Source organism: Emys orbicularis, chromosome 5 (assembly GCF_028017835.1).
Source record: "Emys orbicularis isolate rEmyOrb1 chromosome 5, rEmyOrb1.hap1, whole genome shotgun sequence".
NCBI lineage: Eukaryota > Metazoa > Chordata > Testudines > Emydidae > Emys > Emys orbicularis.
The window spans coordinates 127,778,128-127,922,306 of NC_088687.1; the positions used below are offsets into that span (position 1 = coordinate 127,778,128).

A 144,179-nucleotide genomic window follows, 5' to 3' on the forward strand; every position below is an offset into this window, starting at 1 on the left:
CACTGTCACTCAGACCTAAAATAAATAGTGTTTCATAATTAACTAGTCTCAGATTCAATTGTACATTTTACAGTTTGATTTCTGCTATTCCCTGTTTCTGTCTGCATGATATACAAAATGAAGTGTGGCAGCTAATACTGTCTTTATAGAGTTATTCACTGTGTGGTAAAAGATAATTGGAATGCAGGCCAGGAGCAAACTGATATTTTAATAATTATATGCTAGCAGGTGTAAAACTTTAACAATACTACTACAGAGTACACTGTTGATAGCATGATTTGTGTACATTTTCTCTAAATATCTGTCTGTATAGTACTATGAGAAATATGCCCTCTACTGTATGCAGTATAATAGCAGATAACTACACTTGCTTTGGGAAAAATGATAAAACTCTCAGTTGCAGTTACCGGAAGCAGCCACCTAATGCTGATAGTACATAGGACTACCATCAATATTGAACATCTTTTTCTCTAAAAGGTACCTGTAACCAGCAGTCACACAGATCTGTAGTATATCATTGTGTGCATGCCATCGAATATGATTTCCATTAGAGGATATTTCTTATGTTGAATGTACAGTGTTTGTTCTTCAGCAGTATTTTATTAACACTCTGCTTGAACTCAATATCTATGGCCTAGTTTACACTTAAAACTCAATTTAAGGTACTATACTGACTAGAATCCATCCTGCTCTGACTGAACTCTGTGGGAGTTTTGACACTGACTTCAGTCATAGAAGGATCAGGCCCAGTGTCTATTTATAGAGCTGCTGCATCCCTGAAAAAGCTTCTGCTGCTTTTTTTAAAAACAGGTTTTCATATACAAAAGTAAAAATCATCTCCTTCTCAATTGTGTCTAAACTATCTGATCCTCATAAGGGTGATTAGAGCCCTGTGACGTTGCACTCCATATGTTTTATGGAAATATGCTTATGAGTGTGAATATGATGTAACTGGAATATGCAAAAGGGCTCTTGTAAGGTATCATAACAAAGGTTATAAACTACTGAATATATTCCTCCTATTTTTATGCATGTATCATTCTTGTATCTGAAGCTAGAAATATGAAGTATAACTCTGAGGTCCTATTGTAATTATGCAAAATGTGGACCATTAATGGTGGTTTAGCATCTTGATGGCTCCCAGTGACCAGGACAATTGGTTGTAAATAGTTTATTTACTTGCAAATCTTCCTGTGTACCTGTGGGCCAACCCAGGAAGAATGGAGACTATGGGTCTTACAGTGACATGTGACCATGTCACATGATACTGGAATCCATCTTAATCCTTGTACTTTTCCATTGATGAGGCAGGGGTAGGGAGAACCACAGACAAAAGAGTCCCACCTTGTGCCAAAGCTATAAAAGGGGGTGGAGCAGGACAAAAGAGGCTGCCAGTCATGAGAAAACCCCTGCTTACCACCTGAGATGTCTGCTGGCTCTAAAAAGACTGTACCAGGGGAAAGGATTGGGCCCAGACTAGGAAGGAGTCTAGTCTGTGAAAGGTTTCAGCATGGTAGCCATGTTAGTCTGTATCAGCAAAAAAGTTAGTATCAGCCAGCACATCCCTCGGCCCGCGCCGCTTCCTGCAGCCCCCATTCGCCTGGAGCGGCGAACCGCAGCCAGTGGGAGCCGCGATCGGCCGAACCTGCGGACGTGGCAGGTAAACAAACTGGCCGGGCCCACCAGGGGCTTTCCCTGAACAAGCGGTGGTCCTAGTTTGAGAACCACTGAATAGAGAATGAACAATTTATGAATTTACCCTGTATAAGCTTTATAGAGAGTAAAACAGATTTATTTGGGGTTTGGATCTTATTGGGAGCTGGGTGTCTGGGTGCTGGAGACAGGTAATTTGCAGAGCTGTTTTTAGTTAAAGTCTGCAGCTTTGGGGGCGTGGTTCAGACCTGGGTCTGTGTTGCAGCAGGCTAGCGTGTCTGGCTCAACAAGGCAGGGTTCTGGAGTCCCAAGCTGGCAGGGAAAACGGGCTCAGAAGTAATTTCAGCACATCACGTGACAGTCCCAGGGAGATCTCTGTGACCAAACCTGTCACAAGCCCTAAAAGGGGCTCGACTCAGCACACAGAAAAATGACAATCCCCTCAACCAAAGAGAGGGGCCACAACAAACAAACAAAACCCCCACAACCACCACCCAGGATCAGTTAAACGAGGGTGTGGGGGGAAGGGATGACGATAATAGTAACAGAATGGGATTGTGGTTACAGGGTCAAAATTCACATGTCCATAAGGTTCTATGGTTACTGAGCACTACTACATTGACCTGCCACATGCAACAGTGCAGATTTTATATTCTCCAATTTTTCCTCAATAGCAGGAAAAATTTGGAAATATTACAACTGCCACCTCAAATTCTCTGTCAGGTTTCTTTCCAGATTGAGGGATCTAAAGTGGCTTTATTTGCCCCATTTTTGCCAAAGAATAAATTTCTTTCTAACACCACACAACAACACTAATCATATAGGGGTCACTGGAGTTGGATTAGATTACAAAAGGGTAGCAACCCATTCCCATGGCAGGCATCCGTATCCACTGACTCTAAGGTTACTGTTACGCTATCACCTGCCTGAATCTCCTCCCAACCTGCATCCTTGCTTCTTCCCCCCTCCCCAACACAGACGCACAACTAAAACTACAGCTCCCAGCCTGCAGCGCTCTTCATTCATTTCCGAGCTACCCTTGCGTTCCCGGCTTGCAATGCGACACTGGGATCCCTAGTCCAGTGGGAGCAGCAGGGGGCGGGTCTATGCAAATATCGCCGGCGCCCGCCCACCTCCCGGTTGTTCCAATAAGGCAGGCGGCGGTTCTGTTTCCGTGTTGAGGCGTAGCAGTATTCAGGGACATGACCAGGCTGGGAACCTGCCGTTACCCTTAGCGTCACCTCAGCCACCGGCGAGAGAGAGAAGATGGCGTCCATGTTGCTGAGGAGCTGCAGCCAGCGGGTCTGCTGCCTCCCTAGGCCGCTGCGCCGGGAGCCCAAGTGGGGTAAGGCTCGGGCCGGGGCTGGGCAGGCGCAGCAGCGCTGGGCTTCGGCTCTGTGGGATCCGAGCCGCCGGCCTAGGCCCTGGCGGCCTCCCTACAGTGCGCCCACACCTCCAGCGCAGACGGACGGAGTGAGGGGCCTGGCGGGGCCCTGGGAGCCGGCTACGGGCTTGACCGTTCAGGGGACAGTGACTGGGAGGCGGGCGGGGGAGGTTGGGGCCCGGCGGGCGCGGTGCGAGGCTGCCTCCCTTCCCGGCTTCCAAAGATCACCGGGTGTCATCAGAGCAACCTTGAGCTCACGTGGGTGAGGCGTGTTGGGTGCCGGCGCTTGGTGATCTCATCCTGCCCCGGAGAGGCGTCCTCCTTCCACACCTCTCCTGGGCCCGTAGCTCCTTTATTTCTCTTAGCTGAAGCCTTGGGCTATGATGTAGAAGTGATTCGTTGGCGGTGCTCCTGGGCTGACAAGTCATCGGTGCTTTGCTTTATCGCTAGCTCCTGTGGCTGGAACCTCCCAGAAGTTTTTCCTTTGTATAAACTACTTAGTTCCTGCTCTACCTTGTCATCAGCTTTATTTGGTCTGTGAGTTAAGATATCATTGGCTTTGGTTTTCAAGGTGTTCTTTCTTCAAATACGTGGGTTCTTTGTCTAAGCTACACATCCCGAAAGTAAATAAAAACCTAATTGACTTCTTGCAAGTGGCAAATCAATCTTAAAATTGAGTACAATTAAATCTGATGTGTTTATTTTGTTCTAAGAATTTGGCAACTGACTGCGGTTTCTCAAATGAGGAATCCAATTTTTTTTTTAAATGGTCAATAACTTGTGGCAAGTTAGTTCACGGGTGGGCAAACTTTTTAGCCTGAGGGCTACATCTGGGTATAAAAATTGTATGGCGGGCCATAAATGCTCACAAAATTGGGGGTTGGGTGTGGGAGGGGGTGAGGGCTCTGGCTGGGCGTGTGGGCTCTGGGTGGGGCCAGAAATGAGAAGTTCAGGGTGTGGGAGGGGGCTCCAGGCTGGGGTGCAGGCTCTAGCTCTGGGGTGGGGCTGAGCACTTTGGGGTGCAGGAGGGTGCTCCAGGCTGCGACTGAGGGGTTCAGAGAGCGGGAGGGGGCTCCGGGCTGAGGCAGGGAGTGGGGGGGGGCTCAGGGGTGCAGGCTCCAGGCGGCGCTTACCTCAAGCAGCTGCTGGAAGCAGCAGCATGTCCTTCCTACGCGGAGGCGCGGCCAGATGGCTCTGTGTGCTGCGCCACCCCCGCAGCTCCCAGAAGTAATGGCATGCCACCCTACGCCTCCTATGCGGAGGCGTGGCACTGGCCATGCAGCTCTACGCACTGCCCAAGCCGCAGGCGCCACTCCTGCAGCTCCCCTTGGCCATGGCACTTGGGGCAGGGGTAGCGTGAAGAGCGGAGCCCCCTGGCTGCCCCTAAATGTAGGAGCTGAGACGGGACATGCTGCTGCTTCCAGGAGCAGTATGGCAAGCTCCTGACCCCACTTCCCGGCTGGAGTGCCAGAGCGGGGCAAGCCCCTGACCCCACTTCCCAGTGGGAGCTCAAGGGCCAGACTAAAAGGCTTGACGGGTCAGACGCGGCCCGTAGTTTGCCCACCCTTGGGTTAGTTGCTTTTAACTGTTTTTAAAAAAAAAAAAAAATTTGGTTTTAGTATTTGTGAAAGGGGCTAGCTTGATAGCTGTGGGAGCTTCAGTATTCTAGCCACAGGACATATAATAGCAGTGCAAGCTTTCTTGCAATGCTTTACCAATTACCTTCAACCTTGAGCTGGAGGAATCAGTCACTTTGAATGAAGGTAAAATGGCTTTGCCAATTCAATTCATGACCATTGCTGAAGTTGCCAGTAAAGCTGCCTCTTGTGATAGACGCTTTCTATAATGTGGCATACTGGCCAACAACAGCCATCTGATATATTGATATCTTATAGTTACTGGTCTTTGCTCAGATATTGAAGTAAAGGATGCGATATAAAAACTAAGATAGATTTGGGCTGAACTTCAACTTGTTGACATGGACAAAAGGTTGAATTTTATTACCATTCTTTGTGCCATCCAGTCCTTCTGCCTACAGCATTCTAAATCTTCAGAATATAGGGAATATGTTTAATCTGTAAACTAAGTTACAGAAGAGTAAATGGGCATACTGCTAGCTTTTATGGCATAGCGATATTTTCTCACAATTGTAACTGATTAGAATATTTCATGTTGGATGAGTTTTGATGTAAAAATGAATTATGCCAAAATGTGTTATTAAAGCAAAAACTCTTCAGGTATTCTGTAGGTGCCATGTACGCTCATAGATTAAGGTCAAGAAGGGGCCATTGTGATCATCTAGTCTGACCTTGTATATAACACAGTCAAAATAAATCCTAGAGCAGATCTTTTAGAGAAACATCCAGTCTTGATTTAAAATTGTTAGTGATGGAGAATCTACTATGAGCCTTGGTAAATTGTTGTCTGCATGACAAGAACCAGGGAAGTGGGAAGGTAGAGGGAAAGTCCTCTAACGCTGAGCTACTGGAGTTGTTCAGTGTTTGGGGAGAGGAGGCTGTGCAGGGACCCAGGATGCCCCACAAAAAGTAATTGGCAAGTATAGATGGTTTTTGCACAAAAAAAGGACTTTTCCCGCTTTAAATTGCAAGTATAGACATTGCCTAAGCCTTATTAAAGTCAAGATATACCGCATCTACCTCTTCTTCCCCCCCCCCCCCCCCCACTCCCATCCACAAGGCTTGTTACCCTGTCAAAGAAAGCTATTAGGTTGGTTTGACATGATTTGATCTTGACAAATCCATGCTGTTACTTATCACCTTATCTTCTAGGTGTTTGCAAATTGACTGCTTAATTATTTGTTCCATTATGTCTCTGGGTACTGATGTTAAGCTGACTGCTTTGTAATTCCCCGGTTTGCCCTTATTTCCCTATTTATATATTGGCACTATATTTGCCCTTTTGCAGTCCTCTGGAATCTCTCCTGTCTTCCATGACTTCCTTAATGGCTCAGTTATCTTCTCAGTCAGCTTCTTGAGTATTCTAGGATGTATTTCATCAGACCCTGGTGACTTGAAGACATCTAACTTGTCTAAGTAATTTTTAACTACTACTTTCCCTATTTTAGCCTCCCTTTCTTTTATTTGGTTCTATATTAATTTTTTACAGCTGCCTTCACTTCCCCTTTAAACCAGCACACCCTTCTTCCTTGATTGTGGGGTTATGGCTTCTTGGGTATCTAGTAAGCTGTTATTAAATGATTCTCAATTATCAGTCACAGTTTTCTGACTAAATTCTTCCTCCCTGCTGATTTGTTTTCTTATTGTTTCATGTGCTCTTTCAGCTGGAACAAACCTGTGTTGTTAACCCATTGTTTCATGACAGAAATCCATTTATAACAGTTTTGTTTTATCTTCGATCTAATTTAATCTTAGTTCATCTTGTTCGTTCAGCAAGTAAGTAGTTTAAGTACTTCTTAGAATCTTAAGTATTCTTCCAGTAAAGATCAAGCCTTTAAGCACCACAGGCTTACACTTTTGGAGTTACATTTTTCACTTGAATTTTAAAAACAAAGACATAGTACAGGGGTAAGCAACCTATGGCACGCATGCCAAAGGCGGCACGCGAGCTGATTTTCAGTGGCACTCTCACTCCCCGGGTCCTGGCCACCGGTCCAGGGGGCTCTGCATTTTAATTTAATTTTAAATGAAGCTTCCTAAACATTTTAAAAACCTTATTTACTTTACATACAACAATAGGTTAGTTATATATTATAGACTTATAGAAAGAGACCTTCTAAAAATATTAAAATGTATTACTGGCACGCAAAACCTTAAATCAGAGTAAATAAATGAAGACTTGGCACACCACTTCTGAAAGGTTGCCGACCCCTGACATAGTATGTAAGTTTTTCTGTATCTGAAGCCTTTTTTAGGGTGTGTAAATTTTTAAAAGTAATCCTATCATTCTTGTTACTGGTTTTACAGTAGGGGAAATTTGTTTGTCTACAGCTCTTATCCAAATGGATGCTTTTCTTGCTTCCTAAACAGGTAATCCTGGTTAAGGTTTCCTAAAGAGGCAGTGCCAAGTACTTTAAACTGCAGATGTTCTCTTTGCAAATATCCCGATTATACTTATATGGCTGATTTTTAATGCCCTGGCAACAAAGAGCATGAACCTTCTTTTTTCCTTTCTATTGGCCTAGAGCTCATGTGTTCCACATTGCTACAGGGCTAAAGTTGCACATCAGAAGGGACTCTTCAGATCTAGACAAACTTCTTAAAGTTAAAATGAAGAAAAATTAATAGTTTTGTAAAACCTTTAAACAACCTACATTTTTGGCCTAAAGTGCTGTACCTGACAAGGTTAATTTCTAAAGTAACAATTGGCCTTTTAAAATAATTTAGTTTATTATTAATGTTATGGGTGATAAATTTCAATCTGTGAATTATTTGTATTTTTTTTTTCCAGGTAACTTGGGAGACCGTACTTGTCTCAGTTGTGTGTCTCTGAGGTTGATTAACCATCCGTAAGTAAATGTAAACATGACACAATTATTTTTCTAGTCTTTTAAAACTCTGCCAAGCTATCCTAAAAGCTTTAGTACATCATAATGGAACATAGTTATCAGTCTTCTGGACAAGACACACAATTACTAGCCACAACCCATATTATAGAGCCACAAAGTGACGCCCAAGAATAGTACCTTAGTCATATGCCTATTATGTCCCTTTTGGGAGTAGGAATATGTGACTTTTTTTTTTTTTTTCCTCTTTTCTCCCAATCTATCCTCCTTGTCTTATGCCAATGCAGTAAACAAACACTGTTTTTGTGAAAGCAGTAAAAAGTGAATTCAGTTCTGATGATCAATGCAAGTGACACCACTGGAAGTGGAAACTCTCCTTCATAACACTGCTGGTCCAAACTCCACTATCGTGTACATATATGTAAATGTTGGTCTCAATCGGTTTTGAGCAGTAGTTGATAGGGCCCTACCAAATTCGTAGCCCTGAAAAACGCGTCACGGGCCATGAAATCTGGTCTTTTTGTGCTTTTACCCTATACTATACAGATTTAATGGGGGAGACCAGCATTTCTCAAATTGGTGGTCCTTTCCCAAAAGGGAGTTGCAGGGGGGGTCACAAGGTTATTTTAGGGGGGTTGCGATATTGCCACCCTTCCTTCTGCGCTGCCTTCAGAGCTGGGTGGCTGGACAGTGGCAGGTGCTGACTGATGGCCAAGCTCTGCAGGCAGCAGCACAGAAGTAAGGGTGGCAATACCATACCATGCCATCCTTACTTCTACGCTGCTTCTGGTGACGGTTCTGCCTTCAGAGCTGGGCTCCTGGCCAGCAGCTGCCACTCTGCAGCTGCCCAGCTCTGAAGGCAGCACCACCACTAACAGCAGCACAGAAGTAAGGGTAGCAGTACTGCAACCCCCGCTACAATAACCTTGTGACCCCCATCCCCACAACTCCTTTTTGGGTCAGAACCCCTACACCTACAACACTGAAATTTCAGATTTAAATAGCTGAAATCATGAAATTTATAATTTTTAAAATTCTGTGACCATGAAATTGACCAAACTGGACTGTGAATTTGGTAGGCCCCTATTGATAGTTAGGGGGCAAGCACAGTTCACTTTAGCCCCACATTCAATAGGCCAAGGCTATATGTACCCTGTGTTATGGTCCTGGCTGAATCCTTCAAGTGGATGGTCTTTATTGCACTCAACCTTTGGGTCCTGGGCACTTCCCAAGCCTGCTGGGTCTGGGCAGAATTCAGTCCCTGTTCATAACTCGGGGCTTCTAAGGTACACTCCTTGGTGAAGACCCTTCTGCACCCTTCTGTAGGATGTGGGACTCCATGAGCCAACTGCCTTAGGCCCAAAAACCAATGCTGTCCTCCCCAATCTCCCCAGTCACTTAGAGAGGCTCCCCAGAGTTCCACCTCGCTGATTTATAGTTTAAACCCTCAGGGACCATGTGATATGTAATGCAAGGAACACAGGCTTTGCACAGGAGTTTCTTAGCCACAATAACTTTTACTCTTAATGCATATAAGAGTTACATATCGTTAGGAAAAACAACGAAGCCTGTGTCCCCTAAGTCTGTGCTCACCCCTTCCTAAGCCTCTGAAAATGTTGGATGGGTGGGCCCTCTCCTGTAGTCCTTTTGTTGTCTGGCAATGGTCAGCCAGTGAGAGTGAAGGAGGCTAGAGCAGTTCTTGCCCTTAAATAAGATTTCTGCCCCTTCTGTCAAGTAACCAACCGATCAGCTGCAGAATCTCAGTCAGGTGGTTGGCTTGGAAATTCCAGCCCTCTGGATCCAAACTGGGAAAATCCAGTTCACTCCAGCCCACTCCTATCTGTAGTAAAGCCATTGTCTTGGGGTAGACCCCCTTAATTGGAACACAGTCACAGTGGATATGTCTTGTGTTCTGGAAGGTATCAAGCATTAAAATAAGCTGCCCTGGGTCTGTCCTTGACAACTTTAGGAAGCTATAGTTACATGCTCAAAATGTAGGTCATATTCTTCAGTAATGTGGCTATAAGTGGAAGGTCACACATTTTATATTTTCACTCACTCTCTCTTCCACTTGAATATAATACACCTAATAAAATTACTTATGAACTGGTTACAATTAGTTACATAAACGATAGAGACAGGAAGACCCTGGTTTTATGACAGCTTGGGCAGATGGATAGAGAGGAACTGAAGAATCAGGGTGTGACAGATTGGTGTATGTACAGGCTAATTCCTGGGCAGCTAGCCTTGGGGACCATTGGATCACCAGCGGCCCCAGAGGCAGTCAGCCACTGCCACCGGAGCAGGGGCCAGCTGTCAGCCCCGGCAGCCCCCCAGAGCAGCACCATAGGATCAGCTAAGGTTTAGTCAGGGGTATTTATAGTAAAAGTCATGGACAGGTCACTGGCTGTGAGTTTTTGTTTAGTGTCTGTGAACTGTCCATCACTTCTACTAAAAATACTCTTGACTAAATCTTAACCTTAATCATGAGTAGTGTTGGCACAAAGTCTTCCTGCTGAAGTCAGATGCTAAATACCAGACTGAAAGGTGTTATCTTGTAAATGGTGGCCCTTAAGGAAGTATTGAACTGCATTCCACCAATTCACAATATCAGTTTTTTGGATGGTGCCAGTGGTTGATCACACAGTAAGAAAGTGGTACTCTGACAAGGATTACATCAACAAACCTAGACAGGACACTAACATTAGGGTGCTGGTTTGATTGGTCGATCAAAATTTCCACAAATTTCACCCTTTGAAGGGTTTGGTGGAGAGTATGTTGGGGGGTCTTTGAAGAGTCACTGGTGTGAACTCTGACCATCCCCATGATCAGTTGAATACGGTCAGGTGAAATTTTCTGCAGTGTAGTTGCGCCCCATCTCTGGCACTATATGGATGCATCCTATATATTATGGAAGCTAGAGTTCTGGATTAACTTGTACCATCACTGAATCTGTGGGGTTCATAGTTCCTGCTGGTCAGTGGGAGGTCATTATAAGAAACTTGCTAGCAGTGGGGCTGTGCAACCATGTCCTGAAAAAGGAGTTATTTACAAACAGTAGATCTTGGGTTTTTTTGAGTGTATTGTCTCTGCAGTGCCACTCTGATCTTTTCTTCTCCCAACTAAATAGGGTTTCCACAATGAGAGGAGAGTCGGGTATTATATGTTTGGCTTTTTGGATGTAGGGCTTGAGGGAAAAGCATGCACCTCCTAACTTCCAAGTGTTCTACAAATGTAGTCCTAACATTTAATTTCCTATTGTATCGGAGTCTTTTCCATGCCTCTTTTCTTTGTCCTTTTCTGGACCACTTTTATTTCTGCTATACTTTTTTGAGATGTGGTACCCAAAATTGAATATAGTATTTAAGGTGAGGGTTACAATCTAATTAGATAATGGTGTTTAAATTTGCTCATTTTTCTTTTTTTTTTGACTACTCCTGGGCACTGATCAGATATCTCCATTGAGCTGACCATAATAACACTGATGTCTGAATGCTTAATTTAGAATCTGTCAAATGTGAATTAATAGTTCAAATGTTCCTTTAAATGTGTGTTATCTTGCACTTTTCTACATTAAATTTCATCTACCATCATGTTGCCCAGTTTTATTAGGTTCTTTCTCAACTTGATTAAATTTAGTCATCAGCATATTTTACTTGCTTGGCTTTTCTCTTCCTATACTAGACCATAAATAAATTCATTAACATCAGACATAGTACAGATCCTTTGGACAACTCACTATAAGCCAGCTTCCACATTGAAAATAGGCCACTTAGTTTTACTCTTTTCCTGTATCAACGAATGTATAATCTGTGTTAGAAGTACTCCTGGGGGAATTCTGCGCCAAAAAATTAAAAATTCTGCGCATACGAGTTTCAAATATTATGCAGAATTTTAAATTATTTTGGTAATATATTTCAAAATACCTGTCAGCAAGTATGTCTGTAACAATACAGACACACACACAAAATTCCCGTAGGAGTAGAGAGTTAAAGAAACCCCTCTGACAACCCAGTTCCTGTTTCTCTGTTATGCTTTCGTTGGGCGCCTCAGTCTGGGTGTGTCACACATGCCAGCTGGGCACACTTTGGGGGAAGACTCTGCCCCTCCAGTCTCAGACACCCTCACCCTCACCCCCACCCCACCAGAGCCCAGCTGTGGGAGATCCTCCTTTTCCCCCCCCCCCAGCCCAGACACCTGTACCCCCTACTCCCCAGGGCCAAGCTGTGGGGTGCCTCCCAGCCCAGACACTTGCACCCACTATCCTCCAGAGCCGAGCTGTAGGATGCCCCCCAGCTTAGACACCTGCACCCCCCCCCCGAGCCCAATCACGGGACCCCCCCAGCCCAGACACCTGCACCCCCCTTCCAGAGCCCAGCTGTGGGGCGCCCCCCAGCCCAGGCAGCTGCATCCCCCCCTAGAGCTTAGCCATGGGGCACCCCCCTAGAGCCCGGGCACCTGCATCCCCTACCTGGTAGCCCAGCTGGGGGGTACCCCCAGCCCAGATACCCAAACTCCCTACCCCCCAGAGCCCAGGGATCTAGAAAGACAAACATCCTGTGATGCTGGGTCCCAGGTTTGTATGGAGTTTCTTGCACGCCACCTCCTTCCTTCAGGATGTGCTGGGAACAGCAGCTGCTTGGACCCCCTCCAGCTCTCTTTCCTACCCCCCGCCGGCAGTGTCCTGTATTTGCGAGCTGGAGAGTCAGGCTCTGCTGGATCCAGCGGCCCCTAGTGGTGGCCAGCATCTCCGCAGCACCAATTCTGCAGGGAAAAATGAAATTTTGCACAGAACATTAATTCTGCACAAATTCTGCATTGTGCAGTGGCACAGAATTCTCCCAGGAGTGTAGAACATCTCACTTTGTCACTATTTAATTTCTATTCCTCATTAGATCCAAATTTACCTCTTCTGTACAGGGTCCTGGGGTTCCCATTTAACTAATTCCATAAAAATGCTACCTTGCAAGTGATGCTAGGTAGTTATTTTTGTTAAATAAATTAATCCTGTGTAATTTTTAACTTTCCATAATTTTATTTTTTGTATGTTAAATAGCCTTTGACATCTTGTGATTAAGTACATATCTCTTATCTTCTCTGTAGAAAAGCTGTGCTGAAGAGAAAACATTCGGTTACAAAGAATAGCACCAAAAGGTTACCATTAACCTCTTCTTTCCACCTCCCACTTACAAACAAATCTTCAAATGTAGCCTGTGCATTAGATTTCAGTTAGTTTTAATTATATGGGAAATTTGAAGGGTTTATTGTTTTGTTACTGAGATCATTAAGGACAAAAGTATGGTTTGACAAGTCTTAAAGGACCCATTTTAAAAACTAATTTTAACTGATGAACTAATAGATTTAATTGTAAATTTTCAGAAAACTCATTCTGTATTCAGAGTAAGTGGTGTTATCTTTGGGAGGATATGCTTATTCTTCAAGAGTAATGAAGTGGCTGAATCCCTGCTTTAAGTGCAAAACTCAACTCAGCCTTAACTCTAGAAAACTGCAAATGACACTTCCATAATAAAATATTAATTAAATCATAGTGTAGGACAGTGGTTATACTAAGCAATTTTGAAAACATTTTCATATGTTAATAATGGGCAGGGTAGGCTTGAAGAAGTTGTCTTTGGGAGTACCATACCCTGGGCACGATCACAGCATAGATTTGTCATGACCTGCTATCTTGAGCTACAATGGTTATCAACTGCCTTTCGGGTATTCTGTCATCAAATATAGTTCATAAATAAGTTTAAGTGCAGTTCTACACTTAAAAAAAAACCCAAAAACAAAAAAACAACAACCCCCCCCCCCCCCAAAACCGTTGCAGGGATCCCAGTTCGTCTCATTGATTAATATCAAATTTGCTTGCTTTATAAGTAGAAAGAAAAATTCTTTCTAACTGCCAGCCCTGAAAATTTAAGCTGGGAAAAATCAAAGCTATTTCAGTCCTATAATTTAGCAGGGGTGACTTCATACTTGACTTTCAGTTAATACAGAATTAACTGCACTTAAGTTAAATGTTACATTTACTACTTCAGTGTTCCAGATGGTAAGAAAAGTGCTAAAGTACAAACCAGATTGCATTTAGGGAGTGGTTCTAATTTTGTACATGTAATGAGCACTTTTGGAACAATGCCTTTATGTTCATTTTCAGAATGCATTTAAGTCCTCTTTCAGAAAGGGATCAAAAGTGGTTAATGAAATAGGAGTCTATTGTCCAATACAGACCACTGATAAGATTGAGCTTGCAGTTTCAGCAGACCAAATATCTGCTGGAGAAAGAAGGTTAGAGGTAAAGAGATGATAAAGGGGCAAACTCTTTAAGTAGGTTTATCTGATACTAATTTCCTTTCTCCCCCTTAATCCTAGCAGCTTGTACGTTGTCTCTCTGTGCCATCCACATACTATAGGAGATATAAAATGCTTTAGATAAGTTACTTCTCACTGATTTCTAGTTTTACTTCTGCACTTAGCTTTCTAAATTGAATGCACTTCTGGTCACTGTTTTTCTCACTTTTGAAATTTTGAAACAGTTTTTTTCCTCCCTTGAAAGTCGTTTACAGGAAAAGACCCTGTAAGTAAGTTATGACGGGGTGTGTGTGTGTGTGTGTATAATCATTATTTTCAAGTGATAGTGACATACACCTTTTGATCTTCATAATTGTGATTTTAAACATATATAGCAGAACTTTCTCCTTTAGCACATATTGTTGGATCTCTTAAATGTCTTTTTCTTTCTTTCTTTCTTAAAGGAATGTACACTTCAAATATTGCACTAGTGTCCACCCTGTTTACATGTACTCCAAGAAAGATCAGTACAGTTGTTGGACTAAAGGACCTGAACAAATGTACTTTAAAGTTGTGAGCTCTCCTGGCTCATGGACTCCGCTTGCAAGTTTGGGCATTTTGGGGCCCCAGTACCTTCCAGTACGATGGTGGCATTCTTCACATCCCCGTAATGATGACTCCATGGTGGAAAAGTCACTGAAGTCTTTAAAGGATAAAACCAAGAAGATGGAAGAAGGAGGCCCTGTATATAGTCCAACAGTAGAGGTGGTTAAAACATCTCTTGGACAGAAGATTGTGGATGAGGTGAAGCACTATTATCATGGCTTTCGATTGTTATGGATTGACACAAAAATTGCTGCAAGAATGCTCTGGCGAGTACTTCATGGCAACGTTTTGTCTCGCCGGGAACGGAGACAGGTAATGAGTACATGTAGTCTGTTCTATTTACTATTGAGTGATTAGACTCCTTGCCTGGGTTAAATTGAGTGGGTTCCTTGCCCTTTTTTCTTTGTATTTAGAATCAATAAGGTTACCTCTAGCATCCCTAGTTAAGGGAACTTTACCCAGTATCTGATGCAGCCAATTGAAAAAAAGACTGAGGTTTATTCATATCACATAAACAGTATCTATATTTATGTGTATATTACTTTATTTTAGTGAGTCTCCCAAACTTAGGACTGGTCTTCACTACGGAGCTAAATCGGCACTGCTACAATCGATGCAGTGGCATTGATTTAGTGGGTCTAGTGAAGACATGCTCAATTGATGGGAGAACGCTCTCCCATCCATTTCTGTACTGCACCTCAACGAGAGGCGGAAGCAGTGTCGGTGGGAGAGTGTCTCCCGTCGACATAGCGTAGTGTGGACCCTATGGTAAGTAGATCTAAGCTACGTCTAGTTGTTATGCTACTAACGTAACTCAAAATTGCGTAGCTTAAATCGACCAGCAGCTGTAGTGTAGACAAGCTCTTAGTTTGCTTGAGGAGGGGGGAGGGATAGCTCAGTGGTTTGAGCATTGGCCTGCTAAACCCAGGGTTGTGAGTTCAATCCTTGAGGGGGCCACTTAGGGATCTGGGGCAAAATCAGTACTTCGTCCTGCTAGTGAAGGCAGGGGGCTGGACTCGATGACCTTTCAAGGTCCCTTCCAGTTCTAGGAGATGGGATATCTCCATTAATTTAATTTAATTTAGTCATAGTTGTGTCTTCAGAAAAACTTAGGATCAGAGACCAAGTTATCCCAAAGTTATAGATACTTCATAATTGTGACTAACTAGACAAAATAATTGTATATGTGCTTTCTTATTGTTCCATTAAATAATTGGACAATCACCCACATTTAATGCATTGTTTCAAGATTAAAATTAAATTACAATTTTACATTTTTTCCCACAGCAGCATCAGCATGTCTGCAGTTTATCATGAACACTATCAAAATTTAGTGATTTATTTTTCTATTGAATATCCTTTTTTGCAATACCTATTTATTGAAGATTATAACTAATTAATGACAAGATCTCCAATACAAAGGCACAATGTAGGGAAAAAGTACTGTATCGTATATCAAAAATGAACATGCATACAGAAGCTGCAGCTGTTCTATTCAATAGGTTTTTTTTTCCCCATATCAATATTTTTAATGCACTTATGCAATATGCAATAAACATTTCTTCTGACAAATGGGACATCTTTTACTAGACAATTGTCAAAATATAATTTTTCAGGTTTTTTTAAATGTACAAAAAATAATTATGCAATACTGGGGACCAATTGCTTACCAGAAATCCATGTTTGAAAACCAAGCTATTTGAACTATTATAGTAGATGTTCTGAGTGTAAAATGGATAAATGCATATTTTATTTGTGCACAAACAAAATAGACTAATGTGAAAACACTTGGAACCACTTGTATGAGCTATGATTCAAACCAGAATAAATCTTAACACAATTTAGAGGTTGATGTTAAGAATGTTTCCCATTGTGCTTGGATTTGAAGGTATGTTCTCGACTCTGCATTTAAACCAGGCTTGTAGTTTCGATTTATTTTCTTAAAACTATTTTTAGTACAAGGACTGAAAATGGACAGGTTCTTGGTATGTAGCCTAAAAGGAGATGATTTAACTAAATTGTAGTTGTTACATTGTGTGACTCAGAACATACAGTAGTACATTCTCAGACCTACAGAATGTAGAAAAATTTAGCGTCAAATAATGCATTGAATGTCCTTAGATCTTGTTTTGGTTTTCTTCAAAGTAAAAAAGCGCATTAAGTTTAAAAATAAAGAAAAAAAATAAAAAAAATCAAAGCTGTCTCTTTATGACAATAGAGAGCCTACAAGAGGGCAGTGTTATACTGTACCTGAACAGAGGAGGCAGGTAGACTGAGAGCGTATTTGGTATAATGAATGTCCTTTTAAATATTTTGTCAGATAATGTAGCAGCTAACTAGTCTTGACATCGTGTGTTTCAACTCACTTAAGAAATATCTGAAATAATATTTTAGGCTATAGGCACATGTGTAAGTAAGTCACGTATTGCAGTACTGGATATGTGTTAGTAATCCAAGAGGAATTCTTTCTTTTCAGTTTTTGGCTTCACATGTACAAATCCATGAAGGTTTATAGGTGTTAAATTGGAATATCTGTATGTGAGATGTTTTTTGTTTTCAAGAACTTGTGAAAGTTGCTCAAAGGAAAACTAATCCTATTTGTAAGGATCATGTGTTCAGTGAGAGGCAATAGTGGTTTTGTGAATTACTGGTTGACAGTGAAGTGTTTCTTTAGTTTTAAAAAGTTTCCCACAAAACCCTGAACCAAAGATTTATATATTAAATTGACCAAGGGTCTTCAACTTATACTAAAAGAATACTTAAAAAGTCTTGAAGGGGTGAGTTCAGCTTAAAGTTTTGCCTGCTGTTGGCACAAAAAACAGGTAAGATTACTACAACCGGAAAAGATTAGAGAAGAAAAATCTTTCCATTAATTTAATTACAATATAATAATACCTACCTCTTATACAGTGGTTTTCATCCATAGATCTGAAAGCACTTTACAAAGGAACTCAGTATAATTATCCCCACTTTACAGATGGGGAAACTCAGAAAGGGAGGTGATTTGCCCAAGGTCACCCAGAAAGCTGGGTCAGAACCAGAGATGGAACCCAAGTCTCCTGAGTCCCAGTCTACTGCCCTGTCCACTAGGCCACATTGTCAATGTTCTGTCATTATCTCTATTGTGTAGTCTAGCTAGTCAGTTTTCTCTATTTGTATGAGAGTCTTTCCTACTACAACAACAAGAGGGAAAAGCATTTTTTAAAATAGGAAAGTGTAAATCACAAAAATTGGTAGGCTATAGCTCCGGGTACCTCTAGTATCTACTACTTTACCTCTTTTTATTGAAATCGACTAGGTTGAGGAGATGATGCCTCTGAAGTTTTGTAATTTAAACTGCTACCTAGTTTGCATGTTTTACCACACTGGTGAATTGCATACAAATTTTTCTTGGAGAATTAAGGGCACAACTCTGAAGGTGCTCAGTGCTACTCAGGGTTAGGCCCTTAAATGCCTACTAGAGTGAAATTCACTTTTGTGCATAGTGCCTGCACAAATGGGGGCGGGTCCATGCTCCAATTATGCAGCACCTTTAAGGGGCCTTCTGCAAGGTTGTAAGTTTCATCCAGTAATGAATTACACAACTTGCTTTGAAGTAGAACTTTATTTTAAACTTTAACTGTAATTTTCTATTAGTATTTAATAAATGTTTAAATGATGGGATGGATAGTCTACAGAGGCAAGAATTAATCACTTGTGATGCTAAATCTTCAAAGAAAATAAATCATACATTTTAATTGAAAGAGCGCTTTGAAAACTTCCAAGCTATCATTTTAATTTGAACACTGCTTTTACTTTCATATCAATAAGTTGGATTTCAGTTTATGTTGGTGCTTCTGAATCTTTAGAGAGACCTTTTCCCCCAAAACAAATAGGAGAATATAGGAGGAGGGCTTGCATGGAGGTAAAAATAGAGAATTATCTTGGTAGCTGGAGTTAGATGTGAGGAGGAGATGCCACAAAGAACAACATTGGAGAACGAAAGTATTAAAAATATACAAATTGCTGAATTTGGTACCATAATAACATGAAATTATGGACATACATATTGTACATTGACTGTCTAGGTTATAGAATCCGTCTTTTCAGACCTCGGGGCTGACCCCAAGACATCGTTTATAACACTTTTGTTGCCCAGTAATGGTCCAAGCAGGTGTCAAGCAAAAATAATCTCACATTCTGGTTGGTGGGTTATAATGTTTTGTATGTAGATAGCATGTAATTAGTCATTATGTACCATCTTCCTTGTGTGTCCCCCGTCCCGTGTCCCCCCCCCCCCCCCCCCCGTGGAACTAAATTTTTTTAAAGAGAAATTTATTTTATATCACTTGGCTGCCACAGAGGTAGACTGGGGTGTCCTTCTTTTTTCTTTTTAGCAGGTGGCAAACAATTGCAATCTCAGAGGGGTAGCCGTGTTAGGCCTGGTCCACACTAACCCCCCACTTTGAACTAAGATACGCAACTTCAGCTACGTTAATAACGTAGCTGAAGTCGAAGTACCTTAGTTCGAACTTACTGCGGGTCCAGACGTGGCAGGCAGGCTCCCCCGTCGACTCCGCGTACTCCTCTCGCGGAGCAGGAGTACCGGCGTCGACGGCGAGCACTTCCGGGATCGATTTATCGCGTCGAGACAAGACGCGATAAATCGATCCCAGAAGATCGATTGCTTACCGCCGGACCCGGAGGTCAGTATAGACGTACCCTTAGTCTGGATCTGTAAAAAGCAACAGAGTCCTGTGGCACCTTTAAGACTAACAGATGTATTGGAGCATAAGCTTTGGCATCTGACGAAGTGGGTATTCACCCACGAAAGCTTATGCTCCAATACATCTGTTAGTCTTAAAGGTGCCACAGGACTCTCTGTTGCTAATTGCAATCTCCTCTCTCTGTTTGGTTGTCTTTTTCCTCTTTCCCTTTCCCCTTGCAAGTGTGCACATGCCATAACTTCCTACAGGCTCTCATTTTCTTATCTCACCAAAAGTAGCAGAGGTAAAGCACCTCTAGAAAAGTTGTTCACACAAGTTTTGTATTTATTGCTATACAAAGAAAAAGCAGATTAAAATGTTGGTACTGATTTTGATTTATGTGATACACTGATGTTTTAACTAAGATTGCAAAATAGAGGTACTAAATTTATTTAAAAACCATGACACTCTAACACTTACTCCAAAAAGTGAAACAGGTCTAGGAATAGGTCTTCCTAACTTTATATTGGTTCTCACATTGGTGGCATATGGCTAATGTATAAAAATAATGAACAGAGGAGGAGTGTAGTACTCCTGAAGGAGAACTTGGAATGCTCTGCTATCAGGATAGCAGTATATTTTAGTCTTTTAAAAAAAAAATAGATCAAATGAAATAAAACTGTCTTGATAGCAGCTTTCAATTCTTGGAAAAAGGAAACTTGTTTATTCAGTAAGAAAATTAAAAACCTTTAAAAAAATTGAATATATTTAGATTGTTGGGGAAGAAAGTAGGGCTTTAATTACTTTCACATGCAAAGGTTGAGAAGCTGTAAAAACAAAATTAACTGTTTGAAAACTGGCATAATTAAAAGACCCCAGTTGAGTAATGCAGGCATACTCTTTTTAGTATGCCAAGAGTAATCTGCCTAAAGTTACTGATTAACTTCTACTAATTTTCCATTTATCAGCCTGCACTGACCGAGTCAGTGAGTGGAACACTTCTTCTTATAGCAGTTTAGTTGACAGCAACTAGTTGAGGGGTTTTTGGGTGATGGGGGGAGAAGGGAGGCTTGAGAAAATAGTAATAAGGAGTCTTGGGGGAAAAATGAGTTTATTCTTAAAGCAAGAATAAAACACAGCTGGCTATATTCAGAGTCTTCATTGTCTAAACTGCACACGCTACCATGATCACATTGCACATTTGGTAATCTTGTGCAAAATATGAAAATATCCTCATTTTCACATGTAGTTGCCGTAATTGCATGCTTTTTTGTAGCTAGTTTTAAAAAAATCAGTAGAGCCCTGCAAATCTGCAGATATCCACTTAATATCTGCGGACCATGTTTGTGGATCATGTGTCGGATGCAGATACACATTTTGTATCCACGCAGAGCTCTAAAAATCAGGCTCTTGGTGAGTATACTAAAATGTTTTAAATCCATGGTATAATCCATCTTTGCTAGATTAACAAAAATAAATTCTATATTGTGATAGTTTTCATAGATGCATAATGTTAGTGCACACACATTGTGAATAGTTTTAGATATACAGATAAAAACAAAGTTGGGTATTGTCATTACCTCTGTTTCACAGATAGAGGGAAACTGAGTGACAAAAGTTGTAACTTCAGTTAACATGGCAGAACTAGAACCCAGCTGTCTTAAATTCTGTATCCTATTCACAGGACCACACTGCTTCTAACATGTTAAAATGTGCAAACCAGGACAGAAAGTTGGAAGCACTGCTGTTGAAAGACCGGTCTTGTCTTTAGGTAGCTTGACTGAGGATATGTTGTTCCTAAGTGCTGTTGTCTAGCAGTGATTGAACTGTGCTGCTTGCCGTGGGTTGGTGATCTGGTGGAATGCCAGGTTTTTTCCTTGTCTAAGCTTTCATCTAAAGCGGGTCAGCAACCTTTCAGAAGTGGTGTGCCGAGTCTTCATTTATTCACTGTAATTTAAGGTTTCATGTGCCAGTAATACCTTTTAAAGTTTTTAGAAGGTCTCTTTCTATAAGTCTATAATATAAAACTAAACTATTGCTGTATGTAAAGTAAATACGTTTTTTAAAATGTTTAAGAAGCTTAATTTAAAATTAAATTAAAATGCAGAGCCACCCTGACCGGTGGCCAGGACCCGGGCAGTGTGAGTGCCACTGAAAATCGGCTCACAAGCTGCCTTTGGCACGCATGCCATAGGTTGCCTACCCCTGATCTAAAGTGTGCTTCTCTAACATGAAAGGCCTTGTTTCACACTCTTTTTTTGTACTGCTGTAAGTTACTTTTTCACACTGGCACAGTGTGTTTGTAGTTTACTCCTGGGGGAACTCTGCACCAAAAAATAAAAAATTCTGCGCACAATATTTTAAAATTCTGCATATTTTCTGTCAAAATAATGCAATATAATCAAGCTGGTTTAAATAAAATACCAAAATAATTAAAACTACAATACAATGGATGGAGAATGGTAGTGGGGAGCATTGGAGGAAATCACCAATCCCCCTCTTATAGTAATGTAGCTAGTATTGACCCTTTAAGTCTAGTTATTAGTCAACAGATATATGCAGCCATATGGTCAGTGTTGCATCATAGGCAAATGAAGAGCAAGTGAGGGCTGGGGACTCAAACTCATAATTTATACTGGCTACTGGCCATCTCCTAAAAGGTCAGTAGCAAACAGTTCATGGAGCACATTTTGATAGGAAATTTTTTCATTCAAAAAATGTAGACCAGTTCTAATCACTAAAGCACCATAAGCATTTATAAGGTTATACTGTCCTTTACAATAAGACTCCTTTACACCACTCTGTCAATGTAAAGGAGCCTTAAAATTTTTACACCATGAATTCCCCAAGGAGTATAAAACAGAAGAACAATGGGAACAATTCACCAAGCAGGCAGGTTGCTACATTCTGCTCTGCCTGAGGGAACAGAGCCTGTCCCACACCTGCCTCTTCAGAAAAACCCCAAAGCCCTTCCCCTCCACACTGAGCGTGCCGCAATAGCAAGCGAGAGGGACTGTGTGTGTCTCTCTCTCACGCATGACTGCCCAGCCCCCCTCTTGCCCCTGGTGGTGATTTACGTTTCTACCAGCTGCTCTGGGTGCCCAAACTGACCAGGGAAGGGGCACATAACTGCTCTTGTGGCTTCCCCGTCAGAAGTCATTTTTCTGCAGGGAAGCAAAGAAATCTGTGGGGGGCCATGAATTCTGTGCATGCACAGTGACGCAGCATTCCCCCAGGAGTAGTAGTTGGATAGCAACACTGGTGTAAAAAACAGTGTAGAAAAGGCCCAATTTACAAAAAGGCACTTACTGCAGTTTTAAAATACAACTTTGTTTTTTCATTATATGGATCTAGAGACAGTGAAGGAATGTCAACTAGAAATATGCTTTGTGGTACATTAGATGGTTAGATTACCGCATTTCAGCAAAATACTTAACTTCTGGATGACCAGTTATAAGATTAGAACCAAGGGACAATCAACTCTTTTCACATCCTTTCTTTAAAACTTATTCAACACCTTTATTTCTTATTTCCTTAAAACATTTATCTTAATCTAGTGTGATTCTAGATCATACAAAACTCACTGTTGGATTTTTTTTTTTTTTAAATGAACATTTTATGAAACCGTAAATCTCTTGACAGTCTCTGGTGAAATCTTATCTTCACACCAACTGACAAATGAGTTATGTTTCTGCCTCCCCTTTCCTTCCTCTATGGAAGCAATTATGAACAGAGATCCAAGTAACCTGACCACATTAATAGCAATAGTAACACAGCTAGGGAAATCAAACTATTGCTCGTGTAAAACCAAAAATCACTGTCAAAATCCTGCTTTTATAGAGGCTAGTGAACTTAATCATGTGAGGAGATCAGTTGGGCGAAACCAGAGTATAACTGGCACAAGTTCTGCTGCGTGGGAGAAGCAGAGAAGCTGCACGGTGATCTGGTGCTGGGTGTCATGAAACCAGGCTCTCTGGTGCTGCTCTTTGCAGGGAGTGTAGATTGGGGGCAGAGCCATTGAGTCTCTAGACAACATGTATTAATTAGTGGCATGAATTTGCTGGCCACAAACCTTGTTGGGTTGGAGGGAGAGTAAATGGTGGCGGCTATAGCAGTGTGTAGGTTACAGGAGGGGCTACAGAGTGGCTGTGTGGGGTTCTTGTTTTCTGATGCCACATAGTTCGAAAGGTTGTAATTCTCCATCATTATACTTGGACTTAGGATAGGAGATTTGGATTTCACCTTAAACAAACGTAGATGTATATATTTGTATATGTACATAGAAATTTTAATGCGTTATAAGCATATATTTTGAATTTTGCATTCTTTTTACGAGAACGAAGGAAATAATTCCATATGTACTGTATCTGAATTTTCAATTCTTTCTAGTATTTTCCTTTTCTTACTCAGAACTTCTAAAGCTCTGTGGTATTTATTAGCCTTCTGGTTTTGGAATGAATAAGTCCCTTTTGAGCCTGCAAACAGTGGATCAAAACTTTCAAATTTGGATGTTCAAAATTTTCTGGCTCCTGAATAAAAATGGCCTAACTCTTAAGTGTTGCTGAGCATGTGCTGCTTCCAAAAGGATCTTACAGTTGAAATTTCAGTCAGGACTAGGAGAACTTTTGCAAGTATAGCTATAATGGTATACTATACCAGAAAAGCACTCCTAGTGTGGATGCAGATTATACCAGCAAACCTTCACTTTAGCTCTATAGCTCGTTCCAAGACACCCTGCTCCTGTACCCCAGTGAAACAACTAGTATAGGTTTTCCCAGGGTCTGCGCTTTGCTGGCACAGCTATTTTGGTCAGAGATCATACCTTGTCACACTGCTGACCAGCATAGCTGTAGTTATCTGTGAAGTAAGTAGTGTAGACCTGGCCTTCAACGTTTAAGTGTAGATTTAGAAACTGACCTACATTGCGAAGTACCTGGATTGCTTACATCAGGGGTAGTCCATTATTTTTGATCAAAGTATATATTTCCTGTTCAAGGTATAGTTAAGTTCCAAAGTCCAGAGAAACATTTTTCACACTGCAGAAACAATAAGTAAATACAAAGATTTTGCGGATCCTGGTGGTCCGGCTTTGGCCCGCGGTCCGCCTACTGACTACCCTTGGCTTACATGATAATACAGGTACAAGCCTATCAACATAAGGGCCAAAGCAAAAGCTTTCACTCCCTAATGTAATTTAAATTAACAAGTATGCAGCTAGTGCACAAAGGACTTTTGTGTATGTATACTACGTAATGCTCTGTAAGTAATAAGTTGGGGGGACATACTCTTTTCAGGTAGTTCAAGATTCGGGCATGAAGGCATCTGCCTGATTTGGAGGATTACACTTCATTTCCTTCCACTCCAGAAAAACTGTGATTCATTTAGAACAGTTGTTCACATTACAATGAAATTAAATATATATCACAATTATTATGAGGTGAGGAAAAACGACTTCATTTGTTCTTGGTTACTCAGTCTCCAGTAAATCTCACATGTAAGCGGAGGAGCGGGAGCAGAAATAGAAATGAATAAAAAGGGAAGTTTAAGCTGCTTTGAGGACCAACAATCACCAGCTCCTGTGTTCAGGTGCTTTATAGGGTTTACGTGAGAGATTTAACAATCCTATTGAGACACAGTGAGGCTCATGATGTGCTTTGGAAATACTTTCAGCAGTTTTCAGTATTGTAGGAACACTGGCACTGAACTCAAGGGTGCGGTAGCTTACAGAAAAAAGAAACCTTTTATTGTGATTGCATTTATTTAGATATTTAAGTCAAGCATGTTAGTCTAAATGTCTTAACCGTTCAGCAGCTGACAGAAGGGCATTGAGCATGTCCATTGAGCAAGGAGAGTCATGAAGACCCACTTATTTGCAACACATCTGATGACCCTGTGTCTGGAGCATTTGAGCTTTGCCCACAGGTGCCGTACTGTTGGATCTGTCACAAGATAGGCATTGGCTGTTTGAAGCTTGTTCTTGGACCTAGTATGCTATCTGGAGGTGACACTGAGGTTGTTTTAAAGGAATTGTTCAAACAGAGTGCCTTGAACTAAGACAGTAGACTGGTGGAATAGACACAGCTTTAAACTGGAGTAGTTGTGGTGTGTCTTGCACCATAAGGCTTGTTGCCTGATATCAGAAAGTGTAATGTTGGACTGGCAGCTAGGTCAAGTTGGTTGGTCTCATGGTACCAGTTATTTCGCATAGTTAGAATCCTGGTCAGATAAAAAAATTTGTGTCTGTATCTGTTCCGTGATCCGCAAAAATGGTCTGCAAATATCTGCATCCGTGGATATCTCTTCTCCAGAGAGCTCCTGCCCCGCCATATCTCCATCCTCGCTCCGGGCAAGGAGCTACAATCCTGGGCCCTTGTGTGTAGTGCTGCCCTCCAAGTGGGGAACTCAAACACACCTGCGCAGCTGCTGCAGCTCTAACACACACAGACCCAGTCAGGACAGATGGCAGCAACCACTACGCTCCTCACAGTGCTCGCTGTTGCCGCTCACTAGTTAAAGTACAACACCACCTCTTTCAGAAAGGCAATTCATTCACTATGCAGTAGCAAACAGTTGTGTTCCTTTCTGGGAGTTGTAATTTACCACCTCCTGTCTGAGCAAGCTGGGGACTACAATTCCCAGAAGGCCAGGCGGCCTATTGCCATATATTGCAGCCCACTGCTGTGTGATCAGAGAGCGGAGCTGGAGCCTGAGGGCTGGGTGCCAGCTGCTCTGTTTGGGTGAGTGTGTGCTGTGGTCAGAGCTCCGTCCCCGCCTCCTCTATCTCACATCTGCTCACCTCCTGGGCCCCTCACACCTTCTGCTGTTGGGGCCAGAGCATTTGCCTTGCCCCCATTCTGTCTGTTACAGCGTCACCCTAATTTCTATGGGGAGATCGCTAGAGCCCTGCACAGGCCGTGCTTTGGAGCAATTCAACTCGTCATAATCTGTAGTTCCTGAGAATTTGAAATATTTTCATAGAACACATGTATTTGATGGTTTAAATTGTAATATAGATGTCTATATTAAGCATTCTTTTGTTTTTAATGTTGCCGTGTAAAATTTTGTTCTTGTCTATTAATGCCTCTCATTTCTCTTCTAGTTCCTTCGGATATGTGCTGATCTCTTTCGCCTGGTTCCTTTTCTAGTCTTCATTGTTGTTCCATTCATGGAGTTTCTGCTTCCAGTGGCCCTTAAGCTGTTCCCTGGCATGCTTCCTTCAACGTTTGAGACAAAATCTAAGAAGGTAACCACAGCGTAGATTTGGAATCAGTCAAATATGTAACAAGAACTAAACTATACTTGAAATTTTAACTTGCTCCTTGTTGAAACTTCATAAGCGAAAGCCATGTTTTGTTTCTTGATAGCAGGGTGCTAACGTTTTCCTGGGTTACAAATTGCTAACTGTTTAACAAAACAGTTTTAATAGTTTATTCCTATTTAACCTAGCTGGGATATTGTTAGCATCCTCCTAGCCAGAATCATATTTTAAAAGTTCTAGCATAGTTCTAGTGAAAGTGTGCTCAGTGCCTTAGACAGTGGATTCGGTTTTAGGAATTTACAAAACTTTTTGTTATGTCAGAAGTTGATAAAATTGTATTCCCAGACAAACCTCATTTAAAGATATAGGTAAGCTTGAGAGTAAATACCAGTAAAATAAGGGTGAAAATTCTTATGTTGTTTTTTTAATAACTATCCATTAAAGAGCCAGGAAATCAAAATTAAAATTGAACTTGTAAGAAAATGCAGCCTTCAGCTGTATTGAATTTCATAGTTAAAGGCCACCTCCTCTTCTGCATACCTCCAGGATGCTGAAGGAAAGATGTGGATCTTTCCTTTTTTTTTCTTTTTTCTTTTTTCAGGGTGTGGGAGAAATTTTTTTTTTTTATTTATTTTTTTTAAATGGAAAGAGTTGCAATACTAAGGAGTTGTGGCTCTTACCTAAGTAACATATGCAGAGGAGAATAGGTTGGCTTGTTCCACTGAATAAAACCCTCGGTTTATTAAATTCAGACTGAATTATGCACACAACTTACATAGCACTAACATTACATAAAATCGATAGATTTTAAGGCCAGAAAGGGATCTTTGTGATCTAGTCTGACCTCCTGTATAATCCAGGTCACAGGACTTCCATGAACTAATTCCTGTTTCAGGCCTAACAGCTGTAGATATACTTGAGTTCAACTTTTAGAAAAACATCCAATCTTGATTTAAAAATTTCCAGTGATTGAGAATCCACCCCTTGGTAGATTGTTCCAGTGGTTAATTAACCTCACTATTTTAAAAAAAAAAAAAAAAAAAAAAAAAAAAAAAGCCACTTATTTCTAGCTGGAATGTCTAGCTTCAATTTCTAGCAGTTGGATCTTGCTCTACCTTTTTCTGCTAGACTGAAGAGCCCTCTATCAGATTTCTGTTCTCCACGTAGGTACTTATACATTATGATGAAGTCACTTCTTAACCATCTCTTTGATACGCTAAATAGATTGAGCATTGTAAGTCTCTTGCTGTAAGGTATGTCTTCTAGTCCTGTAATCATTCTCCTAGCTCTCCAACATCCTTCTTGAATTGTGGACACCAGAACTGGACACAGTGTTCCTGTTCCATTAGTGCCAAATACAGAGGTAAAATAACTTCCCTACTCAATTTTCACCAGTTTTTACAAGCAAAGATCACATTAGCCCTTTTGGCCACAGCGTTGCAGTGGGAACTTAGTGTTCAGCTGATTTATCTGTGACCCTCAAGTCTCTTTGAGACCAGCATAGTCTTTTACATCCTGTAAATATAACCTGTATTCTTTGTTCATAGATGTAGTCCTTACATTTAACCATATTAAAATTCTTATTGATTACTTGCGCTCAGCTACCAAGTGATGCAGATACGTCTGTGTCAGTGATTTATCCTCTTTATTATTTACCATTCCCTCAATCTTTGTGTCATCTGCAGACTTTATCAGTAATTTTGTTTTCTTCTAAATCATTGATAAAAATATTAAATATCATAGGGCCAAAAAGATCCCTTGGGATCCCACTTGAAACTCACCTGCCCAGTGATTCCCTGTTTACAGTTACATTTGGAGACCTGTCTGTTAGCCAGTTTTAATCCATTTAATGTGTGCCATGTTAACATTTTGATTAAGAAGCTAGAACAATAAAAAGTTATGTAGTACAAAGTCAAATGCCTTACGGAAGTCTAAGTATATTACATCAACACTAGTAGTTTCAAAGAAAGATACCAAGTTAGTTTAACATTCACATTTTCCATCAACCCATGTTGATTGGTATAATATTACAGGACTCTTACTAATAAAAAAATTAAAGTATTAACAATTCCAGTATTTTGCCTGGGGTTGCTGAGAGGCCTATAATTACTGGGGTAATCTTTTATCCCTTTAAAAATAGCAGAACATTCACTTTTTTTTTTTTTTTTTTTTTAAGTTCTCTGGAACTTCCCCAGTTTTCCAAGATTTGTTAAACATCAACTTTAATAGTCCAGAGTGCTCCTTGGCTAGCTCTTTTAAAATACTTGGATGCAAGTTTTATGGACCTGTTTATTTAAAAACACTTTTTAGTAGCTTCTGTTTAACATTCCCCCCCCCTTAGTTACTGTTGGAATGGAAAGTATTTATTCTTACAATGATGATTTAAAAAAAACAAAACAAAACATGGAGACATACCTATCTCATAGAACTGGAAGGGACCTTGAAAGGTCATTGAGTCCAGCCCCCTGCCTTCACTAGCAGGACCAAGTACTGATTTTTGCCCCTGATCCCTAAGTGTCCCCCTCAAGGATTGAACTCACAACCCTGGATTTAGCAGGCCAATGCTCAAACCACTGAGCTATCATTCCCCCCTCTATTATCTGGCTTTTTCCCAACTACAGAACAGAAATATTTATTAATCACTTCTGCCTTTTCTGCATCATTATTGGAAAATCTACCACTTTCATTTAGTAATGAACCAATACTGTTGTTAGGGCTCTTTTTTTTTTTTTTTTCTCTCTGATACACTTAAACAAAACCCCCACAACAAAGACCCCCAGGTGGCAGCCCCCTATCCCACCCCCACCCACCCCTTCCCCCCCAGTTGTCCTTAACTCTGTTAGTCATAGATTTATTTGTGGTCTTTTGCTTCCCTTATCTATTTCCTAAATTTTTTAGCTTCTCATTTATATTGATTGATATGAACTTTTCCTTTATTCCATTTGTTTTATTTTTATATCTGTATATTGTACTTTCCCACTTAGCTACGCTGGGTTTTTTAATCATTGTAGCCTTCTTTCTCAGTTGGGAGATTGCAGCCTTTGGGGCTTCTAGTAAAAAGTTTTGAAATTCCAATTATCATTCACATTTTTTTGTTAAAATTTTCTCCCAGTTGATCTGACTCATAATTTTCAGCTTTGTGAAATTGTTGCTTTGAAAGTGCCAAGTATACATTTTACTGGTTGGTTCTTTACATTTGTTATGTGCAAACAGAATAATCAAGTCAGGAGCACTTTTTCCTAAGCAACCACTAACTTTTAGTTCTGTGATCAATTCCTCTTTATCTGTCAAGATGAGGTCTAATATAAAATTCAAATTCCCCGGTGTTGGATGCAACCCTCTTTGAGTCATCTATAACTTTTAGAAATTTCAAGAACATTTTAGTATTGGCAGCATGAGACGTCCAGTTTGTTACTCAGATTGAAGAGCCCCTGGATAACATAAATGCTTAAGGAGCTGGTCATCCTGTTCGCTACTGTAATTTGGTGGTCTGTGGCAGACATCAACTAGTACTCCATCTTGTGATTGTCTGTTAGACCATCGATCCATAACATTCAAGATAATTTACTTCCTAGTTAGTGACTCAGAAACAGGTAATGCCATTTTTGACAGAGTGCCACTCTTTTCCCCCCCCCCCCTTTTGTCTAGTCAGTCCTTCCTAAACAGGTTATAGATGGAAAATAAATGGCAACTGATCAAATGCTGTGGTGTAATGACATATAACATACTCTGGTATTGGAAAAACCTATGGAGCCTCATCCAGAGAAAGGTTTACAAGTGAGGGGAAGGGAATCTTGGTGGGTATAATTCTGGAAAGGACATCTTAAAGCAAACATGCTCTTGTTTTTTATAGGAGGAGAGATTGAAGAAAGAATTGAGAGTGAAACTTGAAGTGGCAAAATTTCTTCAAGACACTATTGAGGAGATAGCCTTAAAAAATAAAGCAGCCAAAGGAAATGTTACTAAAGATTTTTCTATCTTCTTTCAAAAGGTAAAAATATAACCTTGTACTCTGTTCACATAAAAAGTAAATATCAAGCTATTTTTATTTTACTAAGCAATAGATAGTGGTGAAGAAGAAAACTAAGCTTGTGGCATAATCTGTTGCTACTTATACCATGGTCACCTATCTTTACTCATTATGTTGGGCTTAAGTGAATAGTGTGTGACGTATGCTGAACAAAAGGTGCGCAGAAGTTTTGCTCTTTCAATTACAATTTATTGTGCTGAGATCTCACTTTGGTATTCCAGGTGGCACTTTCACTTTATCCAATGCATTTCCGTTTTAATTCTCAAAAACAACATATCTCCTCTACCTTATCGTTTATTTCCTGTGTTAATGAAGCTGATTCTAATGTTGAATGCGTAGTAGCTTCCATTTTACTATACACAGTGGCTAGCACTGGGACATGGAGTATGAAAAGTGAGAGAAAAATGTAAATTCTGTTCTAGTCAACTGGCTAGAAATTACGTAATTGTAGCCAGATAAACTTTTAAAGTTTGAGGTAGCAGAGAAATCAGTGCAGACCTACTGGCTTTTGCCAGCCTATTTAGTTGTAGTCTAGGCTAGAAAAGGTATGCCAGCATATAGCTATATGCTGGCATAAGTGCCTTTGCTAATATAGCTTACGCTGGTTCCCTGAATGAAATAAGCTATGCTAGCAAAAGCATTTTTTTTGCCAGCATAACTGCCTACTTGGGGTCTTGCTGGTGTAGAAATGTTGTAAAAAATGACACCCCTAACTGATATAGTAATTACTGTACAGACAAAAGAACTGGCCTTTAGAGTACACTCTTTTAGAGCAAATGGTCTGGTTCTACACTGCCTGAGCCATTGGGTTTACTAATATATGCAGCATTTATTTATTTCTGTTTTGGCAGTGCTCAGAGACCCCAAGCAGGCATTAGGGCCCCTTTGTGTTTGGCACTCTTCAAACAAATAACACAAAACCAGCCCCTGCCCCAAAGAGTTCACAATCTAGTTAATATGCAACGGATGAATAAACAGACAAATGACAGGCAGGATAGTGGGATAACAGTAGAGACAGCTGTGATTACGTAACTTAATCATCACACTGGAAAGGAAGGATGATTCAGTAAATGTGGTAAAGCCTGGGACTTGGGAGATTGGAGTTCAGTTCCCTGCTCTTCTGACCAAGACTTCCTCTGTGACCTTGGATAAGGCATTAAATCTGTCTGCCTCAATTCCCCATGGGTAAAATGATACTTCCTTACCTCACATGGGTGCCGTGAGGATAAATACATTAGAGATTGTGAGACACTCAAATACTACGGTGATGGAGCCATCTGAGTACCTTAACTAATGATGTCAGTAGTCACTCGCCTACCCAGTGCCAGGCAGTAGCGACTTAGTCTTTTACACTATAAAACTACTGTATAAGCACTATCCTTGCAACACCCATGCGTTAGGGAAGAATTCCTGCTTTGCATGTCAGGGTGCAGGCGGGATACAAGACTCGGAAAGGTTAAGTGACTTAAGTCCCTGCAAAAGATTGAGTGCAGAGCTGCAATTAGAACTCTGGAGTTCCTGGTTTCCATCCCCGAGTTCTATATGCTAGACCACACTGCCTCCGTGATTTAAGGAAACACATGCACTTTTATCTAACAGATCTTATCATTTTCATGTACATTATTGATTTATAGGAGGATTAATGGGGGGAAGGGGGGCATTATTAAACAGCATTATTAAAGTAATTTAATGAGGTGCTAGTAAAAGAGAAACACATAGCAAAGATATTTTAGATCCGTTCTATATATTTTAAACTTAAAAATACTTTTCTCTTCTGGTTGGTATTCCAATTAAAATTAATAACACAATATCTTGCTCATGTACACACCTCTGTACTAATGGAACACTCAGGTTGTGATGGGAAGCAGAGGTACGGAACTTGCATTTTTAAGGATAAAACATGCTATATATCGTCTGGCACTACTTGGTTTGTTTCTGATACGCCACATCATACTAAAGGGACGTTGTCTGATCAAATTTGCCCTAAAATTTAAAGCTTTACAAAACCTAATGTCAGTAGAAATGTTTCTGTGATTTTAAAAAAAGGGGGTGGGAACTGTCTTGAATTAACATTCCCCTTAATGTTTGCAACCTGCAAGAGACTGCCTAGAAATGGAATATAAACAAAAGTGAAACTGACTTTTTTCCATTATCCCGTCTCAGAGAAATGCAAAAAGTTAAGTATAGGGTTTTTTTTTTTTTTTTTTTTTTTTAATTCTTTTGGTTCTAATGGTCTCTGTAGCCTAGGATATTTCATCCACTCCTTTCACCTAGTAATGTTTTGAGCCCTGGCTGAAAATGAAAGACTAAACCTGTAGGTGTAAAAGATGGGGGGGGTGGAGGGGAGCTCCCACCAGTGAAGTCTAGGGGCTGCATTCTGAGAAACTTCAGCTCCTCTGTCATGCTAACTTTGGTTGGGGGTATATGTGCATGCAGCAATTTCTTCTGGGATTCTGACCCTAGACCTTGCTTGGGTGCTCCATGGTCCATAGCCTCTGGGTAGTAGGTTTATGTTAAATTTGTAGATCCTTTAGCTGCAAGAAGAGAGGAGCGTTGCCTTTTTTCCTTGCCTTTCTCAACCAGAGCCCCTTGACTGGTGCAAGGGTGACAGTCTGATACTCTTTCCTTCTGCCAGAGCATTCTGACTCTCATAAGGCAGGGTGAGGGATCAGGAAGGGAAAAAAATGGAGGACAGAGCAAAAGGACTGCTACTTCTTTGAGTAGTATCCCTATGGATGCTCCACTGTAGCTGCAGCAGCGCCTCCTGCGCCTGGGATCGGAGATCTTCAGTAGCAGTGCTTATTGGGCTGCACATGTGCTCCTCCCTTTCTCACTCCATGGGCGACATCTATATATATTCTATCCGGTCCAACCGCTTTTGGTCTGGGCCAGAATCCAGAGCAGAGCCCTCCTACCTCAACCTTTAGAGACTCTCCTTAACTTACCTTACATTAGTAGTGATTAGTCGTTTTCTGTTAATTCCTCCCCAACCCCCCTCAAATAAAATCTTCTAGTTACTCTGCCCTTCCCATTACCTTATGCTTTCCCTGTTTCCTGCCCTCCCCGATTGGGAGCTCTCCCCCTCGGGACTATGCTGGGATCCCCCAGGTACAAGAGGTGCCTCTCTTGTCAAGAGGCCTTTCCCATGAGTGACAGTCACTCACAGTGCATCCGCTGCCTCAATGAGGTCCACATCGCATAGAAGTGTACCCACTGCACCAGCTTGACCACCTGGGCCCAAAAGGACTATGAACTCAGACTAATTATTCTCCTCATGGAGAATTCACTAGGACCAGCTTCGGACCCTCACCCTGATACCTTTCTGGCATGGCTCTCACCCTTGGCTTAGTCATCATCTGACCCCTGCTTGCTGCAGCCATCCAAGACAGGAAAACATTCTTAACAGGAAGAAACAGACTACTACATCGCCTGCTGAGGAACCACCTCAGAGAAGCCATTCCTTGCAAGGACAGTAGCCTCAACATCATCGGGGTGAGACCTAGCTTCCATGACCATCTAGGTACCTCTGGTATTGGAGCTAAAGAGAAGTCCAACGACCCTAAATGGGCAGAACCACAGGCAGACACCCTGTCTCTCAGGATTGAGCAGCACAGTGCAAGAGTTTCCGAAACGGTACCGAGTGCCTCATCTAAGACAACTTCAGGTGTTTTTGTCCCAGGCAACTGTTTCGGCACTGACCAAATCCTCGGCGCCGGGCAAGATCTTGGCACCGAATAAGCCATCTATACCATCTATTGGCCGCTCGAGGGAATGCACTCTGCCCTCGGCACCAATAGCTCCTTCACTTTCCAAACGACCACCGGTGCTGATGATGCTTCTGCCTGCTCCACAGCAGTTCAGATATCCAAGGGACCTGGTCATCTTTGATAGGCCTGAGTCTCTGCTTTTCTGTAGAGAGCTCCCTATAGCCCATGTTCTTCCCTGGAGTCACAACACTACTGCACTTCACCACTGAGAGAGGGTGGTGCAGTTCCCAGCAAGGAAGAAGAGGAAGAGAACGAAGAGTACTCTGTTCTACCCACATATCCAGAACACACACACAGACAATTGGCTGCTTGTCTGTGTTATCTGGAACCCAGAACCGAACCAGGATCCTGGTACGGACGCCCATGGATGCAACCCACATGCCAGTTCTTCCACATAGCCCATGGGTCCCAGTAGGGCCAATGTACAGGGCACAGTTTCCCAAACGGCCTTAGAGCAGAGCCAGAAACATGCACAATTGCCATCCTTCTCCATCTCTCAACCACCTGATGTGGACTCAGTAATGGTGGAGGAACAGCAGAAGGAAGCTCCACTTCTCCTCCTCTTCCCCGATGAGGCCATCAGGCCACCACCTCCTATGTCTGCAGACAGTTTCAGACACTGTCAAGAACTATTCTGCAGAATCACAGCATCTCGATCCTGCTGGAGAAGTCAAAGAGCAACAACACAAGCTGCTCGATACCCTACACACCTCCACATGGACAAAGATAGTCCTCCCTATTAATGAGACCCTCTTGGACACTGCCAAGGTGCTCTGGCAGACCCCAACATCCATCCCGCCAGCCTGCAGGCGAATTGACAAAAAATACTATGTTCCCGCTAAGGACTTAAAATTTCTTTTTTCCCCTCCTACTCCAAACTCCCTGGTCATCAATGCAGTACACCGGAAGGGACACCAATACCACCCCAGGGACTGGAAGCGACTAGACTTGTTTGGTCGCAAAGTATATTATTCTGCAACACTCCAGTTCCATAATGCCAATTACGAGGCTCTTATGGCCAAATACAATCATATGAACTGCAGTAGAACCTCAGAGTTACGGACACCTTGGAAAGGAGGTTGTCCGTAACACTGAAATGTTCGTAACTCTGAACAAAGCACAGTTCAGGCTCCAGATCCAGCAGCTGACACGCCAGGCCAGGCTTCAGTAGCAGCTGAGCTCCCTCCTCAGTTCCGGAAGTTTCCTTGCAGGCACCTTCTTTCCCTGGCTCGGACTGAGTTTGCAAGCTTGTCCCATGCCCGGCTGGGGTGGGGTGAAAGTGGCACAGACCCCAGTGCTGCTCCTGCTCTGCTGGCTCTGGCTGCCTTGGGCTGGCAGCCCCAGCATCTTCCACTCTTAGCTGTAAGTGGCTACTCCATGTGTGGGGGTGCAGCGGGGACAGGCAGCCCAGATGTGCCTACCTTTAAGATACAATACAAGCACAGTACAGTATTTGCTCTTATATTTTTGGTCTCTGCTGCTGCCTGATTGGTTATTTCCAGTTTCACATGGTGTCCAGTTGACCGGTCAGTTCGTAACTCTGGTGTTTGTATCTTTAAGGTTCTACTATATTCTAAAATACAGGAATTCTATCAACATTTGCCAGATCAGATGAAAAGAAGGAGCAATTCTAGGCACTCGTGTCTGAAGGACACCTTCTCACCTACATGGCGCTACAAGCCTCCCTGGATTCCACAGACACGGCTGCCCACTCCATTGCAACAGCCGTGGTAATGAGACAAGAATCGTGGCGTCACCTCTCCGGATTCCCTAAAGATGTGCAGACCATGGTTGAGGATCTACCCTTTGAGGGTTCCAAACTATTTGCTGAGCATACTGATGAATCCCTATATTCTCCAAAGGACTCTAGAGTGACTCCACTCTCTCAGCACATATACACCAGTGCCGATGAGACATGGGGGAAATATCAGCACACCCCAAGATCCTGACCTCCACCTTTCACTCCTCACTGTCAGTTTGGCACACAACAAAAACGACAGAGATCCCCTCCAAAGTGCAGACAAACGCCGCCTCAGGCGGCTACTTCTCACGCATCTTCATCTAAACAACAATTTTGAAGGTTTGATTGAGGCCCCAAGAAGCCTCCCCCCATTCCAGTTGCCGCAACCATCTTTAACAACTTGCCGGTTTGGCCATTGTTTAGCCCCCTTTTATCCATCATGGCGGCAAACCACTTCAGACAAGTGGGTTCTGGAAATAATCAACAGAGGATACTCCATTTCATTTCTATACCTCCCTCCCAGCCCTATTCACGTCTCTCTTCAGGGACCCTACTCACAAACACCTTCTATGAGAAGAAATAAATCACCTTCTGCAACTGAGAGCCATAGAACTGGTTCCATCTCAACATAGAGGGAAAGGTTTTTATTCCCACTATTTTCTGATCCAAAAGAAATCCAGCAGGTGGAGACCAATCTAGACTTACAAAACCTCAACAAGTTCATCAAACTGCAACGCTTTAAGATGGTCACACTATCAATCATTATCCCACCTCTGGAACAGGGGGACTGGTTCTCGGTCCTCAACCTCCAAGATGCATCTTTTCACAGCACTATATACCCTGCTCACAGACGATTCCTCAGATTCATCCTGGGGACCCATCGTTACCAATACAGAGTACTACCCTTTTGGACTCTCTACAGCCCCTCGAGTATTCTCCAAAGTCCTTGCGGTAGTGGCAGCCTACCTATGCAAACAAGGCATCGTGATAGTCCCATACTTAGACTACTGTCTCCTCAAGGCTCCCTCCAAACCCGACGCAGTTCACACCATACAAAAGTTGATGCACCTTTTCTCGAACATCGGCCTTCAAATAAAAATACAAAAATCGACACTCACTGGTACAACATCTGGAGTTTATTGGGGAACATCTGGACGCGATACAGGCCAGAGCCTGTCTTCCAGCTCACAGATTTTCTACAAGTCGACTTCGTATCCACTGTGAGAACCAGGATGTGCTTCCAACTACTTGACCATATGGCAGCAGCCACGTTCGTGGTAAAACACGCCAGGTTTTGCACACGCTGTCTGCAAGCGTGACTATGTGTGGTGTATCTACCTCACAGAAACAGTCTTCACAAACTTATCCATGCCTATCAAGATCAAGGACTCACTACACTGGTGGACACAACCCCAAAATGTCTGTATGGGGTCCCTTTTCTCCAACCAGCACAGTCCCTGATTCTAACAACCAACGCCTCCCTAAGTGGTTGGGGAGCATGCCTTAAGACCCACACAATGCAGGGAATGTAGTCCCCCGCAGAATCCTCCATGCACATCAACCTTTTAGAACTGCAAGCGGTTCGCAATGGGTGCCAACGTTTCCTACCCCTGATCAGACATTGGACCATAAAAGTAATGACCAACAATATCGCTTGCATGTTCTACATCAACAGACAAGGCGGAACAAGATCCCGCTCCCTATGCTTGGAAGCACTGGAATAGTGGAACTGGTATATTCAATATGACATCAACGTTTTGGCCACATATCTTCCTGGACACCAGAACACCATGGCAGACTCCCCTAGCAGACGATTCTCACAAGACCACGAGTGGGAACTAGAGATGAGTCCTTCAGCACACATACAGCCACTGGGGATTTTCCCCACGTAGATATCTTTTTGCCACAGCAGAGAACGCCAAATGCTCTCAAGTCTTCTCATGAGTGGGTCTAGCCATGGGTCTCTGGGAAATGCTTTTCTTATTATATGGGATGCTCCACTATTCTACACCTTTCCACTTCTTGTTCAAGGTACTTCATAAAAAACAGGTGGAATGAGCCAGAGTCATCCTCGTAGTTCCAACATGGCCACGACAAATTTGGTATCCTTACCTCCTATAAATGACAGTATATTCTCCGATCACCCTGCAATTGATTCTGTACCTCCTTTCTCAGGATGCGGGCCGAATCATCCAGCCCAATCTGTCTCCTTCATCTGAAGGCATGGCTCCTTCCTGGTTTTGAGATTCAGAAATGACCTGTTGAGAGGCAGCAAAAGAGGTTCTCTTAAATAGCAGACGTGACATAACTTGCCGTACTTACTTCCAAAAATGGGAAAAATTCAGATCCTGGTGCACAGCCAATCATGTCTCAGCAATGAACACCCTGTTACTCATTCTAGATTAGAGGCCTGACCTTTTAAAGATCTAGACTGTCTACAAGCTCCGTTCGTACACACTTTGCTGCCATCCCAGCATTCCAGCCCAAAATAGATGGTTATTCCGTATTCACCCACCTGCTCATGAAGAGAGTCCTTAAAGGCTTTTTGCACTTTTACCCTCATGTACAGGATCCCAACCTCACCTAGCGCTGTCTCATCAGACCACCGTTTGAGCCCATGGCAATGTGCTCTTACATTCATTTTTCCATGAAAACAGTATTTCTCGTAGCATTTGTGCCTGAGGAGTAGGAGAAATAGGGGCTCTCATGGCATACCCGCCGTATACATTTTTTCATAGGGACAAGGTCACATTATGCATCCACCCAAAACTCCTACCCAGGGTGCTCTCCTCCTTCCATTTGAACCAACTTATCCACCTTCCCTGCTTCTTCCCAAAGCCACATACCAACCAATATGAAGCGACACTACACACCTTGGACGTTAGGTGAGCATTAGCCTTTTACCTTGATAGAATTAAATTTTCAGATGATCGCCATGCTTATTCCTCTCAACTGCCAAACAATTGAAGGGAGTGGCTGTATCCAAACAACGCCTTTTCAAATGGATCTCACAGTTCATACACCTTTGTTATCAACTGCACAGCCAGCTGACTCCACCTGGAACTCGAGCGTATTCCACTCGCTCTCCACCTCGATTACCTTTCTCAACAATGGGCTGATCATGGACATTTGCAAAGCGACCACCTGCAATTACCCATGCTGCAGTTTCAGATGCCGTTATTGGACGCCACTCTGAAGCTCCAGCCTTCCTTGTAGGGGCACTGGTCTACAGTTACCTACAGTGGAGCGTCCATAGGGATACTACTCAAAGAAGAGGTTACTCATCATGTGCAGTAACTGATGTCTTTGAGATGTGTATCCCTGTTGGTGCTCCACTACTTGCCCTCCTGCCCTCTGCTTTGGAGCTGAAAGATAAGCTCTGTGATAGAGAAGGAACTGAGGGCGGTTGGGCCAGACAGCGCTATATATTGATGCCCCCCGGTGCGAGACTGGGAGGAGCACATGTGTGGCCCAATGGGCACTGCTACCGAAGATCTCCGATCCCAGGTGCAGGAGGCACTGCTGCACCTACAGTGGAGCACTCATAGGGACACTACTCAAAGTAGAAGTAGCCCTTCTGCTCTGTCCTCCTGCCTTGTTTCTTTTTGTGTTTTTTTTGTTCTCCTTCCTGCCCCCTCACCCCACCTTATGAGAGTCAGAATGTTCTGACAGAAGAAAAGAGTATCAGACTGTCACCCTTGCACCAGTCAAGAGGCTCTCGTTGAGGAAGGCAAGGGAAAAAGGCAAAGCTCCTCCCTTCTGGCAGCTAAAGGATCTACAAATTTAACATAAACCTACTACCCAGAGGTTATGAACCATGGTGCACCCAAGCAAGATCTAGGGACAGAATCCTGAAAGAAATGGCAGCATGCACATATACCTCCACATCTTTAAGAACATCAGTTACTGCATATGGCAAGTAACCTTCTCTTCTCATACAATTTTTTTTTTTTTTTTAATTCTTTCCCTTGCAAATAAGTCCAAAGTCTTCCTCTGCTCCTGGCCATAGCTTTTTTGAGTAGCAGGAAATTGGCATGACTTTTGGCAGTTTCCTTGGTGCTCCCAAGATTCTGAACAGGAATAATGAAACTGAGTTGCCTAATTTCTTTGCTGCTTCTTGGCAGACTTATGAGCAGCAGCAGCAGAGGTACTGGAATTTTGTCTGCAGATACAGGAAGAATACCACTGCATTGATTCACAGTGAGAAGGTTAACGTTACAACCATAAAAGCTAGTAGCAATTTAAAATATGGTTAACTTCAGAAATTGATGACATAGGTCCCCATATTCACTAGGGATATTTTCTTACTTCCCTGTGATGATGGGTAAGAGAATTTTTCAAGGTTTGCCTTCTGTATCACTGTGTGTGTGTGCGCTGTCACAACTACAATTTAATCATTTGCAATATGAGACAAACTTCATATCACATTCACTTTCCTTACATCATACAGTGCAGATATCAGAATAATAAAAGGCTAGACTGCTTCCCTTTTTTTTTTTTTAATTTTTTTTAATCCAAATATTTTAGGTGCTTCGTTAGTGGTGTACTTACCTTTCTCGAAGCCACTAATTAAAAAGCCCTACATGATGTGGCGTTTGGGAGTTCCTAAATCTTTTAATGCATTTGTGAGCTGGGAAAGCTACTTCTGCACCCTCAACAGATTTTGGAAACAACAGGCTATAGTTTTTTCTTTGCCTGTGACAGATATGATGATCATAAAAACTGGTGAAATTCAAACTAAAACATAAGAGAAAATACTTCTGTTATAAAGATCCCTTTTGCAGGCTACTGTACTGGATCAGTGTTCCTAATTTCTGTTAAAGCTAATGTAGCAGAGCAGAAGGGCACTCTTAAATTGTAAAATGCATCTTCTCGTTTTACCTCCCTCTCTCCAACTTGTAGCCTCTTCAACGTAGGGACACTTTTGAGGTTGATGCAGTCATAGCCTTTCTTAGCTCTCAAATTTCTGTATTCTTTGGTTAATAAAAGTTCATCGGATGACTGGAAAACTATCAGCCTCTCAGAGGATGAACAAATTCCCAGATTTACAGCTGGATAATCCAGTGACAAAACTTCATAGTGCAGGTTTTGTTTAGGTGTCTGAATATACGTGAGATGCTAGCTCAAATAATAGTTGTCAGGCAGAGTAGGATTCCCAGTACTTTAAGTCAGGGGTAGGCAGACTACGACCTGCGGGCCACATCCAGCCTGCGGGACCATCCTGCCTTGCCCCCGAGCTCCTGGCCTGGGAGGCTAGCCCCCCGGTCCCTCCCCTGCTGTCCTCCCTCCCCTGCAGCCTCCGCTCACTCGCTCCGCCGCTGGCGCAATGCTCTGGGCAGCAGGGCTGTGAGCTCCTGGGGCAGCGCAGCTGCAGAGCCTGACCTGACCCAGTCTCTGTGCTGTGAAGTGGCGGCAGCAGCGTGGCCTGGCTGCAGCCGGGCGGCGGCGGCGGCTGTAGCCCTGCCAGCCACCGGTGCTCTAGGCAGCACAGTAAGGGAGCAGGGGGGGTTGGAGAGAGGGCAGGGGAGTTCAGGGTGGTGGTCAGGGGGCTGGGGTGTGGATGGTGGTCAGGGGGGAAACGGGGTTGGATGGGGTAGGGGTTCAGATTACACAGTACAGACTGTTCTGTTGACAACCTTTTATTTGCTGTGAAAGACAAAAGACCCTGTGTCTGAATACACACTAATTACACTGTGAAAACATTATGACTAATTGGAATTGGAACAAAATTTTTTTAGTTAAGAACTGTACAGTACTTATTGTTAAAAGTGATATTTATCCATTAAACTTGCTTTGAGATAATTTTTTTGATTTTCTTAGATCCGAGAGACTGGTGAAAGACCTAGTAATGAGGAGATCTTACGGTTCTCTAAACTGTTTGAAGATGAGCTTACACTGGACAATCTTACTAGGCCTCAGCTGGTGGCTCTCTGTAAACTGTTGGAACTTCAGTCAATCGGGACAAATAACTTTCTGCGCTTCCAGCTGACCATGAGGTTGAGGTCCATGAAAGCAGATGACAAAGTAAGTAATTTTAGTCATGCTTTGATTTAAAAAAAAAAAAATGCTTATCCGTTCCAATGCTATAATTAAGCTTGGCAGAATTTGATTTTTATATTAATATTTTTGATGGATATTATCAATTTTATTTTAAAGCATTTTTAAATTTTTTGTAGATCTAAAATTTCACAGTTATGGGAAATTATAGGGGAGGAAGACCGTCATTATTTAATGACAGATGTTGAGATTCAAAAAGTAATAACTTTATAATCGTTAACATAAAATGTCAACATCATGTCAAAACATACATAGTAAATATCCTTAAACTTTAATAAGTTTTAAGCAGTATATTTCTTTCTTTGCCTAGCTGTACATTTTAAAAATTATTATTGATGGAAATATTGGTTTGTGTGTATGGTGAAATCGACGTTTACCAACATTTACGGATTAAAAATCTAATCTTATCAAGTGTAGCTGAAATATACAAATGTTTTGTTTCTAGGCATCTACTTATTTTTGTCTCAAAGTTTTATTAATACTAGTTGTATACTTCAGCAAAAAGACTGAAGCCTTAAAATTAGGTGAGCTTCCTCAATTTAGGAAAGAACTGCTGGCCCTTTAAAAATAAGGCAAAAAAGTATAGCATTGGGGCTAGAAACATTTGGTTAGTACACTAACCTTACGTTTATTGAGAGTCTATTTCAAATTTGGTGTGGTCATAGAAAGATGGATTTGATTATTTTGTTGTCTTTTGCTAGCCATTTGCGCTCATCTTCCTCACTACACACTTTACCATGACTGGCAATCTCTCTGTTCAGGGGGGCTAGCTAGAACTGAAATGTTTTATGTTAATTATGAATATATTAGGTCTGATTACATTGACAAAACTGTTTTGGAGAAGCTTGCATAGTGTATGCCTGCACAAACAATGTTGTTAATTGAACACTTCTCGTAAGTGCCAAAATCCAGTAGCTTTGATTTGTTCTGAAAAGCCACTCGTGTTTGAAGGAAAACTTACTTTTCAATTATGGAAGTTTTGGGAAGGTAAGTCCTGTTTTATGAAGGACTTCTAGATACAGATAAATATTAGGCTGTGAAAAATACTACAGTTTTCTGATTACTAAATTCACCAATACAGGCAGTACAGTTCTGAATCATCTCCTATAACTACAGCTCATTAACCCACCTCTCCAGTTCTTAATATCTGTCCATGCTTACCTCCATGGATCCCTATTGGATTTGATAGGATAACCCATTTGGAAAGTTCAGCTATATGTAAATTAACACTAGGTTATTTCCTTTACATTCACAATACCATTTTAATCTTTTGATTTATGTATGCCGCCCCCCCCCCCCCCCCCCCCCCCGGTTGATCTGTGCTTGTAACTACCATTTATGACAATAGGAATATAGAATGAAAGGGAAAATATTTTTGTAAGTGTAAACTTCGTGTCATAAAAATGATTTAAAATATTTACCAAGAAAACCCCAAAACCCAGTGCAGTTCTGGAACTTTTAAAACCATTTAATTCTGCTCAAAATGTGCAACATAAATGTCTATCTCTTGTTCCAAACAGTGCGGTTCTCTTTTTTTTATCATCACAGCAGCCCCTAGTGATCATTCTAAACATCTATGTGCTTATTGTTTTCCTGTTAACACTTTTACATGTTCATTACATGTGAGGTGTTTATTTTACATCTTGTATAGCTGATTGCGGAGGAAGGAGTTGACAGTCTGACTGTTAAAGAACTGCAGGCAGCATGTAGAGCAAGAGGTATGAGAGCTCTTGGCGTAACAGAAGAACGACTAAAGGAACAACTCAAACAGGTACATGTCCAGTAAGATCACTTCAGTACTTGTTTAATCATAAAATAGTAATACTGCTCTGTGTAGGCATATTATATAAATGAACAATATGGGTATTGGCCTTTACTGAACCTGTTACTATTTTCTGAGATATAAAGTTTATATACATTAATCAGACTCAAATTATAGAGCTTTCATAAATTGTGACTTGGGTCTAAGACAAATAGTTCTAAAGTTGATGTACACCTTGATCCACCTTTTGTCGCTTTTTGATCCCATGTATACCTTTTGTTTAAGAGAATGCAGCTCTGGCATTTATTGTACGTAGCGGCTTTCATCTAAAGATCTCAGTTCTATTTGGAATACATTAGTAACTGGTAAATTAAAATATAATTTACACTTTTTTGTGTGTGTGTGTGTATTATACTGTATCTAGAAAATAAGTGGTAACTTTCAATTTGCTGTGGAATTCCTATTTTTCTGTGTGATTAAAATATAACTATATAGGTATATCTGTTGAATTACAGTGGCTAGAGCTGCACCTGGACCAACAAATCCCCACTTCATTGCTTATTTTATCCAGAGCTATGTATCTTCCGGATACACTTTCACCAGCTGATCAGCTCAAAACAACACTCCAGACCCTACCAGAGAGTGTGGTATGTATTACTTTATATAACCAGTACACTATCTTTCAACAAAAACTAGTTTCTCTGAAAACTGGCATTCTGTGTATATATAAGTACTAATCATATTATTAGTGTTAAGTGTTAGCTTTGTATTGGCCCTGTGTAAAAAGTGTAGCCACTGTGATGTACTTAGATGAACAATGTATTAGTTTGCTTAGTTGGATGACTGGCTGATCAAAAACAGCTACAGCATTTGAAAAGTTTGTATGCACTACTGCAGGTCGGAGTGACTAGGCAGCAGTTGGAAGACTTATTATGCATAGTGCTGGGGAAAGCCTAACTGTCCTTAACAGGAGGCTCTGAGGCACCTTGAAAGCACAAAGAAAAAGGTGGCATGTACTAAAGGTTCTGACCAAAAAATGACCCTCAAGTCAAATGTGTCCTGCTGCACATTCATCTTTAATCCACAGACATGGCAGGCAAAAAACCATAGGTCTAAGCTTGCAGTACTACGTCTCAGGGCACGTCTTCACTACCCGCCGGATCGGCGGGTAGCAATCGGTCTATCGGGGATCGACTTATCGCGTCTAGTGAAGACGCGGTAAAATCGATCCCCGATGGCTCTGCCGTCGACTCCGGAAATCCACCGCGGCAAGAGGCGGTAGCGGAGTCGACGGCGGCGCGGCAGCGGTCGACTTGCCGCCGTCCTCACAGCCAGGTAAGTCGACCTAAAATACGCCACTTCAGCTACGCTATTCACGTAGCTGAAGTTGCGTATCTTAGGTCGACCCCCCGCTGTAGTGTAGACCTAGCCTCAGTATGAGATAAAGACCGTAGTGAGCAAGATAAAGATCTTAAGGTATGTAGTCTTTGCAGGCTCCACTGCCATGTTAAAGATGGTTACAGTGAGGGTGGCTGCAGTCTGAGTTATGCAGATTGTGACCCTCTGACTCCTGCAAGCTGCTGTGCAACACACAGTTGGGCAAAGTATAAATTTCTCTGTCTGCAAATTCAAGTTTCTCTGCTGGTCTCCAGTTGAAAATAAATAAGAGGCAGCCTGGCTGTCTCCTTTTTCTTCTTCCATTAAGAACAACATATTGGGTGAGCCTACCTGAAATATCTCTGATGTCCAAAGTCTTGGAGTAAGCAGGAGAAACTAAAATTTGACTGTTCTACTGCTTTGTAGAGAGGGAGGGAGTCTGGCCAACTCTTCATTAGTGAAGCATTTTAAGAGCATGCTGTATCTGAAATCTTGCATTCAAAATTAGTCATGGGAGATCAGCATGATTCTCAAAACACACTAATTCCTCTTTGGAATCCTCATTACTTGGCTCAGTTATAATTAAGCTTTCTGACAAGTATCTTGGGAGTAACTTTTTCTCACAGATTTCTTGAAACACAAAGTTTTAATCTTCACCAGATTTGGAGAATAAAGTAATCTTATCCCAAATCCCTGAAAGTTGTCTTTGGTTTTATTTTAATTATCTTGTCAATATTTTCTCTTGCTCCGTACTCCTCATGGTGACAGTTTGTTCCATAAACAAGACCTTAAAAGTCCCCAGGCTTTGAGATAGATATTTACTACAGTCTGATCTACACTACCAAGTTATGTTGACCAGAGTCTTATGAATTTAGTTTTGCATGTATCCACACCTGAATTTGTCTCCCACTGCCATAGGCACCCCATTACATTGACACAATAACATCACCCCCCCAAATGACATAGGGCCAAAGTCAACCTACTTTGTCACTATAGTGCTAGTGTAGACCTGTTTAAACCTTAACAGTCCATCAGCTGTCCTACAGTGTCCCTGTCTCCACTATAGTAGCTGCTCCAGTCACAATTTTGAATTCAGTTGCCAGACTTTACGACGTTCGCCTTAAGACATTTCTGAATTGACACCCTGATTCGACTTACGACTATTGGTTTTGACTTTACGACACTCGGTCCCGCAATGGAGATGATTGCGGTTCCAAGTTACAACATTTCGACTTACGACGCAATTTTCAGGAACCAGTTGTGTCATAAGTCCGAGGACTGCCTGTAATATTAAAGCCATTTCATTTCCAGGGTATGCTTACAGTGGTAGCTATCATTCTGTTAGTTGACCATTACATCTTTAAGGCAGCCACACAGAACCTATTACATATCTTTCCAAACACAATTACCTAAACACTGCATAGTTCTTGTACAGATTCACATTCATCTACCTGTTTTCCCTGATTGATAGGTTAATTTTATAAAAATTAAGTTATTCAAGGTTTTAAGTCAACTGGTAAAGACTGATATAGTATTTAAAGACTACATATTTATTTTTAACAGACTTGTAGGAGCTGTTTCAAGGATGTGATTACAGAAATATTTATTCAGTTACAGCTTTTACTACTTGGTTCCCACTGTTTTAGCAATGCTAGTCTTAACCATCTGTGTGTCCCACAACCATCTTTGTGTTGCTTCTGCACTGTCCCCTATGCATGGAACTGCCTTCCTGTAAATCCCTTCTAAAAGACTCCTTTCTTCCATGATACCACAAGAAATAGGCAAAATTTCAGACGGATAGGGTGAGGGGCAGACCAGTGTAGTTAATAGTCAAAATTAGCTTTAATTTATACTCCTATTGTGTGTATTTAGAGTGTAATCCCTCTTCCTCACCCTTCTGATGTTGCTTTTGACTTAGATTGTAAGTTCTTCAGTGCAGGGACTGCATCTTCCCGTGTGTATGGTCTACCATGTTGTGGGAGGTTACTGGGATAAAAGTTAACCTAAAAATATGCTCTGCCAGACATGTCTGTTTTGAAGGAATGGGTTTTCAAAACTTGTTTACAATTTTGTCCTGAAAAAGATTCATATAGGGGACAGGAGAAAGGAATGACTTGCACAATGAGAATGAAAAGCTTTAACAGTATCAAAGTAGAAAGGCTCTGTAGGTTTCTCAAAATAAACAGAATTCTCTCTGTGGACTGCACTAGTAGTATAATTTTTATTTGTTTGACAGTGTGTTCACTGAACTGTTAAGACCTCTGAGCTACATAATTCAAAATGTAGAAGTTTGTTCATATGTCATCCTTCCAATCTGTTTAGGCCAAAGAGGCTCAAGTCAAAGCAGCAGAAGTCGAGGGTGAAAAAGTAGATAATAAAGCTAAGCTGGAAGCAACCCTTCAGGAAGAAGAAGCCATTAGAAAAGAAAATCAAGAAAAAGAGATGGAAAGAATGTCTGAAGCTGCTGAGAAAGCCAAAGAAATCCTTCAGGTTGCAGCAAGGGTAAGTGCAACTTCCAGCTGTTGAGAATTAAGTGCGTCAGTAGCATGAACACTTAGTCCATTGTGGACTCCATCGTGTTTCTTTTGGGATTTATAGTGCATCTATTCTGGGGTTTGTCTGTAATCAAAAAGACATCAAAATGCACACTTGAAAAATGTGGGGCATCTTAAAACATGGGAGGCAGAGGAAAAAGAAATCTAGAGAACAATCCTGCAATTCAGGGGATTGACTAAATGACCTAAAATGTCATTTCCATCTGTTATGTTTGATTCTGTTACTTAGAGGCAACAGGAGATATTTTTGTTTGTTTAAAGAGTTTCCAGATTTTTCTACCTAAAATATTCTTTGCAGTTGGATTTGCTAATATTTAACATTAAAAAAATTTGAATATACTTGATATAACATTGTTTGGCTTACTTGTCTATGGAAACTGAATGTTATTGTTGAATCAAGCCATATCTTAAAAGGCATAATTTTATTAATATTTTCATGAAATGGGCTTAGACATTGTAATTGAAGTTGGTCAGTTTGTAACTGGCAGAGATGTTCATACTGCTTTTGTAGTGTCTTGGAACCTGTATCTAATTAAGCAGATGATTCTGAAAACAGAGAAACATGATGCTGTTTTGTATTAATGAATGTCTTTTTGAATGTGGTTTTGAAATTCAGAAGGAGATGGAGTCTGCAGTGGATCTTGAAGCAGCTGCTGTACATGTGAAGAAAAGCCAGATAGCTGTGGATACTGAACATGAACTGGCTAGTGTGGATTTGACACTACATTCAGAGACCTTGAAAGATACAGCACCAGTGTTAGAAGGCATTAAGGTAAATTTTGGTATTAAAGACCGGTTTTAAAAACAATGTTTGAAAAGCGTAAGCTGATCCAGTATAAAAATACCACTGTAGAGGCAATTGAATTTCTTCAACACAGTTCAGTGATTTGAGGAAAATCTTAGCAGACTTGCTTATTTTAGCTATCTTACCTCCTGAAGAGAAATCAGTCTAGCCCCAAACCCTTAGATTGCCTGCGTGCAAGGCCTAGGACAAAGAACTGCTAAGCCTGTCCACAGTCTTAAAACGTTTCCATTTTGTGCAGCTGATAAACCTAGTTCTGAGGCTGTTTGCAGTGGCTTTAGGAGTTTTAGACCGCTGCACTTCCATTTTTACTGCTTATTGTTTATATAATACCATTGGGCAGGAGTGTATGTATGGCAGTTTACAAAACAAGATAAAAATGGGTTTCTTTCTTGAAGAGCATAGTCAGAAGATGGAAGGCCTAACTTCTAGAATTAGGATGATGGTTTAGGAGACTTCTTTGTTAGTGATGTATGTATATCTTCAGGAACTCAGTTATGTTTTTTTTTCTGTGTGTAGACTGGGTAACAGAGCAAGAATATGGCCCCTTGTCTCTATCATGGTGTAATTCCTAGCATTCTAATATTTTGTATTGGAATCTTTTACATGTACAACAAACTCATTAATACAGGAATCAGCTGTGAGCTAAGTTTTAACCCAATCAGGTTTCCTTACAGCCTGCAGGAAGAATAGAGCACTTTAAAATGTTACTAGCTTAAGACACGGTTTGGCAGCTGTGTAACCGTTAGCCAAACCGTGTCTTAAGCTAAAAGGAAGAATGCTGGGATCATTATAAACTCACTTCTGCTTTCAGTGGGGCAAGCAGCTTCTGTTGGCAGGATTCAGTGCCATTATTGAACTTACCGGTCAATTTAGGTGACTGTCTAGTGATTTAGGGAGCTTGTCCAAATCAACTCTATTGAAATTCACCCAAGACTTACTTAAATTTGCCAGAATCTTTTTGAAGTGTCCCTCTCTCTGCTCTTAAATCTTGGTCTCTAGCTTAGCTTCTTCTAAATTGCTACTTTGGACTCCGTTTGTGGACCCCTTAAGTTTTAAAAATGTCCCTGGAGAACTGAATGTGGTGTGTGTGTGTCCGTCCGTCCGTCATTGTTTGACCATACTCAGTATTTTCCCAATTTTATAAGCTTTTCCTTTTTACTTTAACAGCTCAGTTTTCTAAAGAGATGAGTCTCATCATTGCATCCCTTGGCAAAGAATAAATTGTAGCAAAACCTTTTACCTTGAGTAGGTTTGCACTCCAGATACTACTTGTGATCAGTTCACCTGGTTGTGGCAAAGGAATTGTCAAGATGAAGGGAAAAGATTCTCGGGGTGTCCATTTTATTGTTTAGCTACTTAACACAAGATTTGAATAGCTGAAGTATAGTGTTATAAAATGACAGATGTGGGGGTTAGATGATGGTTGGTTCACTGTCCCCAAACATGCACCGGCCATAAGCATAGGTATAAGTGCTTTGCTGGATCTTGGGCCTAATATACATATATTCTGTTAAGAGAAGAATTTTACAAGCTTCCAAAAACCCAGACATAGCTCAGTGGTTTGAGCATTGGCCTGCTAAACCCAGGGTTGTCAGTTCAATCCTTGAGGGGGCCATTTAGGGAACTGGGGTAAAAATCTGTCTGGGGATTGGTCCTGCTTTGAGCAGGGGGGTTAGACTAGAAGACCTCCTGAGGTCCCTTCCAACCCCAAGATTCTATGAGTGTTACCAAACTGTTTCATGGAGGGAACTGAATTCATAAAGAGGAAAATGGGACCTTCTCCATCATGAATAACAATGCTGTATGTTGTTTATTACATTATTATAATCTGAAATTATTGGAAATATACTACAGAGGGGTTTTTGTGGACCCCATCAATGTCACCTGTACTGTGATCTTGAAAACTGACATGCTAGGACACTGGTTCATGCACATTAGACTAATCTCACTATCCTAGAACAAAATGGTGAACACGACGCTACCATTTCAGAGAACTCTCTAAAAAGATAACTATTACAATCCCAAAAACCTAGAATGTAATTATTATTTTTTTAAGGAGTTGTAGGGAAAAAGTTATGAATTGATTGGGAAATGGCACCCAGAACACACAAATGACTAGTTTATCCTTTTTTTTTTTTTTTTTTTTATCATCTTGTTCAGTGGTTGTCAGATTTGCCCTGTAGAAAATCTTGTTTGAAAATGTGACACTGCTCTTTGCTTCAGGCATTCTATAAACTTTTTTCCTAAAAGCAATACAAATGTCACTTTCTAGACTATATATTCTCTATAGTTTTGTACTCTTACTCCTCCCCCCCCCCATACTTGTTGTTTTGAGGAATTCTTCATGAGTAGTTCTCTGAGTAATGTTCTACATTTTCTAGCTTGTCTGATGTTTAACCTTTTGAGAACTAAATTATTCACAGTAGTAGTTTGTTGTGCATGTCTGTGTGCTTTTTGTAATTCAGTTTAGACTAGCATAGAGCATCTGCTTCATATATTAGTTGCATTAAATTAGTGTTCATTCAAACAACCTACATTACTAGTTACTATTTTCTTCCATGCTGCAAAGTTTGAAAAGTGGCAGTGGTACCTATGTATTAAGGTTAGGAACATGCTTTACATTTCTAATGTTAGAAATTTAATTGTTCGTGTTTTGCTGTAGAAAATCAAATATTTTATGATGCTCAGTTTGGGTTTTCTACTATTTGTGGAAGTGTTTTCTGGAGTAAAATAATGTATATGGGCTTTTCCCACTTAGTCACGCACCTTAAATGTAACTTATATTTGAATTTCTCGTAGTTCTTTTTTGTTAATTATTGTAAAATTTACTGTTCAGGAGATGTGATGATCAGATTTCTCTGAACACCAGTGCTCCTACAGATCAACATTACTGCTAACTTTAAATGAATACTTTTAAATATCAAATTGCCTTGTTAGGTTATCATCACTGCCTTAGTTAAATGAAAATAAGTAAGATTGTATTAATAGCAGGATAACTCCAACAAAGAAATTATATAGTCACTTAAAAGGTACTGATTCAACCTCCATCTGGAATACTCTGAACAATACTGCTTACTATACCATAGAAGTTCACTGTGACCTTGGAAAGGGGTGATACTGGGCAACTAATATAATGCCTGGTTCCAACAATCTCGGCTGTGATATGAAGAAGGGGAAGCAAACTTAATTGGGTTTTGTTTTCTTAGAAGAGGCTTCAAGGTAACCCATATATTTAAAATGATACCCTTTTTTCCCCACGTGTGAAGAATTTAAATGCTCTGAGATATCTTTCTAAAATGGAAGCAAAGAAGAAATTGTGCAAAAATATTACATGTGAATATCAGTAAATATGTAGCAGAAACGAAGTATCTGTCCAAGGGAGACCAAGATTAGTTTCTGGAGTGGGAAAAGATTGTGAAGATGATAATGAAAATAATTTGAGAACTAAATCTGGTGTAGGAACCCAAAAAGAGTTGGCACGTTTGGTCAGAGACCTTTCCAGACAATTTTTTTCTTGGGGGGGTGAAAAAAACTTACTGTTTTAGATGAGTAATTTTAGATACTTTTTGAAACAACTTAGTGGCTTCTTTTAAACTGACTGCTTTAACCCATAAAATAGAATATACATGGATGAGTTTGTGCTAATCGACTGTCATTTTGTCTTAGCTCTGAGACTTTTCTTTATTAATTATATTATATTATATTATATTATAATATAATATAAATGTTAGAAACTACATTGAAAATGTGTAGGGAGATTGATGGTACCTGTAAATGAAGAGTCTGCCAAAACCTCACTTCTGACATGAAGAAGGTTCTCATTGTTTGTGAGCTGATCTCTGGTTATTTGTTGAAAGTGTGAGTGTGAGAGAGAAACTCTTTGATATGATTCATGCAGTTAATGAGGTGTAAAATCAGTTACACAAGCATTGAAAACCCAGTACTGGTTGATGTCTTAAACAATGTGAATGTACACTGGCATACTTGATTTGTGGAATACTGAAAGTTTTCAATATCTTGTACAAACATGACTTTTCCAAAATAAACACACACAGTTAATAAAGAAGCATGTCAGAAATGGAATAAGGTGTTAAATGGACCAGCAAAAGAGACTTTGATATATTAATGGATGATGGCTTGCCTTTTTTTTTCTTCTTTAAGTACTGTTTGTTAAGTTGGGAATTGCAGCTATGGTGATCTGACAAAAAAGCAAAGCTTCTAGCCTGATCTTCTTGCAGATTTTTGCAGGAGAAAATGTCGATTCCTCATGCCACTGCTCAGCAAATATATTCACCAAGAAGGGTCAGAGCTATCATTTAATTATTGGAAGAGTACATTATGATCAGTGTTCATTTATCAGTGAACTGGGAAAGGATAGGTGATGAAGTGGAACAGGCACTTTCCCATGAAGCAACTGGGTGAAATGCTTTTTTCATAAGATGGGCAATTAGAGCTAAATGTCACAAATAATCATAGCATTTTGCAGTCTGTGCTACTTTTGTAGGCTGAAATGGTATTTATACAATTTTTTTTTCTTACGGATTAATGGAAATGTGTTTGCTTATGTCTTTGTCTTTATTTTAATTTCCTGGTTCCAGCTAAAGAGATTACTAGCCTTTCTTAGTTCTGTTTGTTTGTGATGAGCCATTTTTCAAGACTAGCTTCTGGTGGTCTCATTTTGGGATGGTTGAAGATTAGGATTTTTTACTTTTGAGTATTAGGTGTTTAAAAAGACAGCAGTTTATAAGTCAGACAACTGTCTTGAAATGTGATACCTGCTAATTTTACACTATTACCAAAGATTACTATAAATTTAAAGAGCTTCTAGGAGGAAGGAACATTTTTTTTGCAATTGATATGTGCATTTCAGAACTTTTCATACAGTCTGTTACATTGTTTCTTTTGTTAGTCATTTCCTCTGTTTGTTTGTGTTCTTTCACACAGCAACAGGTAGGAGAGAAACACTTCTTAAACAGTAGGGAAATATGGCTGTGAAAATCACAGAAATTGCCAGAGGGGCTAAGGGACAATTATAATAACAAAAACTATCTTTAATTCACTTTTTAAAAATGAGTAGATTGACTGACTGTTCTAATATACCTAACATCCATGCACCAATCTCAAAATATCAGTCTATGTATTATACCTGCTCTGAAACCTAAAAGAATACAAACTCACACTGAATCTTTTTTTTTTTTTTTTTTTTTTTTTTCTGGAAGAAACCACAAATGTGTCCTATGCTTATTTGGATATTTCACTTTTTAGGGTGAGGAAATAACCAAGGAGGAGATTGACATGCTGAGTGATGCTTGCACCAAACTGAAGGAAAAGAAGAAATTGTTAACAAAAGAAAAGGAGGAGCTTGAGGAGCTAAAGGATGATGTTCAGGAATATAGTGAGGTAAAGAATGGGGTGGAGAAGCTCTGTCCATACATATTCTTAGAAAAACTAACCTTAAACTATTACAATTTGTTTTGTGAACTGAGAGAACCCAAATTGGAAATTGTTGGAGAGGCCTACTTGCTCAGTTATTGTGTAGTATGTTGTCATGCAGGACCGTCAGATCCTCAACTTGTGTAAATAGTTAAAGTTCAGCTGAAGTCAATGGAACTATGACCGTTTACATCAGCTGAGGATCTGGCCTCTGTTCTTTACTCCATGCTCACTGTGCTGCAGAGGCAGTATGATATGGGAGGGGAATGGAGTGCCTCTTAGAATCAATAGGGAACAATTTCTCCAATCTGTAAAGTGGTGTCGATGCTGTCTGAAAGAAGTCCTGATCCAGTTGTACGACACTGAAAGGATGTGGGGTTGAAATCCTAGGATGGATGAAAAGGTTTTTAATTGGCAGGAGGGGAACGGTCGAGGATTTAGGACTATGTAAGGGACATGTAGAACTAGCCACAACATTAATTTAATTTCTAAAATTAACCTTCATTTTTAGTCTCTAAATTTCACTGTTCCCATGTGTCTGACAACAGCAATAACTGCTTCCTCTCCTGCTGCAACCTTTTTGATTTGCATAGGACTCCTGCTTTTCTGTTAGACATTACTATATTTGTTGTTGCAAATTTATCTTCTCATGAATGCTTTTTTGCTTGAACATCTCCTCTAGGATTTGCAAGAGATAAAGGAGCTATCTAAAACAGGACAAGAGGATGTAGTGGAAGAGTCTAAAGCAAGCAAGCGGTTGACCAAAAGGGTGAACCGAATGATTGGACAAATTGGCAAAATTATTAATGAATTAGAGACAGACCAAAAGGTGGTGGATGGACAGTTGGACAGTGGTGCTAGTCCACCTATTGGGTAAGTGAATGATGGCACCACACTTCCTTTTCAAAACACTCATTCACTGCCATCAGTCTGTGTGGTAGGCTGAAACATGAATTCTTGCGTTAGGTTGGTTTGGAAAAAAAATAATAGCAAGGAAGTTATTTTGTTTCAAAAGTTTAATGTACGGTTTAATTCTGAGAAGTGACTGCAAAAATTGCATTGTGGGCTTCAATCTCAGTGATCTCCATCTCAAATCTGGTTAATATACAAATAAAAAGATGGGTTTCTCCCCAAACTCCTAGTCCTGCAAATTCAGTCTGAGCTTTGAGAGTCAGGATGGGTTCTTTGGGACCTTGCCTTCCTGTGCTTGACACCAGTAGTAAAGGTTCTGCAGGCCAAATCATGCCCTTAGTTACACTTGTGTAGAATACACCAACATTTTATCTTGGCACGCTTTCTGACTTCCAAACAAATTCCATAAAGGTTTTATTATGCAGTGTAGCAGTGTGACGACTCACCCGGCGGCGCCTCCTGCTAGTCGTCCAGGGAATTAGCTCACCAGCCTCCAGAGCGCCCTCTGCAGGCCAGTGTATTGCCTTGCCGCTGGCCCCCATCCCTCCCGGACCCCAGTGCCCCGTCTCAGTCTCGCTGGATCTCCCCTCCCTGGGGAACCCCCACCCCCCCATCCTCACCTCAGTCTTGGGCTACTGCTAGTCACCATCTAGCCCCCACTCACTGGGGCAGACTGCAGTATAATTGCCACTCATCATCGGCAAGGAGGGTTTGGACCTACTGCCTCTGCCTACCCTTGGGCTGCCCTCTACAACCCCAGTACCTTTTCTGGCCTTTAGCAAGGCCTGCAGCCTGGGGGTTTTCCAGGCTGGAGCTCCCCAGCTCCTCTAGTCTTCCCCGAGCCATGCTCCACTCTGGGTACCTTGCTCAGCAGCCAGGCCCATCCCTCTCAACAACTAGAGAGAGACTGACTTGCCTCCAGCCTAGCAGCCCCTTTATAGGGCCAGCTGTGGCCTGATTGGGGCATGGCCCCAGCAGAGACTACTTTTCCAATCAGCCTAGGTTTTTGTCTCAGCCCCAGCCCTCTCCAAGGCTGCTTTTATCCAGGGTGGGTTCAAGGATGTTTTGCACCCTACGCGAAACTTCCCCCTCCCCACCCACCCCCTCCGCCCTGAGGCGCCCCCCCCCCCCGCGACAGCTCCCCCCAGCCCAGAGAGCCGTGCGGCAGCTCCCTGCCCCAGCTCACCTCTGCTCCGCCTCCTCCCCGAGCACGCCGTCGCCGCTCCACTTCTCCCGCCTCCCAGGCTTGCGGCGCCAATCAGCTGTTTGGCACTGCAAGCCTGGGAGGGAGAGAAGCAGAGCGGGGTGGCGTGCTCAGGGGAGGAGGCGGAGCAGAGGTGAGCTGGGGCAGGGAGTTCCCCTGCGTGCCGCGCCCCCCCCCTTACTTGCTGCAGGCAGCCCTCCCCGTACCCCCCTGCCTCAGCTCCCTCCGCCTAAATGCCGACGACGACCGGGGCAGCCATAGATCTGGCCGCCGCGGTTGCCGCCGAAGGACCTGAAATGCCGCCCCCCAAATGCTAGCGCCCTAGGCGACTGCCTAGGTCGCCTAATGGGTTGCACTGGCCCTGCTTTTATCCCTCCGGGCAGGAGCGGGGTGACCACCTCGCTACATGCAGCTATGCTACAAAATTCAAACCTCAGACACTCGTGCAGTTGTCTCTCTTCCTGCCCCTCCCCCACCTGTAAAACTAAGGAACATCACAGCTCTCTCAGATTACTATTGCAACCAGGCTGCAAAATCAAGATTTGGGGCCTCATTCTGCTGCTTGGTGTAGAAATATAAAAGAGAGTCTGTGCCCCAAACAGTTTACCGCCTAAATAGGGACGAGTATTCCCATTTTTATTAAGTCTTCACTCAATTCCTAGCTTAATGTAAATTATTTCAAGTTTATATCGTAAGATTAAGACAAACATGATTAAAGGTAGTTGTAGGGGAAAAACAGCTGGTGACCAGTCTTAGCTGACAAAGTATGGCCTATATATTTTAATCTGGGCTTGCTGTGTAATTGTACACTTCTATAAAACCACTCATTATATGCAAAGGTTTCTTATCTTGGAGGGATGTAGGAAATCAATGAATAGTTTGCCAAACTTTGTGGTTCCTCTAATATTTCTTACAAAAATGTGTAGTCTAAACAATTAAACTGTTTTTACTATATAGTCAACTTTATATTACAGGAGCACAGAAGCCCCATTGTGCTAGACTTTATTATAGACATATTGCTTGGAATTATTACCCATTATGGGCTTGATCCAGCTTCAGCTGAAATGGATGGAAGATCACTATTGACTTCAGTGAGAATTGGATCGGGGCCCTATGTGTAACGGATTCTTTTGCATGTTCTTGGAATATTTGTATATTTTTTCTTAACCTGATATTTTGAATGGTTGCTCTTCAGCATTCCCCTTGCTGGTTGGTTTACGAGAAGTGAGTGTTGGCTCTATTGGGAAAAGGCTTTCTAAACTGGATGTGAGATAATGGAATGATAGCCATCAATAAAAAGGAGAGAATATTGTCTCAGATGGGAAGAAATTTCCATGTGTTAGCATGAATTGTATTGACAGTACTTAACAGGCTTGGCAGGAGGCAAGAATTGTCCTTGTAGGTGTACCAGGTTCAGAAATACCTCAAGATTCTTGCTCCTTTGTCAGTGGAAATTAAGTGAATTACTAGGTTAAATGTTGGAGCACTGTATATATGCTGTTTGTGTGTAGAAGTGTAAATGCGTGGACCATTTATGACTATTACAATGGGCAATTACCACTGTGTATTTGAGTTTTAATGTAAGCTCGGTAACCCAGTATATCTTTTTAAACTTCCAAGCGAGACCCCCTACTCATGCCTTAATTTATGCAGTGGATAAGTGTATATTTTTCTGTACTGTTGGTCAGGCTTTGGAACAGTCAGTCTCCCTTTTTCTGGATCTTGGGTTAATATTCTGTTTTGTCTTAGCTGAATTTCCAAGTTATTGCAAGGAAATGTTTGGTTACTTCTGGGTTTTATGCCTCACGTAATGATTGCCAGATGCATCATGTTTAAAAGTGGCTTAAGTAAAACTGATGAAGTTTTATACAGGATAAATGTTTGTGGCCTTCCCTTCCTTTCAATTCAAGTGACTTTTTTACCATTTGAGTCTGGTCACTGCAATGACCTCCATAGCCTCAGGATTGTTATGGCATCAGCAAAAGTCCAGGAATTTTTAATGGTAGTCCAGAGAAACATCCTCCCCCTTCTGAAAAATCTGTGGCCAAAAACCTGAGGTTAGGCAGATATGGTGTTAAAACCGTACTAATAAAAAACCCTTATTAAAAGGATTGTTGGTTTTATCATCATCTACATCTCTGTGTGACCTGGGTTGGAAGGTGTAAGCTAGGGCTGTCAATTAATCGCAGTTAATTCGTGCTATTTAACTAAAAAAAAAATTGATGATTAATCACAGTTTTAATCGCACTGTTAAACAAAAGAATACCAATTTAAATTTATTAAATATTTTGGATGTTTTTCTACATTTTCAAATATATTGATTTCAGTTACAACACAGAATACTAAGTGTACACTGCTCACGTTATTTTTGCTTACAAATATTTACACTGTAAAAATGAGGAACAAAAGAAACAGTATTTTTTCAATTCACCTCATACAAGTACTGTAGTGAAATCTCTTTATTGTGAAAGTATAACTTACAAATGTAGATATTTTGTTTTGTTTGTTACATAACTGCATTCAAAAACAAAACACTGCAAAACTTTAGATCCTACAAGTCCACTCGGTCCTACTTCTTGTTCAGCCAATCGCTAAGACAAACAAGTTTGTTTACATTTATGGGAGATAATGCTGCCCACTTCTTATTTACGTCACCAGAAAGTTAGAACAGGCGTTCACATGGGACTTTGGTAGCCGGCATTGCAAGGTATTTGTGTGGCAGATATGCTAGACATTCATATGCCCTTTCATGCTTCGGCCAGCATTCCAGAGGACATGCTTCCATGCAGATGAAGCTCGTTAAAAAAATAATACGTTTATTAAATTTCTGACAGGGACATATGAATCTTTAGTGCATCTGGCATGTAAATACCTTGCAATGCCAGCTACAACAGTGTCATGTGAATGCCTGTTCTCATTTTCAGGTGACATTGTGAACAAGAAGCGGGCAGCATTATCTCCTGCAAATGTAAACAAACTTGTTTGTCTGGGCGATTGGCTGAAAAAGAAATAGGACTGAGTGGACTTTCAGGCTCTAAAGTTTAACATTGTTTTATTTTTGAATGCAGATTTTTTTTTGTACGTAATTCTACATTTGTAAGTTCAACTTCCATGATAAAGAGATTGCACTATAGTACTTGTATTGGGTGAATTGAAAAATACTATTTCTTTTGTTTTTATAGTACAAAAAATAAAATATAAAGTGAGCACTGTACACTTTGTATTCTGTGTTGTAATTGAAATCAATATATTTGAAAAATGTAGAAAACATCCAAAAATATTTATATAAATGGTATTTAACAGTGCGATTAATCGTGCAATTTTTTAAATCACGCGATTAATCGCAATTAATTTTTTTAATTGTTTGACAGCCCTAGTGTAAACCACTTCATGAGGGCAAGCAGAGGCTTTAGCCTACAAAGGGCAGATATCAAAGCAAAGTGTTGCCACTTCAGAAGCAGGGAGACAGTTTCTGAAATTTGCTTAGGAGTAGTATGGAGTTCAGTCCTTACATTTTGTAGAAGGGTTTGTTCCTTCCATGTGTGAGGAAATTAAATCCAACAGGGCGTGTATGTGTATGCTGTTACAAGAACATATTCCTCAATTCTTGCCTTCCCAGGGTTTGTTCAAATGGGTTCTCTTGCCTGCTTTCCTCTCTATTTTCTGTAGACCAACCTCTTGAGTCCAGCAGGATGACTGAGGCAGGGTAGTGTCCCCTGAATGAATAGGACAAAGGTGTTTAGGTGTTGAGGAGCACACAAACTTGACCAAATTTATATTTCAGTTATCAGTGGCTTCTTGTATTTGTGCAAATCAGCATGTGGAAATCATAAGAGTGAGTGTTTCTGGAGGATAAAGACCTATCTAAAGAACTCTAATAACTGATAAATAATTCACTTTTGCTTTTTTGTTTTCAGTTCTTGATCAGGCTATAAACCTTTTGTTCAATATAAAATACCATTATATGTCTTTAATATCCTTATCTCTTCCTTCTTTACTTCTTTGTAGTAACTGTTTGCTGTATACAGATTGTGTTTCCCCTTTAGGGAGAATCTCATCAGTATCAACGAGCTTATTAGTGTGATGAAACAAATCCAGAAGTTTCCAGAGAACAAACTGAATAGGATTGCTGAGGCATTAGATGAAAACCAGGACGGCAAGATTGATATAAATGATGTTGCCAAGGTGAGTCTGCAGAGCAGTTTAATAAAATAAAACAGGTATTACACACTTACAGAACTGCTGAATTAGGCTACATTTTACAATTTTCACTTAATTTCATATTGTTTTCTTTGCCCAAATTTTTATTTTGATTTAGAATATCCGAATGATAGATCAGTCTTCTGTATTTGTGTTTTTTAATACATACTACCACTGCTAAATTAATGGAGACTTTTTACCACTAGTTTGAGGGATGTATTCATGATTTCCCCCCTTATCCAACATTCACCTCTTCATCCCTAAACCAAAAGGTTCTCTTTCCTAGTAAAAACCACATCTGTAGCTCTTACCCTCCCCTCCACAGATGAGTGTGTAATCTGGGATGCCTTTTGGTGGCACTCCCCATCTGTCCTACTATCCAGCCAACTGGACAGCTTGTTTTTTTTTTAATTAAAGCCTTATGCTAGATATTTATAAATTAACTGAGTTTATGCACAATGCTTTGGCATATGAAAATGCGGTTTAAAATTAGTATTTGAGGAGGCAATGGGGGGGGGAGGGCAGTATTTATTCCTTTCTCTTAAGAAAAGCGCTGTGGGTTTTTTAATGGCTACAAACAGTTAAGACTGGTATTAGCCAAAATTCTTCCCTCCTGTATCTAGAACACTAAACCATACGAACATCTGAGAGAGATGCCTCATTGCGCTCTGCGTTCTTAAGCCTAGAGCATGCCAGGCCATCAGTCGTCCTGAGAAGGGAGCTGTTTGTCTCTGAAGCTTCTCTGCTGTTGAGCTACAGAATCTCTTCAGTTTTGAAGCTTTAATCCTGTGGAGTTTAGGAGTTGTGTAGCAACAGAATTGCAGAGACCCCAATAATCCGAACACACACACACACACACACACACACCCTCTCGCTCTCGCTCTCTCTTTTAGATGCGCATCATGCCTGCTTCCCGGTTAGTGCACGTTGGATATTCTGGGTTGCACTGTAAATACTGTCCATTTCCTCTCCTTCTAGCTGTCGTGTTCCATCTTTTTTCTCCCTTCCCACAGTTTTCCTGGCTCTCCCCTGCTGTTCTCCTTTTGTTACTTCAGTGACGTGGAAGCAGCTCTAGGGATGTACTGAAACCCATGTTAAACTTTTAGATTGGTTCATTTGAAAGTCATTTTTCTGCTTTACACAAGTGATGACTTACAATAACAGTGAATACAGTAGGAGCAGACTGGAAAATACAATATTTGTCCTCCTGAATCACATTTTTTCCTCTTTAGTAAAAGTCCACTTCTTTTAGGCCTTTAATTTTTTTTTTTTTTTAATTCCTTCACGGCGGCTCTGAGCTGTTATTGCATTGAGCTATATTTATCAAGCCAAATAAGACTAAAAGCCGAATCCTTTCCTGATGTAATTCTATTAACTTCAGAGACTTCAGTGATTATACAAGAGATGAAGTTGTCCTTAAATCTCTGGACTAAAATCACCATTATGGAGTTTTATAGTATTTTATACAAGGATAACTAACTTTCTTCCTTTGTCTTCAAAAAGATTGAAAACCCTTTTAATTTTTTTAATTGAATTTGTTTTTTTGCTCTGCATTTGGTTTGCCCGGGCTTTAGAATCGTATGTTTATTAATAGTGTTTATCTGTGATGATACTGATTTTTTTTTTTTTTTATATGTCGAATTTTATTTTTAAAAAATCTACTAAAGAAAAACTACAGATCCTGGAATGAGCTATTTTTCTGTTTTTTTTTTTTTTTTTTTTTTTTAAATCAAACTAGTGAGGGTTTTTAAAAATGCTATTGTCACATTATTTTCCTCATGCTTTCAGGTGATTAAAACTTTTAACTAGTAATTTATTTTAAAACCTAAGATTCTTTTTAACTTGGTAATGCTCTTTGATTTTACTCAAGAGGAAGATGTTAAGTGTCTTAAAACACATTTGTGACATATATATGGTAGTATTTGAGACACCATTATTATTTGAGTCTGTTTGAGACAACTGTATTTTAGCTGTTGGTAAATGTTGATTTTTACAGTGGTGGCCACTCTCAACTCCTGTAGGATACAACCTGTTTTTAAATGTTGGTAAAAGCACGTCCACATAAAGCAGAGGTGTCAAACTCATTTAGCAGACAAAAGCTGAATTTAATGTTCGGTCTGTGGGCCAGGGTATAAATTTAGGACTATGTACTATCTTCAGTCCATGGCAGATTTCCCACTTTCTTTCATTTGGAGGTTTTCACTAAGATCAAGTGCAGAAAGTGATCTTTTTGTACTAATGAATATCGGGTCTGCTTTATCACTGCATTACAGGTTCACACCAGTGTGATTCCACTGGTTTAGAGCTAATAACACAATAGTAAATCAGGTCCTTAGTTATGAACATTTTGTATTATTTGCTTAGTACTTTTTTGTTGCATTGAGCATCATTCAGTGCGGGGGGGAAATCTCCGCTTTAGAGAAACCAGTATTTCTGCCTTCCGTTTCTCTTCCTGCCCCTTCCTCCTGTTCTTCTATTTTAATTTCCTTTTCTCCAGCAACTTTCAGTTCCCACCTCCCTGTGTCCTTCATTTCCAGCCACTAAAATGAACAGCAGTGAAATACTTCATGCTGATTTTAAATGTTGTCATTATTGGAATTTGAGCTAATATCTCAATGAGATAATGCTCGATGGAAGAGTTCAAACCTGAATCATCTTTTTAGGCTGCCTGCAGCATAAGGAAGACACCACTACATGAGTTTTACACTCAGTTCAGGTTTGGAAGGCTTTCTTCACAATCAGGAAGGCCTACTAATATTTTAAAAAATGAAAGTTCAGAATCTGAATGTCATGTGGCCTGCCCACATAGTTATACAAAGCAGCCTAGATGTTTTACACCCCTGCTCAAAGGGTCAGATTCGCTCTAGGTTTATATAATGTAGAGAGGGCAATCAGTTGTAGCTTAAACACCTTGAGGGACAGGCTTTTGTGAATCTGGCCCTTAATGTTTGCATGCATGTCCATAGCAAAAAGAACTTGACGAGGACAGTTCATTAGGAACTGAGCTTAGATCTTCAGCCACTTTACATGAGTCATCAAAAAGCCACTGGATTTTAATAATTTTTAAAAATATTGCAAAACTGGATTATAGTATATGATCACATGCAACCAACAGAATAACAGGGGGGAGGGATAGCTCAGTGGTTTGAGCATTGGCCTGCTAAACCCAGGGTTGTGAGTTTAATCCTTGAGGGGGGCCACTTAGGGATCTGGGGCAAAATCAGTACTTGGTCCTGCTAGTGAAGGCAGGGGTCTGGACTCGATGACCTTTCAGGGTCCCTTCCAGTTCTATGAGATAGGTATATCTCCATATATTAACTCTATTTTGCTTAGACCTATGAGAGAGTAGATTTAGGGCAGGGGTCTCAAACACGCGGCCCGCGGGGTTCTTTCATGTGGCCCGCCAAGTTCCCCGTGCCCCCACGCCTGCGCGCCCCCTGCCCCTCTGCCTACCCCATGGCGCCACGAACCCCGTGCCGCTTCCTGAAGCGGCTGGAACTATGGCCCTGCAGCCCCGGGCGGAGGGGGAGGGGCGGGGGGGGTAGAGGGCTCCATGCTCTTGCTTCCAGGCACCACCCCCCGCAGCTCCCATTGGCCAGGAACGGGGAACCGCGGCCAATGGGAGCTTTGGGGGAGGTACCTGGAGAAGCAGCAATAGCACATGGCGCCGTTTCCCCCTCTCTCCCCCTCCCGGGTCTCCGGCCGCTTCCTGGAGCGGAGCGGGACCAGGGCAGGCAGGCAGGGAGCCTGCCCTGGCCACAGTGCGCGGCGCTGCTGCCACGGTGCGCGGCGTTGCCACCCCGGAGCCGCTCTAGGTAAGCAGCGCCGGGCCGGAGCCCGCACCCCTCGTGCACCCCAGCCCCCTGTCCAGAGCCCTCTGCCACATTCCACACACCTCTCCTGCACCCCAACCCCCTGCCCTGAGCCCTCTGCCACACCCTGCACCCCAACCCTCTCCTACACCCCTCCTGCACCCCACACAAACTCCCTGCCCTGAGCCCCCTGCTGCACCCTGCACACCTCCTGCACTCCCTGCCCTGAGCCCCCCTGCCGCACCCTGCACACCTCCTGCACTCCCTGCCCTGAGCCCCCTGCCGCACCTTGCACCCTGCACACCTCCTGCACTCCCTGCCCTGAGCCCCCTGCCGCACCTTGCACCCTGCACACCTCCTGCACTCCCTGCCCTGAGCCCCCTGCCGCACCTTGCACCCCTCATCCCTCCTGCACCCCACACCCCAACTCCCTGCCCTGAGCCCCCTGCCGCACCCTGCACATCTCCTGCACTCCCTGCCCTGAGCCCCCTGCCGCACCCTGCACCCTGACCCTCTGCCGCACCCCTCACCCCTCCTGCACCTCACACCCCAACTCCCTGCCCTGAGCCCCCTGCCATACCCTGCACACCACCTGCACCCTGAGGGGGCAGAGTTGGGGTGAGGACTTTGGGGAAGGGGTTGGAATGGGGGCAGGGAACAGGCGGGGCAGGGGTGGGGCCTCATGGAAGGGGTGGAGTGGGGGCGGGGCCAGGGGCAGCAAGGGGTGGGTGTCAGTGATGTGGCCCTCAGGCCAATGCACTAGTCCTCATGCGGCCCTCGTGGTCATTTGAGTTTGAGACCCCTGATTTAGGGTGTCAGGTTAAAGTATACTATGTGAAAATTAATGTTTTTGTGGATTTCCTTTTTTATATTCATGTAGGTGGTAGAATTAATTGACAAAGAAGACATTGATATCTCAACAAGTCAGGTTGCTGAGATTATAGCACTGCTTCAAAAAGAAGAGAAACTGGAAGAAAAAGAGAAGGCAAAAGAAAAGGTTGAGAAAGAAGCTGTGGAAGTAAAGAATTAAACTTCAGAATCTGAAGTAAAGTCCAGTTTAACCAATACAGCTTATCTTCCTGTGAGCTTCTGTGATGATGAAAAATGTTAACGCTTTGTCTGCTAAATGAGTTTGCTAGTGGCAAATCAAAGATATGTTTTGTGAAATATGGAATCATAATTTCTATTATCTAGCAAGTGATTTTTACCATCATTCATGAAGATGAAAACAATATGATTCTTTAAGAGCGTGTTCTTTGCTGTGGAATCACGTATTTGCAGTCATCACTGTGGTGTAGAGAATCACTAAACTTGCTAGTTTCCAAAACATTGGTATAAATAGTGTATCTATCATGGAATAATGTGTGTGAATGTCATTTATTTCCTTGCATCATGTAAACATCTGATCAGCAACCGTTAAACAAGGTCCAACATTATTGTTCTGCTTTCTCCTTGTGCTTTTTGCATAGTTTGATATAAATTTTTCCTTTCATCAAAATACTTCATTTTCCCTTGACACACTACTGAAGGGGCTGTGGCATCAATAGTAAGTGTTTAGATTATTTAATTTTTCTGAGCATCATATCCGCTAAACTGTTGCTTTGCTAATACAGAATGTGGCATACTCTGATCTCATGTGTTAAATCAACTGTTTTATCTGTCACTTTTTTATGAAGGGAAGATGCAGTGGAACTGAAACCTCCAATGAAGAATGATTTTTATGGGTGCCTTAAGCTTATTGTGATTGAAAAGTGGGAGTGGTTACTTCTAAGACAATTCTCATAATTCCATATGTATTATTAAAGCAGTGGGGGAATAGGAACCTTTAACATACTTTCAAAATGTGTTCTGACACATAAATGGGAGAGTGCATATTTAAATAGCTAAAGTAATTAGAAGGGAAAAATGTCAATGGTGATATTTTACATATATTTTTAAAACTTGCAGTTAAAAAAAGTGTTCATTCTTATCTACCTGAATCCTGTATACAACATAACAGGCATTTTTACCTCTTGATTTTTCATCTCAGGTATGAAATCACTAACCATGTGACAGTCAGAAAACATTACGTAAATCTGTTCATCTCATGGCCTTGCTTACTGCAGTGTTACCAAATATCTGGTATAAACAATGTTTTGAGTACATGGTTTGCTTTCTGGTTAAGTGGTTCTTTTATTCAGTTTCTTCTCTAATTAAGTAATAAATATTAGCAATTAATGGATCTGGATTTACTACGCCATGTCTCCTTTTTTTTTTTTTTTTTTTTTTTTTAGTATATTTATTTATTTTCTAAGCAGTCTAAATTTCCCCTTGTTTCTTAAATTTCAGATTTCATTTGCCAAGGAATACTAATATTATGACTTTCACCAGTGTTCTTTTTATTTTGCATCCAGTAGTTCATAGTCTCAAATTTTTGTAATTATCAGATTAATGCATGTTAAACGTGCTGCTGTAGAATGCTGTACATGGAAGAGAATGGAGTCTATACCTTTTTTGCTATAGTAAAAATTACGTACTGTCTCAAAAGTTTTGACTCCCAAACACATTTCAGTGTAATTGTTTGTTTTTTGTGTTAAATCTGAATTAGAATGACAAAAATGTTTATAGAGACATGGGACTGATATGGCTACAATTACACTGTAAACCAAAACGTTTATAGAAACTCCTTCAAGTTAGTGGAACAAAATATAGTTTGGGCATTCTCATGGCTTGCATGGTGGACCATTATATTTATTGAATTGCTTCTTGTACATTTTGCTGTGGTAATGTACAGTTTGTTAGCTAATTTTAGAAGCAGAGTAAAAATGTTTAGTTCCCAGCTATAGAACATTTTTCAGTTTGTAAACTATACAGTTTGTAAAGAAAGATGCTTACAATGGGTAATGTGACTGATCCTCCTGAGAAGCACTATAATTGCATCTTACTGAGTAAACTGTATTCCACCTGTGGACAGGTTGAAATTACAAAGTAATATGATCTTTGCGATTCTTTTACTGTATTTTTTTTTTTAAATGGATGGGCATATCTGCTTTCCTGAAAGTAAGGGTAAGGTATAGATTCCAGCATGAAGTCAGTTTCAAGATGTGTATTTATAACTTGACTATAACCTTTAAGGCTAAAACTTGCCCAGTATTCCATACCGTGGGTTGTACTTATCAAGGCATTGAGGTACATTGTCCCTGCTAAGTTGGGTTGTGCCTTTTGTTTATTTGAAATATTAGGTAGAGTGAATGAGAACGGAGATCTAAAGTAGGTGATGGACGTTTTTAAACAACATCCTTATTAAATTCATTCTGATACATTTATGGCTAAAAGTTTTTGCTCTTGGACTCACCTGAAAAATGATATATTGAGATACTTGAATCAGTTAATTTAAAAGCATTGCTTTCAATAACCAGTGTTAGTTTCCCCATCATCTAAAGACATTTAAATAAATCATGTATAAATCAGCAATAGCTAAATGTGTTAATTTATTTTGAAAAATATTGCAAATCCAAGATATGTGGCCTAGAATTCATAATGGCGAGCGTTATCTGCCATTTTATATAGTAAGTGGGCAAACCCATGACTAGCTAGACTTATTGTGTGCTCTGCGGGTCTCAAAAATATTTGGCAGGCTTCCGTTAATCACCAAGGGCCCCAAATCCAAAACCCTTCCTTGAGTAGTTTTATGGAAATCTTTAAAACTACACAGGTTAATGGGCGTGGGGGTTTGGCAGGATTGGGCTTCAAATCAAGAGCTTTACTGCTTTTTATCTAGACCAAAAGAATAAATGAAAGTTAAAATACTTCAGGAGGGATTGATGGTTTTCAGATGTACAGTAGCTGGTCATAGAACTTACTCCTCTATGAACTATTTAATCAGTAGGTCTAAATATTTTGTTTAAATTTATTGAAAGGTTGTATGATATTTGAATGAGTTTATGAGTTACACAAGCTGATTCTTCAAAATTACAGTTAGGCAAGCAATAACATCATTGTTATCACATTGTTTCAAATTCAGGTAAAGATCTGATCTGATATGTAATTTTTCCCCTAAATTGTTCATGAATCTTTATTTGGCTTACCAAAAAATTCAAGTTTGACAACAGAGTTACTGAACTAGAGCAAAGTAGTGTGTCCTTTACCTTCTGCCTATGACATAATTAGGTACTTTTGTAACTTAGTCATATTTAATCAATTAAACAGTTTTTTCCAGCTCATGTTTTTTCAAATGCCCACTTTCACTCAGCTCTTCATCAGCAATCACATGCTGTTGTTTGTGCTGAATAAGTAAATCTGTCTGCCAGCTAGGTACCAGAACGTTAATTTTATGGAGCACTTGTCATCTTTAAAAGATACTAATATTAACTGTTTTTCTGTTTGAGTGCCACATGCAACTTTTAGTGAAGGTAATGGGAGTTTTTCCATTGAGTTCAGTAGGAATTGATCAGACCTGAAAAAGGCAGTTTTTCTTTTTTTTCACCTCATTTATTTTGATGTGTACATTACACCCTACCAAAAAGCATTAAAGAAATTCATAAAGCTGTATAAACTTGAACTAATATCTTAAAAAAGGCTTTGAAATAATTTTAAAAAGCAAGATCTTAAATGCTAACAGGATACATGAATAACCTTCATTTACAGCCCAGTGGTCTGAAAGCTTTTTGTTTCCCAAGACCTGAGTTTTTGAGATTCGTTGTTTTTCTTGTAAGAATAGATGACATCACTAATTCCTGAAGTGTGCAGGGAGCTGCATTCATGTAGGAGAAACACAGAACATTAAACTTGGGTCTTGGCATATAAATGCTTTTCAAATATCTTTGCTTAGAATGTATAGCTCCGGGCCTCCGATCCTGCAAAGAGAAATGTGTGGGCAGACCCATGCCTCAGTACAGAGCAGTGTTGATTTCATTGGGGCTGTATGCAGGCATGGATCTCTTTTGCCTTAAATGGTAGGCTTTGTGAAAGGGACTGGCTCTTCTGATTTGTGCAGTTTGGATTACTGCATGTAATTTATATATATATCTAAACATATGTGCTGCTAGTGATTTAAGCTTTTAGATATTTTAGTATGTATTTTTAAAGCATTTGTTTACTTTGAACTTGAGATTTATTTCAAATTATTCAGTATATTTTTAATTTTAAAGAAGTCCCATATTTAATTCTACTTTTTGAGATTTGTTGTTGCAGTTTAAGGAGTTCAGCCCATGTTATAACACTGTCTTAAAAGGTCACTTGCTATCTGTGCTCTAAACTTGCCACAGTACAATATAAAGTTTTTTTGGGGAAGTTTATTAAAATGTGTAATGTCTTCAGTTTTAATAAACTTGTAATATTTTTACACCAGAGATGTTGCTTCTTTTTATATGACTTGGCTCTTATTTATTGCTGTTTAGATGCGTTACCAGCCACAGGTCTGATAAATGGTGGATCCAGGATTACAACTACAGGATGAAAGAGGGCAGATAAAGTACTAAGGTCTAAAATACTGGTTCTTAAGAGTGCTTCCTCATGTCCATTCCATATTAGGTGCGCGCGCTCTGCGTGCACTGCCGCTGGAGATTTTTTTTTTCCCCCCAGTGGTATCCATAGGGCTGACTCTAGCACCCCCTGGAGGCCCATGCTCATGCGCTGGTATAAGGGCCGGCGCTGGCCTATTCCCATCCAGTTCCCTCTTACTCCCGTAACAGTTGCTGGAACAGTCTTCTCTCTTGCTTTAGCAAGTCCTCTCTACCAGTGGGTGTGTTTGTGTGTTTGTTGTAAATAGTTAATTATAGCTGTTAGTCCCCTTGACAGGGCATGCCCAGTCCCCAGGTTTCAAGCCATGTGCTACATGCACTAAACCCATGCCCATGAGTGATCCCCACTCCAGCTGTTTCAAAGTGCCTGGGAGAGTCTCATGTGAAAGATAAGTGCAGGGTCTGTCAGAGTTTCAGATCCTGCACTCAAAAAGACACGGGTATCAGGTTGAAAGCCCTGCTTGTGGAAGACCTGCTTACACCGGCCTCCGAGCTAAGTTGATTGGACTCTGCATTGAGCAGAGGGACTTTCTTGGCACTGATGTACATCTCCGGTACTGGGAACGTGGCACAAGAAGTGTGCCAAAAGAGGGCACGCCTCCATGACCCAAGGAGACCTGGGGAGTCAGATGCGACCTGTTTCAGGCCACTCGCCATCCACTTAAGGGTTTATGGTTGTGGAGGCTACACTGCCCATGGTACCCATTCCCACCAGGGACCTACCCCATACGCCTGGGACTAGCAGAGGCACGGCACATCTGAGGAACCTTCCATGCCGGAAGTCTTTCAGGCTGCCAGGGATCTAATGGCCCTACTAGTTCCTCCCACACCGAAGGACCGCCAGCCTGCCATTGGGGAGCCACCTAAGACAGTTGCATCATGGGGGAAGCCTGTGCTGGGCCCCCCACAGTGGTCCCCAGCCCATCACTGATCTAATTTCCCAGCAGGTCGCTGGCATCAAGATGCTGGTCTCCGGCAGGCTGTCTCCAGTTGCCATTGCCTAGACGCCAGTTGCCCCAACAAAGGCGCCGATTGCCTGACCCCAGGCATTGGTCACCAGAGATCCGACGCTGGTCTCCGGCTAGTTGGCACTGGTCATCTGAGGTCCAGCGCTGGACACCGGAGTCCTGGCACCAGACACCAGTACCCCATAGTCGTTCACCAGTACTGAGGCCTCGCACTGCCTTGGTCTTTGTACGAGGGATCCTCGTCTGACTCCGAGAGGGAGTCAGCGCCCTCGCGGAAGAGGCGCCATCACCCAGCACACCAGGCCAACGTCGGTGCCAGTCAATTGACGGGCCCATGGTCTCCAGGGCAGTGGCCAGTCCAGTGGCAGTACTGGAACCTGTGGGGGTTCCCGGCAGTACTGGGACAGTTTTCACACATTACATCTGTGGTGACCTCTGAGCGATGGGCTACAACCCTGTCCCAGTTGGTACCGGACTCAGACTATGGTACGAAAACCCCCGCGGCAGCCACAGTTGAGAGGGCCCCAGGGGAGGCTGAGGACGTGGCCCCTTCTCCTCCATGTTTCCTGATGACCTTTGAGCCCACCAGGAGCTCCTCAAGAGGATGGCTGCCAACCTGGACCTGGAAGGCAGAGGAGCTCAAAGAGTCAACAGACCCCATTTTTGATATTCTGGTGTCTACGACTCCTGCCAAGATGGTGCTGCCTATGCATCGGGGGTACTTAAATTGGTAAAGGTGCTTTGGCAGACTCCCTCATCTCTGCCCCCAACCTCTAAGAGGACAGAAAAGAAGTATTACGTGCCAGCAAAACGGTTTGAATACATGTACTCCCACCCACCCACGGGCTCTCTGGTGGTTGCCATGGCCAATGAGGGAGATAGGCAGGGCCAGGCCAGGCCAGTGCTACCCCAAAGAATAAAGAGGCAAAGTGCTTAGACCTTTTCAGTAGAAAGGTTTATTCTGTAAGCCTCCAACTCCCCATCGCGAACCAGCAGGTGCTGCTGGGCGATACGATTTTGGTGTTTGGGACTCCTTGGCCCAATTTTAAAGACTCCCTGGCCCAAGACATGTGGCAGGAATTCTCAACCATCTTGGAGGAAGGAAAGATGGTGGCCAGAACCTCCCTCCAAGCTGCCTTAGATGCAGCGGACTCGGCAGCCAGGTTGATGGCATTTGCAGTCACTATGAGGCGCGGTTCGTGGCTGCAGTCTTCGGGGCTGTTGCAGGAGGTGCAGCAGCTGGAGCATGACCTTCCATTAAAAGGGTCCTCACCGTTCTCAGACCAGACGGATGTAAAGCTGCATGGCCTTAAAGACTCCAGAGCCATGTTGCAGTCCCTGGGCCTCTGTACACCAGCAGCCTTGAGAAAACACCTCCGGCCTCAATGCCAGTTTCAGGAGAGCTGTGTTGCAATTGGCGCACCAGTGAATTCCTAGCCCACCTTCAAGGACACTGCTTGCAAGTCACCTAACCTGGAATGGACATGAGCAAGCACTCTAAAAACAACTATCTATCTTTCATTACTGTTTTTTTGAGATGTGTTGCTCATGTCCATACCATGACCCGCCCTTCTGCCCCACCGTCAGAGTTGACAGCAAGAAGGAACTGGAGGGGCGCAGGGCCGGCAGCACCCCTTTATACCGGCGCATGAGCGTGGGCCTCTAGAGGGTGCTAGAGCCGGTCCTACAGATACTACTGGGAGGGGAAAATCTCCGGCAACAGTGCAGATGGCGCGCACACACCTAACATGGAATGGACATGAGCAACACGTCTTGAAGAACAACAGTTACAAAAGGTAGGTAACTGGTTTTTCCTTACTCATGCAAAAAAGTCCCATTGATTTTGAGGGGGACTAATTGCCTGAGTAAGGTGAGCAGGATTTAGCCATTCTTTTCTAGCTCCACTATTCAGTAGTTAAAAGCTAAATGTCTGTCACCAGACACTGATGACTTGACTGTCAAAAATTGTTCCAAGCTGAAATGAGTCTCCTTGGCAATGTTAGGTAGGCAGGAAGTATTATTTAAAAAAAAAAAAAAAAGCGAACAGAGAGAGCAGTAATATGAAATACTGTGTGTAATCTCTTTAATACTATGAGTGTAATAATGACTTAGCATGGCAAACTTGTGCAGTCTACAGTATATCCAATAAATAACAGAATAAATGCTTTTTTGTATGAAAGAGCTGTTATGATTTATTGTCAATTTACCTACTCTTCTGGTAGTTTGCAAACCTTGAGGTGGGGGAGGGCAGTTAGGGCCCCAATTCAGAATGGTACTTAATGTGTTTAGAATTAAGTACATCCTTAGTAGCCTCATTCAAATCAGTGGGACTTCTTGTATTCCTCTTAACGTTTGTTATTTGTATTGAAGTAGCACATAGGATCTCCAGTAATGCACCAGGCCCCCATTTTGCTAGGCATCATTGAATACAACAAAGAGATGGACCCTGACCTAAAGATCTTACATTTTAAAAGTGCCTTGCTGAATGGGGGCCTAAATGTCAAAGTATTGCCACAGATGACAGATAAAGGAGTCTCCAGACAGCAGATAGTTTTAAAATACCTAAATACATAAGATGAGGTGGGTTAAGGATTAATTTTTATCTTTAATGAAACAGTTCTTGAGACAAATTCTCAGTTACACCTTTGGCTTTTGTCATAACGTTTCATTTAATTATAGTTTAGTTTGTGGAGGAGGACTTAATTATAACAATGATAGGTGTTTTTAATACCCTCAAAATACATTGAACTCTGGATCCATTAGTGTCTTTACTGAAAGATATGCACTCATCTGTAGGAAATACAACTTAAATGAGATAGTACTTTGTATTTAAAACAAATCACGTTTATAGATATAAGAGAAATGTAAAGTGTTTTCTGGATACACCTTGATGTAAGGAAAAACACAAAGGGATGTAATTGGCCTAATTTTTGTGTGTGCATTCTGTTAGCTCACTTGTGTATATAGTTGGAAGGTAATGTTGCTTCTGAAGTCTCCTGTTAGTTTTTATTGGAGGGGATTTTGTATATTGTGTGTTAATATACAATAGCGAAACACAAACTAGCTTCAGTAGTCAAAAGTAACTCTTTCTTTGTGAAGATCCCACTGCAATTTTACTTCAGGAAGTAAATTCCTTCTTTCATATAGTCACAATAAGACTGGGCCCAGCTTAACATTGACCAATGATTATGGAGTTCACATAGACAAAGTGCTGAAAACCCTCAAGGAACCAGGAGGCATTGACTGGAAAGGATTTAATAGTCCCTAAGTGATCTCAGATGGTGTCTCAAGTCTAATCCTACTGTGTAAGGCATGTTACTGAGAAGTCAAAGTGAAACAAGGACCTTATACATCTCTATTACTTAGTCAAATATATTTGGATGAGGGAGGAGAAGAGGCCGGTTCCAAGTTTTTTGCTGCCCCAAGCAAAAAAATTTTCCTGAGTTTAGAAAAACATTAAAAAACTGAGATCACACTCACACGTGTGTGTGTGTGTGTGTGATATAAAGTGTGTAGGAAGTGAAAACCAGGATTTCCTAACCATAGAAATCATTAAGTACTGTTCCTTGTCATTTGTATCTCAGTAGCAACTAGAGGCCCCAGCCAAAATCACTGAAATGTTGTACGAGGCACTGTACAGACAGACAGAATATCTTCTCCGGAGAATCTGTAATTCAAGTAGACAAGACATCTGTATTATCCCAATTTTACAGATTGGGAGCTGAGGTGCAGAGAAATCAAGTCAATTTCTTGAATTGTGAGCACCAGTCCTGGACACTATATTCCAGCAGCAGTTGCACCAGTGCCAAATACTGTATTCTCCATTATTTACCACTCCCCCTATTTGTGTCATCTGCAAACTTTATCAGTGGTTATTTTCTGTTTTCTCCCAGACATTGATGATGATGTTAAATGGCATAGGGCCAAGAACCGATCCTTGTGGGACCACACTGGAAACGCAATTGCTTGACGATGATTCTCCATTTACTGTTATGTTTTGAGATCTATCAATTAGCTGGTTTTTAATCCATTTAATGTGTGCCATGTTAATTTAAAAATTGATCTAGTTTTTTAATCAAAATTCACATGGTACCAAGTCAAATGCCTTAAATAATTCTAAGTATATTGTGTCAACACTATTACGTTTATCAACCAAACTAAATCTCATAAAAAAGGTATCCAGTAATTATATTAGCGGCCTACATAGATATAGGCAGATAACTGGATAGCGACATAGTATGGAGGAGTAGGTTTACACTTGCTGTGGAAACAAACAACTATGTTCCATTTTCATACCCCCCAATGACATTTGAAAATAGTAAAGAAAATATCCCACAAAGGGATTTGTTCAGCTGCAAAAATACTTCTGTATCTGCATGTACATGTGAGGGGCAGTTCAGACTGGCCCCTGAAATACTTCATTCCTCACCTCACTCCAACTTGATGTGATTCTGTCTGTGCAAAGTAATGGAAGGGAGTCAGCATTCATAGCTGAGAGTAGAACTCAAGAGCTCCTGGCTCCCAGTTGTATGCTTAGATCACTGCACTACACCCAAAACAAAGGTAAGGCACAATCTGTTCTTTGTTCTCCTAGACAGTAAATAGAGATTTCCTCTTTTTGGAGAAAGGGAGAATTTTTCTGAGATCCCTATTTTATTTTTGTTGGTTTTTTGCTCTCCTTGTTTTGATACTTCTTCCCACTATCCTCAAAGGCTGAATGGGGCTGGATGCTCTTGCCTGCAGAATATGTTTCAATGCTTCTCTGTGCATTAGCCAAAGAGGGAGAGGCACACTGCTGCCTTGTAACCAGTTTCAGCCTCTGGGCCTGAACCAAGTACATCCACACTAGAAACTCTACAGTGGTTCATCCACAGTGCTGCAGGTGTGCCACTGTAGTGTGGAAACATACTACAGCTATACAAGGGGTTCTTCCTTCGCTGTAGTATATCCACCTCTCTGAGAGGTGATAGAAGAATATTTGTGTCGACCTAACGCTGTCTACGCTGGGGCTTAGGTTGGCTTCACTATGTATTTCAGGGGCATATACTGGCCTGGAGAGCCTGGAATTCAGGACCTTTGCTTGGTCAGGCTTGTATTGTCCGTAAATAGCCAGGGAGCAAGATAATTCCTTTTATTTTCTTACTGATCAGAATTTTTTGGTAGTGGGTCTGTGGCTCCCTGCCCTTTTTGTCCTGACTTAGTTACCAGCTCCAATCCCACCAGCAAAGATTGCGTTGCAGTAAATGCCTTAGGAGTGGTTTCCTTAGAACCCCATTGTGACGTCGTGCAGTCTATATGGTTTTATAAAAACTTGATGATAATTCAATATAATGTAACTGGGATAGTTTTAGAGAAAATACGGTAATAAGTGAATATAACGTAACTGGGATATGCTTCATGCAAAAGGTCTCTTGTAAGGTATCATTACAAAGTTTATAATCTACTGAGTGTGATCATCCAATTTGTATAAATGTACCACTCTTGTATCTAAAACTAGAAATATAAAATATAACTATGAGGGCCTATTGTAATTATGTAAAGTGTGGGCCATTAATGATGGTTTGGAATCTTGATGACTCCCATTGTCTGCAGATGGTTGTGTTTACCTGTGAGTCTTCCTGTATATATGTGTGCTGGCAAGTGAGTAATGAAGTCTTGCAGTGACATGTGATCATGTCACCTGAACTGGAATCCATCTTTAACCTGGTGCTTTTCCAGTGAGGGGGGGGGAGGGGTGGAAACCCAGAGGGACAAAGGGTTCCTGCCTTATGCAAAAGATATATAAAGGGGTGGAAGAGAACAGAGGGAGAGAAGCCATCATGAAGAATCCCCTAGCTACCACCTGAGCTGGAACAAGAGCTGTACCAGGGGAAAGAATTGTGCCCAGGCCTGGAAGGTGTCCAGTCTGAGAAAAACTTACTTGAAGCATCTTTGAGGGTGAGATTATCTGTATTCAGTTTGATTAGGCATAGATTTGCGCATTTTATTTTATTTTGCTTGTGACTTACTTTGTTCTGTCTGTTACTACTTGGAACCACTTAAATCCTACTGTCTGTATTTAATAAAATCACTTTTTATTTAGTAACTTACTCAGAGTATGTATTAATACCCGGGGGAGCAAACAACTGTGCATATCTCTCTATCAGTGTTATAGAGGGCGAACAATTTATGATTTTGCCCTGCATAAGCTTTATGCAGGGTAAAACGGATTTATCTGGGTTTAGACCCCATTGGGAGTTGGGCATCTGAGTGCTAAAGACAAGCACACTTCTATGAGCTGTTTTCAGGTAAACTTGCAGCTTTGGGACAAGTGATTCAGACCCTGGGTCTGTGTTGGAGCAGACGGGAGTGTCTAATTCAGCAAGACAGGGTGCTGGAGTCCTGAGCTGGCAGGGAAAACAGGAGCAGAGGTAGTCTTTGCACATTAGGTGGCAGCTCCCAAGGGGGTTTCTGTGATCCAACCCGTCACACCCATCAAAACTACATTCCATTTCATGCCAGGAACTCAGCATGCTGACTTCACAGTGCTTTCAAGGCTGACTCCGTTGGCGTTATAAGATGCATAGCTCTATTGAAGTTGGATCCTGGCCTGGGAAACTAAGGATGAGCGCTCATCCTAAACTCTGGCCCCAGTAGATTGAACAGAACCACAGAACACATTTTGTTTCAAAGATCGCCTGGGCACAGCAGCTGTTGGACACATACTGGAGAAGCCTAAAGAAATCAGAGAGCTTTGCATTTTTGATGTAAGGAAACGAGGAATGGGTTCTGTGTTATAATTGATGCAAGTGGTGGGGCCCAATATCAAAGGTCAGCATAATTCACTGTCCGCCACTGGGCAAATACCTAGTGACATTTGTTACACAAATCAAGAATTTGAATGGGATTATACTTGCTATTTATGAGTAAAACTTTCAGAAGTGCTAAATGACTTAGGCTTATAACTCCTAAAGGCCTAAGTCCCATAGCTTCCTACATGCTTAAATTCCATTGACTTTCAATGAGTTGTTGACTCCTAAGTCACTGAGGTGCTTTTGAAAATGTTACCCCAAATTTTGTAATTCCAATAGGAGTGTTTTTGAAGGTCAGGATTTTAAAAAAAAGTCCCTAGTGACATGGTGCTTAATTTTGGGTGCTTAACTTGAGACATTTTAAAGGCGCCTGGTTTTTTTCCAGCAAGTGCAGAGGACCCATTCTGAAAATCAGACCCTTTAAGATGTCTCAATTTGGGTACCTAAAAGTGGAGGCACCCAAGCTTACTCATCAGTTTTAAAAATCATGACCTAAATCTCTTATCAAGGATGGCTAGAGCTTCGGCTGAATACTCTGCAGTGGGAACTTTATTTTGGCATGAAATCTAAATAAATAATCTGAGCACTTCCCCTACATTAATCCTCAAACCTCCCTGTGAGCTAGGTGAGTATAGTCCCCATCAGCGCCAGCTCTAGGCACCAGCGCTCCAAGCATGTGCTTGGGGTGGCACTTCCCAAGGGGCGGCACTCCAGCTCCTTTTTTCTAGCTTGGGGCGCAAAAAGCCGGGAGCCGGCCCTGAGCGGAGGTGAGCTGCAGCGGTGGGGGGCGCGGGGAGGGCCGCAGGAAGTAACCCTGGGGGGGAGCAGGGGAACCGCCCCCCGCTGCCGCAGCTCACCTCCGCTCTGCCTGCTCCCCTGAGCGCGCTGCCGCCACTCCGCTTCTCCCCCCTCCCTCCCAGGCTTGCCGCAAAACAGCTGATTGCCGCTCTGCTTCTCCCCCCTCCCTCCCAGGCAAGCCTGGGAGGGAGGAGTAGGAGGGGAAATGCGGCAAGCCCGGGGAGGAGGCGGGACTGGGGGTTTGGGGAAGGGTTTGGAATGGGGCGGGGAAGGGGCGGAGTTGGAGGGGGGCGCAGGAAAATTTTTTTGCTTGGGGCAGCAAAAAACTTGGAACCGGCCCTGGTCCCCACTGTATAGATGGGGAACTGATGCACAGAGGTTGAATGGTCCACAGTCAGAAGGAATCGGTGGCAGAGACAGGCGAGCTGGGTTTTGTCCTTGAGTCCCAGGTCAGTGGCTTTACCACATGACCATCTTTCCTCCCCTAATTTGACTTTATATTGCATAGTACTTTGATTAAAGTTTTGTTTTGTGTATACAAAGAGAACTATACTGAGGAAGGTAAATGAATGCAGCCTGTTTTATCAGAAGCTTGATCCTGTTCCCATTGCAGTCAATCGTGAAAGTTCCTTTGACTTCAGTAGAGTAGGATCAAGCCCTTAAAGCCTTTTTAAAGCAATCAATTAACAGAGCTTTCCCCCGCAGGCAGGTGAGAGTCATTATCCAACTTTACAGAAGAATAAGCCGAGGTGAAGTGACACATCCTGGCTTACACAGTGAGTCTGAGCAGAGCCAGGAATGGAATCTCACTCCCCTGCCCTAAATGCTAGGCCATATCATGAAAATGAAGCACTGCCAATGCTGTATAAATCCATGCATGCAAGGGTGCATGTTGTGCTGTCAGCTCTAAGCAGAACTCATTCTTGTCAAGGGGGAATCTGCTTAAAATCCATGACCTGGTGTGACCCAAGAATGTTCAGAAAAATCGCTCTTTGTCTTTGTCTAGATTTAATATAGATTCTGTGTCCCATCCTCAACCTATGAGAACTACCCACTAGTGAGTCTGTAAAGTCAGATAAAATGTTTATTTTCACTAGATGGCGCTCCATGACCACTTAGTAGTACTGCCTATTTGTGCACTAGTGCCTGGAGCGTAATACAAATAAAGTGTAAGTGGGCATAACATCACATTACTCCACTGAAAATAGACTCTCAGAACAGTCACTGCAAAGAATAAAGACACCAAGAAGTTAAATGTGTTCAAAGCACAAAAGCCCTAGGTTGCTACTACACTTTTACTACCCTCCTGCTATTTCTTCCTCCACATCAACAGAAACTTGATCCTTCTGACCTGTCTAGCTGCCCAACTACTTGTCCAGGCCCTTCTCAGTGCTTGCCTTCATTATTACTACCTCATGCTCTCTAAACATCCTCTTTACTTGTATTTGCCATCCTTCAGTCTACCTAAAACACAGCTGCTGAAATCATCTTCCCCATCTGCCCAGTTGGAGTATGTTCCCCTCATTTGGTGCCACCCCTATCTCCCCCTCACCACACATACCCAGTTCAAACATGTAGCTTTGTGTTCAGTGTCCCATGCCTCCCTGGCTCCTCTCATGTTTCCCCTCTCCCTTTCTGTTCCATCAAGGATGCTACTGGCTCAATGCCCCATTGGTTTCCTCCTTCTCCCATTTTGATGCCTCTTGTTCCATATTTCCCCCTATGTGTGGAACTCCCTCCCATTCCCTGCTCACCAACCTGATTCTTCCTAAGATGTACTTACTTCCATAGTGCCCGTGAGAAGTGTTAACTTACTGTTTAATGTAGACATCAAGAGCTACACTATCCCATCTGATCTTAGTAGGGTAACCCAGCTTCACTTTAAGCTCCTCCCTTTTGTTTGTCACATCTTATGTACTCTTCAGAGCCGGGTTCATGGTCAAGATTTTCAAAAGTGACTAGTGATTTTTGGATGCCTCCATTTTAGGCACCCAATTTGACCCACTTTAAAGGGTTCCAATTTTCAGTGGGTGGTTGCTCAGCCCTTTCTGAAAAATCAGGCCCCTGTAAGGTTGCTTAAATTAGATACACACAACTTATTAAACACTTATGAAAATCTTAGGCCATGTTTTTCCAGTCTCTGCAGTGCCTGCCACATGTTGATTGCAGTGTAACTAATACCTGAGCTGACTGCTCAGCCCTGCATAAATTGGAAATAATGATGCTGAAAAGGCAGAAATGCTCAATAGATATTTCTGTTCTGTATTTGGAATGAAGCAGGGTGATGTATCCTCCTCCCACGTGGATGGAATAGAAAGTTTGCCATCCATAACAAAAGAGAATGTGAGGCAGCATCTGCTCAAATTAAACATTTTCAAATCAACAGGCCTGGAGAACTTACACCTAAGAGTCATAAAGGAGCTAGCTGAGGAACTCTCTAAACCACTGTTAGTTTTAGCAAATCTGGGAAAACTTGGGAAATTCCGAAGGATTGGCAGACTGCCAATGTAGTTCCCATATTTTAAAATGATAAAAGGGATGACCCTGGGAATTATCAACCTCTTAGCCTGATCTTGATTGTGGGCCAAAAATGGAACAGTTAGTTTGGGATTTTATTAACAAAGAGAGGCTAAAAATATAGTTCATGCCTCTCAGCATAGTTTCACGGTAGGTAGGTCTCATCAAACAATCCTGTTATTTTTTTTACTTCTCTGGTTGCTAAAGCCAACTATGTACATTAGTATATTTGGATTTCTCCAAGGCATTTGACTTAATACCACAGGACATTTTGATTTAAAAACTTGCATTACATAGAATTAACAAGGCACACATTAGATGGATTAAAAACTGGCTCACTGACAGATCTCAACATGTAGTTATTAATGGGGAGATAGAAATTAGTGGGGCTGTTTCTGATGGGGTCCCCAAGAGATTGAGTCTTGGTCCAGTGTTTTAATGTTTTTATCTACGATGATATAAAATCTTTGCTGGTAAAGGTTGCAGATGAGATTGATTGGCAGGGCAGTAAATAATGAGAAGGGTAGTTTCCTGTTAGTGATCTGAATCACCTGGTTAAATAGTCACAGTCCAACAAAATGCATTTTAATACAGCCAATGCAAGGTAAAACATATGGAAACCAAGAATGCAGGCTATCTCAACAGGATGGGAGACTGCCTTGGAAAACCAGTGACTTATAGAAGGACTCAGGTCTTTATAGGTAACTCTCTGAGCTCTCAGTGCGGTGCTGTGGCAAAAAAGACTGATGTAATCCTTGATTGTATAGAAAGGGGAATATCAAGTAGAAGTACAAAGTGATCTTGCTTCTGTACACAGCATTGGTAAGACCATTGCTAGAATGCTGTGTCCCATTCTGGTGTCCACATTTCCGAAAGGGTGTAGAAATACTGGAGAGAGTGTGAAGAAGAGTCAGAAAAATCATCCAGGGGCTGGAAAACAAGTCTAGTGATGTGAAGCCAGGGCCGGCTCCAGGCACCAGCATAGCAAGCTGGTGCTTGGGGCGGCACATGGAAGGGGGCAGCACGTCCAGCTCTTCGGCTGCAATTCGGTGGCAGGTTCCTCACTCCCTCTTGGAGGGAAGGACCTGCCACCGAATTGCCGCCGAAGAATGAAGCGGCGGCGGTAGAGCTGCTGCCGATCGTGGCTTTTTTTTTTTTTTTTGGCTGCTTGGGGCGGCAAAAACCCTGGAGCCGCCCCTGTGTGAAGCTTAAGGAGCTAAACGTATTCACCTTCTCAAAGAGAAAAGTGAGAGGTGACTTGATCACTGGGTATTGCTACTTACACATGGGGTGCTGGAACAGGGGGAATCAAGGGCCCATGGCCCTCCCATGTTTGAAAGTGGCCTGGCCCATCCACTTTTTGCCATGGGTCTGGTCCCCTGCCTCTCCTCTTCCCCTCCTCTTCCCCCTGAAGCCCCAGCCCCCCTAGCCAGGCCAGAAGCTGGAGCCTAGCCCGGGTAAGAGTGGCCCTGGGAGCCCAGGCAGCTGTGGGAAGCTGTGGACCCTTCACCTGCCCTGGGCCAGGGGTTCTGAGGGTGGGGACACAGGCTGGGGACTGCTGCTCTCGGGCCACCCCACCCAAGGCAGGTGGAAGGGCCCAGGCTGCCTTGCTATGGCTTGGCCAGGGGGCAGGGCCTTGGGGGGGAATTGGAGGGGCAAGGGTGGGCCCATGGAGGGGGCAGGGCCTCAGCCCTCCCCCCCCTTTTAGGAAGAATCCATTGCCCCTACTTACACATTGAAAACCTGTCTTATATTGGGAGCTGTAATAAGTCTGATTGGCCCTTTAAGGGGAGTTGGCCTCAGCCTTGCCTGTGAGGTAGTAGCTATCCCCCAGCTGATCCTGATCTGGTGGCTCAATTATCATTAGTGACTTTGGCTGTGAAAGGTTCAGGGAGGGCTATCCAGAGAGAGGAACTAGCTCAGAAAGACGGTCAATGTGTGAGTGAGGGAATGCTGGGATGGAGTTAGTCCCTGAACAGTCTTTGGAAAAGGGCTAAGGCCTTGTGAGGCATGCCTGTGGATTGATGTTCTATGGGCGGAACAAGGAGTTAAGAGGATTGAGACCAGAGGAGAGGCTGTACTAGCCATAGGCTATTGGGAAACCGCTCAAGGGCTTAGAGGTAGTAGGTGGCTGAGGGAAGGAGCAGACCTACCTGCTTAACACTGGCTCCTTGGGCTGGAATCCAGAGCAGAGGGCTGCTCTGAGTTCCCCTACCGGCCCCAAGGAAGGGTTGTAAAAGCCCTGATACAAGGACAGTAGAACTCGGGGTTGGGTTGAGGGTAGCCTGACACGGTGAAAGGATCTCTTGTTGGAGTATTTGGACTGTTACTCCAAGTGGGGCCTGGACTAGATGTGACAGCCAAAGGGCTGGGCCATGGAAGGTGCAGATTCCAGAAGAACCAGAAGGATGGACAAAGTGGGGTGTTAGAGGAGAAGCCCTGACCTGATGCCAGAGGATGTTATGGTAGCGAGTGGAACTGCTTACAGGGGCTTTTCAGTCTTGCTGACAAGATCCAATGGCTGAAAGTTGAAGTTAGACAAATTCAGCTTTGAACTAGGATGCAGTTTCCTAGCAGTACGGGTAACTAAACATTGGAACAGTTTACCAGGGAGGTTGTGGGATTGACTATTGCTTGGTATCTTTAAAAGTGAGATTAGATGTCTTTCTACAAACTATACTTTAATCCAGCTTCTGGGAGATATTCTACAGCCTTTGTGTATATGGTGTGATCTGTCTGGATGGTTGGAGTTTGTGAATTCCTGTGTTCATTCCTTTCCCTCCCGGGCAGTGGCAAGAACAGGAAGCTCTGCATTGCTATCAACATGCTCCTAATGCTTGCAGCTCTGCATTAAGGCAATGACTATAATCAGATCTCATATTTCAGAGCTTGCCTGCAGGGGTCAGGAAGGAGTCTTCCCCCCTACTGACCAGACGTATTCTGGCTTTTGTATTTATTTTTTCCATCCACGATTGGCCAGAGCTGGAAATGAGACACTGGACAGGGTGGACCAGTGCTCTGAGGTGGCACAGAGAATCCTTTCTCTTAGATGTGCAGCTGGTGTGTCCTGCTCACATGCTTGGGATCTAATGGATTGCCAGATATGGGGTGGTACAGGAATTTTTCCCCAGGTTGGTTTGGCTGGGATCTTGTGGGAGGAGCACGGGTTACCTTACTCTGTAGTATGGAGTATAGATTGCCTGTTAGGATCATCTGGGCATATCCCACCTAATCATTTCCCTGCCATCATGGCAGCCTCTGGCATTGGTGGCACATTGGTTGCTCTGGTTCTTTTCCTGTGGCACACAGTTCCGTCTCTTACGAACTGAAATACTTTAGTCTAAACCAAGCTATTGGGCTCTACTCAGGGGTAACTGGGTGAAATTGTGTCCTGGTAGACAGGTGGTCAGACTAGGTGATCTAGTGGTCCCTTCTGGCCTTAGAAACTCTGTATCTTCCTCTGTTTATATACAGCCCTAGCCTTAGGGCATTTACAAATGTATCACTCATTTAGGACCGGATCCTCAAAGGATCTGGATTTCAATGAGAGTTAGGACCCTAAATAACTCTGAGGATCAGAGCATGACTACTCAGTATAGTGTTCATCACTGTACTTCTCTTGGCAGGATTTTCAGGATTGGACCCTTAATCCGACCCTAGGGGTCCAGTCAAACATATAATTCACTGGACCTTTAAGTGAGTCATGTATATTTTTAAAATTTAGTCTGGTGCTGGTGGCGAAAGGGCTTGCAGAGGAAGTAGGTTACGGAAGGATTTAAATGACAAGAGGGAGGTCACTTGGCTAAAACAAAATGTACAGCAATAAACCTAGCATGCCCAATCTCAAAAGCTATTTAGGGGCAAAACCAATTTAACTACTGCTATGGAATTGGTGACAACTTAAGCTGTTATTGTATAGCAAACAGCAACTACCAAGTACCATTGAGGAAGGCTTTAAAAAAAATTAATAGACTGTTGGGTCAAATGCGAAGGTGCTAAACTAATTGACTAGAAATAGAGAATTGAACCTCACGTCAAAAAAGTAATGCTTCCCTTGGGAAGACTTAATCAAGTCCAAACAGAAAGTTTTCTGACTGATGACCAATTACAAATTTATTTTTAAGTGATGTAATTGACTCTCTTCTCATTACTTTTGTGGGGGCAGTTCACTTTTCTTTTTTTCAAGCAATTATGCTCATTCTATGATTGATAGAATAATGAAACTCATATCAGAATGAAAGCATTATGAATTGACAAAGTTATGTGACACTCTATATATTGGTCCTATGTAGGGTGACCAGATGTCCTGATTTTATAGGGATAGTCCCAATATTTGGGGCTTTTTCTTATATAGTATCTATTACCACCCCCCCATCCCCGTCCCGATTTTTCACACTTGCTATCTGGTCACCCTAGTCCTATGAAAAGCAACAGAGGGTCCTGTGGCACCTTTAAGACTAACAGAAGTATTGGGAGCATAAGCTTTCGTGGGTAAGAACCTCACTTCTTCAGATGCAAGTACTTGCATCTGAAGAAGTGAGGTTCTTACCCACGAAAGCTTATGCTCCCAATACTTCTGTTAGTCTTAAAGGTGCCACAGGACCCTCTGTTGCTTTTCATAGGACTAGGGTGACCAGATAGCAAGTGTGAAAAATCGGGACGGGGATGGGGGGGTGGTAATAGATACTATATAAGAAAAAGCCCCAAATATTGGGACTATCCCTATAAAATCAGGACATCTGGTCACCCTACATAGGACCAATATATAGAGTGTCACATAACTTTGTCAATTCATAATGCTTTCATTCTGATATGAGTTTCATTATTCTATCAATCATAGAATGAGCATAATTGCTTGAAAAAAAGAAAAGTGAACTGCCCCCACAAAAGTAATGTGACACTCTATATATTGGTCCTATGTAGGGTGACCAGATGTCCTGATTTTATAGGGATAGTCCCAATATTTGGGGCTTTTTCTTATATAGTATCTATTACCACCCCCCCATCCCCGTCCCGATTTTTCACACTTGCTATCTGGTCACCCTAGTCCTATGAAAAGCAACAGAGGGTCCTGTGGCACCTTTAAGACTAACAGAAGTATTGGGAGCATAAGCTTTCGTGGGTAAGAACCTCACTTCTTCAGATGCAAGTACTTGCATCTGAAGAAGTGAGGTTCTTACCCACGAAAGCTTATGCTCCCAATACTTCTGTTAGTCTTAAAGGTGCCACAGGACCCTCTGTTGCTTTTTACAGATTCAGACTAACACGGCTACCCCTCTGATACTAGTCCTATGAGTTATAAATGACCTTTCTTATTAAGGGATTTTATTTAAACTACTTGTGTGGTGGAAACAGTGGTTCTTGAATTTATAAGAATATTCTTAGATTACTTTTGTTTTCTATATTTAAATTTTGTAATGGTAGAAAGTAGCATTTTGCAATATTTTGTACTGTATATTTGGAATTTTTTTTTATGTGCTATACAAAGATGTTGTGTAATATTGCTGTGTGGTGGTAGGCCTTGATCCAAATCCCAGTGAAGTCAGTGGGAATCTTTCTATTGATGTATGTGGGCTTTACGGTAGGCCCCTAAACAGCTGCCATGTTCCACTCCAGAGGTGGGTGCAGTTCAGTGATGGGTGAAGTGATCTTTACATAGACTGTATGGCCTTTGGGCTAAGAAATGCTATATAACTGTACATGCCTGTGGTTGGTTACGATTTGTATTGCAGTAGTGCTTAAGGGCCCCAATCATGGCATTGGCCCCATTGGGCTAGTCACGGTATAAACACTGAACACACAAATGGTGCCTGCCCTGAAGTGCTTACAATCTAAGAGAAAAGATGATGGTTGGATGCAGTAAACAGACAAGGGAGCTTGACATAACGAGACAATACTTGTCGCCATGAGAATCCATCATCACAGCATACCAGCTGACCTTTGTTGTATAATATCATGCGTTTCCCTGGATGCTGTCATCTGCTCCCCTGTCATCTGCTCATGCTCCAGTAAGCCAAAACTGCTGTTTCTTTGCCCTTTGGCAGCGTAGTGCCCCCACTCCACAAATCAGCAGCAGTGTGAAAGGGTCTGCCCAACCCTGGTTTGAGGGTGATCAGTGTGGGGAGCTGGCCCTAGAGCTCAGGGGAAGAAATCCCACCACAACTCCCTGCTGCCAGCCTGCTCCCCATTGCAGGGGAAGGATGCTACTCCAGAACAGAAGCTCAGATCTGCCCAGATGGGAATGGGAATGATTCTGGCCCAATCAGCTGACGTAGGGTGAGGCTGGAGAGGGGAGGCACGTGTACTCAGGCCTTACTGCTGTAGTACCTGCTGCCGCTGGAGGTAGTGGGCTCAACAACAGCCTTAACACAGGGCTAAGGGACTGTCCTGGGGACTCCAGTCAGGGGCATAGCTCTGGCCAGGCTGAAGGAGCAATCCAGATTCTCCACAGGAGTCCTGACCTTCTTGGTGACAGCAGATGGCAGATGATGCAGTAGAGACTGGGACTTGCCTGTCTCTGCTCACAGTGCCCCAACACTAGTGGCCTGTGCACAGGACAGAAGGTGCTCTTGGTTGGGTTGGAGGGTGTAACCTGCATATCTAGGTGTTGGTTGTGCTATTGCGGGAGGGAGAGGAAGTTATGTGACAGCCCAATGATCCCTTGTACTAACTCTGAGGGTATGTCTTCCCCAGATAAGTACTGGCTTATATCCGCGTGCAGTTTCTATTTTGGGGGTAAATTCCTGCCGCCTCAACAGCTGTATGAGGGAAATGAAGGGTTTGGGCCTAGAGGGAGATAAATGTGATCCTCTCAGGCAGGTGGTTTGGGATCCACTTAATGAACTTGGGGTGTTTACACTACAGAAGTAAGAGAGGGCAGAGGCAGACTTGGAATTCAACATACAGGTGGAGACCTCTGATCTCAAGGGAACAATCCGTGGTTTAATTTTTATGTTCTTCCCTATTTGTGTAGCTGCTATTCTAGGTTCACAAACACATTCCCTCATTACTATGGATACTGATATAGATTAGAGTGACTACAACTGGTGGTAAATCTACCGCATGGGCTCATATAATTAATTATATCATCCATATCCAAACTCCTCCGGCTTCTAGTCCATGAAGGCCTTGATTATGAAGTGTTACTTTAGGTATATCTGCCAAACTTTAGAATACAGAGTCTCTGAATTACATCGCAGTTCATTCTCAGTTGCTCATTTACAGAGTAAGCTCCTGGAATGTATATGTAAAATGCAATGACGGAAATGGAAATGAAGGGTGACTAACCACTGGGACAAACTACCAAGGGAAGTAGTAGATTCTCCATCTTTTGATGTCTTCATATCAAGACTAGCTGCCTTTCTGGAAGTTTATGCTTTAGCCAGACACAAGCTAATAGGTTCAGTATGGGGCTAACTGGGTGAAATTTAATGGCCTGTGATCTATACATCAGACTAGATGAGCGGACTCTTCCTTCTGGCCCTAAACTCTGTGAATCTGAGAATGATCTTACACGTGCATAGAACATTTCTCTCTGTAATGTCCCAAAGAGCTGCACAACCGTCACAAACTTATGTACAATCTACACCCAGAGTTCACTTCATCTACCATTGAACTGCTGTCCCCGCTGGGGTTAAACATAATAGCTGTTTAGCAGCACATAGTAACACTAGGCAGTAGCCACAGGTAGGAACTGAAGAGTACCTTTTTTTAAATTGAAACTGAAAAGGAAACTTGGGTAGACATAGTGAAAGGTCTCCAGGGTCCTGCCCAAACTACAACCTGAGTAAATATCCCTACTCTTAATATTTATTACTTGTGTTACGTTCATGCCCAGAGGTCCCAGCCAACCAAGATTGAAGCCTATACACAGACAAAGTGGAAAAAGATATAACAGGACTTTCCATCTTACTCAGGTCTGTGTGAGGCAAACAGAGAGGCAATGACTTGCCTAAGGTCACAGAGGAAGTATGGGGCAAGGCCAGGAACTGAAATCAGCTCCCAAAGTCCCAATCCTGCACCATAACCACTTCCCCCTCCACTTGACCAAGGTGTTAAACTCTCACAGGAGATCAGTACCACCGTTTTACATCATCTCAAAAGATGAATGTCCAGCAACCCAGAGGGCCGCCTAGAACACTAGCTCATTTATGGCTTGGAGGGAATAGTGCGGCTGCCCCAGTCACTTGACCGCATTTCCTATAGCATGCAGTGGGAGACCTCTAAGGAACATCTAGGTACTGAAGGAAATGAGCGCTGGTGATCAGTAGTAAACCAATGCCCCAGACTAATATTACAGGATAGGGTGGTGCTGCAAATACCATCTTTTGGTCATGAATTTTGTGGCCCATTCTGCAAGATCAGAGGAATTAAAGCACCAGTGTTTTGGCCAAGTTCTACCTTTGGTAGTTGCTTTCTGCCAACCTGATTATTCTGCCCTTTAACTGAATACAGTATTCCTCCCTTTCTCTCACTAGCTGTCTTGTGTAGAGTTGCTGTGTGCTGTTAGAAAGCTGCTGTCTCACCCTAGAGACAGCCGCATTTATGTGGAGGAGGAAATGATCCATCTATATAGCTTGTGTGTATCAGTTTAAGCTTGTAAAGCACTTTGGAATCCTTTGGGATGAAAGGCACTATAAAAATGGAAGTTGTTTGTTGTTATGATTGCTAAAATAAAACTTTAAAAACCCTTAATATAGAGTTCACTAAAAGGTTTACAGTTTGGGGTGTTTTATGAGGGGAGGAAATTTCTTTCCAGGAACCAAGTAAGAGTAAGTCATCTCCCCGTAGGAAAATGCAGAAGGAGAGTTCAAGTGTATTATAGACCTAGTGCAGATATATAATTTTTTCCTTTTTAAAATAAATTGCTTCTTAGTATCAGATGGGGAGGAAAAACCTCCCTTAGTCTGTCAGCCAGAATGGCATTCTCTTTCTGTTGGGAAACCACTAAAAAAGATGTAATGTAGTGGCTGGGCCCCAGATAGAATTTGAATGTCCCCCTTTTCTATGAATAATGCATAAACATTATGCTTTTCAAATGCCAAGCCCAGGAGGAAGTAATCTCTCCTTCCTAAACTGAAAAGTAACATTGTGGATTAGAATTCCAGAGTTCCAAGGGACACAAGCTTAAGAGATCCTCTAAGGATCTGCCTTCCAGGTGTTAGCAATGTACCAGCTGGCACTACACCTGATTAGAACTGAGTGAATAAGCTGCAGCAAAGAACAGATTTGATGAATTTAGCCTCTTGTTCTGAGAATTGTCCATGACCAGTTTATTATTTTTTTTCTTCAACTTACTTGCTGGTTATTTTTTTGTGAATGATTCTTGGCCTCTAGACTGTTTGTGAGTAGCCTGTTGTGAGTACTTGCTATCTGAAATTTGACCCAAGTCATAGGATTGGTTCTGTTTCTTTGAGTGAAGGGGAGAGAGATGTAATGCTAAATCCCTGTCTACATTAGGTGCGTTTACTGGTATAGCTATCCCTGAAATACCCTGTAGTGTAGATGTGGCTATATATTACTATAAAAGTGTTTATACCTGTGTATCTTATTCTGGTTCCCACAACCCAAGTACAAGCACAATTATAGTTGTATCCACACTAGGTTTTTTTTACTGGCATAGCTATGTAAGTAAGAGTCACCACCCCCAAATCAACATAGTTATGCTGGTTAAACGTTTAAGTGTCAACAATTGTTTTTTCCACAGGAAACTTTCTGAAAAACTTCCCATTTCCCCCTATTTCCTCCCAAAATTATTCCTCCACCTCCAACCCCCTCCCCCCCGAACCAAACTAAAAGCTTTAAACAAACAAAAATCAAAAACTTTTACCAAAAAATGTGTTTTGGTTTATTAAAAAACCCCAACCACAACAGTAAATCTGAACCAAAGTGAAAATGTTCAGTTTTTTTTTTTTTTTTTTTTAAAAGCCATTTTCAAGGAGAATCTTTTCAACCAGCTCTACCCACAGCATAGTTCAGGACTTAAATGGGACCAGGAATTGGTGGCTCCGCAATTTTCAGCTGCGATAAGGTTAGCAGACCTACTGAATTGGCTCACCCGATGGACCAAGAGTGGCCTGATTTAAGAACGTGTCTACATGGGGAAACAGACTGGATTAGCTATTCTGGAATAGCTCCCTGCTATGGACACTCTATTCCGGAATCAAAGTGACTTTGCTCAAGAATAATGCGCCTCTTTGGAAGTGCCTGAATATTTCCAGAATAAAGTGACTTTTTGTTTTGGACTAGAGTTCCAACACAGGGCGCGATCCTGGAATAGAAGATATCGACTGTCTGTAATGGGCCACTCTCTTACCACTTCAAAAGTTATTTTTCCTCCCTTGGTATCCTGCTGTTAATTGATTTATCTCATTAGACTGACCTCACACTTGGTAAAGCAACCCCCATCCTTTCATGTATTTATACCTGCTCCTGTATTTTTCACTTCATGCATCCGATGAAGTGGGTTCTAGCCCACAAAAGCTTATGCCCAAATAAATGTGTTAGTCTCTAAGGTGCCACAAGGACTCCTCGTTGTTTTATCCTGGAATAGGCACTATGGAATAACTTCTCCTGCAACTGCTATTTCAGTCAAGCCTTAAAACTCTTCTGCTGGCACATGCGGGGACACACCCGGCCCATACAGCCACTGGCACTATCAAGTGGTTTTCTGTGCTAGTATGTGGCCATGATCCAATAATGCTATTATTGGGCTTGTGTTTGAGTGACACAGAATGGGAATCACCCCAGGGCCTCTCTTAACATTACTGCCTTCTAAGGTTCTGCTTTCCATTGTGTCCACCCTCTTGGATTATTTCCTCCAGGTATATTAGGTTGCATTTTTCCCCAAGATGAATTATATATTTTTTTACCAATGTTTCTAATCTCTTCAAATCCTTTGGGATTATTTTTCTGTTGCAACTGGTGTCTGCAACTCCGTTCCCTTTAGCCTCCTCTGTGAATTTCATTAAAGCTGGCTTTGCTCCCTCTTCCAGATCACCAATGAAGAAGTTAAATAAAAGCAGACTGAATCCATATCCTTGCGGTACCCCACTAGGCACTTTCCTCAGTGAGACACGTTACCATTTATCTTTACCCTGTCTTCAGGGGCAATTTTCAATCTGCCTGACAGTGTTTTCCTACCCAAACCAAACTGAATTATTTTTGAGCCTAAGATTTCAGGAGACAGTATCAAATCCTTTACTAAGTTCCAAATATATTACAGCTGCTGTGTATGCCACTCACCCCACAACTTTGTAATTCTGTCATCCCACTCCCATCCCCGCCCCAAGCTATCTAGTTTGTCTGGCAGGATTTGTTCTCTACAAAATTGTGCTACTTACTAGTAATGTAGGAATGCCATGCTGGATCAGACTAGTGGTCCAACTAGTCTAATAGTTTGACAGTCTCCAGTACCAGATATTTCAGAGGAAGGTGCAAGAAACCTGGCAGTGATGAAATAACCTGCTTATAGGGACAGCTTCTTCCTAGCCCCCCTCCCCCCTTAGATGTTGGCTTACATCCTGAAGCAGGAAGGTTTATATCCCTTCCGAAACATTGGGCATAACGTTTTCAAAGTCACTCTAGTGACTTAGGGGCCTACATCACTTAACCACTTCTGGAAATGTTGCCTTTGATTTTTATTTTTTCCTTCCCCAATCCTTACTAGTTCTGGATGTTCTCATTACTGACATAAATGTCTGATCCTTTTAACCTCAATGATATTCTGTGGCAATGAGTTACACAAACTAAATGTGCACTTTATGTAAAATGTTGTGGATTTCTTTTATTAGTTTAAAATGTATTTGTGATAGGGGTGTCCACCCCCCACAAAGCCTGAGTAGGCTAAAAAGGATCAATTAACCTTCTAGGCTGCAGCTGGAGGAGAGTCAGGGCTGCTAGATCTAATTGATGATGCCCAGCTGGGCAGAGGCAGGCTATGCTTGTATCAAGCTAGCAAGGTGAGAGCAAGAGGGGGCTGTAGGCAGGAGCTCAGCAGTCACTCCCTGGAGAGAAGGGGAGTTTAGAGAGGGATAAGGAGACATTCTAGGGGGAAGAGTATGCCCTGGGATCCTGCCCTGGTCTACAAGAGTCTGGCAAGAAGCCGAGAGGAGTGAAGTAGCTTCTGAGAGTGGAGGAGGCTCCGGCTGGTAAAGATAGAAGTGTGCCAGGAGATAGAGATGTGAGGTAGGAAGGAGCCCAGGGAAACAGCAACATGGTATGAGATTGAGTGGACTGTGGTTGCTAGGCATAGGGTTCCTGGGCTGGAACTCAGAGTGGTGGGTGGGCCGGGGTTCCCCTGCCAGTCACTGGGAAAGTGGCACTGGACCTGGACTTGGACCAGACAACTGCCTGATACAACATACGGACACCTTGCTGAACCCCTGGGAAGGGAGGACCAAATAGTGACCTGGCTGGAGTCATGAAGAGGGAACAGCTTGAGTCCCAGAGTGAGAGAGGGGCCACAGTGCGAGGAACCGACAGAAGGGGGTACCAGACCAGGCGAGAGCTGATCCTCAGGCCCAGTGGTGAGTGAAACCTGTCAATGTTGCTTTTCAGTTTCATTGAATGTGATGTTGCTCCAGGGTTCTGCTACCTTCTATCTGTCAAGTGACTTATTCATTGTTTTACTAGGCCACATAGAGATGGGAAACTATTGTTTTTACATCTGTAATTTTCCAGTCTCCTAGTGTTTTGAGTTCATGGATTTTTTTTTTAAAGTGGTACAGTGTTTGTTAGCTAATTCCCTTAATAACTTGGAGAAATATAATCTGAACAACTCCAGAAAAGGGGAAATTCCTTTTTCCTACCCAAACCAAATTTTCCCTTTGATTTTTATTTTTTCCTTCCCCCAATCCTTACTAATTCTGGATGTTCTCATTACTGACATAAATGTCTGATCCTTTTAACCTCAATGATATTCTGTGACAATGAGTTACACAAACTAAATGTGCACTTTATGTAAAATGTTGTGGATTTCTTTTATTAGTTTTAAATGTATTTGTGATAGGGGTGTCCACCCCCCACAAAGCATGAGCAGGTTCTAAAGGATCAATTAACCTTCTAGGCTGCAGCTGGAGGAGAGTCAGGGCTGATCGATCTAATTGATGATGACTGGCTGCATTGCCCTTCCCTGCTAAAATGAACAGTGGTCTTAGAGTGAAAAAATATATGGTCAAGGGAACCCCAAATACTATTGGAGTGATCAGAGAGTCACTGCTAGCTCACCTGCAAGGAATAACTTGCAGGATTGGGGCCTATGTGAAATGCACACAGCCAGGGGCTGATAACTGAGACATAGGAAGGGGTAGGGAAAGGAGAGGTAAGGGTTAAAACAAGCAAGTGTGAATCCTATCGTAGAGTAAAAGAATCTTATGGAAAAGGCCTAAGTTCAACAAGCTACTTAAGCACATGCATACCTCTAAACAGGTGAGGAGTCTTACTCCAGTGCTTAACTACTCATTGTTCAACTACCTTCCTGAATCAGGGCTAAAATGAGGATAGTCTTTCAGAATAAAGGACACCAGAGAAACTGACAATTTAAGCTCTTACAAGTTTAGTTTTCTCCATCATAGGAACGTGCAACACAGAGGAGATATTTCCTCCTAGTGTCTCTGGCTAAGTTGCAGTAAAGATGTAACAAAAGCCAGGAGTGCTGTTCATGCTCTTGTTGGGAAATTATGCGTTGGCTATCATTTCTGCAGAGCTAGGCCAATCCCTGGGTAAATACTTCAGCCTCACACACTGCATTGCTGATCTCAGGATTTTCCCAGTATAGCCTGTATCAAAATATGAAAAGAAAAAAAGAAAAAAATCAAAGATAAGATAAACCAATAGAAGCCAACACATCTTGCAAAAATTCCCAGAAATCGCATTTATTCTGCTATCTTCCCAACCCTCAACATCTCATTTAAACTTGTTTGGTTGCTCACATCTCTTCTTAGACTTTTTTTTACCCTCTTTTAATTGCTGTCAGATACAGCCAGCAACCAAAACTTCATGGAACTCAACTTTTTACAATGGATCTCCTGTTTATAAGTTGGCTTCCCACCACCAGTCCGTAGTTTTAAAAGTAACTGATTCCTACTTGTTACCATGCATATATAATATTTTCTAATAAAGAGTAGTTTTGATGCCATTTTTTAATGCATTGAAGTATATGATCTCTTTGGATCTACAGAATGCATTTTTAAAGACTCTTGCAATTTTTTTATACAAAGGTACTATAAATATATTTGAGTAGTGTGGGAGACAGGGAAGGTCTTATGGTTAAGGCTTAGAGTCGGGGATTCTAGGTCTGGCACTAACTTGCTGTGTGACTTTAGACAAGCCATTTAATTCAGTGGGCCTTGTGTGCTTAACTCTTAAACTCCTTTGAAAATTCCAATCTTAACCTGTCTCGCTTTTCCTAGCTGTGAAATGTGGATAATCTCTTAAAAGTAAACTAAATTTAGAGCCAGATCATCAACTGGTGTAAACCAGCATAGCTCCACTGAGTCTGTCAAATTGCACCATCTGAGGATCTGTTCCACAAGTAATTGTGAGACCCTGCTGGTACCTCTTGTTCTTCCTCTGCTCATTGCCTTCCTATTGTGTTACACCCACGTACGGTGTCGCATCTAAAATTACACTGTTACCTCTTGGTGGCAGGGTCCTTGTCCTTATATTTGTACTGCAGAACATCTGGCATGCTGGTGTGTGCTGTAAAGAGAATTAATAGTGCAAAATGAAAGCAACAGTTCAGTTTCAGGTTCCCTCCCTCTCCTCTTGCCTTAGTTCAAATTCTAGTTCAAAACAGTTGCCCCACATAGTTAATGCTCAACATAGAAGTTCATGATTTCTGCTGATTCCAGATTTTAAAAGTTATGCAGTGCAATAATGCAGAAAAATACTTACTGTTGTTTTTATTTGGTTGGCATTACCCCTTGTATTTAGGGTTTACATTTGACTTCTTTATCCACTCTATTTAAAATAGAGCATGCATGTTCTGGACCTAGGATATATTCCTAAAACAGTAAATCTGGGGTTTTTTTAGACCTACAGAGCAAAGATTTTAATGGATTTTTATATACATTTTCCTCTTTGTTGCCCTTACTTTAGTATTTTTACTAACTGGAGTGAATGGTATTTCTGTTTGGCTCTATGTTTTACCAACAATTTGTTGATAAAACAATCCGGTTTAGTTGAATGTTTGGTCTTATATTTCTATTGTCTTCCTCTGTGAATTAATACTGTGCAGTTGTAGAAGAACCTTTCCTCAAAATTTCAGCACCTTATAAATATTAACACAACTCAACACCATGTATGACCAACTTCTGTGAGTACAATTTCATGAAATGCTTGCTCAATACTTTTTTTTTTTTTTAAATCAAGTTTGCCTGGCATAAGTGGCTGCTTGGAAAGTCTGGTTCCATTATCCTCTAGATTAGGGTTTCTTGAGCTCTTTCATACTGTAGACTAAACCATAATATAGACAACATATTGCACATTATGTGTCTTCCCATTGACTGGACCATCTTTCCCCCCCATTTGCAATTGCTTACTATTGCTTTAGCAACTACAGCAATTGCTTACAAGGCAAAGTCATTTTCATGAAGATATTTATATAGCTTTTGTTTTCTCTAATGCAATAAGTCTTTTCTCCTCTTGGAAAGTGGCTTATCACACTAGCTCCTTTTCTTTTTTGTGTCCTTCCTTCCTCCTGTCTGTGCTGCTTCTCTCAGCTGGAAATGAGGAGGGGAGCCAGCACTATGTACCTAGTCAGTTCTCCGTGGAGTGCCTGAGTCCCAGGCCAGTGCCTTAACCTTTGAGAGGAGGATGGTTTGTGGTTAAGATACTGGAATAGAACTCAGGAGGTCCGAGTTAAATTCTTGACCTTGCCACAAATTTCGTGAGAGTCACTTAAGGCTTGTCCACAGCTCCTGGAAGCAGCGGCATGTCCCCCCTCTGGCTCCTACACGTAAGGGCAGCCGGGGGCTCCACATGCTGCACCCGCCTCAAGTGCTGGCTCTGCAGCTCCCATTGGCTGAGTACTGCACCTGCAGATGGGGCAGCACGCAGAGCCACCTGGCCGCGCCTCCGTGTAGGAGCCGGAGGGGGGACGTGCCTCTGCTTCTGGGAGCTGCTTGAGGTAAGCGCCATCTGGCATCTGCACCCCTCCCATTCCCCAACCCCCTGCCCTAGCCCTGAGTCCCCTCCTGCATCCCAAACCTCTCATTCCCAGCCCAGAGCACCCTCCTACACCCCAAACCCCTCATCCCCAGCCCCACCCCAGAGGCCGCACCCCCAGCTGGAGCGTGCACACAGTCCCACGCCCCAGCCCTGATCCCCCTCCCACCCGCCAAACCCCTCAGCCCCAGCCCAGAGCGCCCTCCTACACCCTGAATGCCCAGGCCTGGAGCACCCTCCTACACCCCAGAGCCCGCACCCCCAGCCAGGGCACTCACCCCCCCCCTCCTGCCCCAGCCCAGAGCACCTTCCTACATCCCAGAGCCCGCACCCCCAGCTGGAGCACTCACTAGTATCTCAGATTAAACAGCAATTACCAAGACATTTTTAAATCAGCAGGTCCAGGTAACTTGGAACCAACCATGAGTCTTAAAAGAGTTGGCAGAGGAGCTCACTGGACCATTAATGTTGATTTTCAATAAGTCATGAAACACTGGTGACATTCCAGAACACTGGAAGATAGGTAAACAGGGTAAACAGGATGACCTGGGTAATTACAGGCCTGCCAGTCTGACACTGATCCCAGATGAGATAATGGAGCAGCTGATTTGGGACTAAATTAGTAAAGAATCAAAGAAGGGTAATATATAGTTAATGCCAATCCCCGTGTGTTTATGGAAAATGCATCCTGTCAAACTAACTTGACATCTTATTTTTGACAAGAGTACAAGTTTGTTTGCAAAAGGTAATAGTGTTGACGTGATATACATAGACTTCTGTAAGGCAGTGGTTTTCAAACTGCAGGTCACGACCCAGTACTGGGTCGCAGAATGTAAGGCATTGGGTTGCGCTGGCTCTGGTCCACACCACTGACCGGGACGTTAAAAGTCCCATTGGTGGTGCTGCCCGGCTAAGGCAGGCTAGTCCCTACCTGTTCTGACACCGCGCTGCGCCCCAGAAGCGGCCAGCAGCAGGTCTGGCTCCTAGGCGGGGGGGCCATGGGGCTCTGTGCGCTGCCCCCACCCCAAGCACCAGCTCCGCACTCCCATTGGCTGGGAACCAGCCAATGGGAGCTGGAAGGGTCGGTGCCTGTGGGTGAGAGCCGCACGGAACTGCTTGCGCACCTCTGCCTGGGAGCTGGACCTGCTGCTGGCCGCTTCTAGGGCACAGCACAGTCCGCGGTGCCAGGACAGGCAGGAAGCCTGCCTTAGCACCCTGCTGTGCCGCTGACCGGGAGCCACCTGAGGTGAGCCTGCGCCCCAACCCTGCACCCCAATCCCCTTCCCCAGCTCTAAGCCCCCCCAATCCAGGGCCCCTCCTGCACCCCAAGCCCCTCATCCCTGTCCCCAGCCCAGAGCCCTGACCCCCTCCCGCACCCCAATCCTCTGCCCCATCGCAGAGCCCCATCCCACACTTTGAACCCCTCATCCTCTGCTCTGAATTTTCTTCAACTAGGTCACCAGGAAAAAAGTTTGAAAACCACTGCTGGAAGGCATTCGAGTATTGGTACCTCACAACATTTTGATTTAAAAATCTTGAACACTAAAAAATTAACATGGAACACATCAGCTAGCCAGCTTTAAATCCATTTAATATCTCAACATGTAATTGTTATTAGGGAATCATCACTTAGTGAGTTAATTTCTAGTGGGGTCCTGCAGGGATGGATTCTTGGTCCTACGCTATTTAATTATTTTGTTTTCTTCCAGGTCATAGATAAAAATATCACTGTTAAAATTTTTGAATGACACGAATTGAGGGAGTGGTGAATAATAAAGAGGACAGGTCACTGCTTTACCAAGTGACTCAGGTCGCTCTGAACTGGGTGCAAGTAAGCAATATGTGTATGTAGCTGTATACATGTAGGCCATACTTACTGGATAATCCGCTGAATATAAGCTCCCAGTGTGATGTTACTCTCTCTTTCTATATGAAAGTACAACACCTAGCACAATTGACATTTGTCTTGGGTGGGGTCTCTAAGCTTTACTGTAATACAAATAAGAATGGCTGGGCAACCGTTGCTCTATATAGTTGTCCCCGTCTCTCTCTCCCTCTCCCCCCCACCCGCCAACCACAACCTTAGTATTTGTTCCATTATTTTACTAATGACTGAAGTTGTTACCTTACGATATCTTCCAAGATCATTCTTCTTTCCTTTGTTAAAAATTTAAACTGGGTGTGCCTTTCTAACTTGCTCTGTTCTCCCCAACTTTTCAAAAAAATTCTTGGTGCTTCAGTCTGTGCTTTGGCTAATCCGCTTAATTCAATAAATCTAGTCTCTCAATTGTTTTAAAATTAAATCTTCCTATTAAGTGAATTTTTAAAAAATAAAAACAAAAGGAATGGTATGGAAAAGGAAATGTGAAGTTGCCCAGATACTATGGCGGTGAGCACCCTTGAAATGTCTCTAAATAAAATTAGTGAAGGTTGAAAAGGCAACCAGGAAATTCATACTACCGCTGAGTTTGTCCTTAACTCACCTGTTATATCCAGTAAGATTTAAAAACAATGTATAACGTGAAGTACAGTCTGTCCTCCAGCACTTAACTGCACAAGTGATGTTCTAAATGAAATAACGTTAAACTTCCTTGTTGGTTTATATCCCAACTTCAGTGTTCCATAGTTTCTTGTTTGTGCAACAGACACTCTTGTCCCCACACATAAGTGTTTGCAGTAAAAGGTCATGAATAATTTTACTCTTTTAGGAAGGGCTATTGGCTTCAATGGTGATCGGAGTTACTCAGATGTTTAAGTGTTTGCAATACATGATAGCCTTCAATACATCCACTCTTACAACAATGCACACATTATTAGAGGAAACTTTATTTTCAGAGGGCATTTATACTCTTGAAATCTTCCTGAAAGGTCATCCTAACTCAAAATTTACATTTAATGAAGTGTATTATCTTCATAGAAAACTGTATCTCTAAATGAGTATTCCAAAATATCAATCTTCTAAAGGTGGGCAGTGGGGAGGAAACAGTCTATATCTTATCTTTCCACTGAAGAAATGGAGGAAGAAGTTAAAGGAAATGCCTGTGGTGTGAACAAACACTTTTATTGTCACTGAAACTATTAACAAAATTAACATTTCCACATTTTTGCCATTTGATCTGAAAGTTGGAGTTGAAACCACAAAGCTGTATTCTCTACTCAGTGAAAACTGGCTTTACTTCCAGGTGGGAAATGTGAGGCCTAGACCAATGTGCTGAAATTCATGGGAACAGTCTTGATTTTCATGGTTACGCAAAGTGGTTATAGACTCATGTTCATTTCAGACAATACTAGGTCTCTCTTTTTTATTATTAAAGAATGGCATTACCGATATTTGGAAATGTATCTGAACAAGAAAGTATTTAAAATACTCAAACTTTCCCCATACTTGGATCCTGACCTGAATTTTTATATTTTGGGCTTGTATCTAGTGGTGGTGCAACATCATCATGCATTGACTTTACATTGCAATGTGATGATAGTGTTAAACCATCATGGTAAAATTTTGACCTGCAGAACAAGAAGTTGGGGGTAAGGAGGCTAGAGGACCTTTGGAAGTTAAAGCTCCTTGAGAATTCAATATATGGGAGCTAGCAGTTGTAGGGAAAAATCTTCTTCCAAGAAGACCCTTGCCACAAACTGCTACAGGGCAGCTCAGTAGCCTGTTGAGATTTGGAGATTCACACAAGAAAATGTAGGACTCAGTTTTGACCAAACACCCATAGAGAGGGTGCCAGACTAGAGGTCTATCAATTCCAATATCCTATCACTAGTGGTGGTTAGTACCAGATGATGAAGGAAGAGGTGTGACATCCTGCCCCCTAACACACTTGTGGGATTATCTAGCGATCCAGGAATTTTCTTCTTAACTCCAAGCAGTCCGTGGTTGGCTTAGGCCCTGAAATCTTTATGTCCCTTACATATTTATCCTGGCTTGTATAACTGCAGCTGCCCTTATTATTCAGAAAGAGGTCAAGTTCTTGTTTTGACATTCATGAAATATCAAAACAATCACTGCATTTTTTTGCCATAAAAAGCTGGTGAAGATAGTAAAATTTTGTTATCAGCTGGTACATTCTTCTCAGCAGGGCTGAGAACATCAATTTTGGCATGTAAATACATGCATACAAACTGTTTTCTGACAGCCCTACTGAAAATTTCTGTTGAAAGCTGGCTTTCGGTGGAGAATCTGTGGTTTTGACTAAATGAAAACTTTCCCAGAAAATGTCTGCTTCTGGTGGAAACTCTTGACTTTGTATCAAAACCCCTAAATAACTGGCTGAAAACTCCAGTTTTTTCACCTAAAAGTTAAAATTTTCTGGGGAAACCTTTTCCAGCCACCTCTACTTTACACTTTTACTCCCAGTCTTAATATATTTTCTGAAAAATTCTTCTGATTAAAAATCGGAACAAAACTGGAATTTAATTACTCTTGTTCATTACTCCTTGGGCTAAGAGTGAGCTAGTCCCATCTCAAAGCCAAATAAAGATACAGGGCCTGACATTTTCATGTGGTTACACAGAATGTATGCCTGTGTAACTCCATTGAATTCAATGTGTAGCAGAATCAATGGAGTGACACTGGGAGAAGACTAAAGAATTGGCCTATAATCCCTGCCCCAGTGTTTACAATTAAGACTCTGCTACAAGCAATTATAAACAAGCTTAACTTTGTGCACAAGTCAATTAAACTACTGCTGTGCTTGAACTTAAATTCAAATTTTTTGAGGGATCAGGGCCTAAGGGTTTGATCCTGCAAGCACTTATTACTCCTTCATAGAATCTGATCTTGCAAATACTTTACTAGCAAGCATCAGCTCACATCTTCATCCATGACACAGGTGAGGGTTATGACCAAATGGGGAGAGGGAGGGAAGGGGTTATAATAATATTGCTGAATAACTGAGTACATCTGAGTTAATGCATTTTATGTTTAATTTTACCCTGATGCAAATTAAAACAGTGGCATTACAAATGAGATTGAAAACCGCGCTTACTATCAGTATCTCTAGTCTATGCTCTTTGAGTCGGATATTTTGGATACTAGAGGAGGCACCTATGCCAAGCTTTTAGCGAGGCTAGTAGGAAATAATCTTAATGACTGTTTGAATGGAGGAATAAAAAGAGAAGACATGGAAACAATTGAGATGTGCTCCGTTTTTAACTCCAGCTGCAGGCAAGTGTGTGCCAGAACTCCTCTCTCCAGAAAGCTGGACCCTGAAGTTCAGAGGTTTAGTTTGCAAGCTCATTGATAGCTGCTAAGCTCATCAAGCTGAGCACGCCTAACATGCATACCAGCAAGCCTGCAATTCAAAGTGCTTCCAGCACAGGTGCTAATGCAGCTGCTGCAGCTACAAGGTGACTACTACCAGGAGATGGGTGCATCAGAATCTCAGTGCACGTGAGCAGGGAATAGTGAGAGAAAACGGAGACGTGAATCGGAGTCATCGGGAAGGAAAGCAGCAGTGAAAATAGGGGCTAAGCCCAACAACTTTTATTTGCAGTTTATTCATTCTGCACAATCCTGTAACTGAGGCATTTAGTGCACAACCCTGTACCAGCTGCCTCGCAGGACAAAGCTCCTTCCACTGTAGGAAGGGCTGGGTGAAGACCTGGGGCCTTGGTTGGGCAGGAGCTCAGACTAGATGAATGCACTAGTCAATAGATTTTTAATATCCAGATTTGTTGTTGTTGCCTCACTAAACACAACTCCCCAAACTGTCTCTCTCCCGGTGTGAGCTCAAGCCGGTTGCAGACTTTTAATGGAGCTTTCATTTGTGGGAGACTGTCCCAACACCCTGTGCCTCTCACTACATGGCTGTCGGCCTGATTCTTTTCACCAGCATTGTCGTCTTGTGATTACTCGCTGCTTTCCATGGGGCTGAAGGTGTGGCCAGGCACAAACACAAGTGAAGACAGTCTCTACTGATGAACAGATCATCTAAATTAGACTTGGCACAACAAATAAGGGTCATAAAGTGGGAGGAGGGTGACAATAAGGTCACTTAGTGACTCAAAGGCATGGCTGCATCTCAGTGATTACAACGAGATGATTGCCTCTGATCCTCTCTAGTGTAAATAAGCAGAGCTCCATTAATGTCAGTGAGTTCTTGCTGGCAGCAGGGCCGGCTCCAGCATTTCTGCCGCCCCAAGCAAAAAAAAAAAAAAAAAAAAAAAAAAGCCGCGATCGGTGGCGGCAGTTCAGCGGCAGGTCCTTCGCTCCTAGAGGGAGTGAGGGACCTGCCGCCCCCGAATTGCCGCAGGTGCCGCCCCTCTCCCTTGGCCGCCCCAAGCACCTGCTTCTTAAGCTGCTGCCTGGAGCCGGCCCTGGCTGGCAGTGGATGAGAGAGAGTTATTGATACTAATGTACATTTACACCAGCTGAGTATCTGGCCCATGTTGTTCCCGTTCACCTCTTTCTCATGGGTGAGATTTTAATGAAGCAAGAGTGGCTTGGCTCCTAGTCCAAAGCCCGTTGAGCAATGGAGAGTCCCTTTTTACTTCAATGGATGCTGGGTGGGGCACTTTGCGAACAGGTTTGGCCAGGCCATTCCAGGTATAAGAGGCAGCCTGGCAGAAGGCTAGTTACACCCCTTGTACTGCTCTACCTGAGTCCTCCCTGCCTTAGGGTTTACACTCAGCTAGTGTTTGTAGAGCAGTAGCTTGTGGTTGCTTCTTAGCCAGGTTACCCTTCTGTACCTCTCTGCATTTTCTTTTGACAGGATGTCAAGCCCTCCAGCCTCTTTGCATTTCCATTTAAACAAAATATTCAGGGTGGTGGGGGGACAGCAGTGGTAACTGGTGGGAGTGCTGGGGAATAGGAGCTTCCAAGGAGACACTGGAGGGATAGAAAAGTTTCCAGTGCTACTCTAGCACGGCAGCCCTGTGGCAGAACAGCTGTTCCCAATGTGCTGCTATACTAGCACCTTGGGAACAGAGTTAATTAGGGTTTTATGAACTCCCTGCAACTTGCTCATTGTTTACTTTAATGAAGTGTCCCAAACTGAGTGCTGCTCTCTGGGTGTGGCTCCACCAGCATCATATTGGGCCCATGTAGTTGTCCGGTGCTGAAGAGACACCGAGAGGTGTGGTAGGAAGAATCTTCAAGTCATGCGTCGCGCCACCCCATAGAGGTGTGCTCTCTGCATGGCCCCTCCACACTCTTCTCTTGCCCATGTATTTGGCTGCCAGGTGAGTCTCCTGCTGTGGGGCTGGAGCTGGATTTGCCATGGAGTGAGGGCTTATTCCATGACCTGATGCTCCTGCATATTTTTGTTTCCACTTCCTTCCCCTTGGCTCAGAGTTATGCTGACTTTAAAAACTGCATTACGTTTTTCCTTTGCTGCCAAGATCTGTTGCACCCCATGCAGTCTGCAGATGTGTGTGTAAGACTGAGAATCAGGCCGCCCAGGAGGTAAATGCTAACAACTGATATGGAGAAGAGTGTTTTAACTCTGTTTATATTCAGTTTGGCCCATCCCCACAGAAGTTGCACTAAGTATCCTTATTTTAGTGGGAGCTGGCTTGTCTTTAGCAGTTGCCATCTTGGCTGGCACCCTGGAGTAAATGGGGGACCTTGAGTCAGGAAGCAGCCCTAGCTGTTTTGCTAGCGAGCACAAAAACTGTTTTTGCCCACCACTGCCCCACCCAGCAGCTGGACACACAAAACCCCCAAACACCCCCTCCCCCCCAAAAACCACAGCTGCCCAATCAGTAGAGAAGGGTAAAAATAGCTGATCGATCTGAGTAGAGGAAAAAAGCATCCTCTGGAAGTTGCTGATCAGGGTGAGTGCCCTACTTGCTTGCCCCTAGAACTGGCCCTGCCTTCAGAAACAAGAGCAGGAGTGCTTGCAGCTTCAGCAAAAGAGGCACCACTCCTATTGAGAGATGTAACAGACCCTCATTCTCTGCGAATTGGGCAGAGGTGGGATAATGGGGTTCACTCACTGCAGGAGCCCCACCTCCGTGTGGCCAGGCGTGGTATAGTAGCTATCTCCCCCTATGGCATTCCCTGCAGACAGTCACTCCGTCATTGTGGTGGTCTCTCTCCCTGCAGCTTGGCCCTCTGGCCAGGTTATGCTTTAGTCCACCCCTTCCAGGGTATCCGAATCCAATGACTTTACTCCAAGTAATGACCTTACTACAGGTTTCCATCTGTCTTTATGCTCTGTGGTCCTTACACCCCTTATCTCAGGGCAGTTCACACCACCTTTCTTAATGGCTGGTAGGAGAAACCAGACCCTCCCTCTACTCCGGGTTCCAGCCCAGGGACCCTGTAGCTGGCAGCCAAGGTCTGCTCCCTCAGACTCCTTGCTGCCTATCTGGACTGCTTCCTGACTTTTCTATCTTCCAGAGCGACTGCAAACTTTCTACCTGCAGCCCTTTTCTGGCACAAACTTCCTGGCTTTATAATCACAACCCAGCCCCTCCCCAGCTGGGCTTCATCATCAGTTAAGCCTCCCGCGCTCTCTCTCTCTCTCTCTCTCTCTCTCTCTTAAGTGCTGCCAGGTATGTTAATTGGCTTCTCAGGCCCACATTAACCCCTTCAGGGCCTGTGTTAGGTACACACCCCATCACAGGAGGACATGTAACATTTGTGTACGTTAGATGGCTGTAGTTAAATCTATATATTTACTCTGGTGTTTAACTTGAGCAGCTCTATTTTTGGTTGGAGCTAAATTCAATTCATGGCAGTGTGGACGTGTTCCATTTCTGATTATAGCTAGCGTGGAGCAAGTTGTCCTTCCGCTGCTATTCCTCACTGCATTGGCTGCTGTGGAATTGACTTGTTTGTTTACCTTTCTGCACTTGCTGCTCAAGAGTCACCCCAGGTTTAGGTCCCACCTGTGAGCCTACCTGCCTGGACCTGATTGGAGGCCACTGCCTCTCTTGGGCTGTGGGACAAGCAGCATGTGTGAGCAATCCCAGCCCTGGAGTGCACAGCAGAATGCAGAAGTCCACAAGTGCCTGTCAGATAAAAATGTGTCAATGGGCTAGTCCAGGGGTTCTCAACCTATTTTATGCGGCCCACAATGTGTTACTTGGGCCGCAGGTAGAGACCCACAACGTGCCCCCTCAACCCCTTCCCCACAGACACCTATGCCCACCGCCTCCCACTCAGAGATCCCTCCACAGAGTGGGGCCAGAAGCGGAACCCTGGGCAGGGGGCCTTGCAGCAGGGCAGCCGTGTGGCATTCCGGACCCCAACCCACTGGGCCCGACACCAACGCCTGACCCTGCAGGGCTGGGTGGCAACCCTGGACCCCAGGCCCCCATCATGCCGGGCAGCTGGGCAGCCAGGAACCTGGACCCTGCCGTGTGGCCCGGCGGCCTTTAGCACACAGCTGGTCCACAAACCGCTGCGCTAGTCTAAAGATGCGAAAGGGTGCCAGAGCAAGGGAAAAGAGCTCCGGGAGATGCACTGGCCTGGGAAGGACAATAAGACCATCTCTGATCGAGCTCCTCAGACCTATCACTACCACAGACAATTCTCATCCACTATTGAAAAGCCAGCCTTTGTGAGGGTCACTTGGGCGTCTGAACTGCAAAATCCAATCAGTTTGATCACTTAAGCTTGTGGCGCAGGTTACTTCTCATAAATAAGCCAATGCTGTGAGAACAGCGGGGAAGAGTCAGGTCCCCTGGTTTTTGCAGAGCCAATAAGGTGCCTCAAATATGGATGTAAGTGCCTACCATGAGGACCTCCTGTTGAAAATGCAGACTTTCATGAAGTTCTGGTTTGAGGCTCATTGAGTTGGCAGTTTTCTAAGACCTTTTCCCCCCTCTCATGTGACTGATGTCAATTCTGGGTCTATGTTTATGAAGTTCCTCGTTGTTTAAGGTTTGCATTAAAGGACATTTTCCCCAGTTCTAAATGTACGAGACACCAAGACCTTTGTTAGATATTACTCATGTAATTAGCCAAAACTTCTCAGGCAGCAGGGGTAACAGTTGCCATGTAGTAAAAATAATCTAGAAGCAATTTTGTTTCTCTAAATTTATTGCAAATATTACAGGTCCAGGCTGTAGCTTAGTGTAAATCTAGCTTGTGTTCTGTTTTCATAAGGTCAGTCTCACTCTATAGATAGACTTAACTTGACTGACTAATGACAGAGAGACTTTTCTAGGGCTCTCATATCATTCATCATTACATGTTACTTTCTTAAATCACTAATTAAACCAATAACATTCTGAATAACTGGGAAGTATTTTCATAGTTGAAATCAAATGAGCCCACGTGCTTTAACAAGCTGCAATGAAAATGTTTGTCACTGGTTTTGCTAGGGGTATAACTCACAAGTTTTAATCTGAAAGGACTCTTTAGGACTAAGGAAACTGATGGGAAAACTTGCTGTTTTATTAGCTTAACAAACTACCTTTCATTCCTGTCGTTCCCCCCCCCCTTCTGTGCTGCAATATATATGGCTTTTCCAAAATGTTACTATAAATAATAGGGAAAGCCTTTTGTGTTTGCTTCTACTGTAACTTGCAGGATGTGTGGTCAACACTAATCAACAGAATGTCAATAGGGTTTTGAAACCCAAAGCCTTTATGCTTATATACCTTGGTATCTTTTGTAAGCATAGTTAACTATTGATTTATCCTCTTTCACTGGATATATTCTGTTCAAAATTGTTTTCTGTATTCTGAAGTGGGAGAGGAGGTAAAAGCCAGGAAATATGGAAAAAGAGAAGCTGTGTTTTGAGGACTCTGTTTGTTTTGTGAAAACACAAGTGTAGCTGCCTGTGTGTGCCCATTTGTGATGTAACAAATCTATAGCTCCATACAGACCATCACTGTTGAAACTGCGTATCTGCTGCCTGATAGATTAGAATCATAGAATATCAGGGTTGGAAGGGACCTCAGGAGGTCATCTAGTCCAACCCCCTGCTCAAAGCAAGACCAATTCCCAACTAAATCATCCCAGCCAGGGCTTTGTCAAGCCGGGCCTTAAAAACCTCCAAGGAAGGAGATGCCACCACCTCCCTAGGTAACACATTCAAGACCCTTGGCTCCAAAGCACAGGCCCTTGCTGAACTAAAGAAGAATCTCCATTAGCTGTAGTCTGAGGGGTTTATACAGGTTCATTTTTAAAATGTTGCTGTGGATAGACAGTTCATATCTCAAGCTTTAGGTACAGTAATTATAAGTAACACAATGGCAATGGCTTTTAAAAGTGCACTCATAGCTTCAGTAAAGCAACCCAAGTATGGCCCTGGAATATAGTTATGGGATTCCATCTTTGTACATCGGTCCAGTAGTGTAGTCGAGGGTAAACATGGGTGAACAAAGCTTTTTTTCACTTCAGTTAAGGAATATGGACGTTATGTGAGTTTACCCATTTTTTAAATCGCTAGTTCGGCCATGATGCAATACCGACTATATCCCTAAGGGGACCTAGGGTGGTAGAGCGGGTTGAGGCCCTAAGTGGGTTAATAGAATGAATTGTCTTTTAAAAAAAAAATCCTCCCAAAAAACAAAGCCCAAAACTACCACTCCTTATTTTTTCTTTTTCTAATTTTCGGAAGGCCAATTTTCTTGAAGCATCGACACCCTTCCCTCAGGCGGGGAGATGGGTGTGTTTGCTATAGTATCTCATGGTGTAGGATTTCTTTATTTCAACTGACTGCTGTTTCTAGAACTTAAATTACTTTGATTCAGGTGTGCAATATTCCAAAGGCTAGCATCCTGAGTCACTGCTCAGCCTTATGTGTTGGCCAATGGAAAGAGAAAAGATGGTTATTCTGCTCTGAAAACCACATTATGGGTTTCCTAGCTGCAGTGCAGATCACTTATATTGAAAACTCTGCACCAGATCCCTGCTACAGGTCCCAGGGATGCCAGAGTCAGAACTGGAATATTTGTAGATTGTAAGCTTTTGGGGGCAGAAGCCATGTGTTTGTACAACTACTACCATAATAAGCCACCAGTCCTGGTTTTGGGACCTCTGTGTGCTACATGAATGTAACGATTAAATACTATTACTTCTCTACCCCAGTTCCTGCTACAATCCCAGTCTCTGGCTACAGGCCCTGAATACCTGGAAGTTTCCGGTAGACGTTCAAGAGTAAACTGATCCTATGTAATGGCATCAAAATGTCCTCGCTTGGCTTCAGAACCTTACCGCAACTAGCGGGAGGAGTTCATACCCCTCTTTGGTTCTGGGCCACATTCATCCATCTTTTGGAGTCAGTGATGATGTCCCCAGGATGAAATGGTCCCAGGGGCTCTGCCTGTAGACACACTCACGCAGCGCTGCATTGGCTTCCGTGTAGAACTCTCTCTCTGGAGCCAGCAGAATTAAACAGCTATGGGGCCTTTTCCTCCAGTGAAGCGTCTATTGTGCATATAGTCGTGAAGCCACCTGGAAAAGGACAGTATTGGTTCAATCCCACCTGTGCGCTGTTGTGCATAGCACACCACATCTCTACAGCGAGGTGCTCTGCAAGCTTCAAGGGCCAGATTGTGCATAGCGTTGGGGTGAGGGATGGGCACGTGAAGCCTTTCCTCCCCCACCGCTGCAGCTAGTCCTCCCAAAAGGAATGGGGTAAAACCAAGGCCCTGCCTCCCCTCTACCCACTGTGGGAATTGACTTCAAGCCATGACTTTTCCCTAATAATGGGGCTAAAGGTTCTGATCCAGTGTGCGCTGTAGTCAGTGGAAAGACTCTCATTGATTTCCATGGGCTTTTGAGCAGGTCTGAAGTGCAGATTACGCCACAAAAATGCTATCTGTTGTACTTACACCACTAATGGGGGCTGCATATCTGAGCATTTCAGTCTTGAATATATTTATTCTTTGAACGTCTCTGTGTGGGAGAGAAGTATTATTATTATCCCCATTTTACAGGTGGTGAACTGAGGTACAGACTCAGTATCTTGCCTATGGTCACACAGGAAGTCTTTGTTAGAACAGGGACTTAAACCCAGGTCTCCCAAGTCCCAGATTGGCACCCCAACCACTGGACCATGGTTCCTCAGTAGAGCATGGATCCAAAAGCAAAAAATTCCCCACAAGGGAAAAGATGTCTTTGTGCCTGTTCTCTGTCGCAGGTAGTCACTCCCTCGAAACATTAAGCAGAAGCATTACAAACAATCTCATAATGTGCAGCCCAAGCAAAAGTAAAGCATAGCTGAAGGGATGCATTACTTTCTATGCCAAAAGTTACATTATATAAACATAATTAAAGGAGTGGCTTTGTTTTGAATCTGTCATTCTAACCAATTAAGATGTCAGATAACTTAGCATTACATGATATTTACCCTATTATCTATTATGTTTTAATGAGAGAGGTACAAGTTAAATTATTTTTCAAGGTGATAGGTAATTTCTGGTCCTATGTATTATAGTTTTTATTATGGAGAAGCTGTTAATTAAAGGACCTGTGCATTAGTCTCACTATAAAACTGGTTTCAAATCTCTTTTCCCAAATGTACGTGAGTGTGGTTCCCAGAACTGCACAGAAAAGACACCAGGGGTGGGAATCTGGTGTGATTATGGTGGTGCTGATCTGGGCAATGGAGTTTGGGACAGAGGGCACTGAAAGACTGGCATCCTTGTCTGGGCAGAATTAAGGTTGTAGTCGTAGAATCGTAGAAACATAGGGCTGGAAGGGACCGCAGGAGGTTCTCAGCCCCTTACGTTGAGGCAAGACCAAGTATATCTAGACCAGTGGTTCTTAACCTTTACTGCAGCCTGCTCCCGTTTGGTTCTCAAAATATGTTCTTGCACCCCTGATCAAAAATCAAAATATATACTCGCACCCCTTACTAACAATCGTTGAAGTAGGTCAGTTCTTTAAACCTAGATATATTTTGTTTGTATATTACAGTAATAGTTAAAAAATGTATAGTGTTAATAAATACATAGGTTTGATGAAACAAAGTAATTGTACGTACATGCCTGTGCTTAATTTGTGTTTTCGATGATTTGCCTTTAAAAAAATCTGGCATGTCTCGCACCCCCAGAAAGGGCATCTTGCACCGCCAGGGGGTGCATGCACCCCAGGTTAAGAACCACTGATCTAGACCATAGCTGATGGTTGGTTGTTTTAACCTGCTCTTAAAAACCTCTAGTGACAGGGATTCCACGAGCTCCCTTAGAATCCTATTCCAGTGCTTAACTAGCCTTATAGTGTAGTAAGCTTTTCCTCATATCTAACCTAAATCTCCCTTGTTGCTGTTTAAGCAGATGACTTCTTGTCCTGTCTTCAGTGGACACAGAGAACCATTTGTCACTATCCTCTTTCTAACGGCCTTGATGCATTTGAAGACTGTTATCAGGTTCCTGCTCATTCGTCTTTCCTCAAGACTAAACATGCCCATTTTTTTTTTTAACCTTTCCTCGTAGGCCAGGTTTTCTAAAGCTTTTATCGTTTTTGTAGATCTCCTCTTAACTCTCTCCAGTTTGTTCATATCTTTCTTAAAGTGTGGTGCCCAGAACTGGAAACTGTTCTCCAGCTGAGGCCTCACCAGTGCTCATTAGAGTGGGACAATTACCTCCTCTGTCTTACATATGACACTTCTGTTAATAGATGCCAGAATGATATTTGCCTTTTGTTTGCAACCGCATCACATTGATTCGTATTCAATTTGTGATCTAATGTAACCCCCAGATCATTTTCAGCAGTACCTACCACCTAGCCAGTTATTCCCCATTTTGTAGTTGTGAATTTGATTTTTCTTTCCTAAGTGCAAAATACTTCACTTATCTTTATTGAATTTGATCTTGTTGATTTCAGATCAATTCTCCAATTTATCAAGATCATTTTGAATTCTAATCCTGTCCTCCAAAGTGCTGGCAACCCCTCCCAGCTTGGTGTCATCTGCAGATTTTATACTCCCCACTTCACTATCCAAGTCATTAATGAAAATATCGAATCGTACGGGACCCAGGACTGCCCCTTGCAGGACCCCACTAGATGCCTCCTCCCAGTTTGACAGTGAACCATTGATAACTACTCTTTGAGTGTGGTTTTTCAACTGCGTGTACACCTACTGGATAGTAACGTCATCTAGGCCTTATTTCACTAGTTTGCTTATTAGAATGTCATGTGGGACTGTCCTAAAGCATTACTAAAATCAAGATAGATCACATCTACTACTTCCTCTCTATCTATTAGGCCAGTAACCCTGTCAAGGAAGGACATTTGGTTAGTTTGGCATAATGTGTTCTTGACACATCCATGTTGGCTATTGCTTTACAGGTCTGTTTTATTGATAATTTAGGATAATTTATCTTTCTGGATAATGAAGTTAGGCTGACTGGTCTATAATTTTCTGGGACTTCCTTGTTTCCTTTTTAAAGATAGGTACTATGTTTGCCCTTCTCCAATCCTCTGGGACTTTGCCAGCTGCTAGGAATGGGCGACAGGGGATGGGATGGATGGATCACCTCCCCTGCCTGAGTTCTCGAAGAGAATCGCTAACAGTTCCAAGATTGTTTCAGCTAGTTCAAGTGCATTTCATCAGGCCCTGCTGACGTGAATACATTAAACATATCTAAATAGTCTTTAACCTGCTATTTCCTTATCCTGGCTTGTGTTCCTTTCCCCCTGTTAATATTGATTGTATTAGGTATCTGGTCACAATTAAACTTTTTAGTAAAGACTGAAACAAAATAGGAATTAAACACCTCAGCCTTCATTACTAGTGCTTCTCCCTTGTTAAGAACCAGACCTCCCTAATATATTTATAGAACTGCTTCTTCTTGCCTTGTACATCCCTTGCTATACGTAATTCTTTTTGTGCCTGAGCCTTTCATTTATTTTTATTTCTACATGCCTGTGCTGTTCGCTGCCATGTGCATTGTGTCTGGTGTATGGTGGCTGTACCAGGGGCAAGTTCTGTTGTTTTTGGTAAACAAATTTTTTTTTAAAGCCACTTTGATCGCATTTCTGATAATGTTTGATTTTAAAAAAAATTACAAAAAAATAGAGGCATGAAATTTTCCACAAAAGTTAATTTCAGGGAAGGACTTTTATTTAATGAAAACACTGATTTGAAAATTTTGATCCAGCTGTAATAGTAACTTAGTAATTTGCATTTATATGTTGCACTTTATTGAAGATTTCAAAACACTTTACTAAGGTAGGTATTTTCCTCATTTTACAGATGGGAACTGAGGCATACATTGGTTAAGAGACTTACCCAAGCTTGCAGAGGGCTTGATCCTATACGTGTGTAGTACCATAGGTAGTCCCAGTGATGTCAATAGGACAACTCTCTGTAGTACCCACTATGCCTGGCAGTATGTATTTATACAACTGGTGTCATTGGAACCCAAGCTACCTTATTTCCAGTCCTGTGCTACAACCGCTAAGTTAATGGAAGAATTCCAAACCCTGCCAAGTGATAAAGACAAATTGGTAGAAGGGGAAAAATATTTAAAGGCTTTTTTTTAAAACAAGGATCATGACAGAGGGAGGTGTGTGTGTGTGTGTGTGTGTGTGTGTGTATATATACACCTAGACAGACACACACACACACTATACTCTAACAGTGTCCTCCTAATTGTACATGGCATCAGATGCGCAGACTCTTCACTCAGATGTGAAATGAGTAAAGAACTAAAGATAGGCAGCTCCAGGTTTTATCTTTTAAGTCCTAGACTTAGATTTCAAATATCTGGGTGTGTCTGTGAATGAGCAGATGCAATTATCCTCTTGAAATCTTCTGTTCTCAGGATATGCTGTGTATAAAGTTACCTTTTCTTGGCTGCTAGGCTGACCCTTGAATAAATGCATTGAGCCATAACGTGCTGTTTGTTCGACTCTCCTGAACAGTGAGTACACACATGGAGTTCAGTTTCTGTCATGCATTCATCATTCATAGAGCATAAAGCTGCCTGTTTCATATTGAGACCTTGCTGTTGGATGTCAGGATGACCCAAGCGTACTACAGAGAAGAAAAACGTGATGTGAAAGCGTGGAGCAGAAATATATTCACGGGTTCTCCCTTTCATATTAAATGCTGAAATCTTTCTCTCAAATTAATTTCACTGAGTTGGTTTTCAAATATAAACCATGGATCCAGAACCCCAAATTAGATCAGAGTTTGTAGGTGAGCCCATTTCAACAGTGGCTTGACTCTGAACAGCCGTCCTGAATCTTGGGAAATCTTGAATCCAAACTTTGAAACCCCACATTCGGACATGTTCTGTCCAGCTAATCTAGTTACTGGGCTCAGTGCAGGAAGTATTGGATGAAGTTTAGATAAATAGATTCTAACTACAGTCTGTCTAAATCGAATCTGGGTATTTCTGCCAAATTCATAACTGTGGTAGCTACTGCCTGAGCTTGGCTTTTGGTTTGGGCCCATCTTTATCCAGAACGTTACTTTAATCACTCTAGGGAGTTTATTTCCATACTTTCCTTCTAGCATGTTTAGTGTGTAATTAAAAAAAAAAAAATACTCTGCCAAAGACAGAAATGCTTTGAGTTCTGGAAAACATTTTCTTCATGTGTATGGAAGAAGCTGTTTTGCTTGGCTTTGCTTCTGAAATACATGGCACAACATGCATGAAATATTTGAGGCCGTTACGAGAAATGAACTTTTTTTTTTTTTTTTAAATTTGATTTACCTTTTGCCTGTAGACACCCACAGACTCCAGGCTTGTGGGGGAGCGAGGAAGAGGATTTGATTTACCAGAAGCCCCCAGAACAGTTACAAGTAAACTCTTTTCATTTTAAAAAAACCCCAAGACCGAAAGCTCAGGAGAAATTTCTGTTGGAATTTTCCCTTAGTTTTAAGAGGCATTAAACAATGTTCTATAGAAACCTAATAACCCTCAGGCACAACCATAATAAACATTAATAATAGCCTTTGAAAAACCTACAGATGAGATTCAGGCTTACGCTCCCATCTGAATGCAGAGAGGAAGTGGCATTAAGGGCCCATTTGCTTTCTGGTGCGGGCTACTCACCTGGTGGGTAGCCTCTGTGGGGCTGCTACTCTTCTTCCTGTGGAGGCAGGTGGAGAATGAAGGGAGCCTTAACTCCTCCCATCACCTTTGCCCCAATGCACCAGGAAGGGGGAAGTAATCTGAGATCCAAGGGGGAGGGTAAAAGGAACTAACTGCTGCCCAATCCTCAGTTCAGTCCCTGGCATAAATTAGAGCAGCCTCTACTGGTAGCTGTGCTGCTGGTAACCCTTAAGAGTCATTATGCAACCTGGGATCACCAAAATGTAGTTGAGTTCCAGGAATGCCTCTGATATGCCCCCTATTCTCATTCACAGAAAGGTGAAAAGGGCCTATAGATCAGTGGTTTTCAAACTTTTTTTTCCTGGCGACCCAGTTGAAGAAAATTGTTGATGCCCACCACCCAACAGAGCTGGGGATGAGGGGGTTGGGGTGTAGGAGGGGGCTCCGGGTTTGCGGGGGGACTCAGGGCTGTGGCAGGGGGTTGGGGTGCAGGAGGGGGTCAGGGCTCTGGGCTGGGGGTGCAGACTCTGGGGTGGAGCTGGGGATGAGGGGTTTGAGGTGCAGGAAGGGGCTCCAGATTTGGGGGGGTTCAGGGCAGGGGATTGGGGCATGGGCTTACCTTGGGCAGCTCCCAGTCAGTGGCGCAGCAGGGGTGTAAAGGCAGGCTTCCTGCCTGTCCTGGCACCGCAGACCGCGCTGCGCCCCGGAAGCGGCCAGCAGCAGGTCTGGCTTCTAGGCAGAGGTGCACAAGTGGCTCCCCATGGCTCTCGCCTGCAGGCACCGCCCCCCCAGCTCCCATTGGCCAGGAACCGGACCTGCTGCTGGCCGCTTCCGGGGCGCAACGTGGTGTCGGAGCAGGTAGGGACTAGCCTGCCTTAGCCGGGCAGCACCGCTGACGGGATTTTAACGGCCCGGTTGGCGGTGCTGACCAGAGCCACCGTGACCCAGTTCTGGGTCACGACCCATGGTTTGAAAACCACTGTCCTAGGGTATGTCTACACTGCAATTTTATACCCCTGCAGCCTGAGCCGCCTGAGTCAGCAGACACGGGCCAGCTGTGGGTGTTCTACTGCAGTGTAGACATAACCCATGTGACCTGCAGAGCCAGTAGAGCATAGACAGTGGGACAGCAAGCTCCCCAACTGTACCCCACCAATGCGAGACAACACTGAGCTATTGGCATTGCCTGAGCAGTTCGGTCACCATGCCTGCAGTCAGGCCTGACTGCTGAAATCGATAAGAAAGGTGCCACTGAATACCAGGGTTGGTTTTTTAGGATTCATAGATTAAGTTCAGAAGGGACCATTAGATCATCTAATCTGACCGCCTGTGTAACACAGATCAAAGAATCTTACTCATAGAATCATAGAATATCAGGGTTGGAAGGGACCTCAGGAGGTCATCTAGTCCAACCCCCTGCTCAAAGCAGGACCAATCCCCAACTAAATCATCCCTGCCAGGGCTTTGTCAAGCCTGGCCTTAAAAACCTCTAAGGAAGGAGATTCCACCACCTTCCTAGGTAACCCATTCCAGTGCTTCACCACCCTCCTAGTGAAATAGTGTTTCCTAATATCCAACCTAGACCTCCCCCACTGCAACTTGAGACCATTACTCCTTGTTCTGTCATCTGGTACCCCTGAGAACAATCTAGATCCATCCTCTTTGGAACTTCCCTTCAGGTAGTTGAAGGCAGCTATCAAATCCCCCTCATTCTTCTCTTCTGCAGACTAAACAATCCCAGTTCCCTCAGCCTCTCCTCATAAGTCATGTGCTCCAGCCCCCTAATCATTTTTGTTGCCCTCTGCTGGACTCTTTCCAATTTTTCCACATCCTTCTTGTAGTGTGGGGCCCAAAACTGGACACAGTACTCCAGATGAGGCCTTACCAATGTCGAATAGAGGGGAACGATCACGTCCCTCGATCTGCTGGCAATGCCCCTACTTATACAGCCCAAAATGCCGTTAGCCTTCTTGGCAACAAGGGCACACTGTCGACTCATCCAGCTTCTCATCCACTGTAACCCCTAGATCCTTTTCTGCAGAACTGCTGCCTAGCCATTCGGTCCCTAGTCTGTAGCAGTGCATGGGATTCTTCCGTCCTAAGTGTAGGACTCTGCACTTGTCCTTGTTGAACCTCATCAGATTTCTTTTGGCCCAATCCTCTAATTTGTCTAGGTCCCTTTGTATGCTATCCCTACCCTCCAGCGTATCTACCACTCCTCCCAGTTTAGTGTCATCTGCAAACTTGCTGAGGGTGCAGTCCATGCCATCCTCCAGATCATTAATGAAGATATTGAACAAAACCGGCCCCAGGACCGACCCTTGGGGCACTCCGCTTGATACCGGCTGCCAACTAGACATGGAGCCATTGATCACTACCTGTTGAGCCTGACGATCTAGCCAGCTTTCTATCCACCTTATAGTGCATTCATACAGCCCATACTTCAATTTGCTGGCAAGAATACTGTGGGAGACCGTATCAAAAGCTTCGCTAAAGTCAAGGAATAACACATCCACTGCTTTCCCCTCATCAACAGAGCCAGTTACCTCGTCATAGAAGGCAATGAGGTTAGTCAGGCATGACTTGCCCTTGGTGAATCCATGCTGACTGTTCCTGATCACTTTCCTCTCCTCTAAGTGCTTCAGAATTGATTCCTTGAGGACCTGCTCCATGATTTTTCCAGGGACTGCGGTGAGGCTGACTGGCCTGTAGGTCCCCGGCTCCTCCTCTTTCCCTTTTTTAAAAATGGGCACTACATTAGCCTTTTTCCAGTCATCCAGGACCTCCCCAGCTCACCATGAGTTTTCAAAGATAATGGCCAATGGCTCTGCAATCACATCCGCCAACTACTTTAGCACCCTCAGATGCAGCACATCCGGCCCCATGGACTTGTGCTCGTCCAGCTTTTCTAAATACTCATTAATTTCTACATCAAGCCCATTACGTCTGTAGGAGCTATAGCATATCTCTTAGGCAACAAGTGATGAGCGATCTGCTGTGCCCCTACATCAGTTGCTCCAATGGCTAGTTACCCTTTGCTGTTAAAAATTTGCACCTGAATTTATCTAGCTAGGGAAATAGACACCTGTCTGGTAGGAGCCAAATTGAGGCCACCAAACACCCATCAGATGATAATCCCTGACAGTTATAAGGCATCTGGGCTGCATCAAACCAATGATCTAGACATATAAAATCCCTCTATTCCATTACCAATCCCCTGAGCTATCCAGTTCCCTAAATTCAACAGGCGTCATGGGCTGTTAGCTACTTGAATTTTCATAGTAACTGACAGGAAAACATTGCCTTTGAATAGATGATATGTTCTTCCCATTAGTCTCCATAAATAGAAACAGGTCTTATGTGTCACTGGCACTTATCATGTAGGAGTGGTTAACTGTGTTTAACTTAGCTGTAGTAGTCTCTCTCTCTCTCTCTAGGGCAGCCAGGCAAGCACTGACACACACACACACACACACACACTCTCGCTCTCAAACCCTATTGCAGAATTTGCTGAGCTCCAGAATGTTAGGAAGATTCAGGGGGAAGCAGGGAAACCATCTCAAAGGATTGATGACTTAGCACTGCCTGGTTAGGATGATTTACCTTATCCATTAAAAGGTGAGTGGTAGGAAAAGCAGCTATCTCTCATTCCTCCCCCGGAAGTGCTATTCATTCCTATTCTCTAATGAGGGGCTGCATCTCAGATCGACACACTGAAGCTGAAGGGACGGAGGACGAGCTGCTCAAGGGAAATTCATCTCCACTCAAAGGGATTCCAGCTGGTCTCAGTAACCTTAGCTGTAAGGAAAGGTTAAGGAAGCTGGTTTTATTCTCAGTGGGCAAGAGGAGACTTCAAGAAGAGGGAACCCCCCTTTCAAAACCATAAAAGGGATTGTGCTACAGTAACTCCTTTCTTAATGTAGTTATGGTCCTGAAAAATGTAACTTTAAGCGAAACAATGTTCAGCGAATCCAATTTCCCCATAAAAATGAATGTAAGTGAGGGGGTTAGGTTCCAGGGAAAATCCCCCCCCCCCCCAAAAAAACTCTCTCTATTTATTTACACACTCTCTCTCTCTCTCTCTCTCTCTCTCTCTAAGTTTTAAACAATTTAATATTGTACACAGCTATGATGATTGTGAAGCATGGTTGAGATGGTGAAGTCAGAGGGTGGAAGAGGGAGGGATATTGCCCAAACAATGCCTTGCTGCTAAATGATGAACTACTACAGCTGAGCCCTCAAGGGTTAACACATTGTTGTTAATGTAGCCTCACACTCTACAAGGCAGCACAAATGGAGGGAGGGGAGACAGCATGGCAGACAGAGACACACACTGTGTGTGTGTGTGTGTGTGTGTGTGTGAGAGAGAGAGAGAGAGAGAGACGCATTGCCCCTTTAAGTACGCTGACCCCACTCTAAGTACATTGCCTTTTTAAGTAGATCAGGAAGTTGAGACAGCAGCTGCGGCCAGCAAGCTCCCTCCATCCTGAGCCCTGTCGTGTGTCCCCCGTCCCCCCCGCCCTATGGAGATGGGGTAAGCGGGGGGGCAGGAGTAGGGGGGAGAGGGACACCCTGACATTAGCCCCCAATCCTCCACCCCCACACAGCAAGCAGGAGGCTCCCGGGAGCAGCTCCAAGGCAGAGGGCAGGAGCAGCACATGACAGTGGGGGGAGGGACAGCTGAACTGCCGGCAATTGATCGCCTGCTTAGGGGAGCGGGGAGCTGATAGGGAGGCTGCTGGTCCACCCTGGTTCCAAGCCCCCACCAGCTAGTTCCAACGGGCTGCTCTTCCTGCAAGCAGTGGACAAAGCGGGTGGCTGCCAAACAATGTTAGAAGGGAACATTGCACAACTTTAAACGAGCATGTTCCTTAATTGATCAGTAACGTGACAACAGAACAACGTTAACCGGGACGACTTTAAGGGAGGAGTTACCGTATGTGGTTCAAGGTAAAACAGAATGATGCATACTATCTCCAGGCCTGATCCAACTCTCACTGAAGTTAAGGAGTCTTTCTGTTGCCTTCAGTGGGAGCCGGGTTGGGCAGTAAGTGTGGTATATTACGGGGACACTGTGAAAGATCAAATCATCTGCTGTAGTTGTGGGAGTCCTTATAATTTCACATTGTTTGGGAGTGTCCGCAAGGAAACACTGGCCCAATGGTTAGTGGTGGTGTTGCTCTGGAGAAGATACTGTAGGGACGCCTAAAGGTTGAAGTTCAGCGTGTTTCCAGGGATTTGTCTCATCTTTGGTGCCAGAGGTGATGCACCCAAGTGAAGGTGAGACATGCATATGGAGAGGATACCATACCCCACGTGATTAAACTGTATAATTAATTTGTGCATTCATCTCGTTTGTTTCCTCAAATCTCTGTCCCCACTGGCAGTAGACTCTAAACCAGGGGTGAGCAAACTTTTTGGCCCGAGGGCCACATTTTGTGGTTGCAAAACTGTATGGAGGGCCAGGTAAGGAAGCTGTGCCTCCCCAAACAACCTGGCTCCAGCCCCCTATCTGACCCCTCCCACTTCCTGCCCCCTGACTGCGCCCCTCAGACCTCCTGACCCATCCAACCCCCCTGCTCCTTGTCCCCTAGTCGCCCCCTCCTGGGACCCCACCCCCTGTCCATCCCCCCGCTCCCAGTCCCCTAACTGCTCTGACCCCTATCCACACCCCTGCCCCCTGACAGGCCCCCCCCGGGACTCCCATGCTTATCTAACCCCCGTCCCCTGACCGCCCCCTCGAACCTCCGCCCCATCCAACCGCCCCCGCTCCCTGTCCCCTGACTGCCCCCTGGAACTCCCCGCCCCTTATCCAACCCCTTGGCCCCGGCCCCCTTACAATGCCACTCAGAGCAGCATGTCTGGCAGCCGCACCGCCCGGCCGGAGCCAGACATGCTGCCACGCTGCTCAGCAGGAGCGCGCAACCCTGCCGCCCAGAGTGCTGCCCGCGCAGCGGCGTGGCTGTGGGTGAGGGGGAACAGTGGGGGAGGAGCTGGGAGCTCACGGGCCAGGCAGGACAGTCCTGGGGGCTGTAGTTTGCCCACCTCTGCTCTAGACACCAATGAAACCAGAGCCATTCACAAGATGGGAAATGCTGTTAACTATGATGCTCCCTAGAATATCTACTGAATGAACGGGGTAGCAACTGACTATGGACTACACCATGACTACAAGACTCTCTTCTTTTAAATTCCTCCTCAAAACATAATTTATGTTTCCACTGCCACACTCTGCTCAGATAAAGGCCACTTCCACATCTAGTGAGGGGGAAAAATGCTCTCTTGTGCACATCTTTCTGTTGGTTTAATGTTTCTTTCCTTATCCATCTTCCATGTTTTTTGTCCCACTCCCATACTGTTGCTCTAGCTCCTCAGGGAGTAGCTTCTTATGTGTTTGAAAAACATGCATACAGCACTATGTGAATAACAAATAAGTTATTTGAGAATCTTATTTACCTGACATCAAGGCACAAGGTAGGAATTGCTGCTAATAGTGTAGTTGCAATTTCCCTGATCCTTCAGTATTGGTCCTAGCTGCAACCTGGAAGTGCAAAGTTAAGCAAAAATGAATCCAAACATTTCAGAATTGCCAGCTGGCTTAATTCTAATATTACTGGGCATTTATTTTACCCAGAGCAGTTCTGCTTATTTTCATACTTCATAATATCTGGGTGGGGAATTTGATTTCCAAGTTTACAAATCTGGCAAGAAGTAACGTGCCCGTAACATTTTAATCCTGAGTATTATTTCATCCCCAAAACTTCAGGGATGCTAGTACACACACCCTGAATTGCATATGGGTAGATAATTAACAACCAAAATTTCTGTTACGTTTATGCTCGTACATGCCTGTCTTTTAAGCAATCACATTTTCTGCAGAAGATGAACATGTTTAGATATCACTGGTTCTTGGGCATTCTGCGCTGCAAAATACTTTGTTCATGAAGAAAAATAAGACAGATGCAAACAGGTAGTTAGCCTACAGATTTGCCATTGAGTAAACTTCTGGGACACAAATTACAGCTGGTTTACATGCAACTTAATCTGGTCATCCGTATTCTTTAGAGGCTCAGGTTGAGTTTTTGTGAAATAGTCATAAGGATGTGCAAAAATTTGTAGAACTGGGAGGCAGGAGGTTCTAGTGGACAGGGCCCTGGATTGGGAGTCAAAATGTGGGTTCTGTACCTGGCTCTGTCGCTGACTTGCTGTGTGAAGTGGGCAAGCTATTTCATCTCCATTTCTATCTTTCTATCTATCTATCTCTGTTCAGGTTGTAAGGGCTTTGGGGTAAGGACTGTATCTCGCTATGTGTTTTGAAGAGTGGCGAGCATAATGGGACACTGGTCTTAGTAGGCGCCTCTAAGTGTCTTTGTAATTCAATTAACCTCAAATTCTTATTTTTGCCTTTTGTAACAAAAATGTCCATTTTCACAACATAATTTTGCTAAATTACAGTATAAGTGGATGATTATTGGTTCCGTGTTTCAAGAGAATATGGCTTTGGCACGAAAACCACATTCAAGTCATGCTTTTGTTTAATGGGAAAATAGCAATTTTGTTGAATGAAATGAAATTTGGAATGTGGCATGGGGAGGTGGCCTACTGCCTGGAAATAAACTAACAGGGTTTCATTCAACGCTGCAGTGGTGCCAAGTTTCATGATTTTATCGTAAATGCCATCCTATTTGATGGGTTTTTTTTCTTTGAAGCCCTAGCTCTTGGAGTCATCTGACTACAGGAGACTCTCAGCTTTCATTCTAAAAAGGTAAACTTTTAGCCTATAGTGTGGAGGGGAAAAGCTTGGAAGCATGGACCCTGAAGGCTTAGAAAACCAGAAGACACATAAAGAACCTAATGGTTAGTTATTTTAAACTTGCACGATTTTTTGGGGCTGACTTCTGGTTTTTGAAAGCAGGGGCTTGGCAGTACTGACAGGGTGAATGGCATACAGTTCAGACCAGGGCTTAAATTCTCATAGTATTTCGTGCCCCCCCCCCCCCCCCCCCGTAGGAGGCGCTGGGGCTCGGGGCTTCTACCCCTCAGGTTTGAACATATTTACCGGAGCTTTGCTCCTGACAGCTCTGGATGAATTTAAGCCCTGGTTCAGAAAGGTCTCAGGCTTGTCTGGGGAGCAACCCTGGAGGCTCTGCCCTTTGTGACCGCCTGCATGAGATGGCCACTGATTCAGAGAACTGAAGAGAAAACAAAGCAAGGCTCCGCTGCAACTGACTCCATGAGGGTGGACCCTTACACGAGCCCAATGGGACAGACCCTTTCACCCGTGTGGTTGGCTTGGCAAGACTTAGGCCAGGGGCACACTTGTGAGCGACTCCTTCAAAAGAAGGAGCTGCTCAAGGTTAGCATGGAGGAGAACCCGTTATGCAGCAAAAGCAGCTTCCCTGGGGATGTGCAGCACTTCCTGACTTCTCCTCCTGACGTGGAGCTACAGAAGAAGCCCAGGATTCTCTCTCCAGCAGGAAATGAACCGCACCGAGCCCTACTGCCAACCGCAAGAGACTGAGAATCATGAGTCAGACCCCAAAAAATTACAATTGGACCTATAACACACACACACACTTTTTTAATTAAAAAAACCGACTATAATAATTTCAGTCTCTCTTGATTTGTGAACTGCCCCTATCCATCCTGGGTGTGTGGGTGACAATCGGTGTTGCTCGCTCTCCTGAATGTATTGGGTAAGGTGACTGTGGCCCCTGCTGAAGCAGCTCTCACTGCCATACCTGCCCAGATCCTGCCCAGCAATTATGTCCCCACCCAGTGCCTACCCCCATCAGTTCAGTTCTTCCCCTCCCAGCCCACTCAGCCCCACCTCTGCTCGTCCTGGGGTATTTTACCCTCTCTTCCAGGCTTGGGCTGCAGTCCCCTATCTTTTTCCAGGCTGAGAGGGGGGCAACTTCATGGGCTCGTCACACACCCCTGGCTCCCTGCCCAGGCTGGATGCTGCTGTAAGGGAGGGGGAGGAGTACCGTCCTATCCACATTGCTCATGGGAGGGAGGGGAGGAATCACCCTGAGCTGTTGAGCTCTTAGCAGGGGAGGAGAATGAGGCAGCTATGAGAATAGGTTGGAGGTTCTAAGAGGAAGGGGGAGAGCCTGAAGCAGCTGTGATTGGTTATTCCGCCCCAGGAGGTGGGCAAGTGGAGTGGGCAGCCAGTGAGAAGGCTCAGATTCGCTTGAGGACTGGAGCTTCTCACGTCATTGCGAGAGTGGCTCGAGCCCTAGCTAAAGTCACGTCGCTGGTGAAAAATCATGAGTTGGCAGCACTGCCTCTGATTGTGACAAGCTTATATTTGCCCAGGATACTACTTCCCTAATCCTGGGGCCATCTTGGATAAATTGCAACACCCAGTCATCTTACCCTAGAGAGTTATATGAAGACCTCAGAAACCCGGGCCAATATATGAATGAATCATATATGTACTGCTTTTCATAGAGGAAACTTCAGGACCATTGGAAATTCAGTGCATACAGTAGATTCTAGTAATGACTATAATAGAATGTTACCTTTAGTTGACTTTATTTGATGCTTTTTACTTTTTCCTGCAAGAAAGTAAAGTTCCCTTGGCCTGTGACACAGATCAACTTATTAATATTTAAACTCTCATGTGCTAGCTTGTTTCCCAAAATGGGGATCCTGAAATATAGGGGTTCTTCACAGTGTCCCAAAGCCCAAATATGGCACACAGACCCAAAGGACAAAATTTCTCCCTCTTATCTTTCACTGAAGATTGATAGTATATTGAAGAAAAAAGCTAGTGGGGGTATAAAACCTGATGCTTCAGGGAGTAACCCAACATCTAAGTGACTGGGGTTAGGAAGAAACTTCCCCTATAGACAAAATTAAAGGATTTGTTGCACCTTCCTCTGAGGCATTGGATACTGGCTGCTGCCCAAGACAAGAAACTGGATTAAATAGACCACAGGAACTGCCGTGTCTGGTCGGACCAGTGTTTCTACTGCACATTGTACAATTATTGTGTGGGTGATGTAAATCCAGAGTAAGAGTTTAGCTTCTGCAGTGTGGCTCAGAAAGCAAACTTTTGCCTAGAATGAGGGACAGAAGGAAAAGAATACAAACAGGGATATGATATGGGATCAATTTCTGAAGCAGAAATACCATATTGTGTAGCATCAATTTTCTGATTCAGCATTTCCAATGAAAATCACTTGCAAAATAAAACAGAATACTAGATTTGCGTGGGGCAAATGTGGTTAGCTAACTAATGAAAGCCCTTATTGTTATAAAAGGTTATTCATAGACTGCGTGTGAGTCCCACTCCCCATCAGATCAAGCGTAAATAAATTATTAAAAAGGAAAGGCAGACCTGTCTCTGGTAGATCCTTAACAATGTAAAGCTTTCCCACAAGGTCAAGCAACTTCTCTAATTCAGTTCCTTTCTTGTGCTCCATGATGGTTGGTCATGTATAAATTAAAGACTAACAAGTAATGTCATTCCCAGGTTGGGTTTGGAGTCCCTGTTTTATTAATAGAGTTCAAATTTGGGTGTGCACCAAATCCTTGGCAGTTATGGGGAATCACAGAGAGCAGCTGTCTTTGTGTAAATGCAGCAGAATCAGTTGTGTGAATAAATCAATACAAATTCCCAGGATTATTGTGATTACAACCTGTTTATATCATATTACATAATGGGTTACAGAACCATACAGTTCTTCCTCTCTCTCCATTACATGAGCAGCTGTGGTCTGTCGGAAGTCTGAAATATCTAACATTCCTAGGAAGAGCGCGAGAACATGACGTCTTGCATATAAAGAGTTGTTTTTCATGCCACAAGAAGCCCAGTAAAGGTTTGATAGGAACATATACACACTGCATGTACTGTGGTGTGTGGAGTGCTTTGCAAACTCTAACTTCCCTGTTGTGTTAAAAATCTTTCACCGGGATTGGAAGGACGTGCTTTGCTCTCTGACTTATTCTCAGAATTAGACATGTAAATGCATGGCACACTGCAAGGGCTGTTTCCTTTGGCCAACATTCCTGAGTCCCACTAAAACAATACGTGCAAGTCCATAAGGATACCATAAAGATTTATCTGACAATCATGGTGCCGCTAATCTCTCTGTTCACCATGGATCAGACTTTCTTATGGCTAAAATTTGTGAACTCCGCCCAAAACTTGGGTAATGTTAAAATGAACAGAATGTTTATGATCAGACCAGATTAGATCATTGCTGCTGATGTGCATAGTACTTATGGTTGGCAGCTTAGGTGCTTCACAGCCAGGTGAGATGAGCTCTCTGCCTTCCTAGGCTTGCATTCTGAGGCCTGCTCCTACCAACACTTAACTTCCAGGCAAAGCACTTACTACTGAGGGCACCCCTGTTCGCTAAAATGAAACTACTCATGCTAGTAAGTGCTACCCAGCCCTAAGCGTTTGCAGGATGATGCTGTAGATAGATGGGATAGTACTATACATGCTTGTGGTAAATATGGGAGGACGCAAAGGCTAAAAAAGATATCCCAGCAGATATCTGAGATTCAGTATCTTCCACAGAGAGTACAATTTAAATCGTGTTCTTGTATATACGTTCCACTTCTCCAGCTGCACAGGGAAATGGGATCCAGCAAGAACACGTTTCAGCATCTTTCCCGATGTTCTAGAAATAACAGTATAAATTAGGATGGGACAAACCCTAGGAGTTGGACCTAGCTACCTAGAATGTGAGTGAGCTCTCGGGTGCAGGGACTGTCTTTGTGCGTGCATTTGTATGGTGCCTTGCACAATGGGGGTCTAATCCTTACTTGGTGTCCCTAGCTGCTACCGCAATAAAAATAAATGCCTAGCTCTTCTGTCACCTTCTGGAAGTCAGCCTGCTTTTCAGAAGTTCAGTATCTCCAGAAATCTACTTTAATAGAGATCCTTCTCCATCCTGGCCTGAAATCCATTAACTCTGTAACTCACAAGCATTCAGCTGTGCAGGGTCCAATGCGTGCCTCTCTAGCATCTTTAAACCATGGTTGCCAAAGTTTTCCATAAATAACAATAATGGGACACAGTAAAGGGGTGTATGTGGGGGGAAAATAGAAGTCATCCAAAATTTGGGACTTTTCTTTTTCTTTTCAAAGGGATATTTGCTGTTACTAGCACCCATGGAAGTGGGTAAATCTGCGTTCTGGGCTTGGTTGGTTTTCCTGTGGGGTTTATAGAGTTGCACTCCCTAATTAAGAGAGGCAGAGGGGTAGCCACAAGGGAGACAATTGCAAACTATTGTTTCACAGATGATGAGTTCCAGGGATTTTGCAGGGACTCCGCATTACAAGTCAATATTTCCTGCTACAAAACACACAGAAAACAACCTGTCAGCTGTTGCCACATCAGCCCTCTAGAATTGCTCTCTAGAATTGTCTGTAGGGCTTGTACTGTCCAGTGCTAAGGGTCTTGAGTTCGATCAGGGCCAGCTCCAGGCACCAGCCGAGCAAGCTGGTGCTTAGGGCGGCAGCTTGTAGGAGGCGGCATTCCGCCCAATCCTAGGGCGGCACGGCCGCTTTTGTTGTTCCACTCCAGCCGCCCTATAGGGGGCGGCGGCGTGGAGGACGGGAGCGCCCTGCAGCAAGCCCGGCAGGGCAGCCCGCGTCCTTCCCTCCCAACCGTACCGGAGTGGTGTGAAGCCCTCCCGTCAGGGGGCACGGCAGCAGGGACCGCGTGGCAGCGCCCTGCTGAAGCCCTGGCCGCCCCCTTCTCTCTCTCCCCCCGCTCCCTCCCCCTCCCCCTGCTAGCCAGGGCACATCTGCAGGTAGGATGACCAGACAGCAAGTGTGAAAAATCGGGACAGGGGGTGGGGGGTAATAGGAATCTATATAAGAAAAAGCCCCCAAAATTGGGACTGTCCCTATAAAATCAGGACATCTGGTCACCCTATCTGCAGGGCAGGGAGTCCCCCTGCACCCTGGCTCCGGCCGCGCCGCAGGTTTTTTTTTTTTTTTTTTTTGCTTGGGGCGGCCAGAAAGCCAGAGCCGGCCCTGAGTTCGATCCCTGCCAATGATCATGGTATGTACCTTTATAAAGCCCTGGTGGTCTATCACCAAATGGCAGCCCAGAAGGGACATGAACTCCTGTGTACATTATGTGCTTGGTCCAAGCTTGTCTAATGGGGAGAGTGTGTAATTCACTAAATTAATGCATGTGATCATGACTCCCTACAATAGTGAATTATGATTTTTTTTTAAAAACTTGATAAGCATAATAATGTGCTTGTGTATACTATGTGGGCAGTGTAAAATTTATGATGTCCTTAGCTATTCATTTCCTTGCTTTTAAGTGCTTGGGATTAGTAAATGATGTACTAGGTAAGGACGCTGCTGTCACTTAGCAACCCTAATTTTTAAAACTAAGCTAATTGTTTTTGGAATAAACAGAATAGTTCTCTCTCCAGGCCTGTCAGTGTTGTCCATTTCAGCAACATTTAAATTCACTTACAAATGTATATCGTTTGCTACCCTCTTGAGTCCACTGCACTATTCCAGTTTTATGCTGGTGTTAGGGCAGTAGTGCATCAGGACCTAAAAATTTGAATAAAATCTTGTAAAGGAGTCTTTTTTTTTTTTTTTTTAATAACCTCTGACAGATCTCCTCAGGGATGCCTGCAATATAGTGATTTTGCTCCTGAGAAGTGGCACCGATAGAAATGACTAGCTGCCTTCAATATTTATACAGTAATCATCTAATTGACCCCTGGCAACTGCTTCAGGATCACAGGCATGAGCCACCTTGAGGGGTGGAGACCACACAAAGAGAAGAAGGGGGTTATGCTAGAGTTTAAAAGTCATACGCCACCGACATATACACAGTGTGCAATATGATTTATACTGTGACCCTCAATAGATGACACAGGAAGGAATGGGCCAGAGCCAGATTAAGATTCATGGGGGTCTGGGGTTGTTATAAGTTTGTGGGCACCAAACTGAGATATTGAGAATGAATTTAACCAAGAAACCACAGGACATGAAGAAAATACATTCTTGAATTGCCTATACACCAAGGCTGGGAGCCCGGGTAACAAACAAGCGGAATTAGAATTTATGCTCATAAATGAGCAATTCCATCTAGTTGGTATTGCTGAAACCTGGTGGGATGAGTCACATGATCAGAATGTTCGAATCAATGGTTATAACCTATTTAGGAAGCAGTGAGTGGGCAAGGGGCAGGGGAGTGGCACTCTGTCAAAAACAGCATTGCCTGTGTTTGAGTCACTGATCGCTCAGAAGAAATGATCTTGAATGCTCCTGGATCAATGTCTGAACAGATAAAGTGAAAGATGGGCTATTAGTTGATGTCTTCTGTAGACCACCAAATCACCATAGGGAACAGGGTGACTTCCTCCTTATGTACCTATTATAATGCTTAAGAAAAAAGACTGTGTTCATGGGGGACTTCAATTGACTAACACATGATGGAGGTCTCATGGTGCCGGTACTAAAACATCTTTGGAATTTCTGAATATTATAGGTGACAATTTCCTAAATCAAAAAGTGTTGCAACCAGCATGGAATAATTCTTTATTAGACTTTGTCCTAACAGAGAGAGAGAGAGGAACTGATTACAGGAATAAAAATTAATGGTAGCTTAGGTACCTGATCACATTTATAATTTACAAGCAGAATAAAATTCAGACCAGTAAAATAAATAAATAAATAAATATATATATATAAAATTTGATTATTTAGTAGGGCCAATTCACACAGCTGAAAACAATTGAGCCAAATCACCTGGGAGGAAGAATTTAATCAGAAAAATGTGAACGATGATTGAGAATTACTTAAGAACACCTTACTAGATGTCCAGAAAGCCACAGTTGAGGAAAAAGGCCAACCAGGTTTAGAGGGTAAGTGAAGGCAGCTATAAAAACAAAATAGAACAAAGGGGAAGTTGATAGTAATGAATATAAATCAGAAGTTAGGAATTGTGGAGAAGGCAGAAATGGTCAATAAATATTTCTGTTCTGTATTTGGGGAAAAAACAGACAATAGAGTCTCATCATATGGTAATGAGAACACTCTTCCCATTCCAATAGTCATCTCTGGAGGACGTTATTAGATAATTTGAAATCAGCAGGTCCACATAACTTGCATCCAAGAGTGTTAAAAGACCTCACTGAACTGTTAATACTGATTTTCTGTAAATCTTGGAGCACTGGGGAAATGTGAGAAGACTGTAAGAAAGCTAATGTGCCAATTTTTAAACAGGGTAATAGAATGGCCTGGGTAATTATAGTCCTGTTAGTCTGATATCGATCCTGGGCAAGATAATGGATTGGCTAATACAGAACTTGATTAATAAGAATTAAAGGAGTGTAATGTAATTAATAGAAATCAGTTAGGGCTGTTGATTAATCGCAGTTAACTCATGCGATTAACTCAAAAAAATTAATTGCAATGAAACAATTAATTGTGATTAATTGCACTGCTAAACAATAGAATACCAGTTTAAATTTATTAAATATTTTTGGATGTTTTTTCTACATTTTCAAATATATTGATTTCTATTACAACACAGAATACAAAGTGTACAGTGCTCACTTTATATAATTTTTTTACAAATATTTGCACTGTAAAAATTATAAAAGAAATAGTATTTTTTCAATTCACCTCATACAAGTACTGTAGAGCAATCTCTTTATCGTGAAAATGTAACTTACAAATGTAGATTTTTTTTTTGTTACCTAACTGCACTCAAAAATAAAACAATGTAAAACTTTAGCGACTACAAGTCCACTTGGTCCTATTTCTTGTTCAGCCAATTGCTAAGACAAACAAGTTTGTTTACATTTATGGGAGATAATGCTGCCCGCTTCTTATTTATAATGTCACCAGAAAGTGAGAACAGGCGTTCGCATGGCACTTTTGTAGCCGGCGTTGCAAGGTATTTATGTGCCAGATATACTAAACATTTGTATGCCCCTTCATGCTTTGGCCACCATTCCAGAGGACATGCTTCCATGCCGATGATGCTTGTTTAAAAAAAAAATGAATTAATTAAATTAGTGACTGAACTCCTTGGGGTAGAATTGTATGTCCCCTGCTCTGTTTTACCCATATTCTGCCATATATTTCATGTTATAGCAAGCTCAGATGATGACCCAGCGCATGTTCGTTTTAAGAACACTTTCACAGCAGATTTGACAAAAGGCAAAGAAGGTACCAATGTGAGATTTCTAAAAATAGCTACAACACTCGACCCAAGGTTTAAGAATCTGAAGTGCTGTCCAAAATCTGAGAGATGAGGTGTGGAGCATGCTTTCAGAAGTCTTAAAAGAGCAACATTCTGATGTGGAAACTACAGAACCCGAACCACCAAAAAAGAAAATCAACCTTCTGCTGGTGGCATCTGAGATGATGAAAATGAACATGCGTCGGTCCGCTCTGCTTTGGATCATTATTGAGCAGAACCCATCATCAGCATGGATGCATGTCCTCTGAAATGGTGATTGAAGTATGAAGGGACATATGAATCTTTAGTGCATCTGGCATGTAAATATCTTGCGATGACAGCTACAACAGTGCCATGTGAATGCCTGTTCTCACTTTCAGGTGACATTGTAAACTAGAAGCGGGCAGCATTATCTCTTGCAAATTGTAACCAAACCTGTTTTGTCTGAGCGATTGGCTGAAGTAGGACTGAGTGGACGTGTAGACTCTAATATTTTACATTTTTGTTTTATTTTTAATGCAGTTATTTTTTGTACATAATTCTACATTTGTAAGTTCAACTTTCATGATAAAGAGATTGCACTACAGTACTTGTATTAGGTGAATTGAAAAATACTATTTCTTTTGTTTTTTACAGTGCAAATATTTGAAATAAAAATAATATAAAGTGAGCACTGTACACTTTGTATTCTGCATTGTAATTAAAATCAATATATTTGAAAATGTAGAAAACATCCACAAATATTTAAATAAATGGTATTCTATTATTGTTTAACAGTGCAATTAATCGCGTGATTAATTGCGATTAATTTTTTTAATCGCTTGACAGCCCTAAAATCAATATGGGTTTATGGAAAATAGATACTATCCAATTATCTTCCTTTTTTTGATGAGATTACAAGTTTGGCTGATAAAGGTAATAGTACTGACATAATTTAGACTTCTGTAAGGCATTTGACTTGGTACCACAAGACATTTTGTTTAAAAAACTAGAACGATATAAAATAAACATGGCATGCATTATATTAATTAAAAACGACCTAACTGATAATTTTTAAAATGTAATTGTAAAAGGGGACTCTTCATCCAGTGGGTGTTTTTCCAGTGGGGTCACTCAAGGATTGGTTCTTGGCCATACGCTATTTAACATTTTTATCAATGACCTAGAAAAAATATAAAACCAGCACTGATAAAGTTTGCAGATGACACAAAAATTGAGGGAGTGATAAATAATAAAGAGGATGGGTTGCTGATTGAGAGCGATCTGGATCACTTAGTAAACTGGGTGCAAGCAAACAATATGTGTTTTAATAGGCTTAAATGTAAATGTATACATCTAGGAACAAACTTACAGGATGGGGGACTCCATCGAGGGAAGCAGTAACTCTGAAAAAGATTTGAGGGTCATGGTGGATAATCAGCTAAATATGAGCTCCCATTTTGACGCTGTGGCCAAAAGAGCCAATGTGATCCTGAGATGCATAAGCAGGGGAATAATCAGTATTAGCTTATTTCCTGCATAAACAGGAGCAGAGACGTTATTTTACCTCTGTATTTGGCCCTGCTGCGACCACTGCCAGAATCCTGTGTCCAATTCTGGTGCCCACAATTCAAGAAAGAGGGTGATAAATTGGAAAGGGTTAGAGAAGAGTGACAAGATTTATAAAAGGATTAGAAAACGTGCCGTTTAGTGACAGACTCCGAGAGCTCCATCTATTTAGCACTAACAAATAAATGGTTAAGGGGTGATTAATTACAGCTTATAAGTACTTACATGGGGTACAAATATTTAATAATGGGCTCTTCAAGATAGCAGAGAAAGGTATAACACAATTTAATGCCTGGAAGTTGGAGCTAGACAAAGTAAGGTAAATTTTTGACAATGAGAGTAATTAACCATTGGAACAATTTACCAAGGGTCACGGTAGATTTTACATCACTGACAATGTTTAAATCAAGATTGGATGTATTTCTAAAAGCTATGCTCTAGGGCAGTGGTTCTCAACCAGGGGTATGTGTACCCATGGGGGTACGCAGAGGTCTTCCAGAGGATACATCAGCTGATCTAGATATTTGCCTAGTTTTACAACTGGCTACGTAAAAAGCACTAGCAAAGTCAACACAAACTAAAATTTCATCTAGAGCTTTTGATGTAGATTCTAGACAATAACTTGTTTATACTGCTCTATATATTATAAACTGAAATGTAAGTACAATATTTATATTCCAATTGATTTATTTTATAATTATGGTAAAAATGAGAAAGTAAACAATTTTTCAGTAATAAGGTGTTGTGATACTTTTGTATTGTTATGACTGATTTTGTAAGCAAGTAGTTTTTAAGTGAGGTGTAACTTGGGGTAAACAAGACAAATCAGACTCCTGAAAGGAGTACAATATTCGGGAAAGGTTGAGAGCCATTGCTTTAGGAATTATATTGGGGAAGTTCTATGGCCCGTGTTATACAGGAGGTCAGAGTAGATGATCACAATGGTCCCTTCTGGTCTTGGAATCCATGAACCTGGCACGTGTCTAGAGCGCATCAGCCCCAGCTTGCCCTGCCCAGCCTCTCGGCCCCACCGCGTAGGGAACTGGAAGCAGGCAGGAGAGGGCCTGGGGGGGAGCGTGGGCAGGTCCACATCAGGCTGTTTGGGGAAGCACAGCCTTCCCCTGCCTATGCCACCTGCCACCCATGGTCAGGCAAATGCTAATTGCTTTTGAAAACTCACTTTTAAAATGCTGGATTCTATTCCTGGTTCTGCTTCTGAACAGCTGTGTGACTTAGTTTTCTCATTTAGTAAGGGGGCTTGGTGGGGGTGATCTACACTCTGGTTTTTCACAGCCCCTAGGCAGCAGTAGCCAAAACATAAATTAGAGTAGCTCCAAGGCTGTTCTAACTTATGTTAGCAGTGGGGTAAATTTCCAGGCAGCTGAAGAATATGGGCAAAGGTGTCTTGAAGTCACAGAAATATGCAGGGATAGAGAACTGGTCCCTGAATTCCAAACAGGCTCAAACATTGATGTAATGGCTGTTCATGGAAAAGACCAGGGCCAAATTCAATTAATAAATTGTTTGCCGTGAATAGATCAACAAGCTGCTTAATAATGGCAAGTATTATTCTAATAGGTCAGTGGGATACACACACAAGTTATCAAAGATCACATATGTAATCTCAGTAACCTCTTGGATAATGTGGAGATTGCTTAGAATGGTATATATAACAGTATACCACATGCCACCACTGAAATAATTGGCTTCAGATGGTTGTGCAATAAATCTTGGCTTTCTAAAGAGACCTGTGATATATTAGTAAAAAAGGCAGACGCACGCAAGCAGGGAAATGTCCAAGAACGTAAATGGCTGAAAGGCATTTTCTGGACCATGGCAAAACTTGACCATGAGATCTACGTCAGTTTCCTGGCCGATGAAGCAGAGGATGGCCTAAAGCACAACAATCTGCATCCTGCCTACAGAACTATCACGTACCTGGTTGGCAGCCATAAACAGCCTTCTAATGTTCCCCTTATGAAATCAGATGGCTCTCCCTGCTTATCAACAAATGAGGTCTTGGACAGATGGAAGACACATTATGAAAGCGTGTTGAACCACACATCTGCTTATGACTGTCCAGTGCTATGTGACCCGTCAATCCATACAGCTACCGACCCAGGGACAAACACCGAGCCTCCGTCACTCAAAGCAGTATGAAAAGCAATCCAAAAGTTGCTGAATGCACATGCTGCTGGATCGATGGTATTGCACCCGAGCTGCTCAAAGGTGCCTTGGAACCAGTGAGCATTGGTCTGCACCAACTGCTTTAAAAGTGTGGGTATCTGGCAGAGTACCAGCAGAATGGAAAGATGGCATCATAGTGTCCCTGTACAAGGCAAAGGGCATGAAGTGTAGTAACCACAGGCTGATCTCATTGCTGGAAAGCTCTTCATTCATGTTCTGCTTGGTAGGATGCAGCTGCTCCTTAGTAGGCATTGTTGTCCACTGCAATCAGGTTTCACTGCTGGGCGGTGGACAATGAATGCTGTCCTGACCCTGCGACTTCTGGCTGAGCTGCATTGAGAATTTAATTGCCTGCTTCACATGACATATGTCAACATAAAAGCAGCTTTTGATTAGGTTGACAGGTCAGCACTTCAGTCCTCAGTGAAAGGAGTTGGCATCCCAGATCAAGGTTTCCAACATGCTGCCCGGACTATGAGGTTGAACGTCTCATGGCAGAAGACCAAGGTCATAAACCTCAGAGCTGGGCCACCAGAACTCCCCAGTGCAGGTGGTATCAAGAACTGTGGAGAGTGTTGACAAGTTCATTTATGTAGGCTGCAAGCAGAGTTCAAACGGTTGCCACAAATTGGACGCCATCTGATTAGGACTTGGACTTCATGCAGGAGGTGGCATGTCTTGGGTATGGATGCAAAAATGTCTTTGTGCTGAGACAAAGTTCAGGCTCTATTAAACCTGTGTACTGCCTGTTCTGTTACACAGGTCAGAAACCTGTAAGCTTCTCACAGGCAGACTTGCAGAGGCTAGAGGCATTCCACATGTGCTGTCAGCATCAAATCCTGAGCAGAAAACGGCTCAACTTAGTGCGAAATGCCACAGTCTCACAGAGATCTGGCCTTCCTCCAATCACTCACTACTTTCAAAAGTGGTGTTGCATGCTTTTTGGCCATGTCACGAGGAAGGACATGGTACTCCTGGAGCATTTCAGTGGGGCTGCATGCATGTGACTAAGAGCACTTTGATCTAATCTGTAGTGTCTAATTCCCCCACTCACACATACCAACAGCAAAAAAACAAAAACAAAGCCCCTTTCTCCTCGGCAAAGTGGGTGTAAAATATTATGTCCTGTGCAAGTGATTAGAGAATTCTGAGCGCTGGTAGCATTTGACACATGTCCTGCACTGGTATAAATGATGGCAGATGAGCAAGGGGAGAATCGGGCCCTGACAGGCTATGAATTAGGGAAATTTCTAAAAGAAGAGCAACATTCATAAGGACTCTGGGACAGCAGCTTAGAGCCGTCATGTGCCAGTATTAGCTTTTCTCTATATCTCAGTCTTGCTGCGTTTTGTGGCTCAGGAATGGATTAATATTCTACTCCTTTCCCCCCCTCATTACAATTTTTGTCACAAGACTGAGATATTGAAATGTTAATGCAGAATATATAGTGAAATGATAGCATGCTGTATGCTTCTGACCCTTTCAATATTTCCTTTCTAGATGCATGCCTATATCCCATACCAATGTGTGTCTGTGCATTTATTCAGAGACAATTGTATCACTATCTGTTCAGTGTGATGGCTTCTACTGTGCTAGAATGCAGTGAAGACAGATGAATAGGGGACACCAACTTACAAGACCAGTAGACAATATTGTTTATGGCAGACTAAAATGCATGGTAAACTATTTGCAGGATCTCATATATTTTAATATCCCAGAACACATGATCCTCCTGTCGTGCAGGAAGGATTGGTGAGAAAATGTAGTATGGCATTTGGCATTAGAGTAGGCCTAAGGGAATAATATCTGTAAATTAGCATAACAGAGATAAGGTACCAGAATGGTTTCCATTCTAATCTGTTTCCACTTGCTCATAACTTGCTGACATTTTTATCTTTTGGATTGAAATTTTCCATGCTTGTTTTCTGCTTGAAGTAGAATAATAATAACAATAATGATGATGATAAAGGAACGAGAACAGTTCAGCTGTTTGAGTATGAGGTGTGTGCACTGGGAAGAAACACCTCTCCTGGGGCTTCAAAGTTGAAAGCTGGCATGGCAGTAGCCCTCCCCAAGACATGTCTTTGGGTGTTAGCAGAGTTCTATACATGTTTACATTAGACTGTAAATATAAAGAAAAGCAGAGACTGGTATATAAGAATATGTAGCATTGTTAAGTCTTTAGGCTCAATAAAGTTGTTATGAACTGAGCTGTGAATGGCTTCAGACAGCAGCTCTCAACAGAGGAATCTGGCTTTGACTTATGAGCCCCTGGAAGAAGTTAGAGCGCCTGTGCAGGAGGGTTTGTGTTTTTGTGCTAAGCCTGCGAAGTCCACAGCGAAGGAAGGATTGGCTGCATGTCCGTGGGTAACTTGGACGCATAGCGAAATGCATAGTGAAATAGGTTGCTGTAAATTATTAGAAACATCTGGGGTGGGAAAAGGTTCCCGTGGACCTGTGGGGAGTGAAGAGGTTGAAAGACCATTCCTGAGGGTTGTATAAGATACATTGTATTCATTTAAATGGAATAAAGGGCCCAAAGAGTCAAAACTGTAACTGTCCAACATTAAACAGGTTTAAACAAGGTTTGGGGTTTGGTGTGCAGAGACCTCAGCCTACTTAGTCCCATGCAAACACACTGTAAATCCTTTAAAGCCTTTTATTAAAGATGCAGAAAAGAAAAACAGTTAAAGCATTTACAATGTAAAGTATTAAGTAAGGCTTTCCGTTTAACAGCTCCCGTTGTTCCCTTTCCCTGGAGCTGAAGAGAGTTGTTAGAAAGAACTCCCCCTTGTCTGATAGTCTCTTTAATGGGCTTTTTTGGGACAAGAGAAGAATTTGAGAGGGGCTGGAGCTGGAGCTGTTGTCGTTGCTGTTGTTAAAGTCCAGTCGCATTTCCTGGAAGGCAACCCACAAAAGGAGAAAGAAAATGCAGCTTCTGTCTCTGGTATGGATTGTATGCAGTGTTGTTGTAGTCGCGTCGGTCCCAGGAAATTAGGGAGATAAGGTGGGTGAAGTGATATCTTTTATTGGACCAACTTCTGTTGGTGAAAGAGACAGGCCTTCGAGCTTAGACAGATCTCTTCTTCCGAAATTGGTCCAGTCAAAGATATGACCTCACCCCCCTCTCTGGTATTGACTCTCCCTTGCAACCTCAAGGCTGGAAAAACATAGGCACAGCACACGATCCTATCAGATACTCTGAGTCCTGGCAAACCTTGTACCAGCATTGGGCTGTTTAGGGCTTTGCTTTTAGCTGCCTTTCTGTTCACAGGCTTACAGCAGTATTTCAAAATATTCACTTGTGGCCAGCTAAGCCAGACTCGTGTTAGACAGAAGGCAAAAGGAGAGGGATAGGAAAGGGAAGAAATAAAGTGGGGAAGGAAAACACTTGAGGGAGGGGGGCAGCAACATGATGGTGGTGGTGATGACAAAGTCTCACATCCCAGCTGTCGATGTCATCTGGGTCCCTCTTTCTGGCCTGGTCAGGACATCTCCCAGGATTAGGATGAAGTAGGTCCAGCATCCCAGGAGATGGTGGGGATGGTAGCCATGATGGTGAAACTCACTCCTTCCTCTTGTCTTTCGGTCAACCAGCATGGTGGTTGCCTCATCCCCATTTTCCCCCCTCCCGCCAAAGTCTTTTCTTCTAAAGGAACCCAGAAGGGAATGATGGGTGGAACAGCCCATCCCCTCATTTTTTGTCCACCAGTTGGGCCTAATTTCCGACGCACCAATTTTGGATAATGGATTTCCAGTCCCATACTTTTCTTGTTTACCAGGCGTGATCTTAACACAGCCCTTGAGTTATATCAGAAGGCCTTTTTCTTTGGATGAATTCAGTCTTTTGCTCTCCCTTTGGTATCTTTTCCCAACAACATTTATTCATAGAATCATAGAATCATAGAATATCAGGGTTGGAAGGGACCTCAAGAGGTCATCTAGTCCAACCCCCTGCTCAAAGCAGGACCAATTCCCAACTAAATCATCCCAGCCAGGGCTTTGTCAAGCCGGGCCTTAAAAACCTCCAAGGAAGGAGACTCCACCACCTCCCTAGGTAACGCATTCCAGTGCTTCACCACCCTCCTAGTGAAATAGTGTTTCCTAATATCCAACCTGGACCTCCCCCACTGCAACTTGAGACCATTGCTCCTTGTTCTGTCATCTGCCACCACTGAGAACAGCCGAGCTCCATCCTCTTTGGAACCTCCCTTCAGGTAGTTGAAGGCTGCTATCAAATCCCCCCTCATTCTTCTCTTCTGGAGACTAAACAATCCCAGTTCCCTCAGCCTCTCCTCATAAGTCATGTGCTCCAGACCCCTAATCATTTTTGTTGCCCTCCGCTGGACTCTTTCCAATTTTTCCACATCCTTCTTGTAGTGTGGGGCCCAAAATTGGACACAGTATTCCAGATGAGGCCTCACCAATGTCGAATAAAGGGGAACGATCACGTTCCTCGATCTGCTGGCAATGCCCCTACTTATACAGCCCAAAATGCCGTTAGCCTTCTTGGCAACAAGAGCACACTGTTGACTCATATCCAGCTTCTCGTCCACTGTGACCCCTAGGTCCTTTTCTGCAGAACTGCTACCTAGCCATTCGGTCCCTAGTCTGTAGCAGTGCATGGGATTCTTCCGTCCTAAGTGCAGGACTCTGCACTTATCCTTGTTGAACCTCATCAGGTTTTTTTTGGCCCAATCCTCTAATTTGTCTAGGTCCCCCTGTATCCGATCCCTACCCTCTAGTGTATCTACCATGCCTCCTAGTTTAGTGTCATCTGCAAACTTGCTGAGAGTGCAGTCCACACCATCCTCCAGATCATTAATAAAGATATTAAACAAAACCGGCCCCAGGACCGACCCTTGGGGCACTCCGCTTGAAACCGGCTGCCAACTAGACATGGAGCCATTGATCACTACCCGTTGAGCCCGACGATCTAGCCAGCTTTCTATCCACCTTACAGTCCATTCATCCAGCCCATATTTCTTTAACTTGGCGGCAAGAATACTGTGGGAAATATTGTTGTAGGTTATTGTGACACTATGAATATTCACTCACTCTTCACAGTTTGTACAGTCGATCATACAATTAGGGTAAATTTGTAGGCCCCAGTTATCACAACAGATGTAAAGGGGCTGAGACAAGGGTACTTCATGAGCCTTTACCTCACTCTGTATGGATCTTGGAAGAGACTGAAGGAGCTCCGTGTTTCCTCAGGTTAACCAGAGGGGGCCTTTCCCCTGTGAGCTCTCTGGGATGTATAGGTCTGGTGGTACAGCCAAACACTTTGAGATTATGGAATTTACACAAGCTATTATGTGATTTTTTAAATTTATTTATTTATTTAGGTCTGCAAAGCTTTCAAGTCCAGGAGGTTGAAGATCTAGTTTCATGGTTTCATCCCATATTCTCCCCCGCTGCCATCTTTGTATTAAAAAAAAAAAAACCCTAGGAAATTCCATACAAAAATGTCCACTACCCTCTCTTCTTCCTAATCCTCCTAAAAACAATTATGATGTCTATAAAACATAAATCAGCTATTGATGGCTAGGTTGGGTGGCAGTATGGGGAGCTGCTAATATTTGTTTAGTTATATTAAAACAAAAACTTCTTTTAGTGACATCAGTACACACTTCATCCACCCCAAACCTTAAAAACATGGAAAAAATTAAGGGAAAAGTCTCCAGCATTCCTCACCTTCACACTGCCTATCAGTATTAACACACTCATCATAAGGTTTTCACTTCCATCTCTAACGGAAACCAAAAAGCAACACACCTCCCAACTTAATCAAATGCAGGTTTTCTCACACAACCTTAGTGGTGCTGGAGACAGAGTGGGATATCTCTACACCAAATTGTGAACTCCATTTGGGTTGTAACCCCCATGTTGTGCTATGAGCTGAACACTTCTAACTTTGCCCAATACCAGTCTATTACGATGTGTTCCCAGCAGCTACTCTGCGCAGGAAAGGTGCTTTGCCACCTCATCGAAGGACTGTTACTGAGAAGCCATCAAAGAGCAATCTAAGGACATCAATTTTGAGTGTCTGTCAACTACTGGCCAGCCCAATGGAACAATGGATTTTCTAAACAGGAGTGTCAGCATGGCTGATTTTTCTGCAGCTTCTCAGATGAGAAGGCTCATGGCCAAAGGGGGAGAGACGCTCCCCTTTGAAAAGCAGGGCAGACCACTGCCACATGTAGCAGAACTAGCTGGAGAGAGGGAAGGCAGGAGGAACTCTGCCCAGGATAAAATCCTGACAAGACCTTGGACCTGCAGAAAGTGTGAGATCAAATAAGGCAGGTGCATCTCAGGTTTTTGTGGTTTTGCAAGTATCTGTGCAACCCTAGTGTGTTGGTTTTGGAGTGACGTGACTGTAGTTAAGAAATCCCTTTGCTATACCTGGGGTTCCTTGATTTCCTGTCACATTGTCCCCAAAGGGCTAAACTAGAAGCCAGAGCGACCACAGCTCAGTGGTCTTGTTGGGAGTGCGTGTAAGTGACTAAGAGCTGGGGAGGTCTGAGGTACTGGTTTCAGAGTCTGGGGTGGCGGGACTGTGGAGTCCCATGCCTTAAGGAAGGGCTCAGCCTGGACATCCGAGCTTGGGGAATGCACTCTAGAGAGCTAGAGCTAGGACTAGACTCAGCCCAGGCTGCTCAGTTTAGGAGCACATGAGACCTAGAAGTTGGGTATCCTCGCAACAGACTGACCATCCATAGCGGGGCCAGGATTAGATGGGACAGTGATCTCGTATTCTCTTGCATCAACAGATGGAATGTCTGACTGTCCCATGGTCTAACTGGAAAATTAGTCTGCCTTAACTTTGCTGAGCTGGCTGTGAAGGTTTTGCATGAGTTGGCTGAAGGTGGAGGACGTATTGCTCTTCAGCATCTATTAAAGGTGGAAGTGAATGTCTTATGGCGCACTGGGGTGTCTTATCGGTCATATTGCAGGTGATGTGAAGGCCCTTTTCAAGTCATTTGGCACCTTCAAGCTGTCTATGTTGCCAATCTCTGTAACCATGGGATCTAAGGACTGAGTGTGAAATCCTGGCTACACAGAGGCAATGGCAATAATAAACTTCCCACGCACTCTTCCCTCAGACGCTGTGCTCCAGAACAACCCCCCCGAGAGAGCTACTTGTCTGAGATTCCCAATAAGCTGTCATCACTTGAATTTGTCACCAGGGAGCACTAGTATTAATTTCAGACTGCTTGGAGTGCTTGCCAACTGTCCTAGCCTGTGTGGAGACACATTGGCGTTTCCTTTATTTTCTGTCAATCTAAAGAAACATAAAACTAATTTGAATAGCTGTGAACTTCTGAGACTTTCAAACGATCTACTGAATAACACATGACCAGCAGAAATGCAGCACAAGTAATAATTCAAGAAATGCCTCTAGAGTTCCTTCTTGAGGTCCCTCTACTGCCAAGTAATGGCCTGAAGATACCCCACTTAAGTCAATAATCATATTTCAGTGGTATGTGGATCAGGGCCTGAAAGAGGCAGTGCAATCTCTGTTCTTTGTTTAAACTATTTTGTACCTCATCATAGGGTTTCATTCTGCTGCTCATCACCGTAGTATCCAGGGCCGGCTCCAGGCACCAGCTTAACAAGCAGGTGCTTGGGGCGGCCAAGGGAGAGGGGCGGCACCTGCGGCAATGCGGGGGCAGCAGGTCCCTCACTCCCTCTAGGAGCCGCTGAACTGCCGCCGCCGATCGCGGCTTTTTTTTTTTTTGCTTGGGGCGGCAGAAATGCTGGAGCCAGCCCTGGTAGTATCTGAGCACCTTCCACACTAATTGTTGATAGTCAAGTTCCTAGCTAACTTCATGGCATCTCTGGCCCTTCTCCCTTTCGGGGTTATTGAAAACTGCTTGGGGCTTGTGTTTTTTTTAAATTGGAGGGGGGCTGGGTAGGAGAGGGATGGGTGGTTGCGGTGAGCTTTATCCTTGTTATGGTGGAAAAGCTTTATCAAAGGGGAAAGTTTTGCAGCGCCTCCTAAAGACCATCAGACTCTGGATTAATCTAATCTCCTCTGGAAGGTCATTCCATTGCCAGCTCTCCTAAATCAAAAATGCTTCGTCCCCAACTCTCCACCTTCATTCAAGGGAGGGTCTTTGCTCTATGCATTGTCCCAGCTGAGTGCAACTGTTTTTGGTTCATTACATTTCATAGATTCCAAGGCCAGAAGGCACCGCTGTGATCATCGGCTCTGACCTCCTGTAGAAGACAGGCCAGAGAACGTCCCTAAATTAACTCCTATGTGAACTACAGCCTTTTAGCGAAACATCCAGTTCGGATTTTAAAATTTTTTTGTAATAATTAATGTCATTATTTTGCTGAGCTTTTTAGTACATGGATGGAAACTGGAACAGGGAACGTGGAGTGGATAAAAACTGAGCCTACGGAGCACAAGGCGGCAAAGGCTGAGACTGCAGGGCTGGGGTAGACTGTCCCCCAGACCTGAGGTTGGGGAGTCTGGGGTGAGCTAGGCCTACCTACACTTTAGGTAAGAAAGATGCAGGTAGACTTTGTTTTTTCCTGTTCTGCTTTGCTCCTGCTGTTGGGATTAAACAATACTTTGTTTTGCAAAGGCTGTTCTGGGTCACTGTTCACACACCGGCTGCGGCTCCTGAAGGGGAATCTTGCAGGGTAGCTGAATCCAGTCGGGCCTGCTGAGCGATCACAGTTGGTACTCAAAAACAACAGGGAGTCTGGTGGCACCTCAAAGACTAACAGATTTATTTGGGCATAAGCTTTTGTGGGTAAAAACCCACTTCTTCAGATGCATGGAGTGAAAATGCATCTGAAGAAGTGGGTTTTTTACTCACAAAAGTTTATGCCCAAATAAATCTGTTAGATTTTAAGGTGCCACCGGACAACCTGTTGTTTTTGTGGATACATACTAACATGGCTACCTCCGAATAGTTGGTACTCAGGCATGCTGCACTTGGGGAGAATTGTGAGATTCCGCCCCAGAGAGGTGAAGGCTCAGGGTCTGTCACCTGGAGGGGTTGCACTTGGGGAGACTGAGAAATGTCAAAGGTGAAGCTAGCCCTGAACTGCGATAGGGACATTTAAGACCACTTGGACATTTTAATACATGATTTGTATTTTGTTGCCTAAAGTGCTTACTACACACCAGCAAGTAACCTTGGTGTTAAGATTTTCCCTGCAAATAGTGGGGGCAAAAAGATACGCAGGGAAAGCAGAGCTGAAAATCAGATTTCAGTTAAAAATGCAGAAGTATAAGCATAAAGAGCCTGACATTTGAGCTGAACTATGGTGGCGCTTTCCTGTGACATGTACAATTAGATCTTTGTGTCTTTTTTTTATGTGCTAACATTCATTTTATTTGTCTTGGTAAGTTTCACAGTGTTACCGTGATAAACTTTATATACTGATCATACATATTGTGTGGGGACGTTCTGAAATGGACTGGACTCATAGCCAGACTCTCAGTGTGTAGGATATCTGTAAATCCCCACATACTGAGAGGATGCTAGTAGTCATCCTCAGTAGAAGTTCTTGATGGTTTTCCCCTTGGAAACTAGATCCACTGCTCAGACAAAAAAC

At 42.9% G+C, this 144,179-nt stretch overlaps 1 protein-coding gene across 3 annotated transcripts; it reads left to right on the forward strand.

The window, feature by feature from the left end:
• The first annotated feature begins 2,818 nt into the window (after positions 1-2,818).
• Positions 2,819-65,048, forward strand: LETM1 (leucine zipper and EF-hand containing transmembrane protein 1). 3 transcript variants are annotated; one of them, XM_065404916.1, is made up of 15 exons: positions 2,819-2,998; positions 7,466-7,523; positions 12,624-12,674; positions 14,279-14,732; positions 26,205-26,348; positions 30,217-30,354; positions 41,722-41,925; positions 43,610-43,729; positions 44,236-44,367; positions 47,420-47,599; positions 48,269-48,424; positions 53,723-53,857; positions 54,573-54,763; positions 60,053-60,191; positions 64,899-65,048. In XM_065404916.1, exons 1-15 carry the CDS (start codon positions 2,920-2,922, stop codon positions 65,046-65,048), a joined length of 2,331 nt encoding a protein of 776 aa, XP_065260988.1. In that variant the 5' UTR covers positions 2,819-2,919. The 3 variants fall into 3 exon arrangements, with proteins under 3 accessions (XP_065260988.1, XP_065260989.1, XP_065260990.1); XM_065404917.1 differs by lacking the exon at positions 12,624-12,674 and having other exon boundaries at positions 60,035-60,191; XM_065404918.1 differs by lacking the exon at positions 12,624-12,674.
• Positions 65,049-144,179: the final 79,131 nt, after the last annotated feature.

What these genes read in the sequence shown, in the direction of transcription:
- LETM1 (XM_065404916.1), top strand. Translation starts at nt 2,920, where the DNA reads ATGGCGTCCATGTTGCTGAGGAGCTGCAGCCAGCGGGTCTGCTGCCTC. An exon ending in GCGCCGGGAGCCCAAGTGGG is followed by an intron (nt 2,999 to 7,465) that starts GTAAGGCTCGGG and finishes TTTTTTTTCCAG; the next exon opens with GTAACTTGGGAGACCGTACT. An exon ending in TTTCTATCTTCTTTCAAAAG is followed by an intron (nt 30,355 to 41,721) that starts GTAAAAATATAA and finishes TGATTTTCTTAG; the next exon opens with ATCCGAGAGACTGGTGAAAG.